Source organism: Astatotilapia calliptera, chromosome 22 (genome assembly GCF_900246225.1).
Source record: "Astatotilapia calliptera chromosome 22, fAstCal1.2, whole genome shotgun sequence".
Lineage (NCBI taxonomy): Eukaryota > Metazoa > Chordata > Actinopteri > Cichliformes > Cichlidae > Astatotilapia > Astatotilapia calliptera.
Window position 1 is genome coordinate 18,758,440 of NC_039322.1, and position 135,942 is coordinate 18,894,381.

The following is a 135,942-nucleotide window of genomic DNA, read 5'->3' on the forward strand; positions in this document are numbered from 1 at the left end:
GAGTTTCTATTTGGTCCTTCCTGTTAGAGATCTGATTCACCCTGTTTGATTAATCATTATGCTGATATAGCTTTGTGGTACCATAAACATAAATTACACATCAGCTCAGTTCATTGGAATTTGATGTATTTTTCTGGCTCATTTTTAGTGTTATTGTTTACAGTGGGGTGAAAACACCCTCTCAGGCAGCTATAAAAGAAAGCAGGACCAACTCTCTGCAGAAATCTGAACATCCTGTACAAAGAAGCTTCAGCAGCTCCTCATCACACTTTGAGACTTAAAGCTCCAACATGATCTTGCTCCTCTTCCTGTTACAACTCTGACCTTCCATATTTGTTTAATCATTATACTGAAAAGGACTTTGATAACATCATAAATGCAGAATTACAGCAAATACAGTCACGTTCTTCTGAGTCTGCCAGGAGGACGTGGCTGTTCAGCAATTATTAATTTCTTTACAATCTGATGGTGTTTACTGGCCGGTGTTAGTGATGTTTACAGTGGAGAGTTTTGTTCCATTTGGCCAATGATATCACAAGTGATCAGTGAAAACACCCTCTCAGGCAGCTATAAAAGAAAGCAGCTCCACCTCTCTGCAGAAATCTGAACATCCTGTACAAAGAAGCTTCAGCAGCTCCTCATCACACTTTGAGACTTAAAGCTCCAACATGATCTTGCTCCCCTTCCTGCTCGGTCTGGCTCTGGGTGCTCCTTCTGAGTCTCCTTCTGATGACAATGAAGTGAAGCTACAACTTGGTAACTGTCCCACATTCTGGCTCCTCTTTTCCTTCATTTACTCATTGTAGTTTATTTTTTGTGGGGGTTTTCTTTTTTGTTTTTGTCTTTTTAATATTATTTAGCAAATAATAGATTTTAAATGCACCTTTATCATGTTTCTTGTTTTGTTTTGCTCAGGATAAATTTGTGTTAGTATAATTGGGGATAGATGCATTAATTTGGTTCCACGTTTCAAACCTCCAGCAGAACCAGGCTCAGACAGGAGCAGCCATTTGCTGTGACTGGTGGAACTTTAGGCCTCATCAAAAAGAAAAGCTTCATATTAAAAGTAGATTATTGATTATCTGTGTCCTTAATCCAAAATGGCTGATTACACATTAGAGGAGGCTTAAAGCGGAAGGCTCTGCCTCCCATTCTACTTTTAATTAACCTCAAAACCACAAGTAAACCAGCAGTCTGAGAGCAAAGCACTCCATTGCTCTTAAAATAAGACGTAGCCTGAGTATTTAATACACTGTATATGAGGAGGTGGATTCTTAATTTTAATCTGGATTTAGCAGGGAGCTGATGCAGTGAAGCTAATATGTAATGTTTCTTTGTATTCCCTGAAGTACATAGAGAAAAGCAGCCTGACACCAGGTCTCACCTTTAGGATATTAGCAGTACAGATCAGGTTTCTTCTGTCACTAAAAAACAAATCATGATCTTTTTCCTCTTCTTGTTTCTGTCTTTTTCAGATGACCGAGCAGTGAAGCTGCAGCATGGAAACTGTCCCACGTATTGGTGGAGCTTCAACGGCCGCTGCTATAAGTATGTAGCTACACCAAAGAGCTGGTCTGATGCAGAGTTCTACTGTTTGTCACAGGGAGCCCACCTGGTGTCTATTCACAACATGGAGGAAGATAACTTTGTCAGATCCTTGATCAGGAACTCCGACCCTGATGAGAGGGCCACCTGGATTGGACTCAGTGACATCCACAGAGAGGGCAGATGGATGTGGTCTGATGGCTCTGTGGTAGACTTTTTTAACTGGAAAAAAGGCGAGCCAAACAATAGAGGAAATGAAGACTGTGTTACAAGAAACTATCGTACAATTAAGCAGTGGAATGACTGGCCATGTTCTTCTAGTTGTGCCTCTGTTTGTTTAAAGCACAAAGTCTGTGCTTAGAAATTAAGATACTAATTCAGCAAGGACATGCTATGGTGACATGCATGTGGCACGATACAGAAAGCAATGTAAACGTTTATGTCTGTATATAAATAGCAAATCACTGAACTTTAACATGAATGCCTAATCAGTCATACTAATAAATTTACACACCTCCTGATGAGCTCAAAACTGAGTGATAATTTATAATAAGAATGTAAAATGATTTTTGGTAACAAACATGTTCTGAAAAGGATTCGGATTATATAATAATAATATTCTACATGCTCACTGTGCTTTTAGTTACAGAAGCTTTCTGAGGTCTTTCCAAGATAAAAACAAACAAACAAAGACGTTACTAACAAAACATGAAATTTAATGATCAGTACCTCTATTGTGTAGTTATGTGTATGAACAGACTATTGTATAATATGCAGCCAGGTTAAGTCATGTTTCTTTTTTGGGGGGGGGGCACTCTTGCTTTCACACTACACACACTTAATAGCTCCAGAAAAACTAAAAATCTTCAAAAAGGTGAGAAAAGGTGCACAATGTTTTCCCTGAAGACAAAGGCTGCAGTTCAGCAAATCAGTGCTTAGAGGACATTAGAGCCAGTGTCTCTAACACACCCTGCTATCAAAATATGATAAAAGTAACCGGTGCATGACAGAGTGGCCAGAATCCAAGCACACGTTTGTCTGCACAGTCAGCTTAATGAGACTTAACAACATTCACAAAACAGTAACTCAGAAAATGTTTTTCAGTTGTTTTTTGAAGTATTAATGTTTACAAATTTGAATCTTCACAGCTGGAATTTAAGTACCTGTTATGAACATTATGGCCACTTGAGTGCAGCAGAAGAAAAAGGTCCTGATGTCAGATGCTTTAATTATCAGGTGTCTTACTTTTACATCCATTACGATGAGCGTTGTTGGAAGCATTTGTGTATGACAAATAACATGTTAAATACTCTGTTCTAGTTTTATAGCTCTAGTTTTCTAGACTTAAAGCTTCAACATGATCTTGCTCCTCTTCTTGTTTGGGCGACTCTGGGTGCGGAGTCCTCTTTAATGTTGAGAATTTTTTCAGTCTTTGTTTATTAGAGCAGTAAGTAGAGCTTGTGAGCTGCTCTCTTCCTGTTACAACTCTGACCTTCCATATTTGTTTAATCATTATGCTGAAAAGGCCTTTGATCACATCATGAATGCAGAATTACAGCAAATACAGTCCCGTTCTTCTGAGTCTGCCAGGAGGACGTGGCTGTTCAGCAATTATTAATTTCTTTAGAATCTGATGGTGTTTACTGCCCGGTGTTAGTGATGTTTACTGTGGAGAGTTTTGTTCCATTTGGCCAATGATATCACAGTGATTAGTGAAAACACCCTCTCAGGCAGCTATAAAAGAAAGCAGGACAAACTCTCTGCAGAAATCCTGTACAAAGAAGCTTCAGCAGCTCTTCATCACACTTTGAGACTTAAAGCTCCAACATGATCTTGCTCCTCTTCTTGTTCAGTCTGGCTCTGGGTGCTCCTTCTGAGTCTCCTTCTGATGGCAGTGAAGTGAAGCTACAACTTGGTAACCATCCTATATTCTGACTCTTCCCTCCCTTCTTGTATTTTAACTTTATTTGTGTGGGGGTTTTTTTTTTTTATATTTTAATTACATTTTAGTCAAACACTCCAGGATTTTCTGCTTGTTATGTTTCAGCAGTCAGTGATACAAAATTCTTGGTGCTGGATTGTAACACAAATGTTTTCCCCATGTCAGATGGGTTCTACTGTACCGTAGAGTTATTATAAAGACTGCTTATAAACACAATAAGAGCAGCTTACTTCTCTGCATGTTTCACAGTGTCAACTGTGCAGACATGCTTATCTGATATTCAGTGTCACGGTTCACTGAGGACTCACACGCAGGACTCTTGAACTTGAGAAGATCACAGTGGCATTTACTACACTTTTCACCAGGTGTGTGTACAGACAGTTCGGGGAATAGTGCTATATACAAAGGTGACAGGAGTATGGGCTCCAGGGGATCCAAGGTGGGGAGGACAGGGGGAAAACACTCCTTCCTCTTCGGTCACTCACTGCTTGCTGCCAGCCACTCTCCAATCACTCACGACCAGTGTTGGTCAAGTTACTTGAAAAAAGTAATCAGTAACTAATTAATGATTACTTCCCCAAAAAAGTAATCCTGTTACTTTACTGATTACTTATTTTCAAAAGTAATTAATTACTTAGTTACTTTTTAAAAACACAATTTACAACCTGAAGAGGTGATAAAGCGATAGATCTTTCATCCCAATTCTACTTTTTCTGCATAATCCATCATACAAAATGTAATCAAATGGAAAAGTCTTTTTTTTTTAAACTTTTTTTATTAGTTTTAATCTTTTGACTTTATCCATCAAGCAAAATTTAAATTATATGCACCATTCTCTGACTTGAAGAAATTAGTTGAATATTTAAACCTATTTTCTGCACATTCCAGCACATAAAATATTTTTTTATGTGTGTGTTTACACTCAGTCTTTCAAATAGATGCAAGTAAAACACAGCAGAAAATAAATAAAGTCAAAGACTCAGCGGTCCTTTTGCTCTATTTTCACCTGTAAAGCAGGAGTGGGGTAGGCGGAGGTTTACCCTGGTGCAGGTGTGCTGCAGCGGTCAGTGGAAGAATCCGCGAGTTTCTCTGTGAGTTTCTCATTACGTCGTAGCTGCTTACTTGGAAGTTTAGGGGGTTTTTTTCGCTCTAAAAAGAAGTTTTCTTCCCACGCACGATGGACGCTAATGTTTTTGTCACTTTTTATGGAATCAAACTTAAAGTAAGGTCAGTACTTCCGCGCTTTAAACGCTGCACGCTCATACTCTCTTCCGTACTCGATATATGATCCATTGTTGATCTGCACACAGCTGTTGTCACAAACGTCGCACTTGCTTACATCACTGTCATGAGACATTCTCGCAAAAAAATCACGGTTTTAGTAACGCAGTAACGCAGTGTTCCTATGGGAAAGTAACGGTAATCTAATTACCGTTTTTGCAATAGTAATCCCTTACTTTACTTGTTACTTGAAAAAAGTAATCGGATTACAGTAACGCGTAACGCGTTACTGTTACTGAGTTACTGAGATGAGCAGCGTTACTGCCCATCTCTGCTCATGACAAGGAATCCTCTCAGGGTAAACAGGGACGGATCCAGGCAATCCGAGTCACACAACAATCCAGCAATGAAAGCTAATATCCCTTTGACCATGCTGAGCGATACAACTGGATTGGACTGAGTGACCTCCATAAAGAAGGCAGATGGATGTTGTCTAATGGGTGTGCAGTGAGTTTTGTCTACTGGCATGCAGGACAACCAGACAACGATGGAACAAATGAACACTGTGATACCTAATTGTACATTAAACCTGCACTGTTTATGCTATCTGTCTTTTGTGTGTTTGTGTGACAGTCTCAAAATTCCACTAATCTTGATTTTCATATTAACCACTGGCAGCTGCACTCGAAGGAAATATTTACTCATCATTTTCATCTCAAAATTTATGGAAGGGAAGACTGGAGTTTCATCAGTTTCTTCTTTGCTGTTTCACAAATCATATCTTTACCTTTTCCATTTCCTTTCTGCCCACTGCACTATTTCCTTAAAAACTCCCTACCTCCACAGTTATGTCATCTGGACCAGCTGCCTTTCCACTACACTGATACAAAAAACATCTTTAAAAAAGGTAATATTCCAGCAGCTGGGGCACCAAAATACGACCAGAAAATAACAGAAAATAACTGTCCCATAAAAATACAGCTTGTTGCGCTAATTTGACATGGGATTCTGCCTTTTCCAAGTGCTTTTAGACATTAAATTAGGAACATTTTTGCGCGATCAAACAATGAAATTACCTATAAACAAGGTCAATGAATGTGGAAATATGAATCATAATACGTAAATGTACAGAAATATACAGTTAACAGTTGGTTTGAATAATAATTGACTGCATGCCCTGGGATAGACTGACAGAGGCGAGGCTGCCATATCGCACCATCGGCCCCTTTGGCCATCACTAGTAGGCGGTAGGTGAAGAGTCCTGACCACGGATACAACAACGGAGAGTGTCTGAGCCAGGGCTCGAACTGGCAATGTTCTGATCACAAGGCGAACTGCCAACTCTTGAGCCACGAACGGCCTAACTAGCAACAATAATAATACTAATGTGATGTAACACAAGCTTATAGGGATCATGTTATATACTTTTCCATAGCATTACATTTGAATTCAACAGTTCAATCTTTCAAATAATGGACAGATATTTGTGGGATCATGATACATTTGTGAATATATTTTAATCTAAATATGCATATGTACAGACAGATACATTTAATAATCATGACAATTATGTTGTATTACATTACAGTGGTCAAAGAAGCTTGCAAAGACAAGCGTCTGGACTTCTTTAAGTTGCTTGAAGACGTTTCACCTCTCATCCGAGAAGCTTCTTCAGTTCTAAGGTCAAATGGTGGAGAGTCCCAGATATAAACCTAGTGGGAGTAACCCCCCACAGAGGGACAAAAGGACCCCCTGATGATCCTCTAATCGCCTGAGCCAAGGTGTGAAACTGGGCGTGGGTCCCAATCAGCCAGAGTTTCGGGTGAGCTCATTGTGAACACAAGCGCATGGCACAACACAGAGGAGCCACCTCCACAGGACAAGACTCAGCAGTCCATCTGCATCTTAAGGATAAAGGACATTCTTTTGAGGATGCCAATGTTCACATTTTGGACAGAGAGGACAGATGGTTTGAAAGAGGAGTGAAAGAAGCCATCTATGTCCACTGTGAGCGACCATCTTTGAACAGAGGCGGGGGTTTACGACACCAACTCTCTGCCATCTATAATCCAGTTTTGAGATCCCTTCCCAGACGCCTTAACGCCCACTCACATCCTGGGCCATCTGACCTCAGGAATTCGCATGATAAGGTGGGGCCAGGTTTCACAATGAACTCACCCGAAACTCTGGCTGATTGGGACCCACACCCAGTTTCACACCTTGGCTCAGGCGACTAGAGGATCATTAGAGGGTCCTTTTGTCCCTCTGTGGGGGGACACTCCCACTAGGTTTATATCTGGGACTCTCCACCATTTGACCTTAGAACTGAAGAAGCTTCTCGGATGAGAGGTGAAACGTCTTCAAGCAACTTAAAGAAGTCCAGACGCTTTTCTTTGCAAGCTCCTTTGACTACGATGACCTGGATGACTGAGAACCTTCACAGACTTACATTACAGTGATTTAACGTTAATTTACATTCAAAATGTGAAGTCAAAGTCTATTTACGTAACTTTAATGATATTCTACAAGAACAGAACATTACTGTAAAATGCACAGTAAAATACCTTCATATTAGGGTTTTTTCCTACGGTCGCAGCGTTACCCGCGACCTTGTTGTTAGTTCACATTCATTGGCCGATGCTTAGCGTCATGTTATTTATATTAATTGCAATTCCTACCTCTACATTTCTTTTTCAAAATATATAATTAGCACAGCGTGTCCATGCAATGTTTTACATTGTGGCATGCAGAGAAAGCTAAACAAAGAAGCTCACAGAGAGAGATTGAGCTTGTTATTTAACCCCAAGCTGGTAGGGGGAGCTCCTTAATAAAACACTTGCAGTGCTACAGTATGCCTCAAGGTTCAACAACAGCACAACAGAAGTCACTCATGGTACAGCACGCTCTCTACAAAACAACAACTGTCAGTGACGCTGCACCACGGCGTAAACACAACATTCAAGATAACAGTTTAAAGTAACGTAACCATAAACAATAAAACAAGAACATCTAAACAGCAGCACATGTCCCAAGGCATGATGGGAGACATTCCTGGATGTATTTTTACTATCTAAATATGCATATGTACAACAAAATATATTTAACAAACAAGTAAATTGTGTTTTATTACATTTACAGTGATGTTATGTTGTTTTACATGTGACGTGTCAGATCACAGTCTACTTATGTAAATGTAATGATATTCTAGAAAAACAGTACACAACTGTAAACTACACAGTAAAATACTTTGGCATTACTATTTTTTGGAACAGTGTAGCTGCCCTCACTCCCTCCTTACTAATCCTCTGCATTTCCTGATGTCCTCATGTCTCTCTCATTTTCTTCATTCCATCACTCTCTTAACTTGTTGGTATATTTCTGTTTCTATCATTATCAGTGTTGGTCAAGTTACTTAAAAATAGTTATTAGTAATTAGTAGTAATTAGTAATTAGTTACTAATTACTGATTAAAATTAAATTATATGCAACAGTCTTTAACTCGAAGAAATTTGTTTAACATTTAAACCTATTTTCTGCTTATTCCAGCATATAAAATGAAATCATTTTTGTGTTTACACTCACTTTTCAAATAGATGTAAGTAAAACAAAGCAAAAAAATAGATAAAATAAAGATTCAAGTCTTAAATCAGTTTTCACATGTTTACCTGGAGCGGGGCCATTGGAGGATTGCCCGGTGCCCCAGCGTTCATGTCAGTGGGGGGATCCGGGGGTTTCTCTGTTAATTTCACATTCCTGTGGTGGCGTGCTATGTGCTTGCTCACATTTGAAGTTGAATTTTTCGCTGTAGAAAGAAGTTTTCTTCCCACACAGTGTACAGCGGACGCTGGAAAATAACTCAAAATGTTAGAAATATTCCAGTGTTAGAAAATCAGCACTGCTCAGTGTTAGCCATTGTTAATCTTCAAAACTGACTAGGTTACTTCTAAACATATAACACTGTCAAAAGTGTTAATTTAACACTCAACAGTGTTGTATTTAACACTCAGAGGTGTGGACCCATATAGACACTCTCTAGTGTTAATTTGACACTGGAGATTTTGCTGTGTAGAATCGCATTTATAAATGCAAGCAGAGGAAAGAACAAAACTCTCACTTATTACATTTGATAGAAAAACCTATTTTAAAAAGAGAGCTAATGCTCTTTAATGTAGGGAAGTATATACCATACCATAAATATACAATTACAGCAAAAACAGTCACGTTCTCCTGGAAGTCCCAAGAAAATGTTACTGCTATGTCCATGTGGCAAATGATGTCACACCAGCAGTAAAAACACCCTCTCAGGGAGCTACATAAGACAACTTTGAATTCAGAAATATGAACATCCTGTACAGTGAAGCCTAAGCAGCACCAGTAGTACCATTTAGTGAAGCTTAAACTTGGTAACTGTCCCATATATTGGTAAGCCCTCTTTTCTCTACTTTTTCCTTTATTTGTGTCTTTTGTTTTTTCACTCAAAGAACATATTGTTCATGCTTCTATATCTTTTGTTTCAGCAGTCAATGATACAAAATTCTTGATGTTGGATTGAAGCATACATTTCTTTTACCAATGTCAGATGGATTCTACTATACTGTAGTGTTATGATTATGACTTGCTGGTAAACATAATAAGATACAGCTTACTTCTCTGCATGTTTTAACTTCCACAGTGTCAACTGTGCTGAAGTGCTTGTCTGATGCACCATCTCTGAAGAATATCAAAGAAAAAAGTCTGTCACACTAACAAAAACATGATCTCTTTCATTCTTACTTTTTCATCAAGTTCTGGCTGCTGTGTCTTCTTCAGATGACCACAGAGTTAAACTACTGCAAGGAAGCTGTCCCCTGTTCTGGTACAGCTTCAATCGGCGCTGCTACAAATATGTGGCCACACACATGAGCTGGGCTGATGCAGAGCTCTACTGTGAGTCACAGCGAGCCAACCTGGTGTCTATCCACAGTGAGGAGGAAGAGGAGTTGGCCAGAATCCAAACACACGTTTGTCTGCACAGTCAGCCTAACATGTTAGATACTCTGTTCTAGTTTTATATCCGTGTTAAGTTACACATTATCTTGGTGTTATTCATATGCTGAAAATGAAAAAACAAACAAAAAAATCATCTAAGTTTACATTTTACATTACAGGTTTTAAGTGTTACTCCCAAGTTATTGGAGGCTCTTGTGTTCATCTTCAGTGCCAAAGGTTCAGACTTAGGATCTCGATCCCACCTGAGCAGTGCACATCAGTTCTGTCAGTGTGACAGAAACCATCATCTTGTTTGTTCTACTTATGTCTACTTATGCCACACATCAGTAGTGATGTGATTTAATGTACCCTAGTGGAGGGTTTTACAGTGTAATTGTTTCATTGTTTCCTGAACCCACAGTGAGTGGATCTCTGCAGCCAGACGTGTACAGCTGTTTCACAGGCAGCAACATAAGCACATGTCATATTTTTATGTAAGTTTACAAATTAAGTTTACTCAACTGACTAAAGAACTATTTACATTTTTCTTAGGAATGATGCATGCTTCTCATTATGAACAGAAATTATTTTTTCAGATTATTTTTTGCTGTGTGCTTGTTATGACATAAATATAATTCCATAGTCATACAGCACTGTCTGTGAAGATCTCAGATGGCTGGCAGTTCACACTGTATTTACTTCTCTTTCTAAGAAAGAAAAAGAAAGAAAGAAATCGGGCTGCATCGGGGGAGTTTGTTCTCTCTCTGTTTACTAGAGGAGCTGAGGAGTTTTTTTCTTTTCTCTTCCTGTAGATGCTCTGGTCTGATCTGTTTTAGTAACCGATTCCTTTTATGACACAATAGAATATAATTGCACAGTAAAAACAGGCACGTGTGAAATTTTACCTTTTTACTGGCTTGTGTTTAGTCAGTTAGGTTTGATTAGTCATCATGCATATAACACCTTTATTGTACAATAAATATACGCTACACAACAAAAAACAAACAACCTTTGTTAATCTCTTTGGAATTTTTTTTTTTTTCTGGCTTATGTTTAGTGTTGTTTACAGTGTATAATTTTGGTCCAGCTGGCCAGTGATGTCACACCAGCAGTGAAAACACCCTCTCTGGCAGCTATAAAAGAAAGCAGCCTCGAATCCTGTACAAAGAAGCTTCAGCAGCTCCTCATCACACTTTGAGACTTAAAGCTCCAACATGATCTTGCTCCTCTTCTTGTTTGGTCCGGCTCTGGGTGCTCCTTCTGAGTCTCCGTCTGATGGCAATAAAATGAAGCTCCAACTTGGTAACCATTCTATGTTTTACTTCGTAACCATTCTATGTTTTCCTTATGTTTCTGATGTTTTTTGTTTCAGCAGGTAGTGTTATCCAAAAAGTATTAGTGTAGGATTATAATATGGATTTCTTTTCTTCCCATACCAGATGGTTTCTGCTAAATCATAGAGTTATGATAAAGACCTGCTAATAACCATAATAAGCCCCACTTTCTTCTCTGTGTATTTTAACTTTCACATTGATGGGCAGACTTTCATCTTTCATTTTGGCACCATAAATAAGTAAGATTAAAGTTAGATAATAGACTTCTTACAAAGTGAAGCCATGTACAGTAACAGTCATTTCAACTTTCACTGTGGCAGTTATTTGTAGCATTGATCTGTAAATGACAGACATGTAACCAATCTTCTCTGAATAGTTCAGGGCTTTAACAATGAAGATGTGAAGGCTTGAAAACTAGACCAAAGAAAACAGTCTGTCACCAGGTGTCACCCTTGAAATACCAGAGCTGACCAGCTTTATTTCTGCAAAAACACGATCTCTTTAACTCGTACTTTTTCACTTGATCCTAACTGTGTCTGTGTCTTCTTCAGATGACCACAGAGTTCAACTACTGCATGGAAACTGCCCCATGTTCTGGTACAGTTTCAATGGCCGCTGCTACAAATATGTCGCCGCACATATGAGCTGGGCTGATGCAGAGCTCTACTGTGTGTCACAGGGAGCCAACCTGGTTTCTATCCACAGCCAGGAGGAAGAGAACTTTGTCAGAACCTTAATTAAGAACTTTGACCACACTGAGGGAATCACATGGATTGGTCTGAGTGACCTTCATAAAGAAGGCAGATGGATGTGGTCTGATGGTTGTGCAGTTCGGTTTGTCCACTGGTGTCCACAACAGCCAGACAACTGGAAGGGAATTGAACACTGTGGTCACATGAACTATTCAAATGTAAAGAAGTGGAATGACTTCCCATGTTCTGTAATTTCTCCTTCTGTTTGTGCAACACGAATAACCTGTCCTAAAACATAAAACAAAACAAAAATATACATTTAACCTTCAATGTTTCTGTTATATGTCTTTTATATGTTTGTGTGACACTGACAAAATTCCATTGACCTTGATTTTCCTAAATGTGTAATGAACAACTAGCAATAAAAAAAAGAAAGAAAGAAAAAAAGTATGTTTGCTGTGCTTTTTATCCCGTCTGCTGCAGCCTTAGTGGTGTTTAGTGTACCGAGTGTTGTGGAAGTTTTCCATTTAAATAAAGCCTGCAGACGAGCGGTAGCTAACATTCTTTAATCCAAACACACAAAGAACAGAAAACCAAGCTTGTGGAGAGCCTACATGACCGCGGGGCAGGTCAGCAGAGTCTCCCTGAGCCTAGCATGGCTCTCAGTTAAATACCTTCTTCAGGAACAAAAGGCAGTACACAGCTGTTTCACACCTTAAGGTTCACACTCCCTTGCTACCTCCCAGAGTCCTCAGAGAGACAAAAGACTCTTCCTGTGGCGTGGTCTGCTTCCCCCAACTTCCTTACTACACCCCCACCATTTGTCTTACAGTATGAGTGTCAGACATGTTAAAATCCAGTGGCACCAAGGCATTATGCAATAAAATAATGTGATTAATACATAAGTAAAAGAAATTCCTATACATGAGACCAAGGAAAGAATCAATGGAAAATAAATTTGAAACATAGTTTAGCTTGGCGATATACCTTGGTAAACACTGATACACCCTCTCAGTACAGAAAATCCAACGTTAACCCTGAAGTTGGGTTTCTAGTCTGCTCTTTGAAGAGGATGAAGAGTGGAAAGGCAGTTGGTCCAGATAACATACCCATGATAATACAGAGAGGAGTGGACTAACTAACCAGAATGTTTAACACAGTCTTGGAAAGTGAGAGGATGCCTCGGAAATGAAGAAGAAACTGGTACCGATTTTCAACAACAATGGTGATGTGCAGACCTGTAGTAACTAAAGGGGAATAAAGCTCATCACCCATACCATGAAGATATGAAAAATAGTTTATGAAGCTAGTTTAAGAAAAGCAGAAGTATGCAAAGAAAAAGCACTACAGATATCAGGTTGTTAGGTCCATGACAGTATGAACCCTGTTTCCAGGTCCAAACTACTCTGCATTTATTAAGGCTGTTGTGTTTTTAACACGTTTTAATCTTTGTATCTTGATCTATTTAATCTGAAGAACTGATCACTATCTGCCTCTCTCGGCTCTTATTTCCACTATTCATTGGTAGCATGTTTGCTTAGTTTTTAAAACCTTACTATGCAGCATTAATGACTAACCTTGTATTGTGGATGGATTATCTCCGTTGTTCTCCTGACTGAAGTTTGCCGGTTGCATTTGTCTCTAACTATCGGGAACCCTCGCGTTAACTTTCACTGAGTGGAAGAAACGTTAGCGTTCATCCTCCAGGTTCACTGCATTTATATACTGTCATAAACTGGCTGTGTGGAGGCAGAAGAGGACCCAAACGCAGAACTCACGGAGACTGGAACTGAACTCAAAAATGCTGCTTTATTGCAGAAGTGCAAAGTAACAGAACCAAAACCGGGAATATAAACTGAAGACCGAGGGAACAGAAAGCCACACAGGTTCGGGGAAGAGACATTGACGACACAACACTGGACTGGGGGAGACAAGCACATAAATACACAGAGGGTTAACGAGGGAAGTGGGAACACACGGGGACACAGCTGACACAGATAACCATAACGAGACAGGGCGGGGTGAACATAACATGACGTATACAGGCTCGAGAGTCACAAAGTAAAACAGGAAGTACACGGGGGTTCAGACAGGAGGAGAGAGAGAGAGAGCACAGGGAGAACATAGACATAACGGGCAGGGGAAACATGGAATAAACACAAAGAGAGACGAGGGCTCATAAATACACAGAGGGGCACACAGGGGGTAAGAGTCACGAAGGGAAAACACTTAGGGAACAACACAACAGGGCAACTCAGGAAACATGGCCTAAATAAGGAACAAAATACAACAAATACAAGAAACTAAGAATACTGGGCCCACATGGCCCAGGATCATGACATATATAGCTAACCATAGCTGTGTCGCAACTCGCTAGTGATCACATAGCACATCGTTATATACCAGCTAGTCCAACTTCTTCATTTATGTTGGACGCGATGGCTGAGCTGTACTTTTTAATTTTTTAGAAATCCCTCTGTCATAACATGGTATATCACCTTTAGATGGAAACTAGTGAGCTAACTCCCTCTGTTAAACTTCGTAAATTCTGATTTCATGAATGCCTGGATGCTAAACTTATTTGTTACACCTTGTAGAGCAGCCACATTGATCATTTTATTAAAGATTAGATGAATTTAGACAGTTTGGAACTCTCAGTGACCCTGCAGTGTTTGTTTCACTTTGGGACCTGAAGCGGAGTTTGGACCCAGAAAAAGCTAATGACATCAGACTTAAAGACCAGATAATGTTTGCTTTGAGAGTGTTGATGGAGAAGTACAGAGGAGGTCAGAAGTTGCGGTGCAGCTCACTGTGTCTTGGTGGATCTAGAGACAGAATGTGATAGAGTGCCAAGACAGAAACTGTGGTACTGTATGAGGAAGTCAGAAGTGGCAGACAAGTATGTGAGAGTGGTGCAGAACATCTATAAGGACAGAGAGACAGCACGAGGTACGTGGTATTAGTGTGGACGTGTGATTACATCAGAGATCGTCTCTTTGCTCCTTCGTATTTGGTAGATGAGGTCAGGCAGGACGCTCTACGGACTGTGATGTTTGCAGATCACATTGTAAACTGTAGTGAGAGTAGGGAGCAGGTGGAGTAGGGCCTGGAGAGGTGGGGGTATGCTCTGAGGAGAAGAGGGATTAAAGCAGAAGCAAGACAGAATACATGTGTGTGAATAAGAGGGAAACAAGTGTAACAGTGAAGCTACAGTGAAGTTACTAACAGAAAGTAACACTATCCATAAACTGTAATCAGTGTGTCCATTCAGAAAATCCTGTCTGAATGCTAGGTTTACATGTTATGTGATGGCAACGTCGGAAATGGAAACGTCGCAGGAAAAACCAAAAGAACATTATTCTCATAAGGTCACATAGTTTTTAGATGTTTGATGTTTAACTGTGTTGGTTTCTACCTGTTTCTAACTATGGCCCAGTTTCCTTCTAAATGATCCTTTAAGACTTGAAGCTACTGAGGGTCATGCCCTCTTTCCGTACTCCCTAGCTGAAAGCCTCTCATCTTTCCATCTCTTTGTGTATGTTCAAGAAACTTCTGTAAAGGGATATGGTGGAAGTTGAGATGAAAAAACCTTTAAGACTGCACTTCACATTTTAGAATAGAAAGTGAGGCAAACCCCCCACATGAGTGCCAAAGGACAGCCTAGCTGGCACAGCAGTGGTTATGATCTGCTTTTAGTTTAAACGTTTATTTACTGCAGGGATTTCATTTTGGTGAATTTAAAAATGTAATAGACAAAAGGGAGCTTAAATATTTGTATGCACAGTAAATATTTCAAAGTGGCAAAGTAAAAAAGAAGTTAAATAGACGGTCTTTCCTTTTATTGACTCTAAAGGTCTAGGCTGGCCACAATCACCTCATTTATGTGTTCACAATTATAAAAGCTGTGCACAGAGTTTGTTTTGTATTTTTTACTGGAGAGGCTTGTAAACCTCTGTTTCTTCCGGGTACAGTAACCTATTCTGTTTTTCTTTTTGCTGATAATGTGACTTTGTAATATAATAAAACCATAAATACTCAGACAAACAAACAGTGAAGTTCTCCTGAAAGTGCCAAAGCCCAGTTTAATACATAGTAAAGTAAAAATGCTTTGTGATGTCATTGAGATGTGCACGGTTTTTAACCCTCTGTTCCCTTTCTGTTATGGCCCAGGTCAATTTTTGGACTCTGCAATTATTCAGATTAATATTAATAAGATAAGATAAGATAAGATAAGATAAGATAAGATAAGATAAGATAAGATAGAACTTTATTAATCCCTCGGGTGGGTTCCTCTGGGAAATTCGATTTCCAAAAAAGCACAGCACCGACAGAAGTTACAGAGTTACAGAATATTATATATATATATACACACACACACACACACACACACACACATATATATAATACAGAGACAATATAAATAAAATATACGAAGGGGATAAATAGAATAAATAGGAATAAAAAATAAAAATACAAGTGAATTGCACATTTCAAGTATTGAGTCTATTGCACTGTTGACTATTTACAAAAGTATTGCACAAAAGGTATTGCACAGTGAGGTGAAGAGGCACTACAGCTTAGTTGTTCCCTCCTTTGTCCTCCTGTTTCCCCTCCCTCTCCCCTCCAGAGAGGAGTTAAACAGTCTGATGGCGTGTGGGACAAAGGAGTTTTTAAGTCTGTTAGTTCTTGTCTTGGGGAGAAGCAACCTGTCACTGAACAGACTCTTCTGGTTGTTAATGGCCGTGTGCAGAGGATGCCTGGCATTGTCCATAATGTCCATCAGTTTCTTTAATGTCCTTTTCTCTGCCACTGTCACCAGAGTGTCCAGCTTCATGCCGACCACAGAGCTAGCCCTCCTGATCAGTTTCTCCAGCCTGGATGAGTCCCTCTTTGCTGTGCTGCTCCCCCAGCACACCACAGCATAGAAAAGTACTCCAGCAACCACCGACTGGTAAAACATCCTCAGGAGCTTCCTGCAGATGTTAAAAGACCTCAGCCTCCTGAGGAAGTACAGTCGGCTTTGTGCTTTTTTATACAGGTGATCTGTGTTGCATGACCAGTCCAGTTTATTGTCCACCCACAGCCCGAGGTACTTGTACTTGTTGACCACCTCCACCTCCTCCCCCTCTATCTGAACCGGCAGTGGACCTGCTCTAGACCTCCCGAAGTCCACAACCAGTTCCTTAGTCTTTGAGGTGTTGAGTTGCAGGTGGTTTGTGTGACTCCATGCGACAAAGTTCCTCACCAGACTTCTGTACTCCTCTTCCTGATCATCCCAGATACACCCCATGATGGCTGTGTCGTCTGCAAACTTCTGAATGTGGCATAATTCAGAGTTGTAGCAGAAGTCAGAGGTGTACAGGGTGAAGAGAAGAGGGGACAGCACAGTTCCCTGTGGTGCTCCTGTGCTGCTGAACACTGTGTCAGACGTGATGTCCTTCAGCCTGACGTACTGTGGTCTGTCGGTGAGGTAGTTGGAGATCCAAGCGACCAGGCATGGGTCCAAGATGTAATGAAAAGAACTTTTGTGTTTCCCTGTCAGTATTCCACTGTCTCTATATTGTATATATTGAGTCTTTTTGTCATGATGTTCACTCTGTGCCATTTATAAAGTTTGCAAAGAAACAAGAGTAAAGAAATAAATTAAGAATAGCAATCTGTCTGGGGTGCTCTTTTCATACACTGTAAACATTAAAAGAGAGACAATAGTTAAAATTAAAAAATATGTTTCAAAGTTGCAAATTACAATACTATAAAAAACAAAAATCTACTAAACCAAAGGTTCTAATTGTTTATCTACCTGCCTCTGAACAGGCCGCCCACGATCACTTCATGTATATGTGTTCACTGCAATAAAAAGTGTGCACAAGGTTTGTTTTGACAGTTGTTGTTTTTTTTACTGAGAATGATTGTACACTTCTATTTCCTCTTCCTGGTATAGTAACCTATTCTGTTAAGCATTTTGTTGATGATGTGATTTTATAATATAATAAAACAATAAATACTCAGTCAAACAAACAGTGAAGTTCTCTGGAAAAGGCCAGAGCTCAACACGTGTCAATAAGTAGTTAAGTGATGTCTTTGAGTTGTGGATAATTTTACCAAAACACACTTGAATCCTGTAAAAACAAGACTTAGAGCTCAATGATGATCTCATAAATAAATAATATGTCTGTCCTGGACCTTGTGTTAGAAATGAAGTAAGCTCACTAATAAAAGGAAAGTCAAGGAGAACATTTATAAATACATTTATAAGCTGCTTAATGTCACAATTTTCCAGAGTTTTCTAATGACATGTAGCTTTTGTGACAAGGATTTAACAGCTGGTTTGATATCATGATAAATATCACACATATCCAACAGGTGTGTATCAATCTGAATGCATGAAAACATTATTAGTGTACTTACTACTATTACTATAATCACTGCGTAGAGTAAAAAGTAAGTATTTCTGTCTCTCTCCTTTTGCATACTTGCACAGAGGCAGTCAGGCGATATTCAATATGCAATCAAATAATAAATGAGTTTATTGATATGCAGTGTTGGGACTAACGCGTTATTAAGTAACGCGTTACAGTAACTACGTTATTATTGTGGTAACGAGCACGGTAACTAGTTATTATGCCAAAACCAGGAACGCGTTACTCGTTACTGGGATTTAGATAGGGTCGTTACTCGTTACTTCGTGTGGTGGCTATCGCGGAGTTTCCACAGATTCAGTAACATTAGCAAGTGGTGGAAGCCAGCAGGTGGATGAAGGAAAAGGGACGCAGAAGGAAAAGAGACCCGAGGCGGCCGCCGGTCCAAGTGTGAACTGAACTTCAGGTAAGAAGTTATGACCTGCAGTCTCTCTGGGTCAGATATAAACCAAGTTTAGGTGGAGTTTATTTTCGTTATTCTGACTTTTTCCGTACTGCGTGCTAGCTAGCATGACGGAGTTTCTATACAGCTGGGTGGTGCTATGAAGTTCATGATGTTGAACTTTATTTTGTTCATAAGTTATTAGAGTTGCCAACCGTCCGTCTGGTATTCAGAGAAAATATTTCTTATTGAGGTGAAAAGGAACAGTTTGTCCCGTAATTCAGCTACAATGAAAAAGGCACAAAGCTGGAGTTATTCTGTGTCTTTGCTGCACAGCTGCCTCTTCTTCTCTCATTCTCCCCCCTCCCTCTCCCGTTTCTACTTCAATCATGAAACTGATCAATGATCAGCTGATCGGCTCTCTTGTTTGTTTATCGCTCACTTTGCGCCGAAAGAGGAAACCAGCGGATATTGCGCTAAACAACAGCAGCACTTTTAAGCTTGATCAGCTGTTGTTAGAATTTATTTAATATTAATTTCTAGTATCAGCTGATGTTTGCTGGAGCCACAGCTGCAAAAAAGCTGCTGGTCATGATATGGTTTGGTTATCTGGTGAGAGGGAAACATGAAGATGAAACCAGGAGATGTCCTTACTGAATCATCAGAGCTGAACAGGTGATGGAGAAACAGGTTTACCTTTTAGGTGACATGAATGAGTTGAAGGGAAGTTATGAACTGTTTCTGAGAGACAAATAACACCAGGATCCTTTTTTTTACTTAGCTGACAGCTGGTAACTGTGCAGGTGCGGATCTAGCAAAGTGTTGCCAGGGGGGCATGTAGGGCATTAACAGGGAAAGGGGGGCACAAAGAAATACTTTTCTTTCTTATTCTCATTTAAAATGTCTCGCTTTTAAAAAATAATTATCTGAATCTTACAACAAACGATTGATAGATTGATGCATATATACCATCAAAACCGTGTACATCACTGACACAACAGCGTTTGTTTTCATTCAAAGGCTTTATGATTTTTCCTATAATGGTGGGCTGGTCTCTAGTCAAAATGCCCAGGACGATTTTTTTGTCCCAGTCCAGCCCTGTATGCAGCTCATCTGCAGTCTGGTGTTACCTACATCTTCCTATTCAGAAGGCAGAATTTCCGAGTTCTGAGTACAATCGAAAGCACCACGACTGCAGTTTTTGTGTTGGATGTAAAAGGTGCACATGACGCTGTGACGTAGGCTAGAATCATGGCAGCAGTCAATGACGGTCCAGGCGTGGGATTTCTCTCGTGGAAATATGCACATTATCTTTTCCTTTCTATTGGTACACAGCAAATCCAGCATGTCCAAATTAACACTGTCGGATTTGATTTCAACACTATTAAAGTGTCTATATGGGTCCACACCAGAGAGTGTTAATTTAACTCTTTTTGGAGAGTTGGTACGTTAACTCTGATTTAGTGTTAAACACCAAATCTGTCTGGAGTTGATAATTTAACACTTGGTGTTAAGAGTTTATATATTAACTCTCAAAGAGTATTTTAGTTTAACTACGTAAGAGTTATCTTCTAATTCATTCTAAAAAATGGGAATTTTACTGTTCTGAACTTCTAGAAATTTCTTTTGGAAATAAACATTTACTAAAAAGACGCAATGGTTTTTGAAAAACATTTATTCTGAACTGTGCACCACAATTTCAAAACATTTTCTGAAAGATGTAACAGTATACATGTTCTCACTTTTATTAGAATTTTGTTTATCAAAAGGTCTGACATGGTAAATGCAAATAACAGCATTCTCATCACTTATTTCTTCAATACAATATGCATGTCCTTCATTCATCCCTTTGTGGAACTTCAACGCACTTCTGCTCTCCCCCATATTCCATCTTCACAAGCATATCCTGTGTGGAGATTGAATAAAAATTAGTTGACACTAATTAACGGCACAAATAATCCAGTAAACAATTGCAGCACAGTAAAAAAAAAAAAAGGAATCCTCTTTGAGCCATTACTTGTGTAAAGTATTTTCCCAAAAGACAAGGACACAGACAACAGGTAATACTGAACTAAATGTAAAACCTCAACCTTTTTCATTTTTACCTAAACCGTGTGCACAAAACTCTGGAGGGATCTATGCTAACGTAGAATCCAGTCAGGACGTCTGCTACTGCTGTTTGCTCGTTTTTTGTTTTTTTTTATGGGCGATCGTTTTCAGGCTTCAAGTAGCACCATTATACCAACATTTCACATTCTACACATTGTTTTAGGTGTATTTGACCAAACGTTTGACTGAAAATTCACATGCAAGCTTTTTTCAAGGCTGTGGTATTTGCCCGCAAACAATACCTTTCAGCTAGCTAAAACAGAATATTATGCTATCAGCGAGCAACATGGCTAATGCCTTTCACACAGCTTTGTCTCAACTCCAAAGAGCCACAGAAGTAAAGGCTAATAACAATTGAAACAATCTTTGAAAAAATGACTTACCAAGCATGGCAAACAACTCAAATATGTAGAGCAAAATGTTCTGAAACGGCTTCACTTCAGCTTTGATTGGAGCCGTGCTGGGGGCGGAGTCTGCGAATTTACTCTGTTGGTGTCATAGCCCCTCTAGGAGTTCAGAGTTAAGAGGTCAAGAGTTAATGTTTCCATTGTAACACCTCCAGATTTGACAGAGAAACACTCATTTTTAACACTCGATTTTAACTACTATCATTTTACACCTCAGAGTTACATTAAAAGAATGTGACTCTGCTTAGAGTAAAATTAACTCTACTTTTGCAAGGAGACTATTAACACCAAAAAATTTAACACTTTTGAATTTGCTGTGTAGGTGGCACAGTGCACTTGTGGCAAGTAAGCAAGCTAGAAGACTGGCAAAGTTATGGAAGAAACATATTAACAAGAGAATTCTGAGTAAAATCATAGTTACTTTCCCTAGTAACTAGTTACTTTGAAAGTAACGAGTAACTTGAAGTAACTGAGTTACTTTTGAGAGAAGTAACTAGTAATGTAACTAAGTTACTATTTTAAAGTAACTTACCCAACACTGTTGATATCCATTGATGTCTATATAAAGCATTGTGAGATCACAAAAAGCTTGATGAAGACTAAATGTATTCAAAAATCATGCAGTTTGTGGGGATAGGTTAAGTGACTAATCTAAATTGCCCATAAGTGTGAATGCAGGAGGGAAAGTGGTTGTCTCTCTCTCTGTGTGTTAGCCCTGTGACAGACTGGCGACCTGTCCATCTTGGATGTAGTAAGCGACGTACGAAGAACGGGCCCCTGGTTTGATATCATGATAAATATCACACATATCCAACAGGTGTGTATCAATCTGAATGCATGAAAACATTATTAGTGTACTTACTACTATTACTATAATTACTGCGTAGAGTAAAAAGTAAGTATTTCTGTCTCTCTCCTTTTGCATACTTGCACAGAGGCAGTCAGGCGATATTCAATATGCAATCAAATAATAAATGAGTTTATTGATATCCATTGATGTCTATATAAAGCATTGTGAGATCACAAAAAGCTTGATGAAGACTAAATGTATTCAAAAATCATGCAGTTTGTGGGGATAGGTTAAGTGACTAATCTAAATTGCCCATAAGTGTGAATGCAGGAGGGAATGTGAGTGCAAATGGTTGTCTCTCTCTCTCTCTGTGTTAGCCCTGTGACAGACTGGCGACCTGTCCAGGGTGTACCCCGCCTCTCGCCCTATGACAGCTGGGATAGGCTCCAGCGCCCCCCACAACCCTGAAAAGGATGAGCAGAAGCGAATGGATGGATGGATGGTATTCAAAAATCCATCTATAAACCAAAGGTTCAAATTTTGTTATTTAATTTATTTTAAAATTTGTATTTACTTCAACTTTACTGGCTGCTATAGCAGAGTCACATATCTCTGTCTGGGTTGACTACATAGAGAGGATCCTTCTGAGAGGGAGAGTTCAATCTGTCTTTGTTTACTGGAGCAGTTCAGGAGTTTCTATTTGGTCCTTCCTGTTAGAGATCTGATTCACCCTGTTTGATTAATCATTATGCTGATATAGCTTTGTGGTACCATAAACATAAATTACACATCAGCTCAGTTCATTGGAATTTGATGTATTTTTCTGGCTCATTTTTAGTGTTATTGTTTAGAGTGGGGTGAAAACACCCTCTCAGGCAGCTATAAAAGAAAGCAGCTCCAACTCTCTGCAGAAATCTGAACATCCTGTACAAAGAAGCTTCAGCAGCTCCTCATCACACTTTGAGACTTAAAGCTCCAACATGATCTTGCTCCTCTTCCTGCTCGGTCTGGCTCTGGGTGCTCCTTCTGAGTCTCCTTCTGATGAAAATGAAGTGAAGCTACAACTTGGTAACATTTTTTTGTGCATTTTTTTTTTGCCTTTTTAATATTATTTAGCAAATAATAGATTTTAAATGCACCTTTATCATGTTTCTTGTTTTGTTTTGCTCAGGAGAAATATGTGTTAGTATAATTGGGGATAGATGCATTAATTTGGTTCCACGTTTCAAACCTCCAGCAGAACCAGGCTCAGACAGGAGCAGCCATTTGCTGTGACTGGTGGAACTTTAGGCCTCATCAAAAAGAAAAGCTTAATATTAAAAGTAGATTATTGATTATCTGTGTCCTTAATCCAAAATGGCTGATTACACATTAGAGGAGGCTTAAAGCGGAAGGCTCTGCCTCCCATTCTACTTTTAATTAACCTCAAAACCACAAGTAAACCAGCAGTCTGAGAGCAAAGTACTCCATTGCTCTTAAAATAAGACGTAGCCTGAGTATTTAATACCTTGTATGTGAGGAGAAGGATTTTAAATTTTAATCTGGATTTAGCAGGGAGCTGATGCAGAGAAGCTAATATGTAATGTTTCTTTGTATTCCCTGAAGTACATAGAGAAAAGCAGCCTGACACCAGGTCTCACCTTTAGGATATTAGCAGTACAGATCAGGTTTCTTCTGTCACTAAAAAACAAATCATGATCTTTTTCCTCTTCTTGTTTCTGTCTTTTTCAGATGACCGAGCAGTGAAGCTGCAGCATGGAAACTGTCCAACGTTCTGGTGGAGCTTCAACGGCCGCTGCTATACGTATGTAGCTACACCGATGAGCTGGTCTGATGCAGAGTTCCACTGTTTGTCACAGGGAGCCAACCTGGTGTCCATCCACAACATGGAGGAAGAGAACTTTGTCAGATCCTTGATCAGGAACTTTGATCCTGCTCAGAGAGCCTCTTGGATTGGACTCAGTGATGTTCACAGAGAGGGCAGATGGATGTGGTCTGATGGCTCTGTGGTACGCTTTTTTAACTGGAATGCAGGCGAGCCAAACAACCTGGGAAAAAACGAACACTGTGTGCAAAACAACTTTGGTCCTGTTAAGAAGTGGAATGACGAACCATGCTCTCGTGGTTATCCCTCTGTTTGTGTAAAACGCAATGCCTGTGTTTAGAAACCAAGACGCTAATTCAACATTAGACAGTTAACTTGATGTTATGTTGGCATGTAGCGTCCCTCCACAATAAATTTAGCAATGTTAATATTAATATATCCTAATTAATGTGTTTATTAATTAAACATATTAGAAGTACAGAAGGGCAAGGCTGGAGTACTGAAATTTAAGGACTCTGTAATACTATATTAAACAGATATTTTCATCATGCATTTGTTTGTTTGTTTGTTTGTTTTTCTGGATCACTTTAAATTGATAAAATGAAAGTGTTGCACAGCAATAGGTTGTTTGGGTGACTCTGGGTGCTGAGTCCTCTTTAACGTTGAGTATTTGTTCTACATTTGTTTATTAGAGAAGGCCATAACTAGAGCTTGTGAGCTGCTGTCTTCTTGTTACAACTCTGACCTTTCATGTTTGTTTAATCATTATGCTGAAAAGGCCTTTGATCATATCATGAATGCAGAATTACAGCAAATACAGTCCCGTTCTTCTGAGTCTGCCAGGAGGACGTGGCTGTTCAGCAATTATTAATTTCTTTAGAATCTGATGGTGTTTACTGCCTGGTGTTAGTGATGTTTACTGTGGAGAGTTTTGTTCCATTTGGTCAATGATATCACAGTGATCAGTGAAAACTCCCTCTCAGGCAGCTATAAAAGAAAGCAGCTTTAACTCTCTGCAGAAATCCTGTACAAAGAAGCTTCAGCAGCTCTTCATCAAAGGTTGAGACTTAAAGCTCCAACATGATCTTGCTCCTCTTCTTGTTCAGTCTGGCTCTGGGTGCTCCTTCTGAGTCTGCTTCTGACGGCAGTGAAGTGAAGCTACAACATGGTAACCATCCTATATTCTGACTCTTCCTTCCCCTCCTTTATTTAACTTTATTTTTGTGGGGGGGTTTTTTATTATCTTAATCACAATTTAGTCAAATACTCCAAGATTTTCTGTTGTCTGTTTCAGCAGTCAGTGATACAAAATTCTTGGTGTTTCATTGTAACATAGATTTTTTTCCCCCCCCGTGTCAGATAAGTTCTACTATACTGTAGAGTTATGATAAAGACCTGCTAATAAACGTAATAAGAGCAGCTTATTTCTCTGCATTTTTTTAAACTTTCACCATGTCAGCTGTGCAGACGTGCTTTTCTGATATTCTTCAGAGGTTAGATCAAAGAAAAAAAATGTCAGTCACACTGACAAAAACAGTTATTTGTTTTTCATCGAGCTCTGACTGCTGTGTCTTCTTCAGATGACCACAGAGTTCAACTACTGCGTGGAAGCTGTCCCCCGTTCTGGTACAGCTTCAATGGCCGCTGCTACAAATATGTGGCCACACACATGAGCTGGGCTGATGCAGAGCTCTACTGTGTGTCACAGCGAGCCAACCTGGTGTCTATCCACAGCAGGGAGGAAGAAGAGTTTGTTAAATCATTAATTAAGAACTTTGACCATGCTGAGCGATGGACCTGGATTGGACTGAGTGACATCCATAAAGAAGGCAGATGGATGTGGTCTGATGGTTGTGCAGTGAGTTTTGTCTACTGGAGTGCTGGACAACCAAACAACGATGGAAAAGATCAGCACTGTGGTCACACCAACGTGAATAAAGAAAAGAAGTGGAATGATTACCAGTGTTCTCTCAATTTAGCTTCTGTTTGTGCAACACAAATAACCTGCCCATAGAAACTGAAATGTATCTTTTCGCTGCATTGTACAGAAGCAAATCGTTTTTGGCACATTAATAGATGTTTAAAACTGCTCCAAATAAAAAGGAAAAAACAATTAAACATGAAAATTCATCATCAGTGCCACCACTGTTTAACTCTGGGGTTACAGGTCCTATGAGAAAACATGCAAGCGTGTAACTGGTGTCACAGACATGCGGGTGCATGTTTCATCAGCACGCAGTTAGTATTCAATTCAACTAACCTTGATTTTCATAAATGTGGAAACAACCACTTGTCACGGCAGGGTGCGCCGGTGTGAAGAATGAGGTAGACCAACCAAAAACAAGGAGTGAGAGTCCAGGAAAACTGACAAAATCAAACCAAAGCCAATACGAGCCTCAAAAAGTTCAGGGGGCCGACCGTGCGGGCGGCAGCACAGGAGTCCAAAGTAAAACAGGTCCGGAGGCCGGCCGTGAGGAAGACTGCAGCAACAGATCAGGAGGCCGTCCACGACACCAATGACGTCCGGCGGCCGGCCTGGAAAGTGGCCGGCGATCCCGAGGTGGCGTGGCAGCCGGAGCTGGACCAGCCGGAGCTGGACCAGGCGGAGCGGAAGTGGCAGCCGGAGCTGGACCAGGCGACGGCGTAGGCGGAGCAGAAGCTGGACCAGGCGACGGCGTAGGTGCTGCAGGCAACGGAGTCGCAGGTGGTACAGCAGGTGGTGGCTGGATGGGCTCCTCGGGCCCTCCAGCTGACAAGGCATGAAGCAGCGGGGGTGCTGCAAGGTGCCGAGGTGGCACACCCAGGCATCCAGCTACAGATGCAGGATGAGCAGTTATGGAGACCCCTGGCAAAACAGAGCTGAACAGGGGGCTGAGCCGTTACTCTGGCAGAAGAAAGATGCTGCTGACTCTCTGGGAAATTTAATGTAACATCACACAATTCATTTCCCACCAGATCGCCCCTGAAAACATTATTCATTTGTTCACCGTGTGGTTCAGAACCCAGAACAGAAATGTCCATGGCAGTCTGAGAAAAAGTGGTGTCACAGCCAAGTACTATGTGTGTGTTCCTTTCAGAGGTCTTGTCCAAATTCATATTTTCATTTTCCTTCACAAACATAAAGACAGAGTCTTTAGTCTCAGTCTTTGGTTCTTTTAACTCAGAAGCAGAAAAACACAAACTCAGATTGGCTGCCTCACCCTCACCAGAATTACATAGATTAATCTTGGACACACAGGCAGCATCTACCCCATAATATTGCCCAGAATCAGTAACAGTCTCTGCATCAGCTCTAGCGGAAGTTTCGCCATTCTTAGCAAGCAAGTTAACTGTTATGGAAAAACCCTGTTCGAAAGTTGGACCCCCAAGGCTCTCAGTACAGTTCATTTCCTCTGAAGAAACGTCACGTTGTCTTCCTGTGACAGTCTCCACCTGTGACAGGGTTTCAGTCACCAAAGGGGCTAGTTTGACCACATGAGCTGCATGTATAACTGAACCGTTCATAGAAACATGATTAATCAGTTCATGGCTAGGTTCCTGGACATCCATTAAGTCGGCACAACTGGTTAAAGAAGACTCATTCACGTTCATTTTGCAGTCATGTGGTGGACTTGTAACCTGATCAGAGTCTGTGCTTACACATACTGCAGTTACACTTACTTCTGATGGGATGGCTGGCACTAGGTTAACGCCAAGAGTCTGAATAAACTCTTCTGTGATTGGTTTGACAGAGCCATTAGCTTTAGCAGAGACCACATTAGGCACAAACAAATCAAAAGTGACGCTGTCAGAGGGGATTGAAGCCTCATTACGCTCTGACTGACAGGAATCATGCGGCTCGGCCTGGTATTTGGCAGTCTCAGGCCTGCATTCCCCAGCTAGCCCCCCACCAGAAGCTGACTTAGACAGAGACTCTGAGTCATCTATGAATGGAGGTGCAGCTAACACAGAGTCTAATAGAGCTGTGGCTGCCAGTGGTGGTGCAGACTGTGAGCTTACTATATCAGTAGCACTCCCAACCAACACCCCATCCTGAAATGATTTAGAAACAAAAGAACATGATTCCAAATTTACACAAACTGAAGGTAAAACATGATCATTAGAGACAGTATCGGAGGCCCAGATCTCAGCCTCAGCATTCACTGCGCCCTGAGGGGTGCTGGAGCTACATGGTTCAGACATGTGTCCCCCATCTTCTTCTGGGGGGCACAATTCACTTTTAGAGTTCAGAACATAAACCACATTCCCATTACTGTTCTCTTGACCTGGAACACAAAACTCAGGTGAATTGTGCTTGTTGAGTACAGGAGTGAGAGCATCACTCAGAGGTTGCTTTGAATTGTTCTCCTCTGGTTTACCTAATAATTTGGTCTTACACAATTCATAGCAAGTAGTAGAGTCACAAGATGAATGAGCTGAGGAACAGTCAAGTTGATCACCGGGTACAGACAGGGTGTCATTATTTAAGTCACACCGCTCATGACCAGAGGTTATATCACCACCCTTCACACCAAACATGAGCTCGTGATCAATACTTTCATCGTTTATTAAGAGAATGGGTGGTGTTGAGGAGCACTGGGTCGATATCGCTCCTCCAGCACATGTAGAAATTGTCTTTATCTCTGGAGCGTCTGCGAACCCTTCATGACAGTCACATTCCAGCAACTTAGGAAGACTTTGAGGCGAAAGATTGTCACTAACCTCTATTATTAACGGAGTCCGAGAGGAAACGAGAGTTCCACCAACCTCCAGCTGCTGCGGCGACGTGGATGTCGCCTCTTCTTTGAAGAAACCACTGAGGCTGAAGCATTGGCTGTTGGGGAAGTGAGGGGTGGCAGACCCTGGCAGCTCCGAGGGCCCCCGAGAGCCAGGCGTGTTCCCCGAAAGATGTGCTGACAATCGGGGGTGAGCCACGGCTTTCCCCGGAGCTCCTCTACGTGGGTGCAAGCTGCTTGCTGCCGCTCACAGAGGCCGGACTCCATGATTTCCGTAGTAGGTCTTTCTAATCAACTAAACACTGTACTGTCAGTCTCAGAACACGATTCAGTCATAGTTTCCGGCCCCGGCGAATCAATGCACATCTCGCTCCTCTCTATAAAAGGATTATGAGACGCAGACACACAGTCACTCACCCCCGGGGGTAGCGCGGTGTGACGGCGGCGCTGACGCCGGTTCTTTCTGGAAGGATGGATGCTGAAGCCACCGAAGCAGAGGGTGATGTGGCAGCGATCTCCTCGTTGTCCGCCCACATCCTTGCCAGAAAAGAGGCAGGTGAAGTAAAGTCCGAGCGGGGTGGAGAGGGCGAGCGGCTGGTCCGAGGCGGTGCAACAGTTGTGAGTTCCTCCTCCGAAATGAGCCAGGGCTTCCAACGAAGCTCGTCCTCCCGTAAAGCTAGCAATACCTGCTGTCACTCATCGTCGTCGAAATCTGTGGCCTCCACCATCTTGGTGCGCTGGGCTGTGCAGCTTGACAGTGGCGGAGACGAACTGTGAGTCGATGGCGGTGCAGCGGTGAGCCTCAGAGTCCCTACTCTGACTGCCTCCGGCTCGCGAGGCAGCGGCGACGACAACGACAACCGTTTACGAGTCTGAGTCGTAGGTGCGGAGGCGGCGTTTAACACCCTCTGGGCCAGCGCGCGGGCGCGAAGCTCCTCCTTCAGGGGGGCCAGAGAGTCGAACACCTCAAAAAGCTGGGGAAACTGCCGGAGCTGTGGCGCCTTCTGAAGGATGGCGTCAATGGCCTCCAACCCAGTGGACACCACTCTGGGGTCCGTGCACCCACAGATGCGCGTCATGAGCCGACTGATCCGTTGCAGCTCCTCCCCAATCTCGTCCGGACTGTCCGCTGGGTCTGACATAGTCAGATCGTACTGTCACAGCGGGGTGCGCCGGTGTGAAGAATGAGGTAGACCCAAGAGCAGACACAGTGGAGACAGAACTAGGTTTCCAAAATAAGGCAAGCCTTTATTGTGGCTGAAGGCATAACAAAAACACTAGGGAAACACGGAAACTGGGAAAACTAAGAAGACAGAGAACACTGTGTAAACTAAAAAGGCTAAGACACTCTGTGAAGGAACTATGGAAAAAACTATAAACACAGAGTAACTAAGCAGGCTATGAAACACAGTGTCACAATAAGGGAAACTACGAAAATACAAGGTGAGGATAACAGACAATCTGACACTGACACAAAGACACACTGGGCTTAAATACACTGAGGAAGTCATCAAGGAATTAGAGACAACAGGGGAACACAGCTGGGAGGAATAAGACCTAATGAGACAGGGGGAACAAAGCTAGAAACACTGACATAAGATGGGAACATGAACCTTCAGAGTAAAACAGGAAACAAGACACCACTAAACAAACACGCAGACACGACACAGAGAGACAGACTAGACACTGAACTAAACCTGCAATAAACATGAGAACACAAAAACTTACGAACTAATCCCTAAACAAGAATAACCGAAACATAGAGTCATAATCATCATTATCATCATAATAAGAAAAGAATCCAAAATGCAAAAACACACCAAAAACATAACAACTCAAAATACTGGGTCAAACTGACCCAGAACCGTGACACCACTGGCAGCTGCACTCAAAGGGAATATTTACTCATCGTTTCAATGTCAAAATTATGAAAGCAAAGACTGTTTTAGGTGAACAAATAAATAGTTAAAACTGCTCTAAAGTAAAAGAACTGAAAAGCTATAAATAAAAACTCATGATCAGTGCCTCCATTGTGTATCTCTGGGGTTACGAGACACATGTCTGCAACATCAGTAATCACATTTCATGAGTAGTATTTAATAAACACTAAGTATTACAAAAGGAGACAAATGGAGATTATTCACATCTACCTTTATCGTTACCAGAAAAAACTCTAATGTAGTTAAGATCTATAGTTTGGCTTCATCCTAAAAAACACACACAGAATAATATCACTGAGGAGGTGAGGAGAGAGGTACAGCAGTGAGTGTCTACAGCCACAGCCTGTAAAGGTAACATCCAAAGAAGAAGTTTGACTGTTTTTCAAGCTTATGTTAAATATGACCAGCGGTTAAAGTGGGCTGGAAGGATCCTGAACTGTATTCTGGTTCCCTCGGTTAATGAGCAGTTAAATCTTATAGGCAGATGAATGTGTGTTACTACAATCTAAAATTTGATTGTAGGAATGTTTTCAGGTAACTAAATACTACTGCCCTAGTACCTGCACTTTGTTGTAGTTTTATTGTATCATAAAGGTCCTTCTTGGCAAAGTGGAACCTTTAGATCAGATCTTAAAATGTGAGCTCTCCACTCTCCTTTTGTTATAACAGTAAAGCCTCATCAAAATGAGTAGGAGGCCAACATAGAGTCACTAAAGACCTCTGTCTATACAAACCACGGTCAGACATGTCATTTTAAAAATAATTTAAATAAAACCACTGAAAGGCTATAAAAAGATAGAAATGCACCTCCAACTGTCAATTTTCATTGTAAGAAATGTTATTTAAAAAAACTTAAACCAATAAGGTGGGAGTTAAGATGAAAGCTGGAAGATGAAGAAAGTTTTAAGGCTGAACTTCACATTTTAGGGTAGAAAGCGACACAAACCCCCCACATGAGTGTCAAATATCTGCAGGACAGCCTAGCTGGCACAGCAGTGGTTATGATCTGCTTTAGTTTAAAAGTCTATTTACTGCAATCTTTTTGTTTTGTTTGGTTTATTTAAAAATTGTAACAGACACAAGGGCATTGAAACATTTGTACAAGCTGTAAATAAAGTGGCAAAGTAAAAACAAAAATTAAAGATTAATTGTACTTTTTTTTCTCCTCTATTTTTAAAATGTGCTTCTTTTACTTTATTTTTATGTAAAAAGGGGGGCCTTTGCTTTTTCTTTTTTTGTCTGTGCATCACATTTTCTTTTTTGTAGTTGCTCGTGCCTTGCATGCCTTAGTTGCAGTGTTTCTTCTTCATTGTTCACTTGTTTATTTAGACATGTATAGAGTGATTAAGTGTATAACTCTTACAGTTACATAGACGGTCTTTCTTTTTTATTGACTCTGAACAGGCCGGCCACAATCACTTCATTTATATGTGTTCACTGCAATAAAAAGTGGGCACAAGGTTTGTTTTGGATTTGTTTACTGAGAATGATCGCACACTTCTATTTCCTCTTCCTGGTATAGTAACCTATTCTGTTAAGCATTTTGCTGATGATGTGATTTTATAATATAATAAATCAATAAATACTCAGTCAAACAAACAGTGAAGTTCTCTGGAAAAGGCCAGAGCTCAACACGTGTCAATAAGTAGTTAAGTGATGTCTTTGAGTTGTGGATAATTTTACCAAAACACACTTAAATCAGTTTTGCAAAAAAAGACTAAAAGTTCAACGATGATCTCATAAATAAATAATATGTCTGTCCTGAGGCTTTTGTTAGAAATGAGGTAAGCTAACTAACACTAGGAAAGACAAGCAGTTTCATTCATATGGACTTCACTATGAGTTTAATTTCCAGCTGTTTTGCTTTTCTTTTTTGAAAAGCAGAGCTTACTTATACTGGACTCATCCTACTGTCTCTTTCTCCTGCTGAGGTCCAGTTCTAGGCTCAGCATCAGCTGGGAGCACGTGCACCTGGACCAAACCAAAACATGAAATAAGGAGGGGGGAGGCTGACTGGATATTATTGTTGTTGCCAAAAACAAAGCTACATTAATCATCCTCTCTGTTGTAGCTCAGGTCTGTTTTTTGATACTGCAATTATTCAGATTAATATTAATAAGATGTGACCAAAAATACTTTTATAAACTGCTCAATGTCATGATGCCAGAGTTTTCTAATGACATGTAGCTTTTGTGACAAGGATTTAACAGCTGGTTTGATATCATGATAAATATCACACATATCCAACAGGTGTGTATCAATCTGAATGCATGAAAACATTATTAGTGTACTTACTACTATTACTATAATCACTGCGTAGAGTAAAAAGTAAGTATTTCTGTCTCTCTCCTTTTGCATACTTGCACAGAGGCAGTCAGGCGATATTCAATATGCAATCAAATAATAAATGAGTTTATTGATATCCATTGATGTCTATATAAAGCATTGTGAGATCACAAAAAGCTTGATAAAGACCACATGTATTCAAAAATCATGCAGTTTGTGGGGATAGGTTAAGTGACTAATCTAAATTGCCCATAAGTGTGAATGCAGGAGGGAAAGTGGTTGTCTCTCTCTCTGTGTGTTAGCCCTGCGACAGACTGGCGACCTGTCCAGGGTGTACCCCGCCTCTCGCCCTATGACAGCTGGGATAGGCTCCAGCGCCCCCCACAACCCTGAAAAGGATGAGCAGAAGCGAATGGATGGATGGATGGTATTCAAAAATCCATCTATATACCAAAGGTCCGAATTATGTTATTTAATTTATTTTAAAATGTGTATTTACTTCAACTTTACTGGCTGCCATAGCAGAGTCACATATCTCTGTCTGGGTTGACTACATAGAGAGGATCCTTCTGAGAGGGAGAGTTCAATCTGTCTTTGTTTACTGGAGCAGCTCAGGAGTTTCTATTTGGTCCTTCCTGTTAGAGATCTGATTCACCCTGTTTGATTAATCATTATGCTGATATAGCTTTGTGGTACCATAAACATAAATTACACATCAGCTCAGTTCATTGGAATTTGATGTATTTTTCTGGCTCATTTTTAGTGTTATTGTTTAGAGTGGATTGAAAACACCCTCTCAGGCAGCTATAAAAGAAAGCAGGACCAACTCTCTGCAGAAATCTGAACATCCTGTACAAAGAAGCTTCAGCAGCTCCTCATCACACTTTGAGACTTAAAGCTCCAACATGATCTTGCTCCTCTTCCTGCTCGGTCTGGCTCTGGGTGCTCCTTCTGAGTCTCCTTCTGATGAAAATGAAGTGAAGCTACAACTTGGTAACTGTCCCACATTCTGGCTCCTCTTTTCCTTCATTTACTCATTGTAGTTTATTTTTTGTGGGGGTTTTCTTTTTTGTTTTTGTCTTTTTAATATTATTTAGCAAATAATAGATTTTAAATGCACTTTTATCATGTTTCTTGTTTTGTTTTGCTCAGGATAAATATGTGTTAGTGTAATTGGGGATACATGCATTAATTTGGTTCCACATTTCAAACCTCCAGCAGAACCAGGCTCAGACAGGAGCAGCCATTTGCTGTGACTGGTGGAACTTTAGGCCTCATCAAAAAGAAAAGCTTCATATTAAAAGTAAGATTAGTGTCCTGAATCCAAACTGGAGCTGGTTCCACAGTAGAGGAGGCTTAAAGCGGAAGGCTCTGCCTCCCAGTACACTTTACCTCAAAACCACAAGTAAACCAGCAGTCTGAGAGCAGAACAGAGTATTTAATACCTTGTATGTGAGGAGAAAGATTTTATATTTTAATCTGGATTTAGCAGGGAGCTGATGCAGAGAAGCTAATATGTAATGTTTCTTTCTATTCCCTGAAGTACATACAGAAAAGCAGCCTGACACCAGGTCTCTTCAGGTTTCTTCTGTTACTAAAAAACAAATCATGATCTTTTTCCTCTTCTTGTTTCTGTCTTTTTCAGATGACCGAGCAGTGAAGCTGCAGCATGGAAACTGTCCCCCGTTCTGGTGGAGCTTCAATGGCCGCTGCTATACGTATGTAGCTACACCGATGAGCTGGTCTGATGCAGAGTTCCACTGTTTGTCACAGGGAGCCAACCTGGTGTCCATCCACAACATGGAGGAAGAGAACTTTGTCAGATCCCTGATCAGGAACTTCGATCCTGCTCAGAGACCCACCTGGATTGGACTCAGTGATGTTCACAGAGAGGGCAGATGGATGTGGTCTGATGGCTCTGTGGTACGCTTTTTTAACTGGAATGCAGGCGAGCCAAACAACTTGGCAGGAAAAGAGCACTGTGCTACAAACAACTTTAGCTCACATAAGAAGTGGAATGACTGCCCATGTTCTCTCAGTTTTTCATCTGTTTGTTTAAAACGCAAAGACTAATCCAAGTTACTAATTCAGCAATGGCATGGTATGTTGACATGTATGGGGATTCCACAAAAAAGATAACAATGTAAACTTTTATGTCAGTTTTGTTGATCTGTGCTTTAAATTGATAAAGTATTCCTACTGTTTCTGTATGTATGTAACCATTGAATGACAGAATGTAAAGAATCCACACACGCAGACCTGTCTGTACAACGCTGTTGGCCTAATGACACTTATCAACTTTCACAAAACAGTAACAGGGACTTTTTCATAGTTTTCAGTGCATATCTTATCTTCACTGGGTTAAATACACCATAACTTATTTATGTGATTTGTTTTTGCTTTGACATCAGAACACTCATACAGAGGCCACGTTGTCATCTTTGTTATGGTTAACCATGAAATTAGTTCACTAATTGTCACCACTAAAGAAATACTTCCTCCTTTTGTTGTCCAGTTGTAGTTTATTTTATCCAAACACACATTAATGCACTTTTTTAACTACGATGTGTACAAACAGATGATAACATTTTATTACACTTTGATGCTTTGCAAAGCCGATTTATGTGGTGAAACACAAATCAGTTCCTTTTGGAACAACAACTGTAAATAACAACTGATAAGACTGATAAAATTGAATATATCAAAAAAATGTTCAATTAAGGTTTTCTCACATCTCTGGGAGAACTGACAGTCTTTCGAGCTTGAGATAATAATGAACATTAGCTGTTGTCCAATGACATGAACCCCCTCTCTGAAAGCCATAAAAGAGTCTGTTAACATGTCTCTGCAATATTCTCAGTAATGTTCAAGCTCCAGGAAAACATCAAGGCCTAAATCATCAATAAAAATGTCTTCCTCTTCTCACTGGTTGTGGCTCTGTGTGCTCAGTCTGGTCCTGATGAATGTGAAGGAAAGCTACACTGTGGAAAAACACAGCCACACCTGTGGCTCGATTAGATTGGCTGACAGAAAAGGAATACCATGGCATTATCCTAAATCACTTATCCCAGCTTTTCCACACAGAGGCTAATTATCAAACATTAACCATAAATTATGTGTAAAAATGTCAAGTGACACAGGGGAAAACTGAGCAGACGAGGACATCTGGTGACAATTTCATGTCAATAACACCTTTACAAATATAATTACTTAGAGAATTAGTGACGTGTTCAAATATGTATTTTACCCACTGTATATCTGATCAGTTATGATGGAAAGTGTAAATAAATCAAATATCTCAGTGTCATACTAAGGTGTCATATTAAAAGGAATAGAGAGAAATTGTTCTTCAGGTCCCTTTGCTCCCCTTATGAAGTACTGTTTGTCCGTGATGTGGACTGGGGTACAAATTGTGGCAGGATCAGCCTGATGTTATTTGTATCCCACTTTAACTTTGCAGTTTAAAGAGCTAACATCTCCAAAATTTCAGGTGAGTTAATCATTATAAGAAGTGTTTGTGAACAAAAAATCAAAAATGTGGGACACTGTTTATCCGTGATTTGGACAGCCCAGCGTGTGCTCCCGACGCAGGGGAAACTAATTCTGTCGTGGAAACCTAACTTAGCACCACCATTGTGCAGGTGAAGCCAAAGGCAAGATATGCTTCATCATTTTTCCTTAATGGCCTTTGTAAGTAAGTAAGTAAGTAAAATTTATTTATATAGCACTTTTTTAAGACAAAACGCTGTTACAAAGTGCTTCACAAGAAAACATGTCAAACAAACAATATAGCAACATAAAGAAAGTATAAAAGCATATCAAACAAGCAATAGTACAATATAAATATAAAATAAAACAACATGTTACGCATTAACATTTCCCAAATGCCTGTCTAAACAGATGAGTTTTAAGCTGTTTTTTGAAAGAAGCCATCGTGTCGATGGTGCGTAGTGGGGGGGGGTAAACCATTCCACAGTATAGGAGCCAGGGTTTGAAATGCGTGATCCCCCTTTGTTTTCAGACGAGTCCGTGGGATAGATAGACGACCGCTATCAGTGGATCTAAGAGTTCGCTTTGGAGAATAGGGCTGGAGAAGCTCCGAGATATAGATGGGGGCCCCACCTTGTAGAGACATAAACGTAAAGGTGAGGATTTTAAACTTATATCTATACTCAACCGGAAGCCAATGCAGGGATTTTAGTATAGGAGTGATATGGGAAAATTTATTGCTATGGGTCAAAAGCCTTGCTGCAGCATTCTGAACCGCTTGGAGCCGATTTAGTGAGGCCTTAGATACGCAGGAAAAGAGTGCATTACAATAATCCAGCCGGGAGGAGATAAAGGCGTGGACAAGCATCTCCAGTTCGGTTGTGGAGACAATAGTCCTGAGTTTGGCAATATTTCTTAAGTGAAAAAAGCAAGAGCGGGTCACGGATTTAACATGGACATCAAAGGACAAAGATTGGTCGAAAATTATCCCAAGATTCCGGGCAGTGGCTTTTATCGACGATGAAAAAGCACCCAGATGTTGACTAATCTGTGGCTTGATATTCTCCGGGGCTAGGATTAAGCACTCGGTCTTGTCTGCGTTCAACTGCAGAAAATTGTTTGTCATCCAAAGATTGATTTCCTTAAGACAGTCCATAAGAGTGGATAGCTTGTCTAATTCCCAGGATTTAAAAGAAATGTATAATTGGATGTCGTCCGCATATAAATGATAGGAAATATTTTTGAAACCGCTAATGATCCGGCCTAAGGGAAGAATATATAGTGAAAATAATAGGGGGCTTAGAACCGAACCTTGTGGAACTCCACATAGAAGCTTAGCCACGTCTGATTGGAAGTTTCCCACTGAAACTAAAAGCGTCCTATCTTCCAGAAATGAGGTGAACCACTTTAGAACAGATCCTGATATCCCTACCGTGCAGTTTAAGCGATCGATTAAGATCTGATGGTCAACGGTATCAAAAGCTGAGCTAAGGTCCAGAAGAACCAGGACTGAGCAATCACCCCTGTCTGCAGCCATCAAGAGGTCATTTGTGACTTTCAGCAGAGCTGTTTCTGTAGAGTGTAATTTTCTGAAACCCGATTGAAATTTATCAAGAATGTTATGCTTCTCCAGCGCTTTCTTTACTTGTAGCCAAACAACTTTTTCTAGGATTTTTGAGATAAAAGGAAGTTTTGAGATGGGCCTGTAGCTTGACTGAAGTGTTGGATCCAGGTTAGGCTTTTTCAGCAGAGGTTGAATAACCCCCTGTTTAAAGCACCTGGGGACAGAGCCAGATAGCAATGAATGGTTTATCAGCGTGACCACAGAGGGCCCGATGGTCTCAAAAACTTTACAGAATAAACGAGTAGGTAAGACATCAGCTAAACTCGTTGAAGGATTCAATTGAGTCAGTGTTTCCAATAAATCCTCTAAAGAAACTGGGAGGAAAGATTCCATAATTATGGGGTGTGGACGATCATGGTTGGTGGGGTTTCCTGAGGGAGTTATGTTATGTCTTAGGCAACTAATCTTATCTTGGAAAAATTTTAAAAATTCACTGCAGTCCTTATCTGAAGAGACGGGTGTACATGGCGTTGGGGGGGAGACAAAGCTACTCACTGTATCAAAGACAATTTTCGGGTTTCTTTTTCCTACTGCAAGTAGTTGAGAGAAGTAGGTGGCTCTTGAATCTGACACCATGTCATTAAAGGTAGATAATAGTTCTTTTAAGTGAAGCTTGTGAACCTCGAGTTTTGTGATTTTCCACAGGCGCTCGGTTTTACGGCATATTCGCCTAAAGCTGCGGATAGCTTCTGTAAACCAGGGCGGGCGTTTGACAATACTGCCTTTCCTGATTTTAAGAGGAGCCACTTTATCTAGAATTTTTTGACATTGTGAATTGAAGGAGGTCATCTGCTGATCTATATCGTCTGTTTCAGATAAATTGTTAACCCCTTTTGTAAAAACATAGAGAAATGCACCACATAAAATATTGCAAAAGGAAAAGGTTGTCTTGCATGAATATAGTGTACAAACTCAAAACACACATTTCTCCTAAAAATTAAGTTGTGCAAATGTGAACAAATCAACTTGTTACAGATATTCATCTCCGCTCGAGAAAAAAAAACAATCCCACAGAACAAAACTCCACCAAACACCACAATAATACACAGTAAGGCCAAATTAATAAGTCTTCTCATCAGACATTGATGCTTCTTTACTATGTGACTCAAAAAATAGGAGACAGATGTTTGTTTGTTTTTTTAAAGTTCATTCATAATAAAAACTAACTGTAAGATGTTTAACTATAATGCTGTCTGTATTATTGTTGAAGTCCTAAATTATCACCTTTAAAGTGTTTATGCTAATAACACTGTGTACAGTAAGACAGGCATGGAGAACAGCACTGACTGGGAGAGGCTTTGAACAGATCACATACTCGTTTCAGTTAAACATATAAGACTTACACAATTATCTACCTAAAATCTATTTATTTGAAATATCATCTTATGTACAATTATAATGTATTGTTCATCTCCCTTAAATAAACAGGCAGCCTTAAAGTATGAAATATTCATATATGAAAACACATAGATTTGTCTATTGCCTCAATGGTGGATGGAGCCCCACAGGCCTCAATGTGAGCTTGAAGCCATTTATAATGTTTAAGTTGTTTAATGTGTAGGCACTCATGATAAACAGATTTTGAATGAAATTATAGGCATTGAAGCCATTGAACCCAGTCAAAGAGGTGGTAATATTAATTTTATCAGATAAAAAGAGAAGCATTCTGGATATTTTGTTTAAAGACTTCACACCCGAGAGGCATGAATGAGGATTTTTCTATCAATGAGTTTCTGTGAAATGTACCTTTTGTGTTTGTATGTTTTTGGCATTGTCTCCCTCTTTTAATGTTCTTGTACTCATATTAACTTTTTATTTTTATCTTTTTTATTTTTTATATTAACTTATTTGCATTTTTTGTGTCCAGAATCTATTTGTACTGTGACTTAACCAATTAGCCAATACCACCTCTTAAATGTCAATTGTTCAGGTGGTTTATCTGTGAAGGTGTGATTCATCCATTTGAAAAAAATCTCTGTTTCCTGTCTTTTATTTGAACACAAACTGTTTCACATTTTACAATGACTCTGATGAAGGCCACAAGCCGGAACGAGCTGGTCACGTAATAAAGTTGTTTCTCATTACTTTAAAGTGTTGCTGGAATCTCCGCGTTGTCAACTCATTTTATTTCTCTTTCTGATAAGAAAACTATTCAATCAGATAGTTATTTGTGGTGAATTAAATAAAGTTACAGTTTCAAACACCTTTTAGCACCACATCTGAAATTCAAGCACTTAACAAACCTTGAAAATATAGTATTAATATTAAAGCATTTTCAAGGATTTCAAGCACCCGTACGAAGCCTAATAGATTGATCTGGAGGTCAAAGTGGAAATAATTCTATATAGACCTTTTTATTAAAACTATGTTTCATACTGCCATTGTTTGTATTGACAGGATAGAGACAGTGAGAAAATGATATGTGGGGATTCTAAATACCACATTACTTTGGACCTCTGACCTTTTCTATAAGGTCAGACTTTCCTAAAATGTATTTTAGCTTTAAAATGTGCTTAAAACTCTACTGCCTTTGTTTCTAAAAGTACATTTATAGTTTACATTTGAATATCATGTCACATTTCACACACGTCACAGTTAATCTCTGATTTTAACTGCAATACAAACGTCTCATAGCATGTTTAAAATCAACAAAGAAAACAAAATGTTTCATTTTGTTTTGGTGGTTCAGTTTTTTTTTTATTGACAGTAAGATGGCCTGCCATAATCAATTTATTTCTGTGCATTTACTGTTATTAAAAAATATATTCATGTACTGTAAAACCTCACAAACTTCTATTACCCCTGTTTAATTTATTTATTGAGTCCTGGGTTGTTTAAGTGGGTAGAACAGAACAGCAAATCAGTGCATGGGGGACATTAGAGCCAGTGTCTCTAACACACCCTGCTATAGAAAATATGATCAAAGTTACCAGTGCATAACAGAGTGGCCAGAATCCAAACACACATTTGTCTGTACAATCAGCCTAATGAGACTTAAATGAACTGGACTGATACTTTTTTAGCACCTTTCTATTCAGTTGAACTCTCAAAGTACTTTCTACTCCAAAGCTTCATACAGCAGCATTCTTGTAATGTGATTTATTTTTGGGGTTAAGCCATGTAGAAGAGTTTCCTCACTCCTGAGAGGAAAAGATGTTTGTGGTTTGAATCTTCACAGCTGGAATGTAAGTACCTGTTATTTACTTTGTGGCCACTTGAGGGCAGCAGAAGAAAAAGTCAATGTGATGCTGCTGACGTCAGATGCTTTAATTAACAGGTCTTATCAATACTTTAAGATCCATTGTGAAAGGTGTTGTTTGAACCATTCCTGCATGACAAATAACATGTTAGATACTCTGTACTTGTCATATGGTATTATGATGTTATCATATATATCATGAAAATTAAATAAACAACAACAAGACAATCGACAAGTCCACATTTTTACATTACAGGTTTTATGTTATTGGAAGGTCTTGTGCTGCACAAGTGTGGACTCCTGGAGTGCTATATACGGACAAAGATTGCTAATTCAAAGTCTTCTATGAACTCAGTCTCTGAATCATTATAAAATAGGTAGCAACAAGACAATATGAGTGAAGGTTACATGAGTAACAATTAGTTTAACTGTCTAACTAAGAAGCTGGCAGCTTCTTTAGCTGAGAACCTGACAGATCTTAGAGCTTCTTCACAACATCATCATCCTCTCTGTGATGAAGAAAGCCCTCTCAGCGCCCGATTTGTTCGTGGTCCTCTTCGAGACCCCCTCATCAGTCTCCACCAGTCCATGAGTCCATGAATTTTGACGAGAGCGAAGTCAACCTCAGTGGGTTCCTGATCTTCTGACCTTTTTTCCACATCATTTTCAGATTTTGGTCTCCTTGTCCTCTTTCCGTGTCCAAAGTTTACATCAAACACCATCCTTTTAGTTTTCCTCAGTAATGCAAAAAAAAGTTAATAATTCTAGAAAACTGAAGTATTATAAGAGTCAAGAAGAAAAGCACCTCAACATTGTATTTCCCTGTTGTCTTTAAGTTATTGTTATTCATTTATATTCCACCACTTCAGAAAATAGAACTGCGTTAAATATATAGTCAGCAAGAAACTCCTATCATAACGACAAGAAACTTGCCTTCAGGCAAAGGTTTCCCTGGCTCTAAACATAGACACGCCCACATGTCGTTTTTCGCGCGAAAAGCGGGACTAGACCATTTTGAGTAATGGGGGAAAGTAGAAATACTACTACTTCAAAACATAGATAAACCTTTTTACCAAAACCTACAAATGAGTGAGACCGTTGTGTTTTGTTATAAAGACCGTGAGTGGAGTCTTAAAGTTTAAGCAGTTGGACTTAACTATAAATTAAGCAAAAGATCAGCAAATACAAAACCCCCATGTTTGCATTCGCCGGGCTTTTCTAGCGGTTAGTTTTTAAATACACCTCTATCGCCGAGTCTCATGTAACAAGATAAAAGTTATTGTTATGCCACAGTCTGGTTATAAACAGAGTAAAATGACCCTCACGTCAAAGGTAAGTCGTAGAGCAAATCTCGTGTAAGCGTGGCTTTCTTTTGCCTGTTGGATTTTAGGGTAAAGAAAAGTCCTGCCGAGTCACTAAACGAGATCCAAAGCCGCTAACATTGGTGGCATGGTCGGCCTGAATCACTAAAGTTACGATTCGTTTTCTGAATTATATACAGGCTAGTTCAAAGGTTTCTTTTGTACATGTCATCTGGCGAACCAGCATCTTGATACGTACTCAGCTTCGGATTAGTGTTCAGGTACATTCTGAGTTTAAGGTTGTGGTAAAAATGAGCTGATGCTGGGTTTAGTTTTGTTTTTATGGGGGGGCTTCATGGGTGGGTTCCGGTTTGTTTTTCTGCGAGGTCAAAGGTCAGCTTTGCTGAAGCTGAAAGGGGTGGTTTAGCCAAACAACTGGGACATCAGCTGCTTTCCTGAGACAACGTTTTACACAGCTCATTAGATGACAGATTCATTTACAGCAAGTAAAATCTGAACCTCTTCCCTACACAAATGCCTGTAAACAGACTTTACATTTGATAAGCTGCCTATAAAATTGATCTTGAAGCAGTGATGCTACTATAACATCTGATTTAAGCTGGCGGATTCTTTTATATTTACTTTATCAGTAATGGTGGAGAGATGTTTTTCTATTGTAAAGCCCACTTCTCCATTTAAAATTTGGAAATCATAAATATCATATGTAATTTAAAAATACTGATTCCTTTTTTTTGCACAATCAGTGCTTTGGTGTCTTCTCTCTATTTGACCTACACTGGCAAAATGTAGGCACCCAAAGTATGTGAAAAGTAGGGCGTTAAAGAGTCATTCACCTTGCCTAGAGCCAGCTTACTCTGATTGGCTACCCCTCACAAACAGAAGGTGGGTGGTACTTCTACGCTCAGCCACAGATGTGTGCCAGAAACTATCACAGATTTTTCCTTTTTGACATTATACAGAGTCAAGTGTGAAGAAAAAAATATTTGTGATAGGCTTGTATCGAATTATTTTAAATTTTTTACCATGTTAAATATGAGCATCTAGAATACAATAGAATTGAATAGCCCTTTATTGTCATTGTACATGGAGGAGTGCATGTGCAGGAGGAGTAGGATATAAATCGTAAGACGACAGGAATAAATGGCAAATAGAAGAAATGTGTACAATCAAGAGGAAGACAAAACAAAAGAATAGCACAACAGGTCACCGTTAGATCTCTCAGAAGAAAAGAAAAACATCATATGAAGAAAAGGCATATTAATATCAATATTATTATTATTAGCCACAGAAAATTAAGGGACTGGAGAATCAAACCGCAATGCACTGTGTGGAGGACCACACATAGGAGTCTGTCAGGATTGACGTGCTTTTGGAGTCAGCCTCAAGTGGCAATGAAAGGAACTGACATGCGCATTTTGGCCTCATTTCACAGCTCTGGAAGTTGCCTCTTGTTTTCACCACACCTTTCACATAGTGGAGAAGCTTGTCCACTAATAGCGAAGTAGCTCCCTCTGGTGAAAAATGTTGACTGCAACTTGTTTAATATGGTGCTTTACATATCTGCCAACAGGCTCCATGCTTCAAATCCAAGTATATAACTGCCGAGCTGGCTCATCTGTTCACCCAGTCAGACAGTGAGGAGGACTTTGAAGGTTTCAGTGATGATGAGGAAGAAGAGGATAGAGGACGCTTTAACAAGCAACTAAGGACCAAAGTATGAAACTGCTAACGCTGTGTTGTTTCACAAAAATGTTACAGCCAAAGCAGAAGCCTGCATGCTTTCTTTTTCTCTGGTTTTCTGCAGGTGGTGGATTCAGAAGAGGACAGTGACATAGACACAGGCTTCCACTCCGATGAGGAGGAGGCCCCACCAGCAAAGAGAAGGAGTCTTTTAGTAGCTCTGAGGTAGGTGCATGTGTAAAACTGGTTTAAGTAAGTTTTGGGTTGTTTTTTAGTTGTTGTTTTTAAGTAACTTGATTAGAGTGAAACTGGGCTCCTTGTCACTGTCCCTAAATCTGTGATTGCTGAATAGAGACTTTTTTTTGAAAACTTTCTCCTCAGGTTTCCTGTCAAAAGAGTGTCTTCACCCAAGAAGGAAACACAAGAGAAAAGTGTTAAAAAGCCGGTCAAAGGAAAATCTCCCTCACAAATATCCAGAGGAAGGCAGAAGGTGAAGCAGAAACAGGATGAAGAAAAGGAGGAGGAGGAGGATGAAGACAAAGAGGAGGAGGAACTCTCTCATAGCCTAAAGAAACGAGACAAGAACATCCAAGAAAACAAGGCCATGGTATTGAACCCTTCCTGCCCTTTCATATTCTGACATCTCAACACATTTACAATAATACAACAGCTTTTTCTTTGTCAGTAGTTCTTAACTTATGTGGTGGTGTTTTTTTGTTTGCTTGTTTTGTTTTGTTTTGTTTTTTGTTAGCTGGCCAAGTTGTTTGCTGATCTGAGTACAACGATGGCTGACCTGACAGCACCCACCACTCCTCAGGTGAGTATATGTGGCAGTTTCATGTGATGGGAACATAAATAGACAAAAAAAATAAAAATAGTGAAGCAATCTGGAAGCCCATCGAATGTTGTATTGAGGTCAAGACTTCCTGACAGTGTCCTTATGCAATAATGACATTATACTGGTCATTGTTACAAATATAGATAAATTTTAAAAAGCTAATAGCTAATATTACAAGGCTGACTTGCAGTCTGATGATAACCAGCGGTTGTAAAACTGTATTTCAGTAAATAAAATCTCTCACTCGCTGTTTACGTGGAGCTTTTTACCCTCAGCCATAAAAGGCTGATTGGGAATTGCTGTCACCCTGCTGGGCGGCGTAGAAACCTGCTTATTTTGAATGGATACCATAGATGTGTGTAGTAGGAGGCTGAGGGGTAGCACTGGCAGCCACCAGTAATTTTTCTTTTTTAACCTATACTACATGCAACCAAAGCACTGTCAAATTTAATGGGTCCATACTACTCAGACTACAATCAAAAAGCAGAAAATGTCCAGCATCAGTTGGTTAAAATTCTACACATTCTTATAAAGATATAGTCTCATAGAAATAGATGGAAGTATCGGAAGAGTTTATATTTGGTGCATTCAAACTAGGTAGAAATAAGACTATACTTGCTAAGTATATGTCTGTACCGAAGTATGAACCGTTCTTGTAAGTAGGCTTTAAAAACACACACATAATACTAAACAAGAAAACAAATGCAAAACTGGACACTGGTGTGTATGTTTGAGTAAGAGGCATGAACCTCTTAAAAATGTAAAAATATTTTTATAGGTGTTTTTTGTTTTTTTTTCATGCTTTTGTGTTTATTTTGTTTATTTATTTTACAGACTCTACTGTGTTTTTACTGACAAACATTGTCTTTGCTCTATTTCCGCAGAAGAAGAAACGGCTGTCAGAGAGAGCAACGCCAAAGAAACGCAAGTCTGAAACGGACGTGGTGTCAGAAAGGAGAAACCCGTCGCGTAAGGCTCGTCCTCCCGAGAACTTTGCAGTGGAGGAAAAGAGCGAGCCAGTTCATGTCCGAAGCCCCCGTACTGTAGACATCAAGAGACTGGTGGAGGTACAACACCCAGCACACTGTCTGCTGACATATAGCAACACAAACGCATGGATGAACTCAACAGGAAACAAAGGGCTTTTTGATCAAGCAGGTTATTGAAAATTTCCTTGTCTTTAATCTGGACTTGGTACAATTTATAGTTAGTGTGATAGCACAGACGTGCATATCATAGTAAATTGTCATAATGACACTCTGTTGGATGTTTAGTTTTGAGAGCTCTGTAGTGGAGTACTGTGTGCACATTTTCCCCCAAACCAATTACTCCTAAAACATCTGCTATGGATTTTATGTATAAAACTGATATTTAGTCAGTAAGGATGAATAAAATTTGTTTGTGGCATTTCACTTTTATGTAACCTGGCAGGTGGACGAGGACCATGTTGGTGAGAAACACAAAAAGAGAAGGAGCCAGTCTTCCAAGAGGAGTCAATATTGCGTGAAGTCGGTCGACGAGATCACCAAAGAAGACCTGGACAACATAGCGTACCGCAGCAAAGACAAGATCTGGGACAAGGAGAATGTGAGTCTCATCAGGCCGTCCTCAGATTTGGGCTAACGGTAGTCTGCAGCAGTGTGTTGTATTCTCAGGTTTCCTGAGTTGGAGCAATTTTTTTTCACACTGTATGTGTGTGTGTGTCTGTGTGTGTGTTCTCTCCCAGGGAAGCTCATGTCACCAGTGCAGACAGAAGACTCTGGACACTAAGACAGTGTGTCGCAGTGGTTTCTGTGTGGGGGCCAAAGGTCAGTTCTGTGGACCGTGCCTCAAGAACCGCTATGGAGAGGACGTATGCACCGTGCTGCTAGACCCGGTTAGTCCTAATCCACATGTTTCTCACTGTGGGTTTAGTCTACCCCAGGCAATCGTGGTTTCTTTTGTCTTTCGAATAAGTAATAATCTTTTGGTTGTTGTGATTACATTCTTAAATTTTCTTTTTAAAATTTATTTTTACAAAAAGTCGCTGCACAGCGATGTGATGCTCGAGGAAGTCTTACATAGTGGACAATGTTCTGAATCTCTTTAAAATCCTCTGTCATCAGGAATTTTTAAATAAAACTAAACTTAGAAGTGAACAGCAGTTGGTACATGCATAGCTCAATGTACAAGGCAGAGAGCGCCCCCTGCTGAAACTTTAATGTAATTACTGGAAAGTCTGAGCACAAAAGGTACAGAATGTTGTAAATTCGACTAAAATATATTAAGGAAAAAATGCTGCTTTGCACATGTATAGGCTTTTTTTTTTTAACATCAAGTTTTCTTTTAGCTGATGATCATTGCTGATCATCAGCAATGGGAGGGAATGGAGATGAGGAATATCTGTGTTAGCGCATAGTGTCCAGCCTGAGATGTTTCTATGGCAGCTGTGCTTCATATTGATCTTGGTTCTTACACTAAAGAGCTCACATGTGGCTCAGATCTGAGTGAGAGCTGTGATTTAAGTTGAGGAGTTCAGTAAACCGAGGAAGCTTCAACAAACAAAAATCTAACAAAGAGATGAAAGGTTATAGATTTTTCACCAACAATTTGTTACTTATTCTTTATTACTGAGATCAAAGCAGAGACCATTTATATGAATTATTTAATCATTTCCAGTAGAGTGTGCTGAAGCACAGAGCCTGAAGAACAGACAATTAGTGACCAACTGAACAACCAGAGTTGGGATCTTTTCTTTGTAGACGTGGTCGTGTCCCATCTGCAGAGGGATGTGCAACTGCAGCCTGTGTCGTAAGAAAGAGGGCCGCTGTGCCACCGGTATTCTGGTCGGTTTGGCTCGCTACAACGGCCACGACAACGTGCACGAGTATTTGGAGAGGTGAGTCTGTGGTTTGGGATTTTTTTTGTTTTGAATATCACAAACTGGATTTCCCAAGAAACTGATATGATGTAAAATTATTTTTCTAAATTTATTGACGATCAAGGGCACGAATTACTAAACAGCAAAAGTAAATGGCGTGTGAGCGCAATCCCCAAATAGCGCTCATAGGTGTGGTTAGTTTTACAGCTGATTTACAAAAGTTACACTGTTTTATTAAGTACAGATGGAGTCGGTTCATTTTGTTGTCAACCACAGAATAATGTCTTTTTTTTAATGTCTTTAAATAAAACTGCATGTTGCAAATATTATTATCAGTTTGGATACTTGATGTTGGTATTTTATATTATAAAAGCGAACATTTCCTAAAATACCTCATTTTGATGCTTACTAATTGAGTCTGAATGTGAGCGATTACTGAAACAATTACAATGATTAGCCGACACATGAGCTGGATAGATCGTAAATATAAGTGTCGGGTCTTGTTTGCTTTGTATTTGTTGTCTCATTGATTTTTGGGTGTCTTTGGTTGAAGGCCAGTATGCAGGCAGTGATCGATTCGGTCTTGAGCTCTGAGCACCGTGTGTTCAGACTGAAATTGTTGACGGATCAGTGATGATCATAACCACTGGTTGCAGCCTTTATTCAGCCAGCAGCTAAAACCTAGAGCTGTCATGTCTGATTGTGTTTTTTTGTTTTTGTTTTTCTTTCTCCAATGCAGTATTCGAAAAGAGCTGCAGTGAAAACAAGAGACACGATCAGAGGAGAGAACTTGCAAAAACAGATGATATCCAGGGGAGGAGGATCTGATGCTGCACAGTACATGTACTGTAGAAATCATTTTAAATGCACATTTTTAGGTTTAGAGCAAACTTTACTAGACATACTAAATCTAAAGTTTGTTGTTGTTGTTTTTTTAAGCTGAAGCACCTATGCTGTTCTATGTTTTATATATGCTGATTTTTTAAAATTTTTTTAAGACTGCATAAGATGCAGGGATGCTTTTTCTTTGTTTTAAAGCCAGTACTCACTTTTTACTTGGAGGTTTGTTTTCTTTTGGGTCGTTTTTAATCGTGATGTTGCTTGGACAGCTGTAATGTTTTAATTTTTGTGATTCGGGTACAAACAGAGCCTTTAACACAAACTACTGTTTTAAAACTGAGTTACTTTGCAGCTTTCCTCTCAGTCTACTGTTTATCCTAATAAAGGACATTACTATCTGAACAGTTTGTTGTTTTTTATGCAGTTCTATAATAATCATAATAATAATAATAATAATAATAATAATAATAATAATCATCATCATCTAAGTGTTAGAACAGTTCAACCCTTTTTTGGAATTTGTTTGACATAAAGTTGTGAATAATTAATTTCTGAACCAAGGCTCAGCTTCAGTTTGAGGAGGTTTGCTGTATTTAGACTCTTTGTATTTGTAAAAAAAAAATTAAAAATGCAGGGCATCCTCAGGTTCTGGTCATGAATTTATGTCACACCAAAACAAATGTCTAATCAGCCAATCACGTCGACTGAAACTCAAAGCGTTTAGACACGCAGACATGGAGGAGAGGACATGCTTGAATTCAAACTGAACATTAAAGGAAAAAGTAACTTTTGTTGGTGTCCAGTTAGTTTTGGACCCTTTCTGAACTGTGTAGATGCAAGTGAAGTGAGTACCTTCTAAGTGACCCATAAAGATCCTCGTGGTTCAAACAGTATTTTGATAGGAGTTAAGATTAGTTGAGTTAAAACTTTTCATCAAGTGCACCGAGAGAAATTTGACCGTGATTTCCCACAGAGTAACACCATGTCAGTATTTACTGCAGTCGAGCTCAAAGCTGTTGGCTTTCATCTTCAGATGGTGAATTTAAGTGTATGGGAATTAAAGAGCATTCTGATCGGTACATTAATTTCAGGCTTATTTTTCATTGGTGGATTTGTCTTCAGCAGGCAGCTGGTTCAAATCAGGGCAGTTGATGACTTGTAGAATCATTTTTTCCGACTGGATGATTAGAACTGAAAGCATTTGTCTGTAGTTGATTCGCCCACATTTCAACTCATCTAACCTATTTTAATGTCTCTGCTTTTAGTGTGTAAAGGTGATCTCCTAATTAACACACAGTGAGTCTTAAAGTGAAATCCACAAAACAGTTCAAGATTAAGAACTATTTTACCTGTACATTTGATGCCAGTTCCCCTCTTTCTCTATATGTCACTCACTCGCTGATACTCAAACACAGAAGATATTCTGCAAATATTACGGTGTTTCCTGCTTGAACTTCAGCTTTGAACAGCTCTGCACTTTGGCTTTCGTGTGAATCATTCATTGTATTTGTTATTCAACATTTTTTTCACCAAAGATTCAGCAGTTATAAAAATATAAATCAAACCATTTTTTAAGGAAATGTATTCTGCGGTTTTATATACCAGTTTCAGTTACTGTTGTTAATATGTTAACAGTAAAAATAAGTTTTCTTAAAAATAATAACACTACTGTTATGTTACTTACTGTACTTGTGGAGGAACCCTAAGAGACTCTTATAGACATCTAAAGGAAAAATATTTTTTAAATATAGATGCAGATTCATGCAGGAATATTCATGAGTTTTTTTTTTTTATTTGATTTGATTTTGTAGTGTGAGAACAGACAGATGGGAGTCTCATAGTCAGTCAGTTTCTCTGGCTCTGAAACAGCAACAGACCTTTGAGTTTTTGGAAGACGCCCCGTTCTTTCTTCTTTGTCTTCCTGATTTTAAGGTCTTCAGACTTCTCTGGAATATTGATAACAGATACAACTGACTGAGACATGGATGGAGTTTTAGAAAGAGGTTCCTCACAGGGAACTTTCAAAAGGAGGTTCTTCACTGAGGGGAACAGCAGGCATTGGCCGACTTTCAGACTTTTTGGCAGGGTCTTTCAGAAGGACATTCTTCATTGGAAAGAACATCAGAAATTGGTGGAGTTTCAGAAGGGGGCTTAAAGATCTTGGATATATCGTTCTTTTCTACATCTGCAATTGAAATGAGCAGCACTGGCGCAAAGTTTGCACTGTTGGTGAGTAGAATTTCTTGAGGATATTTGTCTCTGATTTTCGTCAGTATGCTGTGGACCATGTCATCTCTAATGGAGCAGGAGAAGATTGCCTGGCTTTCCACCGCTGTGAGAGTTTTGTTGACATGATCCAAAGTGGCCTTTGTGACACTGAAGGAGATTATGCTCAGATTCTGGGAGGCCCTGTTCAACAGGGGGCGAGGAGGAAGCTCCAAGAAGCCCTGCAGGACGCAGGGAACTACCTGTATAACCAGTTCATGTGCGGTGAGCAGTTTGGTGCTTTGTGCTTCCTGATGCTTCTCTTTCTGAAATAAGAGGATCTGAATGTAATTTCTCACCATGCTGAGGACTTTAGGTGTTCTGTAGAGTAATGTTATAAGAATGATCTTTTAAACATATTTAAAGAATCACAGAAATATTGAAACACTGTAGCTGGACTATTAAGAATCTCACTGATATTTAGGTCGTACGGCCTAAGGAGCATCCACGCTTGAAACTTTATATCCCTCATTTTGTTAATGACATTCACGGCCCAAACCTAAGATGAAAAACACATTTACAGGGCATTTTATTCTAGAGGTTATGTGAACATAATGAAAAAAATAAATCTCCAAAAGTTTCAGAAGAGGTTTGGCTTCTTCTTCATCGAAACCATCTAATTCAAACTCTCAAAGCCTTCAAAAGAAAACAAAAGAGAGGTTTTCTCACAGCATTAACTCACTGCTATCTGAGTCTCCACCAAAAGATCTCTTAGATCTTCATGTTTGATGGGATTTTGTTTTCCTTCTGAAGCCTAAGAAACTACATCATCATTGCAATCTAGAAATAAAAGGAGACATTTGAACACCACCAAACTCAGGTCCTCGGAAATTACCTGTTTTATGTTCGTTTTGGTTTGCATGGATCTGGGTCTTACCTGAGCCCTGTAGCCTGGAAGATATCAGCAGGTCTTCACAGCCATGTCGTAAATGCATGTGTTGAACAAAACCTGTCAAAGAAATAACGAGTTACTCATTGTCATTTAAACTGATCGTCAGTTTGTCAGCTTTTAAAACTACATCAAATTCTTTAAACTGAAATGCAGTAAAAACAAATACTGTCACATACCCTGATGGGTTTGTAGATTCCTCTACTTGCTTCCATTGAAATGTTGTAGTTGTATCACAGTCGGGAACAAAAAATGTCAAAAAATTGTGTAATGTACAATGTAGACCTTACTCTTTATGTCACTCACTTGCTGACACACACACAGACACACACACAGAAGACGTTTTGCAAAAATTCAGTTGTTTTTTTTTTTTAGATGATTGAGTTTAGGCTTTTAAAATACATCATTCCACTCTTAAAGTAATTTAATGAATATGAGATTTCAATATTCATTCAGATTTTTCCTAAATCTAAATTTTCTTTGATCATTGTACATGTACAACTTTAAAACTTTGTCTGTGTGAACTTTATCTTATCATAGGTGAATGATTCGATGTATTTCCGTTAAATTTAACAAGCTTCCCAAAAATGTCAGCAATTAGAGGATTTCAGAAAGAAAAAGAAAAACCCTATGAAATGCTAAACTAATGGTGCCAAAGCCATACATATACAGGCTACATGCTAAATGACTTCAGCTCTCACAGTGGTCGGTATTACATCAGAGTATCTTCAACAAGAGGTAAGGGGGGAATCAAGCTCACGTGTTTAAACTACAACACAGTAACCTAACAGGCTGCACCAGCCGAGCCTGAATAAGCAGTTATTTTGTGTGTATCTGGTGTTATTTAGCCCCGGCGAGTGGGGTCAGGTGCAGGTCATCTGCTGGTCCCTCTGGTTACCAGCTTGTGTCATGTGAAAGCATGGTCAGAGGTTATCCTGAGGTCACCGGCTCTCTATGCATCTCATTATTGTGCAGCATGAGTGAGAAAATGATTACAGCTATCATTTGAAGCTCTAATCTTAACCATGATGATCAGTGTGGGTCTCCTGGTTCTCACTTAACATTACTGGGATTTTTAAGCACTGAAGAGCCACAGAGAGGCTTTATTGTAGAAAAATTCCCCCCCTCATGCTTCAGTGTGTGATAGGAGAATAAGAAAGTCTGCCTTTGTTCTGATACTTCTATAGCTTATTAGATTAAAATAATTGATACCTACAAAACTTGACAGAAGCACCTGAGGGTGCAGAGAGAAGAGCTGCGAACTGTTTTTGAAGTGCTTCAAAGGAGTGACGCGCCAAAGGTACACGTGAGGTGCCAACTACGTGACACGCTTTGTAAACCCGACAGAGTGACTTGTGGGTGAACCCTCACAGGCTTGGCGCTTGCCGTTGCAATTAAGATGTTGTTTTTGTTGATTATTTTTATTTCTGGAGTTTCCATCATCTAAGAAAAACCTCCAGAAATATACAAGAAGAAATTCATTCAAGAAGGTTTGACAAATTTCTTATTGAGTGTCAAACGATTGTCTTGCGACTCAGGTCGGATCTTCACAGCGCCATTCCGAAGGCCACAAGTGGCACAAAGAGAAACCCGGGAGCAGAAATTGTTCCCACAGGGAGGGCGGCTACTTCATCATCACCGCTGTCAAAACACAGCTGAGAGAATACCCAGTAATAAGGAGGCGGCACGAGTTATAGCTGTGTGTCTGTGCAAAGAGCACCATATGTAAAAATAAAATAAATTCGCAGTGACTCACTCCCCACTCAGAATCATCAGAGATGAAATGTGAGCCTCACTTTAAGAATCACTTTATTGTCAAGTGTTATGCAGGCAAAGCATCTTTTCTGCTTGTAATTTTTCTTCCCTTTTTTTTTGTTTTTTGTTGACATAACACATTTGTACAAACCAGTTTTAAAAATATCAATAAACTGGAGCCTTTGAGGCTGTCCTGCCAAAAAACCCATTATCAAATGTCATGGAGACGAACAAACATCTTTAGAAAAAGATTTACAAATGAGATGTCACTACAAAATATCAAAGAAAGAAAAAAAAGAGAAGTCGTCACACAAAATATTACCAAAAAACATCTAAATTTGTTTGGTATCAACCTTTTTCAGCTTTAAACAATAGTAACTTTTTTTCTCCTTTTTTTCTTTTTCTTTTCTTTTTTTTTTTGTTTTTTTGCTTTCTTCTTCTTTTGTTTGTTGATTTTTTTTTCTCCAAAAACACGTTATGGCGCAGAGAGAAAAGAAAACAGAAGAAGAAATGAACAGCGATGGTCAGACATAGAAAGACAAAAAAAGAAAAAGAAAAAAAACAGAAGCACAGAGAATAAAGAAGAGAGAAGCAGCACTACGGCAAAGAACTGAAACATGCTGTACACAACCTCAGAGTCAACGCGCACAAATACAAGTCCAGCAAAAAGGCAAATATTACAAATCAAGGATAAATAATAAATTAGCCATACACAGTGGGGGTCCTGTGTGTTAACATACTTAAGGAGGGGTGGGGGAGTTAAAAGAATTGATAAATTTTATAAAATAAAAGCATCTTATTATTATTTTTTTTAATTTCAAATGAATATACGCACTGAACTAACACAGAGAAACACCACCAGAAAACATTTCGTAATATCCACGTAGCTAAACGGCCTGACCGACTCCCACCCAACAGCTCCGTCTTATATATATACCTGCCTGTGCTTTGGTTTGCACTCCGCGTCACCCTCTTACAAGTCCGGAGAGCTCCCCTCTGACTCCATCCGGCTCACTCCGGAGATCCCTCTGTACGACAGCTTGTGTTAAGGCAATTGTGGTACATCGGTCATGTAGCGGGGTGGGGGGTTTAGAGGGGCGGTCATTAGAGCACAGAAAGCAAAAAAAATTTGAAAAGAAAGAAAAGAAAGCAACGCTGTCACTACAGTTACGCCGACCGTGCCGTGTTGTTTTGTTTGATGTAAAACTGTCAAACACGTGGCGGCGTGAAGTGTGCAGCCGTGATGTCAAAGCCACCCTGTGGTACCAGGTCATCCGGACTACGGCGCTGCCTTCCTTAATCTTAGAGCGAACTGGCTTGTTGTATTAACAAGAGAAAACTTCCCCTGACAATGTAAACATGGTTTCACTAGGATTGTCATTATTACAGTATTGCTTTCACTACACAAACAAAGTTGTAGAAAGCTAGATTGTTTTTCTCTATAGAAACCCTTTTTTTTTCTAATGGCCACTGCGCCTCAATAGGAATGCATTTTATAAATCTTTTTTTATATGTGCTTTTTTTTCCTCCCCTACTCTTCTTTTTTCTTCTTTTTTCTTAGAATTATCCCCCTATATTTGTCATCTGATCGCAAAAGAATCAAACACCTGAATCTTATCTGAGGACTTAAACCTGAACCATGAATAAAAACTCAAATTAGGTAGATCCTCTGCAGGACAGCATGGGAGTACACACTCATTCACACAGCTCACATTTACACCCACCCCCCTCCCAATACTGCCCCTGCTCTGTCACTGATCTGCAACAGCTCTGTACCTTGATTGACCCTCAGCACTGCCTGACAGGTGTGAAGCAGGAACACAACTTTTGTGCATAGAGTTCTGTTGTGATTAGGAAAATGTCTCTCAGTGTCGGGTGGTTTCAAATTCAGCAGGTCCCCTGTCTTGTGCTAATCTGCGTACATCCCTTCCCCGCCACACCTGAAATTCTTAATAGATTAAATTTTTATAAATGCCAAACTAATCTTTGATACACTCTAAATTTCTCTATTTTGTTATTATACGCGTTAGTTTTGTTTTAGACTGTTTATATTTTTCAGGTTTCCCTTCATCGCATGGATCCCTGCCCGTCCCTTTAGAGTCTCTTCGTGAGCGAACCCTTTCAAAATAAGGTCAAATTTTAGAAAAAAAAAGGAAGAAAAAAAAAAAGAGAAAAGTAACCCCTTACAGTCTATGCAAAGACCTCCAAAAAAACAGGAAGCCAGCCTTCCAGCGAAGAGACGGGAGGCAGGCGCCTACTCAAACTCCTCCTCTTCCTCCTCCTCTTCCTCCAGGTGATTGGAAGTGGTCGGCGTAGCGGGGTCAGAGTCACGCGACAGTGTTGCTACGGCGACAATCTGCGGGGAGGCGCCGAGGTCCTCGGGAGTGTCTTCCTCCATGTCGTCAGTGGTGATGATTGCCACCGCGGCGCTGCTCTTCTTGTTCTGGTGGGTCTTGATGTGCTTCGAGAGGTGGTCGCTGCGCATGAAGCGCTTGGAGCATTCGGGACACTCAAAGCGCTTTTCTCCTGCAACAGTGTGGAGAACAAAAAAGTCAGACTAATGTTTTAAGGAAGACTTTAAAAGAAAGAAAGTAAAGAAAAATTGTGATTCCACCTATTTTTGCAGCTTTTCTCTGCCCTATAGATTATTTGGGTGGTGGGAAAAAACAAAAACCTTTAAAGGTGCCACTTTGTCTTCTGCTGGACATTTCTCAAGAACTGAGGGTAAAATTAAAACATTGCAGCTCTAGTTTGTATTCAGCAGTGAATTCAAATTCAATTCAAAATCACCCTGCATGTCTGTGTCTATGCTTTCTCCCACCTGTGTGTGTTCTCCGGTGTCTCTGCAGCTCGTCGCTCCGGGTGAACCTCTTGCCACAGAAGATCCAGTTACAGACAAACGGCCTCTCACCGGTGTGCCAGCGCAGGTGGGCCCGTAGGTGGGATGTCTTTCCATAGACCTTCCCGCACCCCTCCATGTGGCAGATGTGCTGCTTTTTCTTTGTGGGATCCCCGCTGTTCCTACAACACAAACTTCTGTTATGAGTGAGGACCAGGAGGTTTGTGTGTGTGTGCTACAGATCAAACTCAAAATACTCCCATAATAATTACATGTTTATATTTGTAATTCCATAATTTTTATATTACAAAGCCTTTTGCTTATCCCCCCCCCCCCCCATATACTCTGTAACCCTAAAGCTTTAGCATTACCTGAAAGAAACGCATGCAGGAAAACAAACGTTCTCAGGCAAAGTCCCTCCCCTAAACCAAATAGAGCATTTCCTGTAGTGAGAATATGGCTGTCATGCACTCCTCCTGTTGCTGCGTGTTGTGTTTAAGAAGCCAATTCTCATGACATTTTCAGTGCTTCATGTGTGAAAACAGTTTTAGATATAGTTTTGTGCTTTTGTCTCATTTAGTATGTGCAGATGCATGAATTGTCAAGTTGGACCCCGCCTTCTCTTTCAGTCGTTTGCCTGCACCCCACCCCCACTTCTCCTCTGCATTTGCAAGCCTCAGAAGTTATCTCACGAGCACTGGGCCCAACTGCCAACGCGTCTGTGTATGTTAAGCAGCGTAGCAGAACAAGGTACAAATTTTTTATGAATCAGGAAGTAAACTTTATGTCTCATTAGCATATATACATATATATATATATTTTTTAAAAACATTATATGGACATGGTAACCAATATATGAGTATGTAAAATTTCAGCTTAGGAATCCTAATCTTTTATTCAAAAGCAATTAAAATTCAATTGCATCTTTTTTTAAACCACTGTTGGTGCATGATATTGAAAATTCTGGAAACAATAATTTTTTTTCTCAATGTTCTCAAAATTGAGAACATGTAATTTATGGATTTATGGAGAATGAACTGTGTCAGTCTTGTCAGTTTTGTTAATTTGTTAGTAGTAATCAGTACAGAGAGAAAACTGCTGTGAGGTGATGAAAAAAAATCCACTACGGAAAGACTTTTAAGTCCAAAAACAAAAAACTGCTTCCTTTGAGATTGTATAGTTTGGATTCACTATAACTTCTGAGCCTTCAAAGTCCCTTCAAAGACTAGAAATAATCATGAGTATCTTATGCATGCTTTGCATACCTTCCCTCTCCATCCCTGCAGTTTGGACAAGAGCAGGCAACACGTCGAAGCCTCTTGCTGGGCGGTCCCTCCTGGTCTGAAGAACTTTGCACAGAGCTCAGCTGGTCTGGACTCATTGACGAGCCTGATGCAACATTGCCCACAGTGACAGTCACTGGAGACGACTGAACTTTGACCCCATCTTGACCCTGTGGTTGACCTGGAGGATGATTGAAAGTGTGTAAACACATGATCAAAAACAAGAACAGTTTCTATATTACAACAGAGAAAGTTAAAAAACAAGAACACCTTTGACTACAGGCTGTACATACAATATGGAGCCACCATTATATCTCCCATTGGTTTGAGGTGATCTGCTTTGAAACTTTAGGCCTAAAGCATATGCTGCATTGTCTGTTCTATTCTAAATGTACTAAATGAGCATATGAATTTCACTCAAGAAGACTTGAAACTAACACTTAAAGCCTTTAACTCTTTAGGAAAATAATTGCTGAGGTATTAAGACAAGTGAGATGTAGTATCATTTTTCATAGACTTTTCTACAAACTGATACCAAGAGAGTCACCCTCTGCTGATCACTAGAAAGAATGTAGTTCAATGACTTGGTCTTCACTTTAAAGACAGAGAGGCAACATGCACTTTTATTACAGACTATGTGTCATACACACAGTCTAACTGAGCAAGCAGGAGAGCAGGACATCCTTTAATTCAAGCTTTATAGATTAGTTTGTCATGATATGAGGGATTAGCGCACTGGACTAATATGATATTTTCTCAAGAAATAAAGACTCTCTGTCTCCACAACCCCATTGCATTCACGGTTTATGAAAGTGAGCAGATTGGTGCTGAATACGCATTTAGACAGTTACTCTCATAATGCCCTTACCCTGTAGACCAGTAATAGTGAGTGGTACGCCCTGCACCTGGACCCCAGCTGTGCTCAGTCCTGCAATGCTGACCGTCTGCACCCCTGACCCAGGGTTTATCTGGGCTGCACTTAGCGTCAAGGGAGCTCCACTAAGAGAGACTAGTCCCCCACTTCCAACTGCAGTCCCACCAGCTACCGGAGCCAGCGTCAGCTGCTGTGGCACAGCTGTCCCGAGACCACCCTGCAGGGAGACTCCACCGGGTAGCTGCAGCGTTTGCCAGGTGAGCTGCCCAGAGGGTGATAGGGTTGGGGTACGAATAAGGACCTGGGCAGAGTTCGGGAAGGCCTGGATGGGCTGCAAGGTCTGTCCTGGAGCCAGCTGCAGGGTCTGAATGTGCTGAGGTTGCTGTTGGCCCTGTGCCTGACCCTGACTCTGAGCCTGGGGCTGCAGCTGGATCTGCTGCACCAACTGGTGCCCCACCTGGCCCACAATCACCTGCTGAATGGCTCCAGGTGTGTCTGTCTGGTTCTGTAGCCCGTTGGTCTGATTCTGGCTTTGAGAGTCTGCCTCGCTGCTCTGCACTTGGGCGTCAGCTGATCCACCCTCTGATCCAGCTGAAACCACTTGAGCCCCATCAGGCACGCTGTCGCCTTCAGCTACTGCCATTGTTGATCCAGCTGCAGCTGTGGTAGGAGCCACCCCTGACACAGCTGTTGTCACCAGCTGGTTGCCATTAGCAACAGAGAATGTGCCATCTGCTGATTGGATAAGCTGCACAGCTCCACCCCCTCCGACATTATTGATCACAGGCAAAGCCAGGGTCATGCCACCAAGGTTTATAGGTACTGTGGTCATGACAGGAGTTTGGGAGCCTTGCAGAGTCTGCAGCTGAAGTGGGAATGACTGCGCAGGACGGATCTGCAGTGGAACCGTCTGATTGGCTGTACTCGTCAGGATGGCTTGCTGGTTGGTGGGTTGAATGATAGCTTGGGTCTGGCCCGAACTCTGGATGAGCTGAACCTGCTCGGGAACGGCCCCGATGGACGCTGTTTGAGGGCTGATGTGGATCTGCTGTCCATCTGCAGTCTGCAAGTGCGGGATGACCTGATACTGGACTCCTGCTCCGGCATTGGGCAGGTTCTGAACCTGGATGATCTGAAATTGCTGCTGCTGATTGGCTGCGACACTGTTGGTCCCACCTACTGCCTTTACCTGCCCAACAGGAAAGGAGCAGTAAATCAGTTATGTGGACAAGGATTAAAAATTGATAAAAACATTTGCACAAACACACCACTCCCCTCACCTTACGTCCACCAGGTGAGCTGTCATTAGTCAAGGTGGTGGCCACGGTCACAGCAACAGGTTGACTGGTGTTCTCCTTGGCCATAGTAGGCGCTGCTGTAATGATCTGCCAGCCGTTCCCTGTGAACTGTGCCGGGACCAGTTCTAGCTGCTGGGGCACTAAGGCCTGACCCCCAGCTGTGTCCACCACTATTTGACCCTGGATCTGTCCCGCCTGCAACTGGATCTGACCAGCCTGGACCTGGATCTGCTGGGCCCCTGCTTGGCCCTGTGCCCCCTCTGCTCCCCCCTGCCCTCCGATCTTACTGCAGGTGGCTGCTAGCAGAGCCAATGGAGAGGGCTGAGAGGAATCCTAGAGGAGACGGTGGAGGAAAGGGGATGGAGGAGTAATGGATGGATGGATGGGAGGGGTGAGAAGGGTGATAGGGAAAACAGGAGTGACAGGTGAAGGAAGGACAAGAAGGGAGTCAGGGTTAGAAACATACATTAACAGCTTGTACGCATACACAAACAAAGCCAAAGAGTACATGTGCAAAGATAAAAACGCTTAAGGCTGGGGATGATAGCAGGTATCATTGCAAACGCTCACGCAATGATTAATTTTAAAGGAATAAGAGAAAAAGAGCGAGGGGTGGGAAATAACATGGTGCAGAAAAAAGAAACACAAAAAGCTGAGTGAAAGCGAGAGAGAGAGCTGTCAGTGGAAGTGGGCGGTATTACAGGAAGCGAGTGGGTGGGCGTGTGAGAACCACATTTCTGTTTTCTGAGAACACTGGAAGAAAATGCCGCCTTCTCTCTCCTCCCTTTTCAAAGGAACTAGGTCGCAGGCAAATTTTTAATGCTCAACACCTCACAACAGTGCACGGGGAAACAGCCTAGATTTTGTAACAACTACAACAGCAGGAAAATTAACACAGCAGCGATGCTCGTCATGCACATTTAATGACAATAAGATGCGCTCAAGAACAGCTGCCTGGCTCAAAAATAATCTCAAAGATATATATGTATACAACCTGCTGCAGAGAGAAGTTTCACAGTCTTGGGGCCACTTAACCAAAGCTGCAGGTCTTTCAATAATATCCACGTGCAGAATTAAATCATTCTGACCATAATTCAAACAGACAGTTCAAAAAGTATAGCGGCTGAAGTGTGACAGCCGTGTAAGCCTATTCATGAGGCTCTGGGTTGGCTCACTGTAGGGCTGCACAGAAGCAGGAAGTGGAATTCACCAGAGAAACGCCCCCAGAGGTGTCTGGCTGGCTAGGCTGGGAGGGAGGGAGTACATTTTTGGCCTACAGGCAAGGGAAAAGTAACGAACTATAATAAACTCCTGTCTCCTTGCTTTTACCTGTGATCCAGAACTTTTCCCCCTTTTAGATGCTTTCCCTCCTTCAGTTCCAGATGATTCCTTCTTCGAGTCTGTGAGGAAGAGGCAGAAATGTTAGAATATTTTCAATTACAATATTATCACATGGGGATTACTGAGTACTACAAAGTCCCGAGCAGTATACGGGGCACTGCATGCTGCAAATAAAATCCAAGCAAAAAAATAGCATATATGGCATCACAGAGGTGATCAATATAGACAGAAGAGAAACCAGTAACCTTATCATCAATATCAAAGGGGCATTGAGCTTCCTATCTGTCAAACGGCTATAAAGAGGGAAGGAGGGGTGGAGACGGGGAGGGGGAGGGTACCTACCACTCATAACGCATTAATATACCGAGAGGGAGAGGGTGTAGTTCACGGTAGAAGGCCGGCCGGGTACACAGGCGGAGGACGGCCTATATGTTCGGCTCTGAGCCGTGGCGGATCTGCCCGTTTGACGAAACCACCCACCGGCCAGGAAGGGCGGTGCCAAGCGCAGGAACAATCAAACAGCCCCAAATAACGGAAATAACAGAGAGAGCGGTGACCGTCCCCGGTCCGCCGGACACCTCACAGATCCGTCGTATGACTCCTTTACCGGATAGACAGTCCATAAACGAACAAATTGGCGGTTGTCAGAGTGATATCCACAGAGAAGTTGGCAGTGTGTGACCGTAGAGGCCCACCCACTTCCATTTAAGCATCAGGACAACACCCTCCTCGCAGCTCCTGCCTGTCACCGCTGTTTCTCACGACGCGGGGACGCCTCGTCGCTGTCCGTCGCGCGCCGAAAACAAACCGTCACCTGTGTTGGTATTTTAAGCGTGTTCCCCTTTTTTTCGTGCACAATTGATTTTTTAAAGGGGGGGATACAGGGAGATAGCTGTGGCTTTTGTGGGCGGATGTGCTCCTCCCACATATTCAGATTGGACGACGGGGCTCGGCGTGCGAGGGTCGAGATGGGAGTTGTATTTTGGTGAGGCCTCGCCTTCTCGAACTGGCTAGCGCGAGCGGGACTACAACTTCCGTGATGCTCCGGCTTGTCGGTTGGGTTTGGAGCGGCGGTGTCGGTAGTCATGTTGGTGTGAGAGCGAGAAGGAAGGGCGGCGACTTCTGTGTTGTGGGGGTTGGGCAAACGGGAAAGGAGGTGTGTGCGCGCGCCCGTGTGTTTTGTGCACGCGTGTCAGTTTCAGAATGTCAGTAAGGGTTAAAAAATTAAAATAATCAGGGAAACAAACGATTTAATTATTTTTGAAATCATTTAAAAGGTGAAAATGCAACAGTGTTGCTTCTAAGCTGATGTACGTCTATTTATTTACCTCATCTATTTCCCCCCTTGTTGTCAACTTTAGATCCTATGTAGTAGAAAATTACGTCATTGCATTGCCAGAGGCTTTAGGAAATTCACACTAGTACAAGATTTGTGTGTGTGTGTGTGTGTGTGTGTGTGTGTGTGTTTGTGTTGTTATGCAATTGTGAATTGAATATGTGGGTTCTGATTGGCTAGTTCAACAAAAAAGGTTCTTCAGACAAATTGAACTTTTGGGATATGCATTATAGCTTCATTCTGCCAATCAACAGTAATTTTTACAGTGGGGGAAACGATTATTTGATCCTTTTGAACAACTTGTATTTGAATTTAGTTGCAAAGAAATAAACTGTCTCTAATTGTTATGAAAGTTTTATCATGGAGAGAGACTACTTGGATACTAACCCCGAGTTGCTCTCCAATCCATCGGAGTATGTGTGTGAATTTTAGGTAGGAAGCACTTAAAAGCATAGAAAAAAGTGCTTGTGTGAACTGAGTGTGAATGTGGCATGTTGTATAAAGTGCTTTGGGTGCTCTAGGAGAGTAGAAAAGTGCTATATGTGACTTCAGCTTGGGTACCTTGATGGATTTGGTAAACAGGCTAACATCCCAGACTGCCATAAACCACAGATGTTTAAAAGAATGCTAAGAATCTGAATAACTGATGCATTTAAAAAAGATCATCTACTAACTAAATCACAGTAAATATAGTAATTATTTATTTGTTCATTAAGTGACTTTCTAGAAGCTGGTTGCTTATATAATCCAGCTACAATACACACTGTTTTCTGTTTAGACCAATAATACATAAGCAGTCCATCTGTTTAAGCATTCAGGAGCTGTCCACGAAATAAGAATCAGCCTGGCATGATAACTTTAGCCCATAAAGTGACACTGTTACTACTGTTCTGTAAATGCATCTGGGGTGGTTTCAGGCCGAGGAACAACAGCTGTACTTAAGTGTCTAAATAGAAACAGAAGTCATGTCTGTCATTCTAGTGACAAAACCTCTTTCAGACTTCTAAACAGTGTGTTTTTGATGCATCTGAGAAGTAGGGGTTTGTGATGAAGCAGAAGGCCTGTATGAGGGCCTTTAGGCCTGTATTGGTTTCTCCGTGGCTTTAGCCAGTCACAGCCCTGGTTCTCCAAGCAGAAAACATCATTAGCAAGAGGCCAACTGAGGTTATGGCTCCGGCTCACAGGGGAAATATTTAGGCTTATAGACTGGCAGCCAAGGCAATGCAGTTGTCTCAGTGTCTCACCCCAACATAACATCATAAACACTCAGACAGGATGGTATAGAAGTTCCAAATCTAGTATTAATTAAAAATGCGACAGCTCATCTCTTTTAGTCTAATTGACGTGTTAATAAGTTGTTCATGTTCCCTGAACATGATCCTTTTATGCCTTCGTGTGCCTAAATGAGGAAACAGTGCATAGGTAGCCCTAAACCTTTGCATCATCTTAGTATGCACAGACCTCTAAATGTGTAAATAAGTGTCTCACGTGTCTTCACCTATCTGCTGTGTGCCTGTAAGTTAAACAAACCTGCTCAAACTCTGAAAACTATTGCAATATATGTAACAATCAGAAGTCATTGTTGAGAAAGAAGAGAAAAGTGAAAAAATAACAAATGTACAGTAGGATTAAGCATCGTGCTTGGCTTTTTGTCTGTCGCCATCTTAGTTATAAAATAAGTTTATCACTAGTTGGGTAGCCTGTTTAGCAGGGTGCATGAATGATCCAATGGGACATTAAAGGGGTTGTTAACTTTGGCTAGCATAAAACAAAATGACCTGAAGGAAACAGCTGTTTATTAGCACAGCTGAATTCTCAGCAAAAGGTTGCCAGTTGCTTTATGTGTCAGAATGTGTTCAATATATCTCATTTTAAAATATTAAATGGTAAAAGATATCATAAGCCTTCAGCTTTGTTCCTCATTGCTCACACACAGCCACTAAGAGGTTACTGCTTCCCTAACTTTGAAACCCTGATGGTATAAACCAACGTATCTGAGACTGTCTACCATGCTGCAGTCCTCAGGAGGAACTGTTCAGCTGTAATATCAGCTGCTTAGTTTCCTTGTGGCTTTCACACGTTAACGCTGTTAAAAACACAATTTTCACTGGAGCAAGTCTTTCATCCTTGTCCATGCACGTAGCTTGCATGTGATAAAGCCTAATTTAGTCCCTGTGTGTCTCATAGACATTCTTAACATGGCCTTTCACATTTGAGTATCATAATGCTGAGACATATCTCATGAACGAGACTTTTCACACTTAGAGACCTACAGAAATTTTGAGAACTTTATTCTTGTAACATGCTCATACACTTTATGCTTATGTGGTTTCGTTTCCCCTTTTCAAAGGTTTTTATTCTGTTTGTGTGTGTGTGTGTGTGTGTGTGTGTTTGGGGGAACGCTGCAGTCTAAACATATTTTCATAATGAAACTATGTTCACAGGAAAACACACCTGGGCTGGCCTAGAAACATACATGCACATGCACTGTAATTACTGCGGAAGCCACGGCCCTTGTTCCCGCCTCCTGGGCCACTCGGCAGGGCGTTGCTAGGCAACGAGGTCTGCTCGGAAGAAGGGGTGTTGTTATATATGTATGTAAGGTGGTGGTGATGGAAGGGGGTGTGGTAGAAAGAAGGCTGTTCTCTGGGACAGATAAATATCCTGCGAACAGAAAAACTAATATCCACTGCAGTAAAACTCTATGATACAATAAGGCTTTAATTTACAGCAGGTTCAATCCTCGTTAAAGTTGTATTTATCATATTTGTCTGACAAGTCATTGAGTTTCCTGCAAAATTTAGCAGTCCTTTATGCTCACCAAAAGACAAATAAATAAATAAACAAATAAATAAATAAAATATCAGCATATAAATAATAAACATTAAAGCTAAAGGAATCCACGATGGGAACAGGTTATAAATGATAGTTCCATTTGTGAACAGCTGCAACCACTAGATGGCGCCATGCACCAATCAGGACGACAGATTGTGTACTCATCCTTGCAGCTGTTATCACGAAAGACGTTTTCAGATTTCTTACAATGAAAAAAAGTTGTTTAAAAAGAATCCGTCTCAAGTCAAACTGCTACATTGCAGGTAGAGTCAAAGGTTTTCTGAAGGGTCCTTTTATTTATTTTCTGTTGTTATTCAGAGCCACGAACAAAGTGTTTGCCACCTTGTTGATTTCTTAGTTTTTTGCTTACTTGTCACACAGACTAGTTTTAAATCATCAAACAAATGTTCATATTAGACAGAGATAACCAGAGTAATCACAAAATTCAGGATGAAATAATAATTTTATTTATTAAGGAGAAAACATATCTAAACCCATCTGGCTCTGTGTGGAAAAGTAATTGCCCCCTCCCTTTTTTTTCACATCACGAATTGACTGTGAATAAGCAAAGTTTTGGAAAGCTGAGTTCAATTTCACTGGTCACACCCAGGCCTGATTAAGTAGAACCTGTCTGACAAAGTGACGTAAGATAAAAGATCTCAAACAGCAACACATTGTGCCATGAGCTAAAGAAACAGATGAGAAACCAAGTCACTGACATCTATCTATTGGGGCGATTGTGGCTCAAAGAGTTGGTAGTTCGTCTTGTAACCGGAAGGTTGCCGGTTTGAGTCCCGGTCATTGTGTCCTTGGGCACAATGACCTACCGCCTACTGGTGATGGCCAGAGGGGCCGATGGCGCGATATGGCAACCTTGCTTCTGTCAGTCTGCCCCAGGGCAGCTGTGGCTACAACTGTAGCTTGCCTCCACCAGTGTGTGAATGTGAGAGTGAATGAATAGTGGAATTGTACAGCGCTTTGAGGGCCCCAAAAAGCGCTATATAAATGCGATCCATTATTATTATTCATTATTATCAGTCTCACAACAGTTACAAAGCCATCTCTAAGACTTTAAGACTCCAGTGAACCACGGTGAGAGCCATTATCCATAAATGAAGAAAATACGGAACAGTGGTGAACCTTCTAAGCCAGCCTATCAAAATGACGCCAAGTGCAATATCAACGACTCATCAAGGAGGTTAAAAAAGAGCCCAGAAGATAATTTAAAGAAGTGCAGGCCTCACTTGCCTCAGCTAAGCTCAGAGTGCATGATTCAACAATAAGAAAGAAACTGGGCAAAAATGGCATTTATGGAAGAGTTCTAATGTAAAAATCACTGCTGACCAAAAACAACAAAAACACTTATCTCATATTTAACAAAGAAACATCTGGTTCATAACACATTAACATTTATTTACACTATAGTTGAATTGCGCTATAGTTTAACAGCACATAGCTTTGTTGAATTTGTGTCTATAAAATTTGTTGCTACTGTTGTCATTTCCTAGCATCATAGAAAATACTCAAGAGCCTATTCTTGTGTGCTTTAATGTAATTATTGTAGTTCAGCTTGACTTTCTTTCTGATGAAAGGCAGACTTCATAACCAAACACATAAAGTGTGCGGACACAGTGTAACTGATGCGACTTCATTTTGGACAGTGCAGAATGATTTCAATTTCTTCCTCTGAATTTAATGCACTGTGTTTGTTTGTGTGCGTTTGTACGTATGGGAATGGAATGTTAATATAGTGCATCAGCACACAAGCACGTTTGCAGGTATGAGTCAGTACAGGCTTGTGTACTGATGTGTGTTGTTTTGCGTGAGATCCGTGAGTTTGTTGCACACGCATGCAAGCGTAAGTGTGCATTTGTCACATGCAGGCTTGGCGTCAAGATGTCTCTGTTTCCTAAAGGTTAGGCTGTAAAGATGGAGAGATTTATGACTTCTAGCATGAGTTAATGTTTTGGCAGTGGCCTCTGTTGCTCATCTCATTGCGTGTGTGTGTGTGTGTGTGTGTGTGTGTGTGTGTGTGTGTGTGTGTGTGTCTTTGTGTAGGCCTAGAATTTGTTGACAAGTGATAACAGATACGCTTCGCATAACTCTCCTATAATGAAATACATGATAGATAGATAGATAGATAGATAGATAGATAGATAGATAGATAGATAGATAGATAGATAGATAGATAGATAGATAGATAGTCATTCTTTAGTCACTCTATGTTCCAGTAAATGTGAACAGGAACAGGTGATTTCACTGCTTTGCTATTGCTCATCATCATCACTCATACTTGTAGTTTTACCCTGTGATGGATGATGACGATGGTGAAGCCATAGACTTAAATATTTCTGTATTTGCTGTTTGTTGAGGAAATGTATCCGGCCGTGATGACATTTTATTGTTTTACTGCTAACACCATGGAGCATCACATAAGACTGACCCGGACTTGCATTGAGCTCCCTGGAAGTTGGCTTTGTTTTAGTTTAAATGTTAGCTAAATGATTGATGCTTCCTGGTGTCTGGCTTGAGTGGAAGACAGCCGGTATGTCTCATTGGGTATTGTGCCAGTTCAGGGTGTGGGTGGAATATGCTCCTAACCCGCGAAGAGAAAAACCTTTGTCAAGGTGAGTTTTTTCTATGTGACTGGATGTTTCATAGATGTTTTTTAGACCAGTGCTGTTTGAGTTTACCACCCACTCCTTGTTTGTCACTCTTTAAAAAGAAGCAGCTAACAATGCTCATCATCTCTTCAACCTTCATCACAGGCTGAATTTCCTGCGTATGATCTGCTGAAGTTCAAACCACAGAATAGAATAGTGAAGAAAGGGGATTCATGTGACTTTAGATGTGTCATAGTTGTTGTTTCATTTTAGTATTTCAAATCTACTGGTTTTTACCTGCACAGTTATCACTAGAGTTTGCAGTGGATGTTCAAAAAAAGAGAAAATATTCGGTGAGCAGCAGTGGTGAGAATACCTTGTTAATGTCAAATGTCAGAGCTGAATGGCCAAACTGCTTCAGGCTGATAGGAAAGCTACAAAGATTCAAATAGCCTCTCATTACAACCAAGGCAAGTAGAAGAGCATCTCTGAATGTACAGCAGGTTGAACCTTGAAGCAGATGGGCTACAGCAGCAGAAGACCAGGACAGGAAACTGAGGCTGCAGTTAAGACATGCTTACCAAAATTAGCTGGTTTAAATAGTGTGGGGGACTTTCTTGGTCCACTTTGTTCTTTTTTATACCAACTGAACATCATTTAAAAACAGTCTACTGGGTGTTGTTGCTCACCATGCCCACCCCTTTATAAACAGAGTCCATTAGTCTTGTGACAGATTCTGTCAGCAAGATGTCACAAAGCTCAACTGATCTCAGATACGAATATGCCAATAAACTCACTGATTAAGTCACCAGATCTCAATCCAATACGGCACCTATGGAATGTGCAGGAACAGGACATTCACATCATCGATGTGCAGTGGAAAAATCTCCATCATGTTAGTGTGGACCAAAGTCTCTGAATGTTTCCAGAACATTGTTGGATCTATGCCATCTATGCTAAGAATTAACCCTTTCAAACATGAATTATTACAACCTTTTTTCTTAAGTATTTTTATTCATCTTTAGGCATGAAAAAACATATTTGAACTACTTTTCAAAGAGTTTTTTTACATGTCCACTTAGGTGGACAACATACGTTTTGACAAACTAATAAATGATATGCACTGTGTGTTGTGTTTATGTGCAAGTATACCATCAACACTGACACAAATACAAGAAAACAGCCTTTTAATAGCTGTCCGCTGCAGTGACCACTATGAGTTAAAGGGTTAAGGCAGTTCTGAAAGTAAAAACTGGGTCCAACCTGGTGCAAGGTGTGCCTAATAAAATGACAGTTGAGTGCATATCTCAATTGTTCCTCTCTATTGTCATACGCTATTCTGCAGGTCCATAATTATTTGTGTCTGCAGGGGGGAGTTAAGAATTCAATAATGTCTTTACTGTCTGCTTAACACAGTAACACAGTATAATGTAGAAAAAAACCCTTTTCTCAACCAACTACTGCTGAGTGATTCTAAATATGGGAATTAAAACAAAATCTTTTCCGTTTTTGCAAAAAACATGTTTTATATATTCCTTTAATCATCTTTCGATATCTCAGGTTCTGCATTTTTATTGAAAAATGCTGAAAAGGTATTTCATTTTGTTTCCAGTACATCAGACTTCAATAAAAAACTGATAAATGGGATTTTTTTGTGTTCATTTTAAGTGAGTAGCTGCATCAAACTGAATTACAACCTAGTTTTGTTTTTTGTTTGTTAGTTTTTAATCCCTTTTGAAATATACATTTGAACAGCTCGTAAAAATATAAGTACAGTGTTTGTCAGAAATGAGGAAGTGCTCTGGTTCTTTTAAATAAAGAATGAATGACAGACATAATCCGGATACAGAAAGAATTTTTGTGACATCAGATACTGGTTGTCACACCCTGCTAGAAGACTCTGATAAGCCTGACAACAGTCTTTGACTGTAAAACTAATAACAAATTACCTTGTGACAGGCTGGATTACTGTGTGTGCATGTGTGTGTGTGTGTGTGTGAGAGTGTCTAAATGTGTGTCAGTGGGATACAAGTTTGACAGATTCTGTCTGTGCCCAGAACATTCTTCACATATGGTTTAATTGACTGGAATAATAAGGTTTTATTGCTTAAAAGAAAAAGAAAAAAACAAAATAAACATCTCTACTCTAAAGTATGCGTGCATGTGTGAGTGTATGTGTGTGATTGTATGTGACTGAGAGAGGTGTGTCCAAAAACAGGTGAAGTGTTTCCAAAGAAATACTTCTGCAGTGACCTGGAACACAAGAAAACAGAGCATTGTGCTAATACTTGAGAAGCATCTAATCAGACTTTTAGTATCCTTCTCTCCTGTTCTTGTCCATATCTTGCTGTTAAGTGCTTGTGTTAGGTGTTCTCTTGTTGAGAACAAATCTAATGCAGGACTGCCTTACTTAAAATCTTTTAAGCAATTTTTCAGTGGTTTTTTTTTTCAGTTATTTTATGGACATATTGTGTAATTCAGTCAAAGCTGCAGTTATAATAATTAACTTTGTTTTTCCCCCCTTTTTTTCTTCAAAGTGAACAGTTGCCTCACACGTTTTCTCCCCACAATCCAAAACATTCTCCTTTGATTGCTTCATGATTTCAAACTGGACATACTGTATGAATGTGAGAGTGGGAAGCTGGGTCTCTCTTTGTCTTAGCTCTGGATTGGCTTGGATAGTTTTCATACATACATCATATGGCATGATTTTGCATTCATGGTTTAAATGTGACCTTACTGTCTCAAAAATCACTAGAAGGTATTAGTTATAGTGAAATTCTAATCATCAAAAGAGAATATCTTTGAGTTTTACTGCAGCCTCGACTGTTACACAAACTGTTTACTTTTCTGTCTTCAGCTCTTTGCCCCAACTTCAACCATGATACTTAAAGCCAAACCTACAGTAATTAACACTTCTGTGACTCAGAAGACATCCTCAAAGACCAAATCTGAGTGGCATATGCAGGAGTTTACTATTATATGTACACATTTGCAAAGGTGATAGAGACATAAAAGATGCACAAAGAGAAGGGAAAAGTCAACCTGCGGTCAGGCTCCAAAACTATATGACCCTGAGAGATCACAGGTCAAAGACCTCCTGAGGAGATGAGATGCTCAAAGATATAACATCATTACAGGAGAGGTAGGAGCAAGACCTTGAACTGAGAGTAAACTCTGAGATGAACTTTGCCCCCGTAAATCATGCAGTACAGCCTAAATTTAGTTCAAATTATGGGCAGATTAAAGCACAAACTCAGAATTCCTTGTTATTATTGTTTTTAGTTCAAAGCACTGAAATTGTTTGGCTTTGTTTATGAGATGCATACACAAACGGGAAGTTTTTTCAGCATCGCCACTTGACAGGAAAAATGTATAGCCGAATTCAAAGACACAGAATTAAGCTGCACTGAAAGACTATTAAAGAGGACAGGTCTCATGCTGTGCTTTCAGACAGTGAGCAAGTATGTGTTTAAACAGTCTCTTTGAAGCTAAATGTGAAATGATTAAGTCCACTTAGAAGTCTGCGTGGCTCTTCAGTGTGCGTTCATGTGTGCGTGCATGGAGCTCTTTGAAGATGGCACTCTTGTGAGCTCAGGAAAACCTTTACAGCAGTGCTAAGTGGAGGGTGCAGCTCACTATAAAGATCCAAGATAAGTGTGTAATGTGTGTATTCATGAGTTGTGTGTTTGTGTAGTTGAGGCAGGACCTGACATGACTTGAGGGCCCGGTAGAGCTGACGCCAGCCCCTTGTTTCTGGCTGTCTGTATGCGTCCTGAATGACAGCCCAGAGGCAGTGCGTATGTGTGTGGTTAGGTGGGAAAAGAAAGGTTTCATGTTCGACAGGAACCATCAATAAAACAGCAACCGTCAAATCGCCTCAAAACCACCTGAACCTGCTCTGAGAAAGTGTGGAGGAATGTGTCTGAGTGTGTTTGAGAGGGAGAGAGAGAAGAAGAGCAAGACGGAGAGTGAAAGATAGTAGAGGATGTGTGTCGACATGTATTCTCTCTTCTTTAACTTGTTCAGTGACTTCAGCAGCTCTAATTGGTGACCATGTAAAGCATGGTTTGCGCGAGGCTGTGCCTCTGCAGAGATTTGTCAGATGCACAGATGATATTTAAGCTTGCCCACATTTCCAGGCAAATCTTGGGGGGCGGGGTCTGCATTTATGTGTGGAATAAATTAACAATTTGTTGCACAGCAATTAGCATGAAAAAGCAAGCGGCTGTTTTCCAGTTAATTTAACATCAGCCATCTCTTAGTGCTTTTCTTAGCGCCTCCCTTCTTCTGCTCTCTCTAGCCTCGGAATTTTATGGCAGGCATTGTGGCGAGTTGAAGCGCAATGATGGGGAGGAGGATGAGCTAACCATGAGCGTAGCGTTGATTGTGTGGGTTTGTTAGTATGTGTCCGTTTCTGTGCATACGTATGTGAGTGCTATTGCATTAAGTTGCACTGAAAAGTGCTTTGGTCTGCAAATCTGCAAGAAGCAATTGACATTTCACAGCAGCAGAGGTAAAAAAAAACAAAAAACAAAAAAACAAAACAAAACAGATTCATGCTTTAAAGAATATAATAGTACTTGTAATACAATACTACTACAGCACTGTGTGCACATTATACACTACCTTATGACTTACAAAGTAAGTTAAAGCACTTAAGTAATTTAGACTTTTAGGATTAGTTGAAGAGAAACCACTCAGAGGACTGCTGCAGTCCCAGTGTGGTGTCATTTTCCATAACTTTTCATAATGAGGTTGTGGGAATTTAACCCATGCAGAGACTACAGAGATGCACTTGCACACAGTTCTCCAAAAAGTCAGCACATAGTCCAAAACCCACGACACTGCATGTAGGTGCTTATTGAAGCTAACTTGAACAAGACCTTCACTGCAAATAAGTTCTGTATCCATTATGACTTATGGTTATAGTCAGTTTACATACACTCAACATATATATGTGTGTCATGGTCACTTTGGGCTTTTACTGATTTCTTCAATTGTTCTTTTCCAGAGTGGAATTATTTTACAGCATATATCTTTAATGACTTTAAAAAACAAGAACTGTATGCAGAACTTTGGCTTTATTTAGGATGTTCTCTAATCCACACAGCATGAATACATTACTCCTAATATTTGGATAAATCTCCCTTAGCAACTTTCATCAAAACCAGATGCTTTGGGTAGCCATCATCAAGCTTCTGTCTGGTTATTTGACCACAGTTCTTGGCATAACTGCTGCAGTTCATTTAAACTGGTTAGTTTCCTGGCACAGACCAAGCGTCATCCATCAAACCGCTAATTTGTTATGAAGTTGAATAAGTGGAAGAATTTCTCCTCCTTGTTATCACATCTACTTTGTGCAGTGTACCAGTACCTGTTAAAGCAAAACAGTCCCACAGAATGATGCTACCACTACCCTGCTTGGTAGCTGATACAGTGTTTTTAGGTTTGAAGGCCTCACCTTTACGCCTCCAAATGTAGCTCTTGACAGTTGTTTTGACACTGCCCCCTGGAAACAGTACACAGCTACACCTTTGCAGAGCAGCTTTGACCAGCGCAGCACACATTCACAATTCACCTATTATCATTCATTAATTAAACTGATAGTGTCTCTTAAGAAAATTTCTACCTATTTAACTTACAGCTCGGTGCTTTGCACTTTTCTGACGGCAAATTCTACTCTTTATGAAGGATCTGGTTTGTACCTTCGGCAATGTTATTTATATAGCACATTTCATAACATGTGAACATAATGTGCTTAACATAAAAGTAATAATTTCAAAACACACACAAAAATAACAGTTATCTTTCAAGCCCTTTTGATCAAATTTTGGATTTGTGATCTGAGCTTAACAGACAGGTTACTAAACCATGTAGTATTGCCATAATGGATGAAAAATTCAGTAGTTGCCCTATAGAGTAATTTTCCAATGCTTTCATCCATCACATGGGTCCCAAAGTGATCATCTTAAAGTTGTCCCTTGCTTAACCTTCTCTCCGCAACTTAAAACCAAGCTGTGATCTAAAACTAATCTCTGATGGATCTTGGCTTGCTTACCTTTTTGTATTGATTTCTGCAATGTTTGTGTATACTGTGAAAAAAGGAGAGAGCTCAAGCAGCTCTTGGGGACTCTCACACTCATACCTGTATGTACTACCGAAACCATAAAGTTCACCTGCCACTTCTTTTAATTAAAAAAGCAAGGAGAAAAACAATGCCTTTTTACTCTAAACAAAAGAGCGATCAAGCACAAGGCTAGGTAGAAAAGGAGAGGGGGCAGGGCTAAGGAGGCGGACACTTATACGGCCATACCCCATATACCTTGCAGGTGTCCTGCGTTTAGCATCATTGGGTGACACCTGTAAACTCAGAAGCAGAAGAAAACAACAACAGTAACAGTGATCTGTAACACCAGGTACATTTAAAGTGAGCACATAACTGAAAAAAGTTTAAGAACTGTGTAATTAGGGATGGGTACCGGTATATAATTCTATCTAAGCACTGAAATCTTAATTAAACTGAAAACTTAAAAGAGTCAAACTTTTAAATGTCCAAAATATCACTTCACATGAAGAAGTGCTAGAGAAACATATGAATGCTTAGAGGAGTCAGAGTGCTTATAAGCATCAGTAGCAGCAGATGTCCATATCCTAGAGTTTTCCATGAGACTTCCTTTTGCTTTTTTGATGACACTTGATCAAAATAATTTAGGATGCCTTGTATTAAGCTCATTGAGTCATTGATTAAGACTAAGAAGAAGACTAAGATAGGTGCCGTAAACTCGTAAATGTATTTAATTAAGGTTTCCAGATTTATAGAGCTCAGATCTGCACTGATTATACAAGAAGACACAATAACAAAATATATATATCATGTTCAAAAGCTAAAAAAATTATAAATCACAATAAACCTGGCTGATGGTCTTCGCTTTAGCAAACATGCAAACTTAAATTCTCCGAAAGTTAGCTGCTGCGAGCGGTAGTCGTCCAGGTGAGGATGGGAGGAAAAAACCTCACAAACAAGCCTTCTAATGCTGATGTGGGTGTCTACTCAATCACCACTTCCATCAGACAGACAGATGGACTGCTAGCCAACAGGACACACACACACAAGATGACCTAGACCCCCCACGCTGAGGTAGCAGCGATCAGACGCATCAAGTCCATCCATCAAGACTGAAAGTGAAAAATGACGTCTGGAAGTGTATGATTATGCTCCTGGGCTTCAGCTCATCAATCAATGGACGCACATACATTAAACACAGAGAAGACACAAAAACCTGAAAAATGAACATGAGTAAATTAATCTTCTTGTCTGAGGAGTGTCTGTGCGGTGGTGAAGAGCAAGAAGAGGAATGAACAGAGTTATTGGTGAAGAGAACCAAGATCACGGTCAGAGCGGGATTTAATCAAGGAGAACGAGTTTGTCCGAGTGCTCCTCAGTGGTTGAGTTTGGAGAACAAGGCTGGCTTCAGGACAAACACTGCGGCATCTTAACTCAGACATGTGACATGTGTGGCATCATGGGCTTTTTTGTTTTTATATCTTCATCCTCTTCTTCTAGTTCTTCTGCTCTTCTGTTTGTCTTCCTTCCACTTTGAAACCCAGCATTATTAGTTCACGTGTAAGCAAAAATGTTGGTTTTCTGATTGTTGAATGCCACAGGAAACAGATAGTAACAGCAAACCTGAGTCAATAAAGACAAAATCTTGTTTGCTGATTGTTTTAGGTTTTTGCTACCTTATCACTACATGCTGATAAAAAAAAACTTCAACACCATTTGCAGAATGGTGATACACGTGTTTGAAGCTTAGCCATGATATCAAACACTTCAGGGTAGTGTTTGGGAGATATGCTTCCTGTTAGTTCTGAAGTCAGATTTCGGAGCTGGGTGTCACATCTAATTAAAGTTGACTTCGTTCCAGCAGTAGTAGTCGTAAAATAACTTTTTCCCAATAAGACAATGTCAATATGAAGTTGGTAAAACTCAATCTGCCAATGTTTTGACAGACAAATCCTCCTTCCTCCTCTGTTGCTAACACAAAGCTAGCCAAAAACTCTTTAAGCTGAGTGAATGCTGACCCCAGCCCAGCAGCCAGACCCTGAACTTCAACAGGTAACAAACTTATGAGCAGTCAGCCTGCAGCCTCTGTTTTTATCTGTTTATGGTTCTAAGGTAGAATCACTGTGGCAATTTTGGCTGTTTTTCATCTTTGCTTTGTCCTGTTGGTTTTTTGTGGTTTTTACTAAATGAAAAATTTACTTACCAAACAAACTCAGCAGGTGACTGCTTTGATGGTCTTTTAGTACAATACAGCACTTGTACTGCATCTTAGCTGTCTCATACAGATGAGGAGGGAGAGGCTATAGAAGATATAGAGTTATCTGCTAATGCTAGCACTGGTTAGCAATGTGCATCGTTTTTGTAGTTATTTCCCTGTCAAAATGTGATTTCATGTACACCACACACTGAACAAAAACTTAACTCTGCATAACTTTAAGCCATTGTAGGATTTAAATAAGTTATGCAAACCCTATTAAACCCTCTTGTATTTGCTATGAAGGGGAAATTATCTGTAGAAACAATCAGTGTTTTTATATCAAACTGTAAACATATTTATTTCTGCTATAGATTTTGGGCATTTAAACATACTGTAAGAGTCTATGGAGACTGAATCACGTTTAGAGCCAGTTAAAGCAGTCATTTGACAAACTGCAGTTGGATCCATTTTCTTAGCCCCAGAGGTTGACCCTTCACTGTGGCCCACAGTTCCATGTTATTGTTGAGAATCCGCTGATAGTCACACGAGACAACAAAATCTGTCCATAAAATAAAGTGAAGCTCAGTGTAGATGATAACTTGAGCCATGACAATAAAACTATTTATTTTAAGTCAGATCTTTACTATCTTAAGAACTAAAGGGGAAATTATGGTACAGCTGTTTGTCAGATGGCGACAGTGTCAAAAACATGTGGTACCACCACTTTGTGGGCTTGATGGTGCTGTAGTTGGTCCATCAGCCAGCCATACAAAAGAGCTGAAGTGAAACCTAGTGTTACAAACAATGAAAAGTGTCCACTGCACTCACTGTTTTATGTTTTCATGCTTTTCCCATTCCTTGTGAGCTCCACTATCGCTCCCTACCCGGTTCCGGTCACTGTCAACCAATCAGCATTTGACCGACAGATGTCGAGCAACATGCAGCTGGGATCTTAAAGGAGTGGTTGACAGCACTAATCTGTGGGCTTGCTGTAGACACAATTGCAGTACCGTAAAGTTAGCCTTTCCAAACCTTTAAAAACTGTCATTTAATTAGCAGCAGTGGTAAAAGATGGCCTGAGAAAAAACAAAGAAAGTAAAATATGAAACAATTACTTCTACTTACTATTTACTTTCTAGAAATCGCTGCATCACCATTCAAAATATTTATAAAAATCTATTTATTTATAGTCAATTCCTTGCACAGTTAATTGGTAGACCAGTAGTTGGTTTTTTTTTAATACTTTAATATTAAAAGTTGCAAACCTGAGGTGACACTTGGGTTATGTACACTGAGATGATGTGAAGACAAGGCGGAGGTCTCTCCATGAGGTTTAAGCTACGTTAACAGAGCGCAGCAAGAGTGTATACAAGCAGTGACCTGCAATCAGCGTACACACTCCCTTTCATCACAAACATCAACGACTTCTGAGAAAAATCAATGAAGACTCCTCCTCCAGAAGCATCTCATTAATATCTCGGTGCGCAGAACAGCTCCTCGGCATAAATCAGCAGCTTTACTGGGAGTAGTTAACAGAAACGTGACGAAAGTTGATGGAGGAGCAGAGAAACTCATAACGCAAGCAGCTTTAGTGAAGACGCTTGTTGAAAAGATACCACTTTTAGCACAACATGCATGTGTGTGCGTTTGTGTGTGTGTGTGTGTGTGTGTGTGTGTGTGTGTGTATGAGTGAAACTCCGAGTGAGACTGAATGAGAGCTTTTCATCCACTCCAGTTACTAATCACAGTCTCATTCTCTCACACCCTGCATAATTCTCCTCCCCACCTTTATAAATCTTTCTTCTCACTCCACCTCTTCCTGTCTTTCTGAGGGCAGAGACAGCAGATGTGTTGGCAGGTTAAATGACCTCTGTGATGTACGACTTAACAAACCCCGAGCATCCATCAACACTAACCCTCAGCGTGTGTGTGTGTGTCTGTGTGTGTGCAGAATAAAGAGAGGAAAGAGAGTGCTCATAAAGTGCAATTTCAATTCACCTTCATCCCAAAACTTGAGCCAAACAAACTCGGCAGAGGTGTCTACACACTCATCCTCCCAACCTTTCTCTCCTCACTGACAAATCCTCCCTCCTCCTCTTTTTTTTTCTAATTTCATGAATGGGTTTGTCTGCTGGTGTATGTATATGCGCTGTATACATGAATGCGAATGAAGCCGTTCAACAGTGTAATTACATTGGCCTGGATTCCCTCAATCTGCTGCACGGGCTGATGAGAGATGCCCTCTCTGACCCCTGTATGTGCGTGAGAGCGACAGAAAAATGAGGGTAAACTTCTACAGATTTCAGGGCAGCTTATTGTCACTGTATCCACTAACCAAAGGGATAATCTATGAAACCAATGGAAATCAGTCCTCTCTACGCTTGCTTTCCATTACTCTAAAGCACTGGACTTTTTAAGATGTCCTCCTCTGATGACCTTATATTTATCTTTTCTTGCTATTGTATCATTTATAAGCGTTAGAATTTCAATAAGCTGCTATACGCTATGTGAGAGATTAAAAGCATACAAAGGGTAAATGAGTCGAAGAGATTTCACTATGTACTGATTCTTTATGGGATGGTTTTTTCTTAAAAAAAAAAAAAAGAGGGGTGAATCTTATGATTTCATCACAACAACTCAAACTAATTTCCCTGACTCTGCTGCTACAGTCGTCCATCAGCTCCGTGCTGACAGACAGGCTGCGGACGTGCCCTCTCAGTGGAGTAATTACAGGAAGCCAAGGAGGAGCTGCTTCAGGCACATCCTGGCGCACAGCTCACCTGGATGACTTTTCCTGCACTTTAGAAAAGAAAGTTTATTTTATTTTAACGTCTTAACGTGCGTCTTCACATTGATTGTCGCAAGGTCTGGAACCTATCCTTCTTTTTTCTTTTTTTTCTTTTTTTTTAACTAAAATTGAGTGGCTACCCCCTGGTTACAATAAATATTTTTTTGTCATGTTTAGCAGCTTTGTCGTTTGACTCTGTGATTCTCCCGCTAATTGTCTCAGCAGGGCAGCTGACCAAGATGGCTGGCCTGCCCTCTGGATCACTCCTGACTATGCTCCAACCTACAAAAGGAGGAGATGGGGAAGAAAAAGCAAGGAGAAATAAAATACTTCACCCACCCCTCTCCCGGAGAAGTGCCAGATCTTTATTTCACTCTTTTCTCCCAGCTCTTTCTGTCTCAGTGCCCACAAAGTGATTGGAAAGCACACGACAATCTTTTTTTGTTGACGTTCGATGGCGCGTGATAATGCGGTCATTATCGTGGCTAAAGGAGCAGGTTGAGGCTCAGACAGGGTTTCACTGGGGGCCTTTAAAGCACACACATACAAAAACACGCACACACTCTCAGTGTGGGAAAAGAATGCTTCGAAAAGAGGGACAGCTGTTTGGGTGGCTTGTGAAGATGGCGATTAGGTTTAGGGGAAGATGGCCCACTGTAAACTCCACCTGTGCATACGGCCTTGCCCGAGGCTGTGGGGGAAAGCAGAGCCTCTCATTTCATCCAGTCTGCTGAGAGGTGTGTGTTTTTGTGATTTCGCTGTAATAACTAAAATACCCAAATCCAAAATTTTACAGCTATGAAGCCCAACTTCTAAATTATTTTCTGGGTTTCATTTCAAAGTAGAGTAAGCAAATATTCATTTGAAGCTAATCCAGCATATCAAGTTTATGAAGCCAATTTTAAGTTGAAAGCTGTGACATTGTCCACCACAGCACAGTGGATTTAGCAATAGCTGCAAAACAAACTGAACTAAGAAATTGTAGAAACAACTCAGTGTAAAGTGTAGACGGTATGAAAGAGAACCAAAGACATCACGGTGGCACCCACTGCTTTTAGATTTTGCATTTTGAAGCTTCAACATGGCAGTCACTGTTTTGTTTTTGGTTTCCTGGATTGAGAAGTTGCATTAGATGAATGAAAGTGTGGAATTCCCCTTTAACAACTAATGCTAGCTAGCTTGTTTAGCACGTTACATTCTCAAACTGTATGGGTGCAGCTCACAAACACACATATCGGCTAATTAGTGCTAATAAAGAGCTACAGTTTCACTCAAAACTAAAGCATATATATATTTTTGAGATGACAGATATAAAGCTCAAAAAGACAGCAGCAGCACAAACAAAAGTTGGTCGGCCTAGTGCACACTGAGCCAGCTGCCTGTACTGGGACACCTGTCAGTCAACAGAGCCACGCCCCTTAAACCGTACATACTGAATGCTTTTTGTTTGTTACATATTTCTCTCTGAAACTGACAGCTGGTCATTTGGACTGGCAGGTTATAGTTTCCTAGGTAACCCTATAGGTGGTTTTATGTCAGTCAACGGTATTCTTCAGTCTCATTGGTAGTCACTTCAGTCGCCTGCCCAAAAGTTTATTACAGGTCCCGCCCACTTCACATCGTCAGCAGTTATTTCGTTCATGGTTGCTTCACGAAATCATTCACTATCTTTGGTCTCTGTGAATTATCTCCAGTGTTTATGCAGCTCTTCCAGGGAGATAAGATCTAAAAACATTGACCTCACTCAAATTTATTTTAAATACAACAAAGAAAATGTATGCAAGAAAGAAAAAACAAAAAACAAAACAAAACAACATTCTGGGTTATTATGTCAAAAATTTAATTTGGGATATGAAATTGTTAAATTACTTGAAATTTTTAGTTTCTGCTGGACAAGTCAAAATTTTAAGATATTAAATTGAAATTTTGAAATTCAATTTCTTCACTTTTTTTCTCTTTTTTGGTGGCACAAAAATTCTTCCATACAAAAGCCACCTGGTTCAATTTACAGAAGAACTAAATTGACTGTAGGAAGTATCATTATTTAATTTAATTTTAAATTAAATTTAAATTAAATTACATTTTAATTTGGTTTTGGGGTAAAGTACCCCTCTAATCTAAGCTGATGCACCATGCCATCCTTACTTACTTAAAATGAAAAAGGCTTTGCAGCTGCTTGTCTAGCTTCTCTACATTTTACAAAAAGGTGCAAGTACAGCAGACCAACAATGTATTTGTTATTTTCCTGGAGAATAGTTGTTAGGCCTATAAACTACTAATCTAGCCACTGGTCAAGTAAGTCAATCCATTGTACATCATATGTTTGAGATATTAGTATCTTGGTGTGTTTAAACCATCAAGGATATGCTGAATAATTTCCTTCAAGAAACAAACAACAAACATCTGCCTTAACATTTTGAAGTGTACATGAAATCTAAGCTAAAATGATATATCGGACTTTGCATTGCAACACCAAAAATAATTATGCACACTAGCAGCCACTTGATTTAAACTGTGAGATGTGATTAACTTTTCTGTGAGTGTGGAGCTGACTTCATTTAGGATAGTCAAAGCGATGAGGTAAGGGCAGGAAAGCAGTATATCAAGCAAATGAAGAAAGTAGCTTGAATCCTGCTGTTTTATTACATTTGAAATTCAAATGAAATATAAGTGCCTTTGCTCTTACATTAGGTTATTTCTAGGGTGCTTGTGTCATCACAAAGGTTAAACATGCCTGATTTAAGTGTAGGACTATCTATTCAAATAATAAAAGTTACTTCCTCCCACTGTTAGTCTGAGCTTAGCCAAGTGTCTAAATGAGTTATAAAATTAGGGAAAAGAACAGAAAGAGGTGCTTTATTTTAAAAAGTAATTTGTTTTGTGTTGAATAAGATGAAATTGTAGAGGCAGTGATGGTATCCTCCTTTCCCTCCCCCAGGGCTGACTGGATACGCCCCAGGGACAGGATGGGACGGACCTGACCAGCCTCCCATTCATCAGCCTTTCCCTCTGAGTGAACTCACAACATAAGTAAAACAAAACTGCGCTTTGCTGTTTTACATGCACAGAAAGCTTCCCTTGTGTATTTTATTGTGTTTACTAGCACGCATTATCTTTCTTGGCCGATGGCACAAAATCCCCTTATGCCATCATAGTTGCTTTTTAGTTTATTAAATGTTGCCTTTTTATTGCTAAATTAAGGGGTAACTTCACCTTAACACAGCTTTAAATTCAACTGGCAGTGAATAGGTTTGGGGGATTTTAGCTGCAATTTGCCTACTTTGCCTTATCATGGAGCCTTGCGCTGTTCGAAGTCCAGTAACGAAATACATGGAGCATCAAATATAAATACACGTGAAACTAAATGGCATTACTGCTGCTACATTTTTATTAACCTAATGAGGAAATGCCTTAAATCAGTCACGGAACTATTCACTGCCACTTTTTGTGGCGTTATGACGTGTATTTTGACCAAGTGGTGAGAAGGAAGAACGTTTCTGCGCACTCATCTGTTGCTTCAGTGTCTCCTTTTGAATTTCATGCCTTAAACTTTAAACTGTTCTCTCACTCCTACTTTGAAACTATACTTGCTTACAACGTTTGAAACTTATGACGACCCCGAGCACGAATGTTTGGAGAAGATGACAGCTGATGTCTGATTGGCCAGCGGATGCTTAGCGCCACTTCAAAGCCACGGGGAAGATACAACTACTACCAAAGCAGTCAGAGAGGAAAACAGACCGATCACGCAAGCTACCGAGAGCACACACAGACACTGACAGCAGAAGATATCACTGCACGGAGTCCATGGCTGCCACACTGCTTGGGGTGAGTTTGCATTTCGACGCAACTTTTGTTTTTCTCTGAATATTTTTTTATTTTAATTTTAATTTTTTGGCAAAAGCAAATTCTTAAAAGGGTCTGTCCATTTGCTTATTCGGTTAATATTTATTTTATTCCCTTTATCTCGTTTAAATGCCGCTGTTTATAATAAAAGTATCGTTATTTAAATTAACCGAGCTTTAGTTCTTTTCCCATCTACATTTTTAGCTTTCACAGCTTGCGCTATTGATGGCGAGTTGCTACGTCTAATGGAAAAGTAAAGCGATTTTTTAAAGATTATTTGCCCACCATAGTTAAAGTTTTATAAGTTACTAAGTTATCCCACCTGCTGTGATTTTGCTGGTTAAGTTAAAAAACAACAACAATGTAAGCTTCATTTGTGTTTTGCAGACTGTGTCCAACTCATTTGATTTACATGCTTCATTTTACGCGTGTTTTGCGCACATGGTTTCAGTGGCGTGCTGGCTCTAAGTGCGTGCTTTGTGTTCCCGCAGGAGGAGCCACGGTTGGGCAGCACCCCGCTGGCCATGCTGGCCGAAACCTGCAGCAGGATTGGGGAGCCCAGCCCCTCGTGCTCCCCTACTGTTTCCGAAGGAGCCCCCGGACCCGTCAAAGGGTTCCATCCGTGGAGAAGGAGCTCGCAAGTCACCAGCAACTTGGGTACCTGCCTCACATCGTTTGGGGTTTCTTCTGGGACCTCCAGGAGTAGCAGGACCGGACTGAATGACGCCTCTAGCGCTTTCACTGTGACGGCTGCTACTTCTTCTTTAGGGAATGATTTTTCGATGTACCAGCCCGCTGTGCCACCGGACAACTGCGTTCCCAATTCCGCACACGCACAGCGGCCCGTGCTTCTGACCAAATTTCCCTCCTCGGTAGAAAGCATAGCCGGGATATATCCAAGGATGCATGCACATCCCTATGATCCATGGTTCAAACCCGTGGGGGATACTGGTAACGGGCCTCCTGCCTGGTGGGATATGGGCAGCAGCTGGGTGGACGCACAGAACACAGTCGGGTTACCCTCTCCTTTGAGCAGCTACACCAGTGACTACAGCTCTAACTTCAGCCCTGGTGCCTCTCAGCACCTGCTCCCCGCGGCGCAACATCTCTTCGACGGCTTCAGACCACCTGTTCCCGCAGCCTACACAGAGCCTCCGGTCACGGCGGCACCTCCTCTCACAGGTTCCCCAGTCGTTTCTTTGCCCCCATCCTCCCGCTCCTCCTCACGGCGCTACTCCGGTAGAACCACTTGTGACTGTCCAAACTGCCAAGAGGCGGAGAGCCTCGGCCAAGGGCGCACGAGTCCCCGGCGGAGGGGCTTGCACAGCTGCCACATCCCAGGTTGTGGTAAAGTTTACGGCAAAACTTCGCACCTGAAGGCCCACCTGCGCTGGCACACCGGGGAGAGGCCGTTTGTCTGCAACTGGCTTTTCTGCGGGAAACGCTTTACGCGCTCTGACGAGCTCCAGCGGCACCTGCGCACACACACCGGGGAGAAGCGATTCGAGTGCCCCCTCTGCCACAAACGATTCATGCGCTCTGACCATCTCAGCAAGCACGCAAGGACACACAGCCCGGAGGACGGCGGGGAGCCGGGGCTCACGAAGGGCACCAGCGACACGGACAATAGCGGCAGCCCGAGCCCTGGACTGAGACTGCACAGCACCGAGGGACAGAGAGCGGTGCAATAATCCACAGAGCTGAACCCGATGAATCCACACGTGGGTTGTTTGCTTTACAGCGTGCCGTGGACTCTAAAGAACTGAAACAGCACTTTATGGATCACTCTGCTTATACCTCATCTGTTATTTGTACCTTTCTATGAAAAATCTTTTACTCATCTGTCGTTTAGTTTTTGTTTTCTTTTTTAATTTCTCTATTGCCTAATTTATTCTCTTTTTTTAATATAAAAAAGGAAGAAAAACGAGCCTTTCATAATCCCCTTTTACTTCATTATTATAGTAATTAAATATATAAATTATAAAAAAGTTTGAGTGACTGCATTTCTATAATTTACTCGTGTTTGAAAGTCTGTGTTGCACTGGGATTAATAAATGGGGCAATTTTCAATTAAAAACAAACAAAACAACTATTCACATGCAATAATCTAAGTTTTGTTGTATATTACAATTTGCCTCAGAAACAAAGTCTTAGTTTTCAGTTTGCAGTGATTATATATAAAACCATAAAAAAATACATACATAGCAATTCTATTTTTTTTTAATTTAACAATTTTATTCTATTTAAGTAGGCACATCTGCACATCTGCACCTTTAGATACAAAGAGTTCTGTAGTCAGTGACGTCAGCTGCTGCTTTATGGGGGGGAAAAATCTGCTTTAGGTTTTTGTTTCAATGATGAAAAGACGTTGCTATTAAAAAATGCTGTAAAGAGTAGGAGACTTGGAGTGAATACTCACAGTGAGCTTTAAACACAGTTGTGTAGGTGGAGATCTCCACCTAGTGTTCAGTTTATGCAGTCAGCAGCTGCTTGGATCACATGGGCTTGGACTGTAATATTGAATGCAGGTCCTGGTTATGCAGCAATCTTTTGTTGCACCAATAAAATAAATTAAAATGTAAAAATCTTTGGCACATCTACACAAATATATTTAAACAAACAGATATTAAAAACGTGTAGTGAGTTGTATACATGCTTCAATTCTGGTGTTGGTCTTCAGGGACTGTCATGGTTGAATATTAAAAAAGTTTTTGCCTATTTTTCATTAAAAAAAAATGTACATGAAATTTTGGGCCACAGGGCCTAAATAAATACAACTAAATAGAATAACTATAAATTAATAAAACACAGTTCAAGAAACAGTTTAAAAACTCTTGCACATTTTTATTGGAATGAAAACAGTCATGCTACACATGAATCGACAGCAAAACTACAGAGAAAGTGCTGTTGTCACTCCGAACATAATGCCCGGTAAGATGAGATGATTAATACCTTATTGCTGAATTCATTTCAGTTTTAGAAACAGAGACAGCTCACAGTATTCACTACCTATTTACCGCTACTCAAATATAGCATAACAAATCAAATAAACATAAAAAATATAATAGAATCATAATAAATATTCATTAGTGTTCCGAGGTTACAGTAAAACAGAGCAGCTAATGCTGTAAACAACATGTTAAAAAAAAAAGAGGAACAGGAGTGGGCAAGCAAAGTCTCTCAACAAGTCACGAAACTGGCACTCTGGTTTCAGAGGATCTAATCCTTTAAATTTGCTGAAGAGTGAAGTTCCACCTCTGATCTCAGTACCTTTGGAGCAGATTTGTGTATTAGTCTATACTTGTGAAACAGCAGGTAAATGCAGACATTATTCTGATACAGAGTTCACATTCTCAGGCTTTTGATGATACAACTGCCATTATGTCAGTATGTAAAATATAAATCTATATCCATTGTCATTCCAGTGTTCCAGTGGAGCTAATCCACTCCTCCAGTGAATTAGCTTTAAACACACTTAGGTACCTTTAATGCCTAGAGATCCCACACTTTTCAGTAGTAAAATGCAATTGTTCTAGTGCAAGTCTAACCAGATTATTAACAAAAGACAATCAAATGAAAGTATTCTTGCTTGTCATTACACAATGCCATGATATAACACTAATTTGCAATGCAGCCGATGTTAACAGAAATAAAAACATTAAACGACAAGATTCGCCATGCGTGACTAAAATGTAATCGCAATAAAATAAAAGCAAGCTGCTTAGTCACTTGGTGTATGCAAGGCAACACAGCTGAGGTCAGTAATGTGTGTTATTTGAAAGAAAATGTCGTACATTACACTGACCACATGGGGGCAGACTAAGACAGGGAGACAGTACTGTCGGATTATTGTAGTCTGGCACAGTCACATGATTTTTTTTTTTATTAATATGTAGTGTTGTCACTATCAAATAAATAGAAAGCATATGTGCACCTGCACCACACACACTCACACATGCACACTTACACATGCACACTTACTCATGCTAGAGTAGTGCATGGCTAAAAAGCGCGGAGTGATCAACTTTCACCCTGTAAAGGTGAAGTAGCTTCCCTGCTCCTACAAAAGGAGGAGAAGAGGTGGGGAATTTGTGCTCTTCGTCTTCATCTCCAGGATTCCCAGGATACTGGCCGCGTCAGTCACACAGTCAATAAAAGTTTGGTCAGTTCGATTAACAAATAAAATCCCGTGGAGGTTTCATAGTTTACTTCGCTTGAGTCTCTACGTACTACGTACCGCTGGTTAAAGTTTTATGAAGGTTAGGAGGCAGAAAAGAAGCCTTGAGTCCAGCTTTGCTTCTATATGTCTCTACTGCCTTTGTTATGACCTTTTATTGCCAGGGGTCACCCAGGGGCATCTTAGGAACCTGAATGTGCATTTCCACAGGGCGATCAGGTGGATGGTCCCTCCTGTAGGTGACAGTCTTCTCATTGGTTGTAGGAATGTATGACAGATCCTGGTGGGGAAGGGGAGGGGGCAACAGAAATATGCAGTCAGTAATATTGGAGTCTGAGATGAACACAGATGCTCACTTCAGAAGACTTCTTCACTATTAGTCCAAAATACTACATACTACGGTTCCCATAATGCTTTACAAGTTGCCTTTTCCCCCCACATGACTCCTACATGTCATGTGTGACAGATGTTTCCGTGGTTACAGCTTGTGAGTGTTCATATTAGTGGAGAACTCAAAGTGTTAGTCTGTTTAATTGTGATTTATTTCTGGTAAAGATTTGTTGGTAAAGCCAAGATTATGAGTTAAGGGTCATTTTCACAGTCCTTCTGGAGCCTTTACAGGTACACAGAGGATCTTAACCTCTTAACAGCCACCAGGTCACTGGGTTTGGTTAATGTCCTCCCCTTTTTATAGCATTTTCACCTGCTTCAAACACCCACGTGGAAAAGCTTTTAACAGAAACTCTGTGGCTTTATTTGAAATCTAAATGCGTCCCCTATTTACTGAAAGTTCAGCATGTGGCTAAACATGCTAAACTTAACCCTTGGTGGATATTAGGCAGGTAAACTCAAAGTCTATGTGGCCTTTCCCATGACTGAGAAGTGAAGAGTAAGTCTTTGTTACTCAAAAGCAAAACTTCCCCCTGACAGTAAAATGTCATAAAAAAAAATCAGCAAAGAACTGTAAATGTTAACCAGACAGATGGTCCTGATTCTTAAACACAGTCCACAATCGTCAGTATCATTAAGATGATCTGCAGCAGTGCCATAAACAGGAACCCCCCTCGCCACCCCTAACCAGTAACCATTGCTAAGAAATTCCCATCTTCCTCTTCTCCAAAGTGCTGTATGTCATTATAAGGTCAGAAAGCTGGAAACTGTAGCTGCTGAGCTGGGAGTTGGGAGGAAATGTAAAACACAGCTGTACCTCTAAGAGCACACTCACATTCCTCACTGCTGGTTTCAGCTGCCGGTACTACTTCACATAAATATCCTAATGAACCTTTGCTGCTCAGGGCTCCAGGGACACTTTGGCTCTCATTTAAAATCAGACAGCACTGAGAAATTCCTCAAGGATATCAGAGAGCTAACCTTTCCAGTGCAATGGTACCCTGCATCTTCAACAGTGCCCCCTGGTGACCACCGCCTCTTCTGCAGCAACAGCCGGGACACGGCCACAACCACCAGCCCGCACAACACGGTCAGGGCGCACACGCTCAAGAAAGTTCTCACCAGCCGAAGGCTGCTGCTGACACAGTCTGTAGACACATACACATAAACGCACTCAGTTTTACTGTGCAGAGCTATAACATTGTATTGTTCACTGATGGGGACAAAAGTTTGGAGTATTTTTGATCAAAATCATCTTTGAGCAACATGAAAGTACAGATTAAATAAAACTAAAAGTACAGATTCAGCAATATGAAACTGTGAAGAGCTAATCAGGTATATTTCAGTGGCTCTAAACCCAGGTGTAGGCTGGGTATGGTATGTTTTGGATGTAAACGTTGGACTTGCATGAATGAATTTGAATAAAAGTTACTAAAAGAGGAAAGAGACTGTCCACTGAAAAACAGGGGAGACAAAAAGGCAGTACAAAGCAGAGCTACTCATTTAAATGACATATGACACACACACACACAGAGCTCGCTCGGCGGCAGCTGTACCACTATTGCGGTACTGAACAGTCAGCTGGCTGTGTATCTGCTGGGGAGCATGTGTGGATGACGGGCTGATTGCTCGACACAAAGAGCCCAAAGATTGCTCTGACATTTTGTAACAGAGTTACCATAGAGACCTGGCTCCTGCTGCACCCGGGAGGAGTGGGTGTGAGCAGGAAGAGAGTGTCCCGTTGGGTGTGGGGGGTGTGGGGGTGGTTGGAGGGAAGCTTGAGGGGATAGGGGGAGATGGGGGGGAGATGCACAATAAGCAGTGCTGTTCCAAAAATTGGAAAAGGGTGGGGTGTAAGGGTGGCGGGGTGATCTGTAACACTTAGATGTGCAATAATAATGTGTGCGAGACTGAGGGCAAATGTGAACTGTGAGGTTTAAAATTGTGTGTTTGTGTGTACGTGTTTGTGCGTGAGGAGGTGTGTGTGTGTGTGTGTGTTTGTGGATGATTGAAAAGAAAAAATCCATAAAGTGAGATGGAAACTGAGGGGAAATCTAAATTACAGCTGTAACACTGACAGCAGGCTTGCTGACTCAAATACACCAGGGTGCACTAGTGCAGCAGAGGTATCAACGGATATCACCCCAAGTTAAAGCGTGTGTGTGTGAGTTTTGACTTCATACCTGGTCTTGTGCTAATAAGAAGCTGAGCCTGACCAGACTTCGAGCTGGTCTGAAAGCGATAGCTGTTGCGACAGCTGTCGTTACTGATGTACATGCAGTGAATCCACGTCTCCCCTGCTTGACCTGAAAATACAGCCAGAGAGAGAGTGGGAGCAGTGAGACCCAGACATAGATCCAAGATCCAGAACAAATCCTGGAGGGTTAGTTTAAACAAAAAAATTGATCAGAGTGGTGCTGCTGCAGAGCTGCACTGTTTTAAAGCTTCTCTTGTTTCAATCAAATTGAATTCAGGTTTGTTTATATAGTGCCAAATCACACAACAACAATCGCCTCAAGGTGCTTTACACGGTACCCTACAGAATTCTGCAGAAAACCCCAGCAATCAAGTGACCTGCCTGTGAGCGAGCACTTTGTGGTAGGAAGGAAAAACTCCCTTTTAACAGGAAGAAACCTCCAGCAGAATCAGGCATAGGGAGGGGCAGCCATCTGCCTTGATGGGTGGGGGTTGTGAAGGGAAAGAGAAGAGAAGAAACAGAAGCAAAAAGAAAAAGAGAGCATAGGGAGACAAAACACAGACTAAGGGAGAGAGAAGACACAAATGTGATGAATTTAATGCTGCTGCAGCGGTATATAAACACATGGGGAGTGAAAAGAAGAGAGTGGAGAAGAAGTGCTCAGTGCATAACAATGTATGACATGAAGGCAACCTTATTTTAGTAAAACCAAATTAAGTAATTGAAGATCTGTGTGCAATGAGAATCTGACTATACAAATCCTCTCAGTAATCTGGGGTCTTGATTCTCGAATAGTGACCAACTGTTAGACAAAGCATTTTGAAGCTAAAGAAACTGATTTTTTAGGAGTCAGTGGAGAACAAAACTGAGCTAAAAGGTCAGTGAATAGTAGGCTTACACTCATCAGGTGGTCAGAAATGCAACTCTAACTGTATATGAAAAAGAATGTGATGTAGAGGCAGTCTTTTTAGTGGCCAGCAGGGGGTGGCATCTCTGGTTGCAAAACGAGGTCAGGATACATAGTTATCTATGGGAAACCCAACTTTCCACTTCTTTTATGACTTCAGCAAATGCTTGCCTTGTGAGTTTATGGCCCCTGAAGACAGTTTTAAGTCATACTTAATAAAACATGGTGTTCTTTTTTCATTTCATTCATTTTCAATGATTGTATTATTTAAGGTATAATAGGTGTTAAAACAGGATGTGGTTTAGTTCGGGGCTACCTTGTGATTGACATGTTGCTATCATGCAGTATGCTCAGTTCTCAGTGAAATCCATCTGTCGCTCTGCTTCTAAATAACCAAATGGCTTTGGCTCAAAAATGCAGGCAATAAACTGCCAACATGTGCAACAGCACTTCGTGTAACTTGTCAATGTTGCTTTTATAGATTGCCAAACTTAGCAAAAAAAGATGAATACAAGCAGCTCTAAGGGTTGCTTGTTAAATAGTAAATACAAAGTAATATATTTCAAACCCAAGAGCAAATTCAAACTGAGCCAAGGCTTTTATTAAAAACAGCTAAATCTGTCGTAGCTTCAATTAAAGAAAAAAACCTTTTTAGTGTCCACAAAACTACAAATATGTAAACCTGAACCTGGAGGTTTGTTCCTGTTAAAGGGGAGTTTTTCTTTCCCGCTGTCGCCAAGTGTTCGCTCATATGGGGTCATATGATGGGGTTTTCTCTCTATTATTTACTTCGAGGCAACAGTCGTTGTGATTTGGTGCGATATAAATAAAATTGAATTGAATCACACCAGCTCTACCTGACATGTCATCCATGTAGCCGACCAGCAGTGCACAGGTGTGGTTGCACTGTCCCGCCTCTTCTTGGGTCAGACCATGAGAAAGGTGGCAGCCCACACACGTCCTAAGAGGCAAAGCAACGCAAACAGAAATAACAAATCACTACAGTTTCAACTTCAAGCATACAGCTCGATCTGTCGGAGCTCCCATCGTGCTTTGCGGTACTAAATATAAGTCGCTAATTACCAGTATGATTGGCAGGTGCTTTGGCACGCAGGGCAACGCTCGCAGAAGTCTCCGGAGTGTTGGGGGTCGTCGCACACGCACTTACCACACACACACTTCCCTCTCCCGCTGCAAAGCAAGCCATTTGATGACTGGCAGGTTGCTGTGGAGACGGGACAGTTGCAGCTATCGCCTGTCCATCCATCCTCACACACACATTCACCTAGCACACACACACCCCGACCTGAGAGACAGGAGAGAGATGAGAGGAAAAGGCATTAGAGAAGTTAACGAAGAAAAATCGTGCACTAGTCATCTTGACATTAGCAGTATCACTATGAACTAATTTTCAGAGTGTGCCCCTCTTACTTCCACACAGCAGCCCTCCTTCGTAAGGGCAGGAGAAGTCGTCTAATTCGCAGTATTTCCCGTACACTGCACCGAGCCTGCTCTGCTCACAAACACACTTCCCACATTCGCACACTCCGCGGCCACTGCAGACCACATCAGACCCATCTGCTTTGCAGTTCTTGTTTGAATCCGAGTCCTTCATCATCCCGTAGTTCGGCCTCTCCTCCTGATTGTTGCCATTTTGGGTCTGTTTGCATGGTGACGCGTTGGCATCACGGCACTGTCCCGCCGGTCCACATGTGCACTGACATTTAGAGCGGATCCTCACAACAGTGGATTCGTTGTAACCCACGGGACGGACCATGACTGTCACATCTTCATCTTTACCGTCATCAGGACAGGAGTGCTGGCCAATTGTGATATTGAAGTAGACCTGCGTAAAACAAATATGTTTATAAAGAGCAGCAGGGGATGTTGAAAGAGGGATAGAGCTGTGTTCTAGTTGTATATTTATGTGGGCGGCAAGGTCAGTTGGTCATCTGGTGCACCACCATGGCCCAGTTCAAAAAGAACTACCGTAATATTTTATGCTATGAACCTCATCGATTTAGTGATAGAGTGTCTTGTTTGCCTAGCAACAGCAGGTAGAAATTCCAGTTTCTTCACTACTTTTGTTCACGACTAAATGACCACATCTCATGCCATCCTCATTAGTTAACATGCTAAACTCAGGCCCTCAGTATTGTTGTAAGCATGCTGACATAGACATTTACATCAGAGAGACTATCTTAAACATCCTCTACACTTACACAGCGATGTGGATTATACAGAAATCATTTTTCTGCACCAAACTGAGGCTGTAAATCTAAAAGGTGTGAATAAGCCAAATCTGGCTGCATGATTACAGAAATCCCTAACAGCTCAAACAGTTGGACAGGAAAATGGATTCTTAGGCTGAATTTGAACAATTATTCTGTTGGCTGATGTGGAAAGTTGCGCATGCCAAAGCTTTGAGTTCACAGTCAGCCTTTCTATTGATTTTTATCTCCATTCTGGTAATTGTTTCCATAATTCGTCTCTAATCCACCCACAGATTAAAAGGCCTGAGTTTCTTTGTACAGTGGAGTAACTCTGTAGAGCAGTGATTTAGTATGCCGAGGTTCAATAAAAGTTTAGAACCCCAAAATGTGATGAAAGAAGTCTCGCAGGAAGCTAAGGGGAGTAAAATCATTCCCAAATGCACTGAAGATGCTATAATTAGTGCCAAAGCAAAGGTCTCTTTGGCTGCTACAGCTACAGTAACCTCTGATAAAGTCATGCTGCTTAAGTAGAAAAACTACCGTGCACAGCTGAGAAATATCAAAAAGTGCTCTCGGCACTGGTGAAGGTTTCTTTTTCTCTGCTGGATAACAGAACAGGTATTAAGGAGTACAAGTCCAATGACCTCATTCTAAATATAAATGTCCTATTTGTCTGTATCGAGGCTCTCGTGTTAGGTGAGGTAGGGATTTCTGGAGGAAAAGGTCGCGAAATCACATGGAAATGTTTTCCTCTTAAATACAGTCCGTGTAATCCGCTCAGCTCGGATTATTTACCAAATCTTCTCTGTCACGTAAAGCTCTCAGTGCGAGGGCGTTTGTGTATGTCAGGGTAATCTGATACAACTAATATATGCCTTGTGACATCTCTGGTGGCTCTGACGCTGCTGGGTGTTTACCGTCTGGTCGGGCTGCACCCCCGTGCAACTGTGCTCTGCAGCAGTGGATCCATCGGGGCAGAGAGGAGTTACAGACACCCAGTACCTGCTGACCGCCTTGTCCTCCACCGACACGGACACCACCACCTCTGATAACAACCTCTGGGCACATCGAAAACAGAGAGACAAGCAGCATTACACTGAGAGCCTGATATAAAGAAACTTATCATAGCTTACTGTGCTGACTACAAAGCAATGTAGGTTAAGATAAAAGGGAATGCTAGGAACAGCTTGAAATTTTAATGAACGTAATCTGTGTGAGTGAACAGCAATGACGAAAGAAAGGGGGGGAAAAGAGGCTCATTAATCAAAGTTGTCACATGTTGCCTGAAAGCCCTTACTGTCGCCCTCTCTTTCTTCCTGAAATACAGGGATTTATGGGAACAAGGAGGTGGGGCCGAAAATAGCATCTTTGTGTCCCTGTCTGATTAGGACACATGGTTTCTGTGGGGATCTGATAGCCATTATAATGCCAGCTTCTGTTCAGGCGGCGCTGTTTGTGTATGTGTGTGTGTTTCGGCACGTATGCGTGGCTGCGCACCCGATTCTGTGGATTCGGCAGATTCTCGAAGCAAACAATGGAGCGCTGTGCCTGAGGCAAGATTATACTCTGCCAACAGAATTAACCCCGTGGTGAGTCTCACTCACCCACACACACACATACAAAACCTAACCTTCCGTAACCTCAAGTTCTCGTCCGTGTTGTTTCCTGTTGTTGTTTTTCTTTCTTCAGGCTTTAGGTCTCTCCCCATCATCAATTTTCCCCAAACTTAAGCACTTTAAGTTTGAGATCATTTAAGATTTTTCTTGCATTCCCCGTTTTCAAACTTCAACTTCTGGGGTACACATAAACAGGACGCACTTTTCAAACAGGACATGCGCTATTACTCAGTCCGCATGATTCAACAAGTCAAGGAGAACAACAAAAGTTTGTGTTGCTTCAGCAGACCGGCAGCAAACTTTGTCTCAACATTTCTGAGCCAGGAATGTGTGGGGTTGTGATTCCAGCTCTCACAGTGCTGCTCTTCTCGTCTCTCCCACCTTTCACTTGTTCCCGTCTTTGTCCAAAGAATGAATAAGACGCTACAAAGAGGACAAAGAGCCTACGAGGGGAGGTGTAGCTGAGTGCTTTGTACCTTGTATGCATCCACCACCAGGTCAATGAGATTCGGAGCCTGGAAGAGGCCTAATTTTCCCAGGTAGGAGCCAGGTAGCAGATGTATCAGCTCCTGGAAAAGGAAAGGGAGACGAGAGTAGAAAAAAACGTAATGCTTTTAAAAATCTTCCCCTCTCAAATGTGCTCCTGAAATGAGCAAGATATGTATGAGTCAGAATCTGTGGCTGATTGTATGCCTTCTCAGTATATTACTAAGTGCACGTGTAGGGGCACATTACCTCATACCACTGGTATTGCTGCTTTTCCACAGCAAAGATGGAGTAGATATGGTTTTCAAGGAGCTTATCAGACAACTGACCCAAACTGGGATGATCCTGAAAAGCAAAGTAAACCTCCTGTCACCTCAAAGCCTGTAGTAATTCATCTGGTCCACATTAAAGTGAGATTATGTGAGCTTAAAGTTTGATGCTTTAGCTTTTGCAAGTTTCCTCACCATCCTGGTGCTGCCTTTGTAGACGTTGTCCTCCAGGTGACACAGACCATCGTGTGGCACGACGATCCCTGCCAGCCGGCTATCCAGGGCGAGGTGAGAAGGCTGGTCGGTCATCAGGAGCAACAGACGCTTTGCCTCTGGTCTCCAACCAACAGCCCTCTAAAATGCAGAAGGAAGGCAACGTGCAATGTTATTTTTGGCCATTAATTTAGCAAAACTTACATATTTTCATCCTAATACCAAAAAAATTCAAACACAAGCAGAGATCTATTGAACGTCTCTACAGCCTGTTTTTGCAGAGTGGTTTTTGTTATTCCTTTAAATCATGACGGAGTGATGTGGAAAAATGTGCATGCATCACATTTTAAGGATTTACAAGTGTGGGAAAAAATGCAAGGCGAAACATTTTACACATGTGAACTGGATTATTTTCGGTGATGATCAGGCTTTTCTGTAATGTCCAATTAAATAAAGAACCGGGAGTCTCGATTTTTATGTCTGTGACTCATACAGTGACTCCTTTCTCTCAGCGTGAGAAAATGGGCCAGTGTGCACGTGTGTGTGTATTTAGGGAAACCTAGTGAGTAGGCCTGGCATAATGGAGTCTATTTCTAGACTGATGACCACTGTGGTGTTTCTCTCCGACATGGCTACTCAGGGGCCCCCTGCATGGTGTGACACATAACCCCCACAGAAGCTATAATGTAAGCAACTGTGAATCTCAGTGTGTGTGTCTGCCATACCCCACATGTGGAGTTAATACTTAGTGGGATTCCTGTGGCAATATGCATTGCTTTCAGGGTGCCACTATTTTTCCAGAAAAGAGTAAACGCTTCTTTTACATTTGCAGATTTAACACCTACTTACAATTAGAAAACACCCCTTAGATTTACATATACAGCGTCTACTCTACCACTTGGCTGGGATGGAATCAGGGTCAATATAATTTGGCTTTTTAAGAATTCACTAAAGAAACTGTGTAAAGTAGAGGAAATTAATCATCCATTCTCTTCTGTTTATTCTTATCAGAGTCGTGGTGGTGGATAGACTATCTATCTAGTCTATCTACCATAGGGCGAGAGGCGGGATACACCAAGTCGCCAATTCGACACAGGGCTAAATTAATCAACATTAATCAAAAATATATAAATATATAATAAATAAGTCACTGCATAAATATTCAAACCCTTTAAAGTAACTGAACTAATTCAACAGAGCTCCAGCCAATTGTAGTTTCACAGTTAATGAAGTGCAGATTACCAAAGTGCAGTGAATGTGTCTCAAGTGACTGTAGTATAAAGACACCTGTGTGTGAAAGATTCAGTCAAGGTTAATCGGTATTCCTGGCAACAATTACACCATGAGGACAGAAGAACGCTCCAAGCAAGTCGGGGAAAAGATTAGGAAAACTATAGGTCAGCGTACAAGTCACTGAAAATCCCCTGGAGTTCAGTTAAATTCGTCATCACTGGAAGAAAAAACACATGTGTAAATCTGCCTAAAGCAGGCCGTCCTCACAAACAGTGACTGTGTGAGAAGGACACCAGTAAGGTGGGGGCCACGAAGACACCTATGACTACTCTGAAGGAGTTAAAAGCTTCAGCACCTGAGATGTTGCTCAGGCTTTATGGAAGAGAGGGGATAAGTTCATCTAAAAGCATGTGGGAGTCTGGGGTCTCTAGTCTGATGAGACCAAAATCAACTTTTTAAGTCATCACACTAGACACTTCGTTAAGGTAGCAACAGACATTCTATATATTTTGGCAAACACACCATCTCTGGCAAAACATAAAATGAATACAGCAATGATAGATAAATCCTGAAAGACCATCTGATTCAGTCTCCAAGAGAATTCCAACCTAATACGCGAACCTAAGACGCAAAGCATTCAGGCACGAGCTAGACGGAAATGGTTTAAAGTCAACAAGGTGAGTGTTTTGGAGTGGTTGAATCGAAGCCCAGAGCTCAAGCCAATGGAGAATTTGTTGTTGGACTTGAAAAGCACTGTTCATGCCTGACCCTGTGCAACCTGACAGAGCTTGAGGAGTTTTGCAAAGAGGAGTGGTGTACAATTGCAGTGTCCAGATGTGCCACCATGACTCAGACCTGTCCACACAGACTCAGTGCTGTGACAGCATCCAAAGGTGAATTTACCAAATAATGACTTGAATTAAGAGGAGCTTGTTATTAAAACACATTTCAAAAGCCAGAAGTCTCAGTGGTATGTAGTGAGCATTAGGGTAACTTGCACTGTGGAGGCAATATAGACAGGCTATGGAGTGACACATGTTGCCATGTAGATGATATTGTTTTAGGGAAGCCTTTGATTATTTCTGCAACCTAAACTAATACATCTGATGGATTATAGCAACAACAATTATGAGAATGCAGGGTTGAGCCGGCACAATCGAGTAAGGGTGGAAAAACTACATTAATTGGTCCTGTGCTGTTAAAACACATCACTATACGTCACTAACAGCCTCTGAGGGAGTTTTATATGCATTCATGTACGCAAACTACATATGAACAAATGCCCACCTGGCAGACCGCAGCTTGCAGCATGGCATCTAGTCCTCCTTCAGGTGTGTCCATGTTTCCAGAGATGCGCTGGCGCTTGATCACCCGCGTAAACTCGCTCATATTGCTTGTCATGCTAAGGACATGGTGGAAGCCGTGGGCTGGTCGACAGCGTATTTCAAAATCACTTGTGAGAGACAAAAAATAAATAAATAAATTAAAAAATGAGGTCCTGTTTGCAAGATTTGGAACTGCAGAGCTATTTGTTATATGCTCAGCTTATCCTGATGACAATGTTCCCCCAAGCAACTAAAAAGCTAAATTATGCATCTTTGTATATATTTTTTACATGATCACTGAAATGATGACATCCCTCTTCGAGTGTATCATTGTATCTGCCGACTCTAGCTAACAAATGATCTTACCTGCAGGGATTGTGGATCTTCGAAGGATGAACGTTGATGTAAGGAGAAACAGGCTTGTCCACAAATGAGCCAAAACCCAGCCAAAGGTCTGAGGAGTGCTCCGTCATACGAAGGGACAGAGCTACACCCACCGTCTTCAGCTGTGCAGCACGCAGAAAGCAGGTTGGAGAGGTAGAACAAGGACAGGTAAAGAGCAGCAGGCGAGAAGGGAAGAGCAAAAGAAGGAGGCGTGCAAGAGGATATAAAATAAGAAGATTTGGAAGATGATCCAGAATAAATCAGGCACAATAGACAAAAAAAGAAGCTGATTTACTTCCCATTTCCTCTGCTTCATTTAAAAAAAAGTTTAATCTGTAGTAGTTATAAAGTCAGTGTCCATCTCACTGGGCCTACTTACTGTTTATAGATCCTGGTGAGACTTCTCATTTATGCAAGCCTTGACTTAATTATGTTTTTACACAGCAAATAGTCCTTGCAGCTATATTTATATATAGAACCTTCAAGAAGAAGGCGTGGAACAAATCCTCACTGACTCACTGAGCAGCAGAGTGACAGACAAGCATTTTCAAACCTACTTGATCAAGGTTTTCCTGCATAGAAGCCGATACATCCACCAGGTAGTACAGGTCCACGGGATAACGCTCCAGCTGCTTCACCGACACTATGAAACTGGCCGCTGAACCTAGAAACAAACACACACGCACAACATAAACTGCAATGAGCAAAAGTTCAAAAATACTGCATGGTGCACTGCAGCACCAGCATCTACGTGAAGCAGAGATGCAGTGAAACATTTGTTAGGTAAAGGTTGGCTGAACTGTCCGGACTGCAAGGCATCTTCCCTTTACTCTCACTTTGCTGCTCATCTATATATATATGTGTGTAATTACGAGGAAGGACAGCGATTTCAGTGGAAGGGGACTAACTGCACTGCTATTCGCAGCAGCCGAACCAGCTACCAAAAGCTCAGAATACAACACACACACTCACACTGGGACTGTGACTTCATTTAGTGCTTAGGGCACCATTTCTCCACAATGATGCCTTTATTATAGTTTTTTTTCCTGAAGGCTTAAACACTAACAGTGATTCTTGAAGCACCCATCTCGGAAACTGTTAATACTTTTAGTCAGTGGAAATTTGAACACCCACCGCTTGGTGCTGTATGCTCCCATACGGCGCTGCAGGCAGTACTCGCTGTGCTGCTGAGCTACTAAATACAGCACCGCATGTGATGTGGATGAGGTCTTATGGCCTGATCCTTAAAGAAGGTGAGATTTTTCACATTCTTATTTTCTGATATTGCACTGGTGTTCAGCACATTCACAAACTGCCCTGCTGGGCACACAAAATAATACACTATCGCTGCAATGGTGTGTTTTCTGCATACTGAACACATTATTAAGAGAGTCTGATCGTTTTTACGCCCAACCCAAGTTATCACGTCATCTACCTGGTCTGAGGGTGATGCTGATGTCTCTTGGGGAAACTTGTGTGCTGCTGATGGTGGCGTTGACCTCCACCTTAACCTCTGACTGCTCCATGAACTCCAGTGCACAGCCCCTCCTGAGCAGGTTAACTGGCAAGTCACAGCGCTGACTTAGCCCCGCCCCATCTAGAAAGCCCTACAGGTGAAAACATAAAGTTCAAAATGGTCAGTTTGCCCTTCATTCAAAATATGCTGGTTTTAAAATCCAACCCTGTATCTAAAACGAGTTAGGATGATGTAAGGAAGAGGGCTTCCTTACTAGTATAATTTGTATTGTGGTAACTTGCACACTTTAGAAGCACCTTTGCACTTTATTAAAAGCACTTTATTGAGCACTGCACTTTAAGGATAGACTTGCACATCAATAACCATTTGCACACAAGAGGTTTAATTATTTATTGAATATTTATTGAGTTATTTAATAATTAGCAGGTGGCCTTTTGCTCCAGGTCCTGCACAGCTGCTCCTCACTGAGAAGTGTGGTGGTTGTCTGTGAGGAAAGGTTGTTACTGGGAGCAAATAAGGTCTACTGCCAAGTAAAACTTAAGCAAGTGTGTGTGTTTAAAGTCTACAGGTAAAAGTGTTGGTGCAAAGACCTTTTCTGTGTCCTCTCCAGGGTGTTTGGGCAAATATTTCCCCAGTGGTCCGGACATTTAAAGGTTCCAGGAGAGGCCATGGGTTAAGGAGGTGTGAGAAATCTCTATACATGGGTTTTTGGTGGTTTTTTAATAGGGTTAAGGTATAAGGTTAAAATATAACATATTTAATTATCAGAGAATGATAAAATGTATTTATTTATTAACTCAGATTGTGTATTGTATATAGAAGGTGGAATGCTACAATTTGGTAAACTCACCTGGGAGTAAATAATGGTTTAGTCCTAAACAGCTGAGAGTATTTAAAGCTGCCATTTGTCATTAGACAAGAGATTGTTGTTGCTGTTGGAAAGCTTGATCTACCACTAACTGTCATGGCGTTAGATACATGTGGGCAAATAAACACCTCTTGCTTCCACCATACTTTGTCTCAGTCTTCACCTTCACTGTAAATTCATCTGCAAAAGCTTCGTCACAGGTGATGTGGGAATGGACGGATGAGCAAATAATTTAAACGTGTCCTTGAAAACAGCAAAAACATAATACAACCTGAAACGTCATTGTTTTTGTTCCAAAAAGCAAATTCACTTCCAACAAAACGCTAACAACACTTTAGGTAAAAATGTCTCCAAAAGGTGACAGAGGACTCATTTTGCATTATCTTGACGAATTAAGCAAAGCCTTCTTTTATTAAACAACAATGAGAGCACATGTGACTTCAAAGCCTGTAATATTGAATATTAACGGTGCCTTTGCACATGTAAGTCACTCACGACATGTGCGCTAATGAATACAAATAACAGATGGCGGGGGTTGAGATGGTCTGTCTCTTCTTCAGCCCACAGGAGGCGGCGTCCTTGATTTCCAAAAGGACTTTTGTTTGGTCAATTTTGCACCCTCCTAAATGAGCTTGGGCCCACCCATTGTAACTGTATTTCTGCATCTTGTATAAATCCTTTTTTCTCCTCTTCATTGTGGATAAGTGTGCATACATTTACGGTCTGTTTGTTGGCTGACGTTGGTTTTAAAAGTGCTCCAAAAGCCATTCAGTGATTTCCACTGTGTAATTGAGTGCTGCCTGAGGGCAACAAATCAAGGCCGTTCAATGTTGGATTTCAGCCTTTCTTTCCCCTTTGCTTTCACAGATTTCTCTGGGTTCTACACTATTTTATATACTGCAAATAATAAAAGGTAATAATGGCTTCAGAGTGCTGTTAAAGACGTACTGCCCTTTATCAAAATTACGTAGGATATGTTCCCCAGTTAGTTGGTTACAAGTTCAAATGAAGTGTATGTTTCAAAAAACAACATGTTTGAATTTCATCAATTTTATTTAACATTATAAATTTTAATATAGGAGAGCATTTTTTTCACATGCACAATATCACAAAAGTCTGTAGGGTATAGCTCACTTGCAATTTTAAACTCTATAAACAGAGCATACAAGGAAGCCATGTTTTCGCTGTAATCTCATCTGTATGATGAGCACATCTCCTTCAGCCCGTCTGGAGCAAGAGCGAGAGTAAACAATTTCAAGGTCAGAAGAAAAATTATAGATTTTCTCTACACTTGTGCCGATGTCTCCATCGTCTCCATCAATTCAAAAATGTATGCCTAACACTCTGCGTTTAAAGGCTGTAATCTAGTTAATGTTTAACCCATTAGTTAATTTTTTAACCTTTGCTCACTGTGAAGTATGTAGTGAAAGACTCACACATGCTGCAGACTCCTGCACACTGACAAACATTCAAAAAAAAGGATTTACTTGCAACACTTCTGGAGCCGTTGGGCAACTTTTGATCCGTTTCTCTTTCTCCTGCGCACCTGCCTGATGTCACAGACGTGCAAAGTCTTCCCTCGTTTATTCCACTCAGGGAAACATGCTATACTGAAACCAGTTTCACAATTAATCAGTGGTTTCATTTTTCATTCTGATTGCTTTCAGTGTGCTTGTATTGATTTTTGATGGAGTTACCCCGACATGAGAGCCATGACTGTTTTTTGCTATCGGACCCTTGAAATTACTCATCAGTTTCAAGCACCAGGTGGAGGTGCCTGTTTGGATTTACTCCGGATTTATTCTCCGTGTATTCCAACACGGTGGAAATTTGCTCAGTGTTAGTTTGGACAGTTCAAAATGTGATTAGGCGCCCTTATTGTCTTCAGATTCTTGATTAAGTTCTCCTAATAGTCAGCTGCCACAACGGCAGAATGTAACAGTGTCATGCCTTATAGCTTTGGAGAGGCTTAGTGACCTTTGGTACTGTAGCAAAAAAACTCACAAATACAAAGAAGTGGCACAAACCCCCCCGTAAAATTACACCCCTAAATATGTGTATTTACACTGTAATTAATCTGTCATGGGCCAGACTGAGATCAGTCATTTTTTAAAAAGCATGAGGGGGAAACAGATAAGGGATGAAAGAGTGAAATTTTTTTTTAAAAACACATGGTTGAGGAAAACCGTGGTCTACAATAGAACCTGAAACTGTAGCAAACTATGTGACCAGGACCTGAACCTGAAACCTGGACTGGATTGTGTGTATTTATGGTGTTCCCTGTGGCTATAATATGCCCTGTAACAACTCTGAATGCCAAAAAGTTTCAGACTGACTTTCTGGGACTTTCCTTACACAGTCTGTCTTTTCACTGGACTCTGAATATTAACAGCCAAATGTGAACATGCATATTAACAAGACCGGCACTGTTTAATACTTATCCAAGCATGGCTCTGTGAGTTTATATGACCTTGTATGTGTGTGTGTGTCTCTGTGTGTGTAGGAGGTAATGTTTGAGGGCTCACACACACACCAGTGAACCCAGCCCCACTTGATGATGTCAAGAAGTGTAGGACTTACAGGGTGGGAAAGCACCTGAAGTCTGTAAATGCACACATGCTGACAGTTTGGTTTGGTATTTTTTATCTGTGTGTTGTTACTGGTGTGGCACCAGAAAGCTTTACAGCTCCTCATGTCTGTTTCGGGGTGGGCTCTTTACGAGACAGACCGACACACAGACAGATAGAGGCATGGGCGGAAGCAGCAATATGTGTAAGTGTGTGGAGACTAAACACATGGATGGAAAAGTGGCTCTGTCTCTGCTTTCTGCCTGAGAAAACGTGCATGGAAACATTCACACGAGCGGCCGGCGCAACTCACATGAGTCATAACGCAGGCCGCCGAGCTCTAACGTTCATATTATATTCACATTTGTGGACTGGATCAAAGCTTTGGTTCGTGTCATCTGAGGAATGCTGTCCAATGCCTGCCACGTTTGTCTCTGACACACACAAACACACGTTCGTACGCATTCCTACCTCTTCGAAACACCAGGCGCACTGTGGCCCACGGCTGAGGCAGTCTGTACAAGAGGTGATGCCAGGAGACCGACACACGCTGTCACCTGCTCAAGGAAGGGAGGACGAAAGGTGGAGGAGGCAGAGAGAGAAAAATGATTGCAGGGAAGAAGAAAAAAGATCGGCAAGAGGAGGAGGGAAGAATCTGAGATTAGCATATGAAAGAATGTGTGTGTCAACACTTATTAGCCATGCAGCTGAACCCCTGTGGACATTAGACACTTCTGATGATAGGAGCACCACTTAGCATCTCATAAGAGGCTGTTCAGCACAAATCAGCCACCATCTGGAAGCAGGTACTGGATTTGCTGGAGTAGTAACCCCTCGCCCAACACCAATACACACATCCATACCACATCTAATTAGTCAATCATTTAGTGAGAATGTGCATATGTAGGGAGTCCATAACTAGGCCCTCAAACAGGATATGTCTATGCAAGGTTTGCAGAAAAAAATACAGTAAGGATTCAGACTTTACTGAGTGACAAAGAAAGGCTTTTTGTAGTGGAATTAGTGTAGTGATTTATCTGCTGGAATCTAATTTTCCAGAGTTATTCTCCAGGGAGCTTCAGTGAGGTTGTAATGTAGGACAAAAGGAGAAAAGCTGCAGGTCTGAGCATCACTAACAGCGCACTCTCACCCAGTTAAAAATCTTGGCCTCTGGCAAAAAAGACTGTGAAGGTTAATCGCCTAACTTCTAATTTTAAATGTTCGGTAATGTGCTCAACAAAGAGGGCTGGAGTGTTACCTGCTACTGCAGTGAGGCTGTCATTACTTCTCATCAATAACTAGTTTGTAACTCCTCCACATGAAACAAATGCTCATTACGAGTCTTTTGCGTGACCTCCTGCAGAGACTACAGAGAATGTGGGATGTGGGGGACGCTAATGATCGCTTGACAGTGATAGCTACAAGATGCAGTCTAATTGCTGAGATGGGATGTAATTAGCCCCCAATGAGCCTCCACTCACCGGCACTGAAGGATTCTCCGCTGAAAGCGACCACCAAACAGCAGAGCAGGAGGCACAGACAGGCGCTGTCGTATGTGCGTAGCCAGGAAGTCATATTATTCTGTCCACACCGGGTAGGAGACCGGAGCCAAGCAGCGAGGAGACACGGGAAGCGGAGCTGTACGGCTACTGGAGATGAACCGGGGGAGACCGGACACCGTGCGTTCGCCGGCGCATGAACAATAACCGTGAGTGCTGGCCCAAGCCGCGGGACATCGTGGTTCACCCAAATAGCCCTCTAATCCCGGAGAGGCATTCACATCGACCGGTCAAATCAGCTTACAAGCGCGCTCCCCCGTGGGCCACGAGAGGAGGTGAAGCAATCGGCGGAGTGCGAGTCACCTCCATCTATTTCCACCCAGCCGCAGGTGTGCGACGCGTCTCCGAGAGCTTCTCACAGCTTCGCCTCACAGCTGATGGTAAAAGTCTCATCCCGGGACAGAGCACACGCAGGAGTTACACACGGGAGAGCCAATCAGAGCTCAGCCGGCGCGCAACCAACATCATGCTGAGTGAACATCATACGCCGAGAGCAGGAGAATAACCGTGTTTTAACCACTGCCATGGTAACCACGCCGCTGTACGTATGAGAGAGAGAGAGAGAGAGAGAGAGAGAGCTCAGAAGGGGAGGGGGCGTGCGTGTGTGTGTGTGTGTGTGGGGGGGGGGGGGGGGGTGGCTGACAAATAAGGAGAGGAGGAAGAGAGGTGAACAAGGAGGAGTTGCGGTGGATTCCGAGTGTAGCGCTGGTGTTTTTGTTGTTTCTTAAGGGAGCCGTAAGGGGGACCGCTGAGCGCGAGGACCTGCGTGGATGGATGATAGTGTGGGGTAGTTGGGGGGGGTCAGTAAAAACCAGAGCTCTCGCAGAGGGGTTCACAGGCTGGTGCTGCAGGGGAGGTGACGGGGTGCGGGGGTCTGACTCCATTGTGCGCAGATTCCAGTGACATAGAGTAACCTCCTCGCCGGCTGCTTCGCTGAAGAGAGCCAAAAGTACTTAGTAAATAACTGAACGTTTTATCCACGAGGAAAACAGCCACGGAGCAAGAAAACACTAGCAACCCAGACCATCTTTGGCCTGCTCGTATCTGGTGGGGGTCTTCAAGGTAAAAGAAAGAAAGAAAGAAAGAAAGAAAGAAAGAAAGAAAGAAAGAAAGAAAGAAAGAAAGAAAGAGATTCCAGTCTTGTCTTGGCTCCTGGCCTCAACAGCGACGGTGAATGCGCCAACGCGCAGCAATAAGATCGCGCTTATCTGCTCTTCTTTGGCCTCCATCTGTTGCTCAGGAGCCTGGAGCAGACCCAGCCGGCCTCTCCTCTCATTCATTCATCCATTCATTCACATAATTTGTCCAATGGGAATTTTTGGAGTGCTGACACCTCCCCGTCCACACTCCAAGCAGTCACCCCCAATTATGATAATGATGCAAACACACACCCCACTGTTTTCTAAGTGTGTGAAACATCCCTGAAAAGCAGCTTCCACGCAGTCTCTTTCTTTCTCTCTCTCTCTGCCCAGGCTCAAGTCTCTCCTCTCTGCAGGCTGAAGGTGACAGCGACGGTTTCGTGGTGACCAGAGGGCATAAAAAATAGAGGTATTCACTGCTGAGCAAACTTGATAATGGACTCCAGTGTAAACAGGTCCTCTGCCCTGGTCATCAGCACTGGCCTACATCACTATCTTAATGACAGCTGTCATTGTTGTTAACCCGACACAAGCCACTCTTCCTCTGAGTCATTCCTCCCCCAACTTTTCCCACCTCCACACCCTCCTCCCCCTTCTCTTCCCTTTCTTCTCCCCCTGCTATGTTTGTGTTAGCAGTCGGCTGGGCTTTCCATCACGCTGGTCTGGCCTCATCGTTCTCCAAACACACACACACACACACACACACACACACACACACACACACACACACACACACACACACACACACACACACGCATGTGTGCACAAACACATACATACCATACTCTATTTTGAAGCATCTCAAACACCTGCCCAACTTTCTTTCTTTCTTTCTTTCTTTCTTTCTTTCTTTCTTTCTTTCTTTCTTTCTTTCTTTCTTTCTTTCTTTCTTTCTTTCTTTCTTTCTTTCTTTCTTTCTAAGTGGTCATTCAGAGAGTTCTCAGTGATTTTCTCTCTGAAGCCTCGCCCTCACTCTCCATTCAGCCTCCCATTCTTTGGATAAGCTGATGCGAGGACAAAGTAAGGGGTCAAATGTGAGAGGGGAGCAGAATGGGGATTCTCATGCATGGATCCAAACCAACCACCACAAGTGCACAGACTGACTGACGTTTGGGGAGATTTGGCACAAATTTTTCTTTGTGTTTCTAAATGTCAGCATTTTTGAGCCTTTTGTTATCGAGTGGAACCGAACAGCCACACAGTCATAACAAATTTGCATTTCATCATGATTTAACACTCGACAGTCTAATCTGAAATCCCCTCTCACATTTATATGTCAGCATTTGGCCTTTGGTGAAATGAATTCCCCCTCAAAAATCAGAATCACCTATCATCGCCTTCCTACTCATTTTTTTTCTTCTGATGCTGAATTGTTTTTTTGTTTTGTTCAATTTTATGTTAAGGAGGTGGAGGAGGAGTTGAATCTCAAATTTCCGCTTCTATCAAAATGTCAGTCTAAATAAGGTATTATGTAAAGCAGAATCAAATGTGCCTACTGCTATTATTCACACGCTGACAGCAGCCACGTTTCAGTTTACGTCTGGGAGGTCTAAAAATAGGAAGACCTACTTCTGTTCCTGTTTTGAGTGAATCAGGAAATTTGACATAGAACTGAAATTTTTTGAAGTCATAAAAAAACGGTGTTTTTATTTCACTGTCACACTCTGATCTAGTCTTTTGTTGTGGGTAACCACTAGATTATTTTTAATATGAACAGGAAGCTGCTATGTGAACTGATCCATATTTGGTCAATGTGAGAAGGTAGTGATCAGGTGGTCTAATTTTCTTTTGCGTATGGTTCAGATGATGTAAAGTTCAGAGTATTTTAATATTTTTAACGATAACATCGGAAAAGTCATTTTGACTCAGAGAAATGTCAACATGGGGGGAAAAAACAGCATCGCCATGGATACAATAAATTTAGCTGTGAAATCATTTTTTCTAAAGAAATTATAAGAATAGATTTTTTTTTATATGAAAACCCGGGCTTTTAGGAAATAGTACTCTTATAGTAAATAAATGATAGTAAATAAATAGCAGACGTATTTGGCATGTTCACCTGAATATCTGGTGCTCAGTGAGTGGATGTAGTGCTGAATGGCATAACAAAAAAAATAACTATGAAACAGTGTGACTTTATAAGTTTGAGTTGTTGTTGAAGTGAAAACTTAAACATATCAGTCACAGTGTCATACAGCACTGACTGGCAACGTGAGTAACACTGACCTCGTTGTTACAATGTTACTTTGATTCACCCACCCCTTGCCACAATCTTGCCTCTCTCCATCAAGACCAAGAAGAGCCCACGAGTCCAAATGACCCCCAGGTTTCAATTTCAAATCCCCAAAGGATTTGGTGGACTCCCAGATTTCCACTCAGAATTATTTTAGTGGCACAATGGAAATCTACACTGCATTAAGGAGCTGGTTTTGTTCCTGACTGTTATGATTTCAAGGAAAGATCTATTGAGTATTAGGCTGCTAGCAAGATAAAATCTGTCCTCAGTTCATTGTTGATTTTGGCCTTTAATTTCTTGTTTCTTCAGCTGATAGCCTCGAACTCAAAAACCATTCTACCGCTTACATCCGGCTGTGACTTTTATGCTTACGTGGTGGAGACAGCAACACTGATATCAAAGTTGCTTTTCAATATAAAAAGAAATCTGTCTTTGAAAAAAAAACCCCCAAAACACATCATGTGGTTGACGTGTGGAGGACATGATGAGTCTTCAGGAAACATAAATGAGAACAAACATTCAAAATAAAGTAGGATGCTGCTTTAACAAAGACATCCTGAAGAAACGAGGCAGCATTTGTTACATAAACAGTAAAATCATTCAGCATAATTTAAACACCTAAAACACAGAGTAATTATCCAAATGTTTTTATTCAGATTAAGATGTCTCTGCTACGCAGTAATCATTTTATCATATTCAGTCTTCTGGTTCGTTAGCGCGTGTGACAGTAATACCCTCACTGGCCACTTTATTAGGCACACCTGTCCAACGGGTTGTTAATTACAAATGTCTAATCAAAAACCATATAGTAGCAACTGGATGCATTTAGGCACATAGACGTGTTCAAGGCGACGTGCTGATTTTCAAACTGAGCATCAGATAATGAAGTGACCTTAAATGTAGCAGGGATGCTGGTGCCAGATGGGCTGGTCTGAATACTTCAGAAACTGCTGATCTGTTGGGTTTTTCCCACACAATCATCTCCAGAGTTTACAGAAAATGTTGCAAAAAAAGAAAAAATGTCCAGTGAGGGACAGTTCTCTGAGTGAAAATGACTTGTTGATGCCAGAGGTCAGAGGAATAGCCAGACGGCTTGGAGCAGATGGGAAGGCGACAGCAACTCAAACAGCCAGTCATTACCTCTGAGTTACGCAGAAAAGCATCTCTAAAAGTAAAATATGCTGAACCTTGTGTACCCATCTACTGATGGCTGCTTCTAACAGGAAAACTTCCCATGTCACAAAGCTCAGATCACCTCAAACTGGTTTCTTGAACATGACAATGAGTTCACTGTACTCTGATGTCCTCCAGAGATCTCAACTGTTTGGGTAGAAAACAAGAGTCACGTCATGCATGTATAGCTGACCAATCTGTAGCAGCTGTGTTATGCTATTGCACCAACATGGACCAAAATCTCCAAAGAATGTTTCCAGGACCTTGTTGAATCTGTGCCATGATAAATTAAAGCAGTTCTGAAGGCAAATGGGATCCAACTGCAACGTGTGTACGTTTAACTCAATTTAAACTCTGAATTGTGTTTATAAAGGTGAAAATTCAGAACACTTAATTTTTTATGTCACTAGCAGTGTGGGCAGTGGGCCCACACAAAGACTTTGTTCCCCTACAGCAGACCAGCTTCTGTGTAAGTAGTGTCTATACATATCAATACAGCCTGTCAGATACCATTTGAAGTAACTGTAATAGAAGCAACATGAAACATCTTTAACCCGTGGTATAGTTTGCGTGAGAGTTTTTCCATATTAAAACCACAGTACCCATAAACCCCATCGCAGCTGTTTCAAAAACGATGCAGCTACCAGACAAAGTTCCTCCTCGATCTTTCACTTTCATGAAGACTTCAAGCCTGATGCTCTAGACGGGAATTTCAACGGAAGCACTTCGCCTTTATCAGTAGCATTGAATTTCCTCCTTTGAAGCAACTTATTTAGCATTCGTATACAATAACACCAAGAAGGTTTTGCATGTATTTCTTCGAATTGAGTCTGAATTCCTGTGAGGTTTCACGGTTGGAATGATGGCATGTGCTAAGATTTCAGAAAACATCCGTTTACTCTCCGCTGGACATACCCAAGGAAACCCCGTGGTCACTGCGATGTCACAGCTGATATTTATGGTGACTATCAGTGGCCTTGTGGCTGAATGCAGACGCAGACAATAGTACAGAAACATGCAGACACCTCCACTTCACTCAACCACGAGCATGACTGTCAGCACATACAAGAACTTCCACAGCAACCCATGTTTTTTTGTCATTGTTTTTTCAAAGAAACTGTGGTTTCAGTAAACGATTACAAAAGAAATGATCCCAAATGACTCACTGCTGCTTTCTTGGGCTACATTATCATGATCTGGGATCAGAACTGGTAGTTCTTACCAGTCTCTAAAACAGCAGTGTGAACATTTAATCTGTGTATCTTAGCGTCATTTCATAGAATCAGTTTCTAAGGTCAGATGGAGAGTTTACTTGGGTGGCCTAAAACTCTACTATTGCATTTGTGGGGTTTTAGATTATCCAATTAGAGCAATCAAATCGAACGGAGGCAGCTGCTTCTGGCAAACTATTCGTAGGCAAGACTAGAGCGAAAGACCTGTAATCAGCAAGGATCCTGTAACCAAATGGATGCTGTTTAGTGGTTGTAGAGTAGACAAGGAATAGGTCAGATGACTAAGCAGTCCTCAAACTACACATGAAACGAGAAGCAGTCAGAGTGCACAAATATCCGCCAAGACATACTTTTAAGGGAATACTGTTGTATTTTCTATATATTCCTTTTTATTTTTTTGGTCCTTTGAAATTCACTTTAAGGAGTGTGTAGCACAGTTGTTTGTCTCTCTGTGTTAGTCCTGCGACAGACTGCTTCACGGTGTATCTCTCACCCTATGGAAGCTGGAATAGGCTCCAGTGCCCCCGCAACCCTGATAAGGATAAATGGAAGAGAATGATAAATGGATGAATGATTAGCAAGAAATAGGAAGTGAAAAACAGTTTAGAAAACATGTTTTTATAAAAAAAAAAAAAGCATTAAATTCAATAATAATAATGGATTGGATTTATATAGCGCTTTTCAAGGTACCCAAAGCGCTTTACAATGCCACTATTCATTCACTCTCACATTCACACCCTGGTTGTAGCCACAGCTGCCCTGGGGCAGACTGACAGAAGCGAGGCTGCCATATCGCTCCATCGGCCCCTCTGGCCAACACCAGTAGGTGGTAGGGTAAAGTGTCTTGCCCAAGGACACAACGACCAGGACAGAGAGCCCGGGGATCGAACCGGCGACCTTCCGGTTACAGATACGCTTCCCAACTCCCCGAGCCACGGTCTGTTTGTAACGTCCTCTATACAAACAGAGGCAGTAGAATTTTAAGCATAGTTTGAAACTTTTAAAGATAAAAGACAATAAAAGACATTTTAAGACAGTTTGACATTAAAGATGAGGTCAGAGGTCCAAACTATGATAGTTAGATTTCCCATATGTTATTCCCTATATGTGCTGTCATACAACTAATGGCATTATAGGAAACACCATTTTAAATAGGTCTTTATACAGTAGCATTATTATCATTTTAACCTTCAGATCAGGTTAATGAGCAGGAAAGGTTAGAGGTCAAATGTGTTAGGATATTTTAAACCTTTATATGGTGCTTAAAAATCATCACCACACTTATTGGAGATTAAGTATCAGAATTTCAGGAGCAGGACCACGCCTCCAAACACGCTCCTTCCTGTTCTCATCTATATATGTTCCCCGAGTCCTACAAGCTGTTCATTCTCATTTACGTGCCCCACCCTCCCGCCCCTTTTCAATTCTTTAACTTCTTCACTTCTATTTAGTACATGGCGATCTGCCAGGCCCGGGAGCCGCCGCCAGTCCCCTTTGAGGCCTTTCCCAAACCGCAGCTCAATTCATGTCCAAGCCAACCTTTACCTGCTAAAATGCTGTCAAACATAAATGAGGACGTGGGCCCCGCTAGTGAAAGACTCATAGTTTCTTAAGTTACAAGCCTTTTTGGCCTTCTTTCATCCAATAAATCATCAAGCTGACCTTGAAGATCTTGATGGATGTGAGCCTAATTTTAAGGGATGACCTCATTCTACATTCCTACAAAGTTTTATCATCATACATTCAAATTTTTCAATGAAAACTTTACAGACAGGACGACATGCACACAAGCAAACCCTACACTGGCAGAGGGAGAAAAGCTATGAAGACTGTGAGATACAAACAACAGCTCGGCCAAAAAAATTTATTTCAGGCTCGCAATTTAAAGTTGTTTTTCTGTATAATTAAGGACAAAATCTGCATAGCTGAGACAGACATCCTGAATTTCCCATGATTGGGTCAAACACATAAACACTCCCTTTATTACAGGCTCTTGAGTCGGCAATAAAAATTACCTATAATCTAACTCAGTTTGTCCTCTCCCAGGTCTCCTGTCTGGTAAATGCCCACATCCATCCTTGTAATTTATTTGCAGAAATAATAGTATCAGGTGCTCAGGGCACCTGTCAGACATGCACACTCACTGTCCCCTGAATGTGAAAGTGAAACCCAATAATAGGGAGAGCTTGGTTATCTATGCTCCTCATTGTGCCCACTTCCACTTAACAAGGAGCTGGAATGCCCCTGATTTTCACACACACATCATGGGTGCCGGCTGCACTTTGCACTTTGTTACTGTATTTCTATGAAGGCCAGCAGAGCAGGAGCTCTCTGGCTCAGCGCCATGAGAAAGAAAGGGAGCGTCAGGGAAAGCGAGGAGGGAGGGAAGGAGGGAGGGAATGAGCGAGGTCACAGCTCTGAAGGACTTTCAGTTATATTCAGGGGAATAACACAATCTGGCCTGCAGGGCTGCAACATGAAGGCGTAATGGTGATATGCCACTCTGTGGTTTACGCATACACATCCAGACTCACCGCCTGTTCCTCTAAATCTCCACCCAGGTTGTATTTCCCTGACACAACTGCACTGCTGTGTAATGTGAAGTCACCCAGGAGTGATGTGGGAATCAGATCCGATTCCCAGATGAATGTCCGGTGATTCAAGGCCAACACAAACACAGATCAAATCTGCAAAATTACATGGCAAAATCAGTGAAAACTAATGAAAGAGACAAAAGGAAAGCCTTTTTTTTTTTTTTTTTTTTAAAAAAGCTTTTGATCTGTGTGTTCTGCTTATTAATGTTACTACAAGGTCAGAGGAAATGAGGAATCACTTTTCACTATTTGACTGAGAAGTCAAGTGTAGAAAGGAAATCTACTTTGTACCAGCGGCAGACTGAGCTAAAGGAGAGGAGAAAATAGGATGGGCAGTGATGCTCAAAGATAAGGAAGAAAAGCTCAAACAAGCCGACACAAAAGAATCGTTTGTTTTCATCACCCACAGAGAGACGTTTAAAACAGTGTCACCACCGGGGACAGTTCTGGTAAAATCCACCAAATCACATGAAGCATGTCAGTTTTCTGCTTCACCTCCCAGTATTTTTCCTCCTTCTTTCCAAGTAAGTCATAACAGCTAAGACACATTGTAGCCAGCAGATACCAAGGACAGCCAGTACTGTAAACAATAAGTAGAGAAAGATAAGCAGCTTCACACAGTCTCACATCTTTACCAAAGAACTCATGAATCCATTGCCAGGATGTTCTAGAATGAAACAGATAGTAAGATCAAATGCATTCGTTAAATAAATGATTACAGTAAATGTCATGTCAGAGCGTGGCTCATAGAGCAGGAATGCTAAAAAGAGACGGCAGGCTCTTTTTATCCTCAAACTGCATGGAAAAGAAAAATAATTCAATGATAAATTATTAAGATCTGAAAGTCATTGTTATCTTTTAATTATTCAGGAACTGAATATCCATTAGCTAGTCTAACCCCACTAACTGCATGTCTTTGGGAGGCTGGAGTACATGAGGAGAACATGCAAGCTCTACACAGAAAGGCCTCAGCCAGATGGAGGATTCAAACCCTGGTCCTTCTTGTTGTGAGGCAATTGCCCTAACCACTGTGCCAGCTATGCCACCATGAGACTGTTGTCTCACATTGAGCACATTGACCACCATTGTGGTTAATGGCTCAGTCATGTTAAACACGAATAATCAATTACATCACTGCAGTTCTTACAATGACTACAGAGCCTATATTTAGAACATGGGTAAACTATTCCACTAATTCAAAGAGGAAAATGTGCTCAAACAAAATCTTCAAGATCTGCTGAAAACTTCTGCGTAGCTTTAAGGTTTTTTTTCCCCGATTCAACAGAAGGCTACGGTGCAGGAGATCTCAGAAGCACGCTGCTCCTGTTCTGGTACAAACAAAACCGAATGAGTAAAGAGAAAGAAAGGAGCCTTTTTATGTCAGGGTTGTGGAAAACAACTCGCAGCAGTGATTTCTAGACAGAGGCCAAGCTTTTGCATTGTTATTTTTGTTTAAGCGTAATATAACACAGACATACAGGTTAGGAAGGTGAATCCGATAACCCAGAGTGCTTGGAGCATACTGGAAGTCTTTTTAATGCATCCATTGTAAGTACTGTCTTACAGTTGGCTGAGGCCTGAAGAGGTTTTTCGCCAGTAACTCCAGGAAGCTATTACATCACCTCTACAACTGTGTGGGTGTGCGTGTGTGTGTTTCGTCGGTTAATTATTTCTCCAAGCATGGCCAGTGTCCCATGTCCCTCCTCCTCCCAAAGCGTGATTCATGAATTTGTCATAATACAATAGAACTTATTATCCATAGTTTACATTTCACTGTGCTCTGATCTCCTTCATACTGGCAGCGGATATTAAAGAGGACTAAAGTGCTTTGAGAACATATGAGGTGGGATGGGATTGTTTTTACAAGTTAAAACAAGCTGCGAGTATCAGTATGAGGCTCTCCGATGGTTTACGGTACACTTGAATGAACTGGCTATTGACACAGCTCGCCCCCCTTTCCTCTTTCTGTTTCAGAAACACAAACAAACACACACACTCACACACAGCTGTAAATCCTGTGCTGACGTCCTTTGGGAAAACAGGGAGTTTCCTTCCTGGGTGAACAAGCTTCGTCGTCATTCAGTGCACTGCTGCCTCTGTGGCCAGGAGTGAGGTGGAGAATGAAAGCATCAAAGCGGCACTTTTCACCCTCAGGGTGGATGTGAACTCCACTCCTGCCTTATACAGAACAAATGTAAGCCTTCCTTTACTTGCTTTCTTTGGAATATAATCCCACTTCCTTTCAACTTGGCATATAAATAAAACCACTGGTTTGGTCACAAAGTAGGCTTGTTTACAAAAATGTGTTTTATATAATTGCGTTAATTGTAATTTACATAATTTCAAATTAAATCTGGTTGAATGTGATGAGGTTTATGACTCTTGAACAAAGAAACATATTTGAGGAAGCTGGACACTGTTATTACTTACTTATTAGAAGTACAAGGATTAAATCAAGCAGTGTAATGGCTGATTTCAGGAACATCAGTCCCACAGTACATAATGATCTTCACTAACTTGCTGTGATGTTGCTGTATTTAAGTAACCAGTCATTTTTGGGCTTTAACTGTGTGACAGAGCCGCCTAGTGGTGAAACCTTGCAATCATAAATAACGATATGAGATATGCAGCTGAGAGAAATATCCAAGATCTTACATTTTTGTCTCCTTCTAGCATTCCTAGTTCAACCTTACTGCTCAGAAACAAGCATAAAGAGGTGAGTGTCGTGTGAGTGTGAGAGTAATCTCCAGAGTTTCAGGGCACATCTGTCCTTAATTTAACTTCAGGATGGTATCTGGTGGTTACTCACATGGCGTACTCGCTAGGGAGAAAGAGAGAGAGCGTGTTTCAATCTCCCAGGAGTGAATGGTAGAGCTGAATCAGACTGGCAAGCACTCTGCTTACTAAGTCATTCATGCCTCTCGCCCAATAGAGGGCGAGAGGGGACGTGGACAGCCTGACGTTAGAGCGTACAACCTCCTCAAAGAGGATGGAGAGAGACGGAGCGATCTAATTTCACTGTGACTGAAGGAAAAAAAAGAAGCTACTGACTCTGCACATTTACCTACTCTTCAAACGTACTTGCATTTGTGCAACTTTGTGTTAATGTGCAAAGCTGTATGTGTGTGCGTGGCTGCTTTGCGGTCCCTGCTGTGAAGTGTTTAATAGTTAATAAGAGCCTTGTTTACTTGGCAGGGCTGCGGCCCACACAGCAGATGCTGCTCAAATGCTGAGAGACACAACTTACGCAATACGGGAAACAGATCCAGAATGTAGTTTGGATATTTTAACAGTTTGAAAACAAAGCGATGCTCATTGTTTGAGAGTTTGTTCCAGTCTTCAGATTTATGTGGTGTTGTTTTTTGTGTTTTTAAAGAGGAAAATGTTGGGAAGCCTAACAGAAAGCGCCGTGTATTTCTTCTTCTGCGTAAACATTTTAACAAAATGAAATGTTGTCAGCATTTGAAATTGAGTGTAATTCAAACCCCCACGACCAAAGACGCACTCCACCGTTTCTCATCTGCGCTGTTTTATTTTTCTGTAAACAAAAATCACGTGAAATATTTATGAACCACAATTAAAACACGCTCACACACACTCACAGCCTGGCTCCAGACACTACACAAAGGACACACAATAAATCACCCTTCATCGCTTGTTACACAAACACATATTTGCTTCATTTCACTCTGGTACAAACACACTCTTGTGATGATAAATCCTACCACGTTTCAAGTACTGTCAACTTTCCCCTCTTTACAATAAGAGAAGGAAAAAACAACACAAATAAGAGAGATTTGTATCTCAGGACCTTGAACAACCACCAGAGGTGGGAGGGAGAACCTTATGGTACCCTGTGCGGCTGTTTGTGTGTGTACTCTATAGTGATGGATAATGCATGAACCGTAGTTTAAAATTTAAGGGTGATAATGTAACCGTGGCAAAACAAATAACCTTACTGACAGGTGAGCCAGGCCACATCGGGACAGAGAACGAAGGAACACTTAAAAGGCCAAAAAGTGCCTGAAGAACAAAAGCACTGAGGCAGACCTGCAGAGAGAGTCAGCAGCAGGCGTTCATATATAAGCAGGTGAGGAGTTTCTCTCCGTGCTTGTGGTCTTTTTTTTATTACACTGTCTGTCTGTGAGTAATGACAGTGGATGTCATGTCATCTTCTGCAGGAAGGAATCATTTATTTTACATGCACTGATGGTTTTAAGAGGCTTCTATATTTTATTGTCTGCTATTTTTTGGTCTATTTCAAACAGCTGCAATAAAGAAACACAAGTTTATAGTCAGCTGACAGCTGATAAGTTACTGCTGCTGCAGTAAATAATATCTCTCTGCAGCTGGATGAAGATTTTTTCTTATTATAGATCTCTGTTTATCTTTTTTTCCCGCGCCAGTGGAAGTCATTTCCAAGTTTTTTGCACAGCTTTCCACATTATTTGCAGAGCGTTGGGGGGGGCTGAGTGAAAATGTATTTTTTGCAAACCTGAATACATGATGTTTCTTGGTGACATCACTTCTGACATTATGTCTATCCATCTGCACCTTCCCTCGTTTCAGCAAAAAAATGGAATTTGATCCACGTGATATGGGATATCACACATCGGCCTGGGAGTTGTGGACATGTTTATAGGGCACATCATCCTTTCCTTCCCCCTGAAGCAACAGTCTGTTGAGACCTGGTATTTCCAGCTTTTGATAAATGAAGAGTTGATTAGATGAAAATCTTCGATTGCAGGCAGAGACCGCAGAGACTGAACGTGTCATTATCCAAGATTTCCATTGGCTGTGCCAAATCATACGCACATACAGCTCACTGACAGCAAACGACCCAAACCCCCTTTGCTCTTAGAGAAACTGTGCTTAGTGTCTTAGTGTGTGGGCATGCTTTATTTAGTCTGTCTGAATTATAATAGTTTGAATGGTCTGACATGGGATGATTCACTCTCATATACTACCCAAAACTACAGCCGGCCAATGACAAGGCTAAGGAATTACACTGTACAAAGCAACAACTTTGTCCTTATAATCAGTGTTGTAACTATAACTAATTTTAATATCTTATTTTGAGGCAACGTCAGCAGCGATTTTAAGTGACATGCAGTTTTTATACTCTGGTGACCACTGAAATCAAACTTAATTCTGTTGCAAGCTTTAAAATTCCTAAATATTTTAATTCCCATAATATCTGAAGAGTGACTTTTTCTATAAGGCTGTGGCTATAGTCATTATTTTCTGGGTCACATATTTTTAAGGCTCAGCATGAACGTTTTTGGCTTCCATCAAGTTGTGTTTTTGGGTCCATAAGTGACAATAATTGGAGAAGAGGTCTGAGTACGTTATCCTAAGTTATCCTAAACACTAGCATGTTGGGTTATCATCATGCATCATCTTGGTTATCAGCTGTATGAATGCATGGCACAGACACAGATACCTGCTAATTAATGCTAATTATAAGCCCAGAATGTCACTCACCATACTGGAGCACAGTCTTCTTGGCTGGGCTGTGCCAAACAGCAGGTCTGGCAGTTCCTATGCTATTAGCTGATCTTCTCATTAAAAAAAACAAAAAATCCTTTGGACCACATTAAGATAAAATAGAGCACTCCACTTCTGTGACATCAGTTACCTGAGGTAAGCTGCCATGTTAGCACCTGTTAGTCAAAGTGTCCCCCTCACTTTGATCCTCTTTAGAAATCCAACAGCATCTGTACATGCTGTGCATCTGTACAGTTCTTATGATTGGAGAAACAGATCATATCGATAGGAACCTGTTTAGTTTGCACAAGAATATAAAATCATAGCTTTTTAAAAATATTTTTAACCTGGAGGAGTTTGGGTCTGATTCACATTTTGCGTTAACCTCAGGTGGAGGTTATGACACCTCCTGTATTATTTATTTTAGCTAACCTGATGTCGTGCTGGTTGTAGCTTACGTCTGAGAGAAGTAATGTGAAAATGCCTGTTGAATTAGCGAGCTCTAGAAGTGCTTTCATGAATTAGTTTAACTGCTTGACAAAGACCCTAAATGTTTTAATTACTTGTGCTATGTGCTATGCTAGGTGCTGCTCAGACATCAGCCTAATGGGGAAGTTATGGTTCAAAGGTGGCAGCTCTTCAGCAGTCCGCAGGCAACTTAAGACTGCCTGTAGACAGCGTCTGCTGTCAGAGATGGAGCACTCTGCGGGCTACTCTTGCTTGTGTTGTTGTAAGTACATCACCTAGCCATGGAGAAGAGCCCAGTTATAACACAAGAGCAGCCATTGTCTGTGCTTTTCATGCTGTATTTTTCATCCTTATTAAAGTCTTTTCTTTTTTTCCTGGTGAGCTCTGTTGTTGCTTCGTTCCCTTTTTTGCCCACGGAAAATCAGCTTTGACCCAGCTTTGCACAACGTCATTCACGTCAACAGGAAACAAGAAAAGACAAAAACAGAAATCTCATATGTGGTAGGAGTCTCTGTGAGTGGCAATTAGAGGTTTTCTTGCTCTCTTTCTTTTTTTGGGGGGGACACCAAAACAATAGCCAACTCCCGTGTCTCTCTCTGTCTCTCTGTGTGTATGTGTGTGTGAGTGTGTCTGTCCTGTGTTCAAGGGCATACCCCACCAGTCTCCTGGCTCTGACTACAGTAACATGCCCTGAAGTTGGAAGAAATGCACATTTTCACGCTGCATGCCCATCACTCGAAGCCAGCACGCATATGCAGAATGAAAAAGCACTTTGCTTGTGTTATGAAACAGGAAATGGGTACTTTGCTTCATGGTTTTTGACCTGATGTGACAGGTGATTTGAAGCCTACATCCCCTCAGGATGAAGGAGCAAAATGACTTAGTGACTTCACATGCTTGCTAACAGACACACAGAAGTTACTTTACACTCAGGGTGGTGTCACCTTTTCATGTGAGCAAGCTGACCCTTTTTTATTGACCTTTCCCACTGCAAAGGCATTCATTAAGCAAGCCATCAATGTGACCTTTGATCTCCAGTGGCTGGTGCTATCTCGTTGTCAGGAGCTGATGGAGGCGAGGGTGGATATTTGAGCACTGCTAATGTATATAGATTCAACAGCGTACATTGAAAAAGTCATTAGAAGAGCAAAATCGAGAGGCAGTAAGGGAGAAAGGGAGAGCGTTACCTCTTTGCTATGAGCCTCAGAGAGGGAATTGATTTTAGAATTGGTTGTTCTGGTCAGAGCACACACAGTAAGAATCTATTGATTGATTGCACAATCTCTCTTCATCTCCTCCTCCTCCCTCGGCTTACATCCTCAGTTCCTCTCTCCTTCATTCCCCTGTACCCATGTCCTCACTTATCCATTTATTCATTTACCACAGTTTCTGGATGGCTTTTTTATTCTCCTTTCATTTCTCCTTTTCCTAACAGTCCCACTCCAGACACATTCAGACGCACACACAGAGGCTGACGTTAATCTCTCAGGTAGATTCTTGTATGTAAAACACTGACCTTCTCATATCTTACTCCTTAAGAGAAAGAATGAATGAATTGCAAAGCTCCAGTTTGAATGGAGTTGTGTGTCTGAACGTGTGGGTGGTTGGCAGCAACTGCAGAATAGGATAGTGACAGCTGACCAGCTCTCCATATCTGCTCGAATTAATTAGAGTGGAACAGAATGAGACGTTTCTGCACATTATGGAGCTCACCAGCGGGTCCAATCCGGCCCACAGCATGGTTTTAAAAAGAGTGAAACTTGAAGAAAAGGAATGACGTCAAGCACAGTGTTGGGTTTAACTTGCTACAAAGTAATGGATTACTGTAACGTAATGCATTGCTGTACTAAACAGGGATCGTATCACAGTTAAAATTATTTCATTACTAGCGTTACAAAGATTCCTCAGTTATCTGTGCATTAGGTGGATGGAAAGAAGAAGGGAGGAGAATGGTGAAGCAGTACAGCGATGAAGCTTTTAAGGAGCGGAGATGGGCATTACTTTTACTTTTATTGCGCAAAAGGACGAAAGCGCAATGGGGAAGCAGAAAATGCATTACATTGCTAACAGGAATACTGCTCTCTGCAAGCATTTGCACAAACAGCATGCTAACACTAAGCTAGCAAAGAACCTAAGGTGATGTTAAAGCTGAGTGAATGCTGACCCCAGCCCAGCAGCCAGACGCTGAACCTCAACAGGTAACCAAAGCAGTGATGAGCAGTCAGCCTGCAGTTTCTACCTGTTCATGTCTCTAAAGTAGAATCTACGTGCTGCGAAGTCGCTTTTGGCTGGTTTTCATCTTTGCTTCATGTTGTCGGCTTTGTGTTCAAACGTAAAAACTAAAAGAACGACAGTACGTGTGTCCTCATTACACCGTGTGCACAATTATTAGGCAAGTTGTATTTTTGAGGATTAATTTCATTATGGATCAAGGACAGTGCTCTCGGTCAATCCAAAATGTTAATGAGCCTAAACCTAAATGTTTAAGAATGTAAAAGTGAGGTTTTGTCTTTAAGAGAATATATATATTTATGTGCAGAATTACTACGCAACTAATTGAAAAAACAAACATTTCCCCATCTCACTAGTTTATTTGCAAATATTAAACTGGGAATAATAAAACAACTCAAAATGTACATATAAACATTTCTGACATGTCAAAATAAAAAATAAATAAAAATCAGTGACCAGTATAGCCTGGTCACAAGCCTTCCATTCATGGGGTCTGTCAGTTTCTTGATCTGATGACGATCAACTTTTTGTGCAGCAGCAACCACAGCCTCCCACACACTGTTCAGAGAGGTGTACTGTTTCCCTACACTGTAAATCTCCCATTTAAGCAAGGCCCACAGGTTCTCAATAGGGTTTAGGTCAGGGGAGGAAGGGGGCCATGTCATTATCTTTTCATCCTTAAGGCTGTTCCTGGCTAGCCATGCAGTGGAGTACTTCGATGCATGCGAGGGAGCATTGTCCTGCATAAAAATCATGGTCTTCTTAAAAGATGCAGACTTTATCCTGTACCACTGCTTAGAGAAAGTGTCTTCTAAAAACTGGCAGTAGCTTTTGGAGTTGATTTTGAGGCCATCTTCAACCCGAAAAGGTCCAACCAGCTCATCTTTAATAATACCAGCACATACCAGTACCCCACCCCCACCTTGCTGCCGTCTGAGTCGAAGTGGAGCTCTGTGTTCGTTACTGATCCAGCCACAGGGCCCTCCATCTGGTCCATCAAGAGTCACTCTCATCTCATCAGTCCATCAAACCTTTGAAAAATCTGTCTTCAGATATTTCTTGGCCCAGTCTTGTCGTTTCAACTAGTGTGCTTTGCTCAGTGGTGGTCGGGTTTCAGCCTTCCTTACCTTGGCCATGTCTCTAAGAACTGAACACCTTGTACATCTGGACACTCCGGGTAGGCTGCAGTTCTGGAATATGGCAGCACTGGAGGATAATGGGTTCCTGGTAGCTTCACGTTTGATTCTTCTCAAATCTTTGGCAGTTAACTTGCGTCTTTTTTCTCAACACGTTTCTTGCAACCCTGTTGGCTATTTGCAACAAAACGTTTGATGGTTCTGTGGTCAAGCGCCATATCTTCGTAATTTTAAGAGTGCTGCATCTTTGTGAAAGACTTTTTACAATTTTTGACTTTTCAGAGTCCATTAAATCTCTTTTTTTGCCCATTTTGCTTGAGGGAGAGAAGCTGCCTAATTATAATGCACACCTTTATATAGAGTGTTGATCTCCTTAAGCCACACCCTCACTCGTTATTCAAATACAGATCACCTGATATACTTAAATCCAATAAGCACTAAAGTTTATACAGCTTGAAGTTGAAAAATATGCGTAAAAATTATGATATGGCCAAAATACCCACTTGCCTAATAATTGTGCACACAGTGTAGGACAGAAATTTGTATTGTTGTGTGGGACTGTAGCCTCAGGTTTTTGTTGTTAACTCGTAATTATCAGACAATACGTTTCATTTTATAGTGTAACAAGAGAGTAATTTAGTGTCACACATTACTTTCTACAGTGAGTAATTAAGTAACATACTGCATTACCTTTAAGAGAAGTAATGAGTATACGTAATACATTACGCTGATGTCAAGAAGCTGTACTGATGCGTTTCTTTGATTTACAGAGCTAACGTTTCTTTGTAATGACAGCAGGTTGAGTGTAGCACATCTTTTTTTATTGTTTTTATGGAGTCGGTTAACTGGTCCTGCTTGAGATCGAATTACAAATGACTTTGACACCCTTTGTGTGTTTGGAGTGATATAATCGATGCAGTCAGATTACTTGGTAATGCTTGGCAGTGTGTTTTTTTTTTCTTGTACTGCATATATAATACAATGCTCTTTAAAAATATTTATGCCTGAAACTGTGAAGGTGAGTCTTTGTGTATTTGACATTTGAGTTAATGATGCCTGGTCGTCTCATTTCTCTCATATTAACACTTTTTTTCCAAATTGAGAGAAGCGGATGTTTAAGCAGCTTGAATAAACAGCACAGAAAGACGTCCCTGAGGGGAAAGACCTTTAAAACCAGGTTTCTCTGCCAGGTTGAGCACAGCTGCAGACTTTAAGTACAGTTGCTCTTTAATCAGTGTCTCTCAACTGTAGAGCAAACAAATCAGTGTAACCTACTGCCAGATGTGACAGCCCAGTACCAAAAAAAGGTGGTCTTACAGTGATTCATTATTCCTCGTTGCTATCAGTATATCTCAACAGCTCTTGAAATCTGCAGGAGGCAATAAAACAGTAAATTTGCTGTCACAGCTACGGTGAAGCATCTGGGGTACAAAGGCAGTCTCCAAGTGGCCTGTGGTATCTTCGATTTCCTTCACTTATCTCGTATCCTGGGAGCAATGACAGATAGACATTTGCCCACTGCTACACTAATTATGTGCCGGCAGCCATATATCTCCTAGTGATTCTTAGTCACCCAGAGAAGCAGTATAATGGGCCTCTGGGGACGCCGTACTTCCAGGCTCTTCAGGAGATCTCGCATCTTTATCCACTTAGCTGGATAGGAGTACATATGTCTTCTATATCTGCACTCTGCTGCTGCATTGGTTCACTAAAATGGAAGAGTTTGCGGAAAAGCAGGATTTTATGATTGTTTTACTGGAGTTTCAGCTTCGTTCAGTGTAGCAATTCAGTACTACGAGGCTAAATGTTTTTTCAGAACTGAAAAGAACACCTTAAACATCTTCAAACTCGTAGAAGGCAGTTATTGTATTTGTTGTTTGTAACGAGTTGTTATTTGACTTGCTGTTGCTTTCCTACTGGCTTGAAGCACTCTGGCTATTTTCCCTGTTTAAGATTATTCTGTGTGAACCTTGTTGGAAAATCACAGCAGATCAACAGTTTCTGAAATATTCAGACCGGCCTGTGTGGCTCACAACCATGCCACGTTTAAAGTTACATAAATCACCTTTCTTCATATTAACTCAACCTTGCTTTTCTCCATGTTTCTTCCCCTGCAGTGGCTCCCGCCCCACAGTTTGAGAACCACTGCTGTAGATCACCACACAGAAATTTACATGCACTCTTAAAATGCACACGGGAACACAAATAAATCCACAAGTGTTTTGACTTTTGGCTGAGAACACGGGAAAAGAACAAAGAAAGGGAAAGAAAGAAAGGACGATACAATGAGATATTAAATTCTGCTGAGATGGTGGAGACAAAATAATTAATTGGGTGGTGTCTGTTGGTTTGAAAACCAAAGCAATAAGAGAGAAATCTAGAGTGTCATCAAGTCTGCCATTGATCAGAAGTTTATTGGTTCACAGGCAGCAGGCCAAAAGCAGCATCTTATCCCAAACTAATAGCAGCCTGCTGGACCAAGACAACAGCAATTCACTACTGTGAAACATTCTTACATAACCAAAGGTTTCACAAACATGGCAGAAAGTATTCCACTAATGTTTATTTAATCGTTTTTATTTTATTCTGAAAAAGTGAAAGTTTGTGGTTTAGCATGTCTACATTATGAGACTCACTCAGACAGACAGCTAACAGAGGGAGAGACAAGACTATACTCACACTGAGCTGAATGGACACAGGCGGAAGTAAAGAGGGAAATGCAAAGACAGCAAAGACCCAAACACAGAAAGTTATCATCACAATAAAACAGGAAGTGAATATTTCTGAGAAGCACGTAGGCAACACCAGGGAAGAGAAATTCACAGAAACAAAGATGTGAGAAAGGGAAACAAAAACAAAACAGGACCCAAAAATCCATTTGTAAAAATTCATTATTAACGATGGACAAAAAAAAACAGAACAATCTCACGTGAGGGACTTTATGAGCTATATATAGTGTGTGGCCAGGGTTTTAAACATAAGGCACGTGGACCAGAATTAGCCCAGCAAAAACTCCAATCTGGCCCACTAGATTTCTTTGGAAAATGTGAAGGAAGCCATACATTTGTGGACTTTTAAATGTATTTTAGTAAGTTTTGGATCTTTTCCTTCTGATAAAGACTCTCCCCATCGCTAGTCATACTACAGTAATAGATTACATTAAATAACAGAAAATTTCCCTTTTTTCACTACAGACTTTTTTCTTCTGTTTTTTCTACAGTGGGCCACCAAAAAGCACATTTGCTATTCGGCTTTGTAATTACAGCACCATCTGTGTGAGTGCAATGAGGTATCGGGATGATTTTTTCTGTAATTTTACACATTTATTTCTTACAATTTAAACCCAAAGATTAATTCTGAAAGATGTTTTTCCATTTATTACAGCAGCATTTCTGTGCTGCTGATATTGCACTTATTTTCTAATATTAATATATCTATATGTTATGTGTCTTTATGTGGCCCACGATGTAAAATTTGTTTCACATCCCTGGTGTATCGTCTCCTATAGCCTTTCATAACACAGTAACATAGTTACAAAAAATAATTTCCAATAATTCAAGCAATCATAGTGTAGGTTTCCTTCTAATGGAGCCTTAGCTTGACGCTCCGCTTGGTCCCTCTTTCCTTATCCACAAAAAACAAAAAACGAAACCGCAGTCCTTGATAGCTTCTCAATATTTACTTCAAAAGTCCAAACAGGTACACAGCAACAGAATTCCAAATTACAAAAACTTATAAAGGTCAATTCAAAATGGATGAAGAGAGATTGCGAGGTCAAAAAACCATATGGCTCCACTCTCCTCTCGCCCAACTTCCTGTTTTCTGCACTATCAAAATAAAAGCATACATTTCAAATTAAACTGCATGTAGGCTTCTACATTACCGGCCCCTAATTGTTATCAATGTCTTTGAAACAATTACTACAAAATCTTTAACTTAAATGAAAAGATCTATGGCTACATCACTTAACTGAACTTCAACTATCTTAAAAGAATCTTCTTTCACTTTCCTCCCCTCAGAGGAAACTAGTTCTTGATTTTCGAAGAGTGCATCAATTATCTTCAGCTTCTTGCAAAAGGCACAGCTTTGTAACTGGTCGACAAAGCTCATTGGTCTTGGTCTTTACTTTCACCTGACGCACCAGACCTTTCTGGTCTGGAAAGGTCTCTACGATTCTTCCTAGTGGCCATGAATTTCTGGGTGCTGTGTCATCTACGATCAGCACAACATCACCAACATGGAAATTTCTCTTAGGTGTAGTCCATCGTTGACGCTCTTGGAGCTGCATGAGGTATTCCTTGCACCAGCGTTTCCAAAAAATGTCTGCAAGATATTGGATTTGTCTCCACCTGCGATTTACATACTGGGCATCCTTGTTGAAGATTCCTGGGGGTAATTCTGGCTTAACCTTCAGCAACAGGAGATGGTTGGGTGTTAAAGCCTCCAGGTCATTGGGATCTGAAGATTCCTTTGTAATAGGCCTGCTGTTTATAATAGCCTCAGCTTCACACAGCAAGGTGTGGAGACCTTCTTCATCCAACAGTTGTTCTTTTACTGTGACGTTCAAAATTTTTCTCACTGAGCGGATGAGTCTCTCCCAGCTTCCTCCATGGTGAGATCCTGCTGGTGGATTAAAATGCCATTGGATCCCCCTTTGCTGCAATGATTTTATGATCATACTGGAGTTCCATTCTTTAATTGCTTTCTTTAACTCACTGTTAGCTGATCGGAAGTTGGTTCCATTATCCGAGTACATCTCTTTAACTTGTCCTCTTCTGGCAAGGAATCTTCTGATGGCGTTGAGACACGCATCAGTGTCAAGTGAAGATGCAACCTCCAGATGTACAGCTCGTGTGGTAAGACATGTGAAAATGACACCATATCTTTTTACTTGACTTCTTCCCCTTTTTACCAGGAATGGACCAAAGTAGTCAACACCTACTTTGGTGAACGGAGGGTCATCAGGCAGGATCCTGCATTTTGGTAAATCTGCCATTATTTGTTTGCCAGTACATCCGTGTAGCCTTTTACAGGTGACACATTTTGACAAGATCCTTCTAATGGCTCCATTTGCTCCAGGGATCCAAAATTTTTGACGCAGATGAGCCAACATGTGATTCCGTCCGGCGTGAGCTGTAACATCATGGGTATGTCTTAACACAAGCTGTGTGATATGTGACTCCTTTGGCAAGATGACTTGCTGCTTAGCATCATCTGGCATCGCTGCTCGACTCAACCTTCCTCCAACTCTTATGACTCCATCTTGCAGTACTGGAGTCAACTTGTAGAGAGAGCCTTTTTTCTTCACCCTTTGATGTTCTTTCAGCATTGCCAAGTCCTGTTCAAAACTTTGCTTCTGACAGTACTTCACAATTTCCATTTCTGCTTTAGACAAATCATCACAGGTTAGATTTTTTCCCTTGAAAGCTTTCTTGAATTGGCTCATCCTGATTTCCTCACTCATTGTGCTTGCTTCCTTTCTCTTTGCTATTAATTCCTTAAGCAAACTCTTCAGTTTCATGAACCAGGCTACAGCACGCTTTAGCTTTGTCCAAGATGAGTAGTGATTCATCAGCTGGTCTACTGCGTCTTTGAGCCCTTGCATCTGAATGACATGTGTCTGAGCTTCTCTTTTGACCTCTAAGTCATCAAAATCCAGCATTCTGGGATCTGGATTCTTCGGCCACTGATCTTCTGAGCAGAATAGGAAACTTGGTCCCGAAAGCCAATCGCCACATTTTAAGAATGCTGCAACAGTCTGTCCTCTAGAGACATGATCTGCTGGATTCAAAGTGGTATTGACATATCTCCACTGCCGAATGTGAGAATGGCTCAAGATTACTGAGATCCTATTAGAAACAAAGGTCTTGAATCTTGTGCCTTCACTATTCAAGTACTTTAGCACAGCCGTGCTATCTGTCCAAAAAACAGATTCATGCAGTTCTACTTCTAGTTCCTTCTTTAGAAGTTTATCCATCTTCACTGCAACAGTTGCGGCAATCAGTTCCATTCGTGGGATGGTTGGACACTTCAAAGGTGCAACCCTTGCCTTTGCCATTACCAAGGTGGACTGAGTCTCGCCACTTGCATTGCGCAGCAACAGGTAGCTTGCTGTGCCATAAGCGTCTTCGCTTGCGTCAGCGAAATGATGCAACTGCGCAAAGACTGGTGCACCAAACTGCTTTGATTTGATGCTCCTGTCAACTCCAAAGTCGTCAAGCCTTTGCAAATCTGCAACCCACTTATTCCAGCTCTTAATGACGTCCTCCGGTAGGTATTCATCCCAGCCGTATTTCCTCCGACATAAATCGTGCAAGATTTTTCTCGCACACAGAATCACCGGAGCAACAAATCCCAGTGGATCAAAGATGGAGCTGAGAAGGGAAAGCAGTCCTCTTCTAGTGTTCGGTCTGTTTTTAAGGTTGATCTTGAACTTGAACTGATCTGATTCAGCACACCACTGAATTCCCAATGCTCTTTCCATCGGCAAATTACTCTCGTCCGGATTCAGAACTTTAAATCCTTGTGCTCTTTCTTCATCAGGAATTGAGTTGAGCAACTTTCTGCTGTTGCTTGACCATTTTGTTAGTCGAAATCCGCCTTTTGCCAACATGTTCCTCAAGTCAGAACACAGGGTGATTGCTGCATCTTCCTCTGCAATTGACTTAAGACAGTCGTCCACGTAAAAATTTTTCTTGACTGTCCTTGCAGCTTCTTGACCAAATTCCCTTTCGAAATCAGTAGCGCATTTCTGAAGTGCAAAAGATGCAACACTTGGCGAAGAGGTGGCACCAAAGATGTGGACCAACATTTTGTGTTCTGCAAGCTTCTCCTTGTAATTCCCATCAGACCACCAAAGAAACCTGAGGAGATCTGTATCTTCCTTGCTGACTCTGACCTGGTGGAACATGGCCTCCACATCAGCCATTACTGCCACAATCTCCTGTCGAAACCTCAGGAGGACTCCCACCAGTGAGCTTGTCAAATCCGGTCCCTGCAAGAGATGCTGGTTCAGCGATGTTCCTTGAAAGCTTGCCCCGCAGTCGAAGACAACACGTAACCTTTGCTTGACCGGATGTCTCACTCCATGATGAGGCAAATACCATGTTCGTCCCTCCAGTGACTTACATTCAGTATCGTTCAGTTTGATCGCGTAACCCTTTTTTAGGATATCATCCATATATGCAACATATTCCTCGTAAAACTTGACATCTCTGGTGAATCTTTTCTGTAAGTTCAGCGCACGTTGCACTGCGACTTCTCTGTTGCTTGGCAAGCACAGCGCCTTGCTTCTCACTGGAAGACAAATACTATAATGGCCATCCTCCAGTTTTGCAGACTGAGACACCATGTTCAGAAACTGACGATCTTCCTTGGACATTTCAAGATTTTCGTCTTGTCCTGCATCAGGAAAGTCCTGCTTAAACTGTAGCTGCCAGAGCTCTTCCAACCTGGCTACTGATATCCTATTCACAGTCACTTGTGCCGATCTGTTTCTCCCACTCATGTCGCCTCCACTCCTAAGTGGTCCATTTACTGTCCAACCTAATATTGTTCTCACTGCGTAGGGTCCATTGTCCACGCTGTTTACCACCTTAAGCGGTTCCATGGCTTTGGGAACATTCACTCCTATGAGTAATCCAACATCCGCTTGGATAGTGGGAAGTTTCACTTCCGTCAGGTGTGACCACCTGTCAACATCTTCTTGGCTTGGGATATTGTTTTTACTTACAGGAATGTGGTCTTGTGCATACACCTCTGAAAGTTTAATAAACTGGCTACCATCCAGACTACTGACTTCCAGTCCAGTCACAATGCAGGTGTTCACAACAGATTCATTTCCCATCGTGCGGAGTGAAATTTTCGTAATTCGTCCATTCAGGTTCAGTTGTTTTATCAGTGACTCTGTCACAAAGGTGGCTGAGCTGCCTTGATCCAAGAATGCATATGTTGTTACTGTCTTGGTTCCTTTCTGGGCCTTGACACGTACTGGAACGATTGGAAGAATACAATCTTCCTTACCGGCCCCAGTCATGCTGAAAGTTGCTGTTGTTTGTACAAGAGCACTTGATACGAACTGTTGAGCAGCCCCCCTTGCTGTTTCTTCTTGTGAGTCCCTATTGGTGATGTGCAGCAGGGTAGGATGCAGTCGAGAGCATTCTTGACAATGGAGCTTGTCTTTGCAGCTGCTACTCATGTGGCCATGTTTCAAACAGGCAAAACACAGTCCTATGCTCCTTAAAAACTCAATCTTGTCCTTGTGAGGCTTGTCTTTGAGCTTTCTGCAGATTTGGAGGTTGTGTTGCTCTCCCTTGCAATAAACACAAGGTTTGCTGCTTGAATCCACTTGGACGGTCCGTGTTTTTGATGCCACTTGTTTGGCACTTTCTGTCTTGTTTTCCATTTGAGGGTCAGTGATTGCTGTTGTAAACACTTTCTTTGGTTTGAATGTCTCTGCATATTGTGGCTTTGCTCTTTGTCTGAATGAGTCCTTCACACCTGTTGTAGTTTCCCTTATATTTCCATAAAGTGGGTGTAGCACATACCTAACTTGCTTATTGATAAAGTTGACAAAATCCTTAAACTTGACCTTTTTCTTAGTTTTGTCTTGCAGGTCACAAGCATATTTTCGCCACGCTTCTTTAAGTTTGTAAGGAAGCTTGTTAGCTAATGCCCTTAGGTTAGACGTATTATCCAAGTCTTCCATGTAGTTAACATCTGTCATTGCATTGTAGCAGCCGGTGAGAAACAATGCAAAGGACTGTAGTGCAGTGCCGTCTTCTGGCTTAATTGTCTGCCAATCCAAGGCCTCCTTTATGTAGGCTTCAGCTATCTTAAAGTCATCTCCAAAAAACTCTTTGAGCATTTGTTTCGCCTTTGTATAACCCACTGAAGGTTCCATGTGGATGCAACTTTTAACCAACTCATGTGGTTGTCCACTCGTGTACTGAAGCAAATACTGTAGACGATTACGATTATTATCAGTGCGGTTTTCAATTCCATGTTCAATGGAACCGATAAAAGAGTTGTATTCAAGTGGATCTCCGTTGAAAGTTGGAATGGAGATGTCAGGTAATAGAGAAGCTTTGTGATTCTTTACCAGGTACTCAGTGACATTAACTTGCTGAGAAATGGCTTGACACAAACTATCGAGCACAGGTTCACCGGCCCTTTCAGTGCTTGGCGCAGGCACTGTCCTTTCATGCATTGGTGTCTGCACATCGTCGCCATCGTAGGGTGCTGATGAGACGTACTGCGATGTTGGGTGGAATGTGGTTTTAATTTCAGTTTTGCCATTCTGATCATCATCTGCAAAAATGCTCATGTCTGGCTGTGTATCTTCATATTTTTGCAAAACTTCCAGTTTTGCATCTGACTCAGCAAGGGCAGTCTGCATAGCATGCATTTCCTTTTTAGCCTTTATTGCGGCCTCTTTTCCTTTCATTTCTGCGTACCAATCCGCTTCTTCCTTTTCTATTGCCAAACTCTTCTCCAGAGCTGCAGCCTTTGCCTTTAATGCAGCACGCTCCATTTCTACCTTTAATCTAATAGAGGAAGATGTAGAAGAAGATGTAGAGGAAATGCTTCCGCGCTGTGATCCAGATCTACTGGAGCGTTTGCTTGCCGACTTTGATGACATGGACCTATTGTCTGCCTGCTTTCTTGTGTCGTCCTCTCTGTTCTGTTCAGAGAGTTTCATGACTTCATTCATCCACCCTTCACATTTCCAAAAGAAATCATTCAGGGACTTGTTCTTTGGATCAAACCAACTATTTTGATCTTCCAAAAATTCCTCTTCACTCATAAGTTGTTGCAGTTCAGAATTTAGGCTAGCAAAGTCTTGCTGCAAAGAGCTAAAGTCAACTCGTAATTTATTTTTAACGAGGTCAACGTTTGCATCATCTTCCATTAATTGCTCAATTTCTTTTTTCATGCCGGTTAATTGAGAGAGCTTATGTCTACGTGTGTTGACATTTCTAGTCTTGCAGTCTTCCATAGCCTTCTCAGTCATTTTTACAATCCTTTTTCCACTGTTTTGTTCGTCCATGGGTAGCAAAATTCCAAACTCAATCAATACACATGCACCTCAGCAAATTAAAAAAAAAGGCAAGGCAATTTAAGACTTACGGTTTTCCATCTTCAGTTTTTCCTCGGTTCGGTATTTCCTTCTTACTTTATAGTCAGGCGTTTCCAAACTCCATTAATCCGTGAAGAGCAGGTTTTTTGACTAATGTAGGTTTCCTTCTAATGGAGCCTTAGCTTGACGCTCCGCTTGGTCCCTCTTTCCTTATCCACAAAAAACAAAAAACGAAACCGCAGTCCTTGATAGCTTCTCAATATTTACTTCAAAAGTCCAAACAGGTACACAGCAACAGAATTCCAAATTACAAAAACTTATAAAGGTCAATTCAAAATGGATGAAGAGAGATTGCGAGGTCAAAAAACCATATGGCTCCACTCTCCTCTCGCCCAACTTCCTGTTTTCTGCACTATCAAAATAAAAGCATACATTTCAAATTAAACTGCATGTAGGCTTCTACACATAGCATATATGGATTTCCAGCTTTATAGCTGGCTGTCCAACACATTTCAGCTGGTCTCCCCCCTGGTTCAGTACATCTACAACTTCTGCATCTATCAACTCAGCTTCATCAAGAATTCAATCAACAGCTTGACAAATTTGTAAGGAACACTCAGTGCTTAGTCCATATCTGTCTCTGTGACCTTTTCAAAACAAAGCACCTCACTGAAAGATTCTGCTAAATTAGTCCTTTTGATAATCTGTCTTAACCCAGCTGTCACTAGAGTCTTAGTCTAACATGTTGTCATCAACAAAGTACATTTCTGCCTGTCCCATGTCAGAGCACCTAACATTTACACATGGCTCTTCATCTGCAACAAAAGCATCTACACACACAAACCAAGACAAAAAACCTTTGTCAACACATGACACATGACATGTTAGTACTCAACAAATACTAAACCAAAAAGCAGAAGCAGTGTGTGAAACGCTAAGTACATGCTAGCTGCCTCTATAGGAATCAACAGGGTAGGTATCAGTGAGCTGCTACTAATCGAATGCACTTAATTAACTGGTCATCAGCAAGTGTGAGCAACTCTGTAAAAGTAGAAGGTTTGGCATTCAGGTGTGTGTTCACACAATGCCAAGGAGGAAAAACACCAGCAATGATCTCAGTATATATTTTGCTCTGTATCTCTAGTAATACAGAGCAAAGGCTCTTCTATAGAATCTCTATTTAAATATTTCCCAGACTTACTTCACTTGTTCTTTGTTTTCTGTGTCTGCTCGAAGCATTCACTTTGAACTCACTCACCTGTCCCTAGAGTCCCCTCTGGCTTGTGAGGACACTCACCTCACTTATGCTGCTCTGTGAATAAAGTCTGCAAAGCTAGTGTCACACTGTCACGGTGTCTGTGTTCAGGTCCACAGTTCTTGTGAAGCCATGACAGTGTTGTTGAGAAAACAGTTCCCCAACAAAGTCTACTGAGAGCCGAATAATCGTGATAAGCAGGCACATTATGATATATTAGCAAACCAAATGTCCAATTTTCTTCTCAAGCAGAAAATAATCATCGAAGACAAAAGCTGAGTTTTGGCCGCTGTTTCCTCGGATCTGTGGTATTCTAAAATAAGAAGATAAAAAATTGGCCAAACTGGATGTGCAGCAACGGGGAAGAAAGGCAGCAAAAAAAACTTTTTAGCCTTGTAATAATCAGAACTTGATTACATGCACACTACAGGCTAAAGTAAACTCAAGGACTGTGTGTGTTCACCATGTAGTTCATCTGCAGCAGCTGATACTGAAAGTGAACTCATGTTGAGCTCCGAGTAAACACTCCCCTGAAACAGCACAGCGTACAGTAACACAGCTCGATGATGCTGTATCCCACAGCAGCTGCTTAGCCTCTGTCAATCCATCATCGATCAGTTAGAAACCTTTACGTGCAGAAAACACATTTAAAAAGCCAGAATCAGTTAATTATCTTCATGCTTCTTGGCTAGCTCTACCATCTCCTGGAGGTGAGTTCAAATGTTTTGATTTTATGTAGTGGGAAAGGCGGTATGTGGGATTACTGAATATTTAGGCAATGTTGAAAAGGCTGGGAGCAGATCAATAACCAACAAGTCCAAAGGTGTTTTTCTGTTTTCTGCCTGTGTCTGGCACTTTTAAATCGCAGATCACTGATGTTCTGAATGCATCCACCCTGAATATTAACCCTTTATCTCAGAATTTTATCTCTGATAAAGCATTAGCATGACTAATGAGTAGGCGGGGCATTGGCCAAATGTAAAAGAAAAACCCCAAAACATGGTGTCTTGAAACCTCTACTTTGATTTTCACTCAAATCTGTGCCGTTCTATGGTGGCTCACAAAGAAAGTACCGGTATCAGGTTGTCTCTGTAAGTTTTATTTACCTTTGCAAAGGCGTCAAACAACAATAAACAGAACGACAGCAGTATCTTTGACCAAAGAGCGATTGTAAACCTACAATATTTATACACACAAGTCATCAATCTGCCACGGTCACAGGATGCTGTTAGAACACCGTGTGATAAACATTAACTCGTACATCAGCATGTGGTGTAGCTGAAATATGACATGTAGACACAATAAGGCAATGCGGAGCTTGTTGTTCAGTTAGGACAGTTTGACACAGAGAAGTAGTTTAGTTATAAAATCTTCCACAGCACTTTGAAATCGTCACCAGTTGTCTTTCACCGAAAGGTATTATGAGAATTTTCCCCAGCGTTGCCCCTGAGTCCCTCCTCGGTTTGAATAAGGTAAATGAGGCTTATATGAGTTATTTTAATTGGTGTGGATTCTGCACTGAATGACTGATGGAGTTCACATCTGTAACCCTTGTTTCATAACAGTGTGAACTGTGCTTAAAATAAATCAATAAATTACAGTGGTTAAGTTTTTATTTAGAGAACAGCTCTGACATGAATTTCTACCCAACGTCCATTATTAGCATCATGATTGCAAAGCTTTGCTGTCCTTCAGCTTAAACAATCTATTTAATTCAATATAGCACACACGAAACAACTAATACACCACTGGATTGGTTCTTTCTTGACCCAGAAGCTGTAATTTTTAGTTTGCAGAACTAACACATGCTCAATTTCATGATAAGTACATATTATTTAAAAAAAAATTTGTCACATTTTCACAAATAACAGCGAGTCACCTGCCTCTAGAGTCTTGTTTTCCACATCAGCTTCAGATTACGTCACTCAAAATGTCCCATGTTGCTTAAATATTTATGAGTTGATAGAGAGCAGAGATCACAGCAGATGCTCACGATCTAAACTAACATTCACTGTTATTGAGTTAACTATATTAAATGCAACTTCCTTCAGGTGAAACTCTCAGAAAAGCGAATTAAATCCAGGAATAGAAGAGCGCAGAAGTGTGAAAACATGGTTAATCATTTCTGGTTGTAGACATGCACATGCTGGAAAAGCAGAGTCACGAGCTGTCACCTTCTTAATCAAAGACTGTAAATATCACTAAAGAATAAATAAATCTACTACCCAAAGCTGGAACTAATATATAAAGAGAACAAACATCGAGTTCCAGAATGTTTGAAGAAAACAAAAAAACCCCCCAAAAAAAACCCAAAAACCAAGAACTAAACAAGTTTTTTCAGTTTTTGATAAAATAATCGCTGTTCTGTTTTATCTATTTATAAAACGT

At 41.1% G+C, this 135,942-nt stretch overlaps 9 protein-coding genes across 9 annotated transcripts; 7 read left to right on the plus strand and 2 right to left on the minus strand.

Annotated features, from left to right (window-relative positions):
• Positions 1 to 668: 668 nt before the first annotated feature.
• LOC113014175 (ladderlectin-like) lies at positions 669 to 1,906 on the plus strand. Its single transcript, XM_026155534.1, has 2 exons — positions 669 to 756; positions 1,476 to 1,906. The coding sequence occupies exons 1-2, from the start codon at positions 669 to 671 to the stop codon at positions 1,904 to 1,906; spliced, it is 519 nt and encodes a 172-aa protein (XP_026011319.1).
• An 8,984-nt stretch (positions 1,907 to 10,890) lies between these two features.
• On the plus strand, positions 10,891 to 12,001 carry LOC113014832 (lactose-binding lectin l-2-like). Its single transcript, XM_026156585.1, has 2 exons — positions 10,891 to 10,978; positions 11,562 to 12,001. Exons 1-2 carry the CDS (start codon positions 10,891 to 10,893, stop codon positions 11,999 to 12,001), a joined length of 528 nt encoding a protein of 175 aa, XP_026012370.1.
• A 10,294-nt stretch (positions 12,002 to 22,295) lies between these two features.
• On the plus strand, positions 22,296 to 24,115 carry LOC113014822 (lactose-binding lectin l-2-like). The gene is made up of 3 exons (XM_026156572.1): positions 22,296 to 22,340; positions 22,648 to 22,877; positions 23,541 to 24,115. Exons 2-3 carry the CDS (start codon positions 22,790 to 22,792, stop codon positions 23,972 to 23,974), a joined length of 522 nt encoding a protein of 173 aa, XP_026012357.1. The 5' UTR covers positions 22,296 to 22,340; positions 22,648 to 22,789; the 3' UTR covers positions 23,975 to 24,115.
• Positions 24,116 to 24,666: 551 nt separating this feature from the next.
• Positions 24,667 to 25,648, plus strand: LOC113014856 (lactose-binding lectin l-2-like). The gene is made up of 2 exons (XM_026156639.1): positions 24,667 to 24,802; positions 25,215 to 25,648. Exons 1-2 carry the CDS (start codon positions 24,715 to 24,717, stop codon positions 25,646 to 25,648), a joined length of 522 nt encoding a protein of 173 aa, XP_026012424.1. The 5' UTR covers positions 24,667 to 24,714.
• A 7,774-nt stretch (positions 25,649 to 33,422) lies between these two features.
• LOC113014879 (lactose-binding lectin l-2-like) lies at positions 33,423 to 34,648 on the plus strand. The gene is made up of 2 exons (XM_026156675.1): positions 33,423 to 33,568; positions 34,221 to 34,648. Exons 1-2 carry the CDS (start codon positions 33,481 to 33,483, stop codon positions 34,646 to 34,648), a joined length of 516 nt encoding a protein of 171 aa, XP_026012460.1. The 5' UTR covers positions 33,423 to 33,480.
• Positions 34,649 to 41,941: 7,293 nt separating this feature from the next.
• cdca7b (cell division cycle associated 7b) lies at positions 41,942 to 48,829 on the plus strand. The gene is made up of 10 exons (XM_026157252.1): positions 41,942 to 42,219; positions 43,780 to 43,923; positions 44,014 to 44,114; positions 44,271 to 44,496; positions 44,641 to 44,706; positions 45,612 to 45,794; positions 46,159 to 46,314; positions 46,454 to 46,603; positions 47,469 to 47,605; positions 48,327 to 48,829. Exons 1-10 carry the CDS (start codon positions 42,172 to 42,174, stop codon positions 48,346 to 48,348), a joined length of 1,233 nt encoding a protein of 410 aa, XP_026013037.1. The 5' UTR covers positions 41,942 to 42,171; the 3' UTR covers positions 48,349 to 48,829.
• Positions 48,830 to 53,861: 5,032 nt separating this feature from the next.
• Positions 53,862 to 62,213, minus strand: sp4 (sp4 transcription factor). The gene is made up of 7 exons (XM_026156692.1): positions 61,314 to 62,213; positions 60,960 to 61,030; positions 59,613 to 59,963; positions 58,327 to 59,521; positions 57,441 to 57,639; positions 56,158 to 56,357; positions 53,862 to 55,862 (listed from the first exon to the last, which is right to left on the minus strand). The coding sequence occupies exons 1-7, from the start codon at positions 61,318 to 61,320 to the stop codon at positions 55,591 to 55,593; spliced, it is 2,295 nt and encodes a 764-aa protein (XP_026012477.1). The 5' UTR covers positions 61,321 to 62,213; the 3' UTR covers positions 53,862 to 55,590.
• A 19,783-nt stretch (positions 62,214 to 81,996) lies between these two features.
• sp8a (sp8 transcription factor a) lies at positions 81,997 to 84,831 on the plus strand. The gene is made up of 2 exons (XM_026157413.1): positions 81,997 to 82,625; positions 83,135 to 84,831. The coding sequence occupies exons 1-2, from the start codon at positions 82,605 to 82,607 to the stop codon at positions 84,332 to 84,334; spliced, it is 1,221 nt and encodes a 406-aa protein (XP_026013198.1). The 5' UTR covers positions 81,997 to 82,604; the 3' UTR covers positions 84,335 to 84,831.
• Positions 84,832 to 85,466: 635 nt separating this feature from the next.
• itgb8 (integrin, beta 8) lies at positions 85,467 to 105,060 on the minus strand. The gene is made up of 16 exons (XM_026156455.1): positions 104,447 to 105,060; positions 103,437 to 103,522; positions 99,489 to 99,660; positions 98,611 to 98,717; positions 98,036 to 98,175; positions 97,632 to 97,797; positions 95,094 to 95,252; positions 94,879 to 94,974; positions 94,620 to 94,712; positions 93,445 to 93,585; positions 91,746 to 92,160; positions 91,398 to 91,620; positions 91,172 to 91,275; positions 89,394 to 89,516; positions 88,192 to 88,358; positions 85,467 to 87,100 (listed from the first exon to the last, which is right to left on the minus strand). The coding sequence occupies exons 1-16, from the start codon at positions 104,538 to 104,540 to the stop codon at positions 86,975 to 86,977; spliced, it is 2,412 nt and encodes an 803-aa protein (XP_026012240.1). The 5' UTR covers positions 104,541 to 105,060; the 3' UTR covers positions 85,467 to 86,974.
• Positions 105,061 to 135,942: the final 30,882 nt, after the last annotated feature.

What these genes read in the sequence shown, in the direction of transcription:
- LOC113014175 (XM_026155534.1), top strand. Translation starts at nt 669, where the DNA reads ATGATCTTGCTCCCCTTCCTGCTCGGTCTGGCTCTGGGTGCTCCTTCT. An exon ending in TGAAGTGAAGCTACAACTTG is followed by an intron (nt 757 to 1,475) that starts GTAACTGTCCCA and finishes TGTCTTTTTCAG; the next exon opens with ATGACCGAGCAGTGAAGCTG.
- LOC113014832 (XM_026156585.1), top strand. Translation starts at nt 10,891, where the DNA reads ATGATCTTGCTCCTCTTCTTGTTTGGTCCGGCTCTGGGTGCTCCTTCT. An exon ending in TAAAATGAAGCTCCAACTTG is followed by an intron (nt 10,979 to 11,561) that starts GTAACCATTCTA and finishes TGTCTTCTTCAG; the next exon opens with ATGACCACAGAGTTCAACTA.
- LOC113014822 (XM_026156572.1), top strand. Translation starts at nt 22,790, where the DNA reads ATGATCTTGCTCCTCTTCCTGCTCGGTCTGGCTCTGGGTGCTCCTTCT. An exon ending in TGAAGTGAAGCTACAACTTG is followed by an intron (nt 22,878 to 23,540) that starts GTAACATTTTTT and finishes TGTCTTTTTCAG; the next exon opens with ATGACCGAGCAGTGAAGCTG.
- LOC113014856 (XM_026156639.1), top strand. Translation starts at nt 24,715, where the DNA reads ATGATCTTGCTCCTCTTCTTGTTCAGTCTGGCTCTGGGTGCTCCTTCT. An exon ending in TGAAGTGAAGCTACAACATG is followed by an intron (nt 24,803 to 25,214) that starts GTAACCATCCTA and finishes TGTCTTCTTCAG; the next exon opens with ATGACCACAGAGTTCAACTA.
- LOC113014879 (XM_026156675.1), top strand. Translation starts at nt 33,481, where the DNA reads ATGATCTTGCTCCTCTTCCTGCTCGGTCTGGCTCTGGGTGCTCCTTCT. An exon ending in TGAAGTGAAGCTACAACTTG is followed by an intron (nt 33,569 to 34,220) that starts GTAACTGTCCCA and finishes TGTCTTTTTCAG; the next exon opens with ATGACCGAGCAGTGAAGCTG.
- cdca7b (XM_026157252.1), top strand. Translation starts at nt 42,172, where the DNA reads ATGCCACAGTCTGGTTATAAACAGAGTAAAATGACCCTCACGTCAAAG. An exon ending in ACATCAAGAGACTGGTGGAG is followed by an intron (nt 45,795 to 46,158) that starts GTACAACACCCA and finishes GTAACCTGGCAG; the next exon opens with GTGGACGAGGACCATGTTGG. An exon ending in GCACCGTGCTGCTAGACCCG is followed by an intron (nt 46,604 to 47,468) that starts GTTAGTCCTAAT and finishes TTTTCTTTGTAG; the next exon opens with ACGTGGTCGTGTCCCATCTG.
- sp4 (XM_026156692.1), bottom strand. An exon ending in GGAAAAGTTCTGGATCACAG is followed by an intron (nt 59,964 to 60,959) that starts GTAAAAGCAAGG and finishes CGTCTCCTCTAG; the next exon opens with GATTCCTCTCAGCCCTCTCC. An exon ending in GCTCACCTGGTGGACGTAAG is followed by an intron (nt 59,522 to 59,612) that starts GTGAGGGGAGTG and finishes CCTGTTGGGCAG; the next exon opens with GTAAAGGCAGTAGGTGGGAC.
- sp8a (XM_026157413.1), top strand. Translation starts at nt 82,605, where the DNA reads ATGGCTGCCACACTGCTTGGG. An exon ending in TGGCTGCCACACTGCTTGGG is followed by an intron (nt 82,626 to 83,134) that starts GTGAGTTTGCAT and finishes GTGTTCCCGCAG; the next exon opens with GAGGAGCCACGGTTGGGCAG.
- itgb8 (XM_026156455.1), bottom strand. Translation starts at nt 104,540, where the DNA reads ATGACTTCCTGGCTACGCACATACGACAGCGCCTGTCTGTGCCTCCTG. An exon ending in CGGAGAATCCTTCAGTGCCG is followed by an intron (nt 103,523 to 104,446) that starts GTGAGTGGAGGC and finishes TTCCTTGAGCAG; the next exon opens with GTGACAGCGTGTGTCGGTCT. An exon ending in AGCAATACCAGTGGTATGAG is followed by an intron (nt 94,713 to 94,878) that starts GTAATGTGCCCC and finishes TTCCTTTTCCAG; the next exon opens with GAGCTGATACATCTGCTACC.